Source organism: Sinohyriopsis cumingii, chromosome 8, assembly GCF_028554795.1.
Source record: "Sinohyriopsis cumingii isolate HCF-2022 chromosome 8, ASM2855479v2, whole genome shotgun sequence".
NCBI classification, from domain to species: Eukaryota; Metazoa; Mollusca; class Bivalvia; order Unionida; family Unionidae; genus Sinohyriopsis; species Sinohyriopsis cumingii.
Window position 1 is genome coordinate 85,747,772 of NC_142968.1, and position 138,589 is coordinate 85,886,360.

At 36.6% G+C, this 138,589-nt stretch overlaps 2 protein-coding genes across 4 annotated transcripts; both read right to left on the minus strand.

Moving 5' to 3' along the window:
• Positions 1–9,275: 9,275 nt before the first annotated feature.
• On the minus strand, positions 9,276–27,836 carry LOC149794056 (heterogeneous nuclear ribonucleoprotein R-like). Of its 2 annotated transcripts, XM_089968002.1 has the most exons (4): positions 27,705–27,834; positions 22,306–23,111; positions 18,333–18,440; positions 9,276–11,832 (listed from the first exon to the last, which is right to left on the minus strand). In XM_089968002.1, exons 3-4 carry the CDS (start codon positions 18,391–18,393, stop codon positions 9,986–9,988), a joined length of 1,908 nt encoding a protein of 635 aa, XP_089824128.1. In that variant the 5' UTR covers positions 18,394–18,440; positions 22,306–23,111; positions 27,705–27,834; the 3' UTR covers positions 9,276–9,985. The 2 variants fall into 2 exon arrangements, with proteins under 2 accessions (XP_089824128.1, XP_089824127.1); XM_089968001.1 differs by lacking the exon at positions 22,306–23,111 and having other exon boundaries at positions 27,705–27,836.
• Positions 27,837–37,160: 9,324 nt separating this feature from the next.
• On the minus strand, positions 37,161–104,525 carry LOC149794057 (uncharacterized). 2 transcript variants are annotated; one of them, XM_089968004.1, is made up of 19 exons: positions 104,167–104,525; positions 101,310–101,383; positions 96,764–96,899; positions 95,075–95,176; positions 92,956–93,006; positions 91,880–92,002; positions 90,540–90,735; positions 84,768–84,849; positions 81,486–81,578; positions 77,591–77,744; positions 70,514–70,987; positions 66,349–66,449; positions 65,752–65,855; positions 64,284–64,357; positions 62,595–62,696; positions 52,758–52,862; positions 52,165–52,267; positions 46,973–47,727; positions 37,161–44,993 (listed from the first exon to the last, which is right to left on the minus strand). In XM_089968004.1, the coding sequence occupies exons 1-19, from the start codon at positions 104,233–104,235 to the stop codon at positions 44,778–44,780; spliced, it is 3,114 nt and encodes a 1,037-aa protein (XP_089824130.1). In that variant the 5' UTR covers positions 104,236–104,525; the 3' UTR covers positions 37,161–44,777. The 2 variants fall into 2 exon arrangements, with proteins under 2 accessions (XP_089824130.1, XP_089824129.1); XM_089968003.1 differs by having other exon boundaries at positions 90,519–90,735.
• Positions 104,526–138,589: the final 34,064 nt, after the last annotated feature.

A 138,589-nucleotide genomic window follows, 5' to 3' on the forward strand; every position in this document is an offset into this window, starting at 1 on the left:
AAGTTGTATGGAGTTATTTCAAATTACTTGGATTGGAGTTGTTTCAAATCACCGCTCCCTCGATAACTCGCGCCCAGATAACTCGCGATCTCGCTTATAATGCGGTGTCCGTCTTGGCTCCCGATTTTTTCCAGAGAAAATGTATCTAAAATATCTTTAAAATATCCTGAACGCGAAAAAATTACGATAAGAATTGATAAATTAAACCTTGATACATTGCTCGTTTGATCATCGAAAATGGTGATTAATGCCCGTAAAAATATAATCCATATTTTGAAATTTGCAAGTTCTAAAGAAGAATTATTTCAGAGATCTCGAAAATGCTTAATTACGCGTATTTGGACGCCAATTTTTGATCTGGAACGCAGAAAATCACTGAGGCAGGAGTCCTCCGTACGCATGTAATAGGTGCGCGGAAAAATTCAAAGATTTGCCGGTCCTGTTTCAGCCACCTGCTTTGTGGGAAAATGTGTTGATCAGTTAACTGTGCTGATATTTACACCGACAGAATTCAGTGACTTAAAGTCTCTTTGAGGTACATACATGTTGCCATTTTATAAGAGTAAATTTAAAAAAAGAACATGATGCAATAGCTAGGCGGCTAGTTCAAAGGCTTTGACTGGCGGCCGGGTGAGAAAATGTACTGATATTTAGTGATTGAATTCAGAAGCAGAAAGCACCAGTTTTAAAATCCTAGCGAGACCTCTGTTTAAAGATATCATATATTATGTAAGTTTTTATGATAACTAGTTGTCAGTATACTGTAAATAAACAGTCTGGTGAAATAGCGATCAATGAAAACTTCTGGTAAATGCTAATAGGTAGCAACAGAGAATGAAATAAACACCAGTTAAACGTCTTCCTGTGTGAAAGTCACGTTATACTCCTTTAATTCCGTTTCAGTGTACACATGATAATCACAACATATTCTGTTCATTGAAAACATGAAAAGAGTCAATCGACCGTCACATCGAAACCCGTGAGTACTTCTGTGAGAACCTAATTACATGATGGCTTTGTTTTGATCAACAACTTGGGGAAGTGTTTGTTGCATTAAAAAATCGATTACAAGAGACCTGGGGTGCTGGATTAAGGGTCTTGGAGCTGTCTTTGACGTAAAGCAAAATAGTAACAGAGACAACGACGATGATAGTGACTTCGAAGGTTTCAGTGAAACTGATGTCATTAATGCCGATGCTGTTTGGGAGAAATTCGTACAGACTCATGGTCCTGAGATGGGCGTTTCTCTTGATGATATGGAGGAGTGGATTTGTGCTGACAATGATTGCCCCACAGCCAAATACATGACAGATGAAAAAATAATTAATTCTATAACGAACAAATTTTCAGCAGAAGACAATTCTAACTGGAGTATCACAAGTGTTGAAAGTGATGCAGACGGAGATGTTGCACCACCTCCCCCCTCTGCACAGGAACCAATCAAATATTTTGATATTGCCATAAGGTGGCTGGAGACCCAAAATGTTGACTACGTAAAGCTCATGCAGTTGAGAAATCAGAGGGATTTTGCTCGGCGGGAGAGGAACCAAGGAAAAAAATGTAACTGATTTTTTTCAAAAAGTGAATTGATATTTGTCAAGCGTGGCACAAACGGCAAATATTAACTTGTTCTAATTTACGTTGTTTTAAATTTGTAGACCAATTAAATATGTTAGTACTGATTAACCCTTGTTTTTTTGTTTTCCATTTTACTTCTATCGCATTCAAATCTATCTATCGTTCGATCGACACTGTTTCTCGAAAAGAGTCGATCTTTTGTATATAAAAATACGTCTAATTTGGATCAAACAATAAAACTAGAATGTATCCAATTCAACATAAAAATTAGTGATGTAGTACACAATGTGTGAAGTGGTACACGTTAAGCGAACGGAAACCACGTGGAAGAATGTTTTCGATGATCGCCTCAATATACTGTAATTTACCCTGAAATTAATGTTGCCCAATGATGAAATAATAATCAAAGTACACCGTTATGAAGAGATATTTATTCACAGTTAATCTCAGCACGATTATAAAGTGAGTATTCAACATTATAAACTGCCTACCCCCCCCCTTATTTTTCCTTTATGTCGTCAATCACTTTATTGGTTTTGGGCTTATTTTATAAGTCCCTCGATAACTCGCGCCTCACTTATAGTGCGGTCGATGTTTCTGGACCCCGACATGCGCGAGTTATCAAGGGAGTGTGTACTTGGATTCTTTTTTCCTGGCAAATAGGTGTGCTCATGTGAAATTGTTGAACAAGGACAGTTTTTATAAAAATGTATTCTATTTCCAAAACAGGAGTGGCAATTCTCGTTTCTACAAGGAACTGTAGACATAAACACTACAGACTACAGCATAATCTTCCATCTTGGATTATTCGTCCGGATTCAAACTTGAAATCAAGTGAACATTTTGTTATTAGTACATAAAAATGTTTATTTCTGGATTATTTTTGGATTTCATTCATAAAACCGTAGCACATTAAAACCTAGTGACGAGTTAACGTGGCAGTAGGTAGTAGCGTCACAGTCATGCATGATACACTAAAGTGGGTGGTATTATAGAAACGTAGACAGATGTAGCTCTACAATGATACCAAATAATCTGAATATCTAGTTGCACTACAAAATACAGATAAAAAAAAGTCTTTGTCTACCCAAAATTCGCTTGTGGTCGGAATCCGATTTTGTGTCCGGTTATTTTACTTTTTAGTCTCAGATCTAAGGCAAACCGGTATGAACTGCAGACAGATGAACCTTTGCAAAAAGTACGATAAGATGGGCATTTGGAATGAAAGAGTGACCTCAATACAAAAATAATAGCTCTGTTTAGCAAAATAAACAACATTGACCCTTTTGCTCATGCGCAAGACAAACAGCCAATGAAAAACTATGTTTCTTACACAACAAGTTAGTGTTATTGAAAGATCACCTGGGATTTGGTGTTTTCGGATCGATACAGAAATAACTTTCAAAATGCGTTTCCTACAAAAACCTCCAAGGAAATAAATCATAATTTTTCAAAACTTGTTTTCAATTTCTTGTGTTATAGTTTATTCAAGCCTAAACACATAACATAATAGTTTCTATTTTAAAACGAATCCATGATCACTGACATACCTCTTTTATCAACAATTTTATGTTCTAGTTTTTGCCATATTAGCTGCTTTTTTTTATATCCAACTGCATGTGACTAACAAGCTAATGTCAAGGAACAATCTACACCACTTCCAACTACCTTCTCCAGTCAACCTTCAATACATGTTTGCAAATTTCTTCCGTGACAATGTACAAACCATTAGAGATAAGCATTACACCATAATTTCAACTGACTCGTCGTCACCATACAGTTGGGATACAGAATTTGAGCAGTAACCATTAGCAGCATTGAACCCGTCTCAATGGATTTTGTACAATCCTGATGAATAGTGCACCAAAGTCATGTGAACTTGATCCAATTCCAACATCACTGATGATTGAGTGCTTAGATCCGTTATTGCCTTCACTAACTAATGTTATTAATACCTCTCTCTCATCCAGGGAATTCCCATCATTTTTAAAAACTGCCATTGTAAAGCCTCTGCTGAAGAAACCAATACTAGACCATAACAATTTAAAGAACTACCGCTCAGTTTCTAATCTCCCATTCATGTAAAAAATCTTAGAAAAGATTGTTCTATCCCAGCTTGTATCTCATCTAAATTCAAAAGCAGTCTTTTTAGCTATGTACAATCTGCATATCGCCCTTGCCACAATACTGCAATTACTCTTCTAGAAGTAGTTAATGACATTCTCACTGCGTTGGATAGTGGAAAGATTACAATCCTGACTCTCCTTGATTTGACTGCAGCATTTGACACAATAGACCATGACATATTACTTCACCATCTCCAGCATGTATTTGGCATTCATGGTACAGCCTTACTGTGGTTCAAGTCCTACTTGGTCAACAGGACACAAATTGTATCTGCAAATGAAATACACTCCAGCCCAGTTGATCTATGTTGTGGTGTTCCACAGGGGTCTGTTGTTCGACCTGTTCTCTTCATTCTGTACACTCAGTCGCTCTCAAGTGTCATAAATCATCATCCAGTGTCTCACCAATTGTACGCTGATGACACCCAAATATACAAAACTAGCCACCCAACTGAAGTTGCTGCTACCATCCAAGGTGTAAAGAGGTGCATTTCTGATCTGAAATCATGGATGACATGCAAAAAGCTGCAGATGAATGATGATAAAACTGATGCCATTCTGATCACAACACAGACTTTCTCATTCACATCCTTTACCTCAAATAATAAATATCAGCAACACCAACATTAAATTCACACAATCAGTACAAAACCCCAAGTGTTACTCTGGACAGTACTCTTATTGCACCAACATGTTATGAACATATGCAAGGCTGTGTATCTCTAGCTGAAACGCATCAGTTCAATTCGCAAATATCTTTCAGTTGATGCCACTAAAATACGCGTATTCATTAGTACTTTCAAGACTGGACTACTGTAACTCAATTCTGTCTGGTTCAGCTCAATATCTCCTCCAGAAACTTCAAAACACAGCTGCTCAGATCATACTTAAGGGTACCACGATCTGAGCACACCTACCCGCTGATATGTACCCTACACTGGCTATCCATTTGATCCAGAATCAAACATAAAATTTGTTTTCTGTGCTACGTTTCACTTTCAGACTGTCAAATATACCTATCAGACCTCACCCATGTGTACACACCAGCAAGATACTTCCACTCCTCTTCTGACAATCGTATATTCATTATTCCCACCATGAAAACAAGTCATATGGACAGCTTTCTTTTGCATACCAGGGCCCAGCAACGTGGAATGAATTGCCCACTGAACTTCAGACACATAGTGATCACATTCAAGAGGGTTCTCAAAACTCACTTATTTTGACTGCAAGAACAAACTTATACACCTAATAAGGTTTCCTACCTTAAATATTCTCATCATGTTTTTTAACGTTTTCTAATTTTATGGTGTTTGCTTTTTTAATCATATTATGTTTTTTATCTTATAGGTGTTGTCTAATGTTGTAAAGCGCTTAAAGCTGCTAAAGATTAAGCGCTATACAAAGTCCTCATTATTATTATTATGTGACCATAGAGCACTCTTGGTCTCACTGCATGTGAATCAATATCATCAAATGTTTCTGCATCTATCCACTTCAGTTAAATCAGCAGTCAGACATTTCAAAGATTACAAACAATTAATATTTAAACTGTGGCTAAATCTGAGTTTCATACAATCAAAGTTGAAAATGTACAACAGTGTGGTGGCCACTTGTGCAAATATTGGTTCTGACACAAACTTGGAGAGTTTTTTATATATGGTTTTTCATGAAAACGATAGGAATTAAGCTTTGTTTCTGTAAAACAAAGATATTCATTAAATCCTTTCGGGTTTGTGAAAATAAAGGCTTTTCAATGTACCCAGACAATATTTTTAATTTTCAAAGTGTTCTCAAGACCTTGAGGTAAATTTTTAAAAGGTTATCAAGGTCCCCCCACCCCACCCCGCGCCACGTGTAGGGATTAACAAGATTTTTAATATCTGCTGCCACTGCATCTTTATTGGTTGCTCAACATAAGTTTCATCAATACCACCTAGAGTGGTTACTAAAGAAACTGTCTCATGACCGTATTTCCACTTTTTAAGTGTTGGCACAGTAAAAAAAAAAAAAAAACAAAAAAATACCATCTGGTCTTCCATGAACACTGTTGAGACCCAGGGATTGGCAACCATTGTCCTTGATCACGTCTTCTTGTCAAAACTTCTGTCCATGTTTCATTAAAATTTTGAAAACGTTATCAGGTCCGCAAAATTTTTATTCAAGGCAAAATATACTCAAGACTTCTTCTGTACATACCCTATGCCAACATCACTCTCCATTGATTTTAATGATGGCCGACATGAGGGTCATATTGGATGTCCAATCAGCAGCATTTTACTTTGGGGACCAAAATGATGTTACAAGTGGATGTACACGTTTTTGGATTTTTAAAGTTGCTTTAACAATTTGAGTCATATCACTATGATGTCTGCAATGTGGCAGTTTTTAGTGATGTCTAACACTGCCAACACTATTTTTTCAAGTCTGGTATGACACATTCCATTGCCTATAATAAGTTAGAAAAAAAGGCAAGTGTGTCTATAAGCTCATGAATTGTTTAACTTGGCTAAAAAGTGTGTGTATAAGCATTTTCTTTAACTCATACGGCCCCGATCCCGTCTGTAGGCGTGATCCGGTTTCTGCATTCATTGGATGATCCCGCCTGTAGTCGTTAATTGTTTACTGCATTCAATAGCCGATCCCGTTTCCAGGCGTGATGAATGTGTTAGATACATCTCTGATTGGTTAGGAATGGTTTATTCCAATAACTAAACAACTATTAAACTAATCAGAAATGATTTTACTTTCATTTGTGGAAATTTGAATTGTTCAGAAGCCAAGGGCTAAAGTTTAAGAGCGGTTTAACTACACGTGTTCTGTTCGTAAATGATGGTGGATGGAAGAGTGATTATTGATGAGAGCAAAAATGTGGAGTTTCTTGGGTTTGGTCTTGAAAATATTGAGCAAGCTGAGGAAAGGTATGTTCAGCAGTTGGATATATTTGAGATTTAGATTTGGACATACAAGTTTCTGAGATTGAATCGTCCGAAGATGATGATGCTGACAGCAATGATGATGGAGTTCTTGCGGATAAATGTTGCACATAATTTTGTAAATACTGTATAAATAAGTTGTGAAAGACTTCGACAAATATGGAAAAAATTACATCAATGTGTTGACAAATTCATTTGAAATAAATGGTGAAAATTTCATGGATTTTGTTTGGATACAAGAAGAGAAATTAAGGTAGGAGTGAATGCATGTGCACGATGTTTTCAAACGGGTAAAAACTATGGGGCACAAGCAGCTAGACACAGCTTTGTGCTTCTGAGGCATAGCAGCAGAGATACTGAAAACAGTGCTGGGGCCAAATGAGTTAAGTGGTTAATCAAACATTTTAAAATAGTGATGGTTAGTATATAAAAAAGTGTTTCTTTTAGGTCCGAGCGTTTTTCGATAATGATCTAGGTAATATAAGCTTGGTGTCTTAGGGGATGTTTTCCTTCATGCCCGTGCTTTTTTATATAAATACGAAAACAGTCGGCAGTCTGGCCACCCATCGTTGACCTGTCAACAGCGAAGAATGAACCCAAGAATTGCAAAACTTCTTGAAATCCAGATGCACCTGGAGTATGCCAGGCGCATCCTGGACAAACTGGCCATGGAAGATATAGAAGAGGCAGCAAAGGTAAAAGTAATCCTGTCTCACGTAATGGCAACCAAACCAACATCCTCCTGCTATTGCTACAATTCTTTTAGTCTGAACCCCCATGTTGAAACGATCATCCATTTGAGTAGAGTAGCAACAAGATTTTAAAATGACAGGCCGTATCAACCGTCTGGGCAGTACCACTTTCATTTAGAATGTTGTAAAATGTCTGGTGAAAAACCAAATGCCATTTCCATAATTTTGAGATCTTCAAGAAGGCTACCATGGTGTATGTAATGGACATCAACTTTGTATTTTCATTTAGGACCAACCAGGCACCATTTTAGTGAAAATCCTGTTATAATCCATTCAGAAGTGGTTTTCCAAGACAGTGCTCTAGGCCATGTTGGATATACAGCTGCTTCATTTATCAGTTTCCAATGGGTAGTTCAAAAGGTGTGGCAGCAACAAACTTGTCCCAAAGGACCACTATTTAACAAAAAACATCTGGCCATACATAGGCTCTTCTGGTTTGACTAGGCGAGTTTTAAGAAATTTTTTAACATTATTATGGAAGTACGTTTTCAAATTTAGTAGCTTTGGTGAAGTGGTGCTATTTGTGGACATCAAAAGTCTTAAGTCAGGTTCTGGAAAACATCTTAACCTACACTTATGATTTTTTCAGTCATATCACTACGATATCTGCAATGAGGCAGTTTATAGTTTAAAAAACAGTGTTCAAGATTTTTTCTTTTTAGTAATGGTGGCCAAACATTTAACAGCAGGTCTAGAACCACTTTAAAGTGGTGGGACAAAGTAATTCTGACCAACAAATAGCTTAATGAGAATATCCTTGCAACAACTGTTAGAAAATGTAACTTGTTTCCATTAGTTTAAGTAGAAAATATACATTTGAATGAATGAAAATGCATACTTTCAATAGAAAATCCAAAGGAAAAGTACCAAACACCACACATACTTTTCAGTGAACTCAATTTTTGCCATCCTAATTTAGAAACTTTCATATCATCAGTTAATATTCAGTCCATATCTAAAATATAATTATTTAGAAATCGTATTTTTGACAGTGACCTTAACCTTAAAATAAAAAAATCTTTCTTGTACCAACAGCCTGAGATCTAAAAACTTACTTTGGTACACATTTAGCACTCTGGTTCTTTTGAACCTTTTCTCTTCTTTCAGTAACATTGACCATTATGTTTTGACCCCAGAATTTAGTCTTCTTTTTTTACTTTCAAATGCAATCTACAATTCTGGTCTAGTTATGATGTTTGATATACAACAAATGAAGTTTCTAGTTTCAGTCCATTACCCACAAGTATAGCATGGATGTGATGTAGGGCATGTCACAGTGGACTTTAATATTGCATCACCTTGACATTCGATATAAAAATTTGCATATTCCCTTCTGGAATAAAATTTGGCAATTGAGAATTTGTCATGTTGAAAATGATGGTTATTATTTGAAAGAATAGCTTAGTATAATCTACCAATTTAAGAAGAAAAAGGCCAAACCAAACGAGTTTTTCCAAGAAATATGGGCATGTTGTTCACCTTCTGTAAAATTGTCTCCCAATATGATTATTTTTTTCCAAGTCTGGATGCTATTATTTAATTCCTTACATGTACAACCAACATTTAAAAAAAACCAGTCCAATTGGTAAATTTTATCAGAATTTTTTTAAAATAAAGATAAAAAGATTTACAGCTTCTGGTTTCTTTAACCAGTGGCTGTCCGTTAAGAGTTGATCTTTATTGTGTATAAATTTTAATGGTCTTCAAGCTAGTATTCTTATTGCTGCATTTGATCAGCAACATTTAGATCAGGTGCATTTAAGCACTAACCTGTCATGAATGCAATAGTTCATAGGTCCAACATTTTTATACTCGAACCCAAAGATGTATCAATCACATCAGTTTTAGAAATGAAAATACTTTAAAAACAAAACCAAAAAGGGTTAAATTCTAAAAAGTTTATTCCAATATACAGCATCAAACATGTTTGATCATAACGACAGATTTTACCAGTTGATATTTCTTACAATTTTTGAAACTGTATTCAATAGGTAAGTCTGAAGACAAAAATTTAAGTACCCAATTATGTTGAAAACCTTTTAATCTTTGTGCATACACCAATACATGATTCACCTTGGAGATTCTGTATTGCCAGTCTTGAACAAGAATCATGCTTTAGCAGACCTTGTTTACTTGCAACATTCTGGGAATAAACAGCTATTCACTAATAGACCCCGAAGAAAGCATCTAGTATTTTCTCCCTTTTCATAAAAGTGCTAAGTATTAGGCAACCATCTCACTGCAGCAGTTGCACTCAGCATTAAGGGCGCTGTTCCTAAATGCATGGAGATGGGAAATTTTTTTTACACATAAAAAACAACACGAAAGAAAATTCTCAATGGGACATCAAAGCCAATTTTGTCAATGTTATCTTACAATGATATTCCTGTGAAAAATGATGTGCATAAAAAGAAAGATTTATATGTCTGTTCAAAAGGATAACTATATGAATTTGACTAAGTATCTTTCCTTTATCTATGAAGAATGACCAAAATGTAGTTATTTAATGACTAATATGACATAATAATGACATGAAGAAAGTGCATCAAGCTGCATTTAAACCATTTTAGTGCCTGAATTCTCCCCAATTCATCTACCTGCGACGTTTATTACCCCACCCTGCTGCCCCTGCCCCACTTTTCCTTTTCTGTGGAAACATGGCTCCCTGCCTATTACCTCCTCCCATTCTGCCCCTATTCCCACCAAAACCACCACCATATCCGTAGTCATCCATATAGTCATCATATCCTCCAAACCCCACATCCTGGATCATGCCCATTCTTCCCATCTGCCCACCCAATCCTCTTCGTCCACCTTGTGTGTTGACATAGCCACCCTGGTAGTCCATGTCCTCTTCATATCCCATGTAGTCATCAAACATTCCTTGGTTTGGCACTCCACTACCCATCATGTTCATCATATTCATGTTCATCTGCATGTTCTGCATCATGGCCATCTGGTTCCTCATTCCCATACCCATTCCCCGCATGCCACCTCCTCCCATGCCTCTACCTCCCATACCTCCCATGCCCCCTCTACTAATGTTGCCCATCCTATTATCTCTAAATCCACCACCATCTCTAAATCCACCACCCATCCCCATACGCATTCCCATTCCAAAACCCATTCTATGTCCCCCTCTCCTGTCATCATAATCACGCCTCTTCTTTTTGACAAGTTGGGACTTGGACAAACATACTTCTAAAGTGAACTTTCCAAATGGCTTTCCATCCATCTCTTCAATGGCTTTTACGGCATCTTCTCTGTTGGCATAGTGAACAAATCCATAATCACGTACTTTCTGGATTCGCTCAATTTTGCCAAACTTGGCAAATGCTTCCCTTAGTTCTTCATCAGTCATTTCAGAGGACAAGTTTTTAATGTGAATGACCTTGACTTTCTTCATTTCCTCTTCATCTGGATCCTCTTGTGGCTCGGCCCAGTCGACGACAACCTCGTATCCCCACACCTCAGTTCTTCCATTCTCAAGCTTTTTCTTGGCAGTGTTTGCAGCTGAGTGATCTTCATATTCTAAAAAGCAGTAGCCTTTGTTCTTAAGGTTTTTTTCCTCCATCTCTGGACTGCAGTACAGAATGACTTCAACAATTCCAGGTGTCAGTTTGCTAAATTCTTCATATATCTCATCCTTGCCCTTTCCTTTCGGGATGTTTCCGATGTACAATCGTGTCTTGGATGTAGATATGCTTGCATTCAGGGTCTTGCCAGGTCGGACCTCATAATGGTTCAGCAGACGACATGCCTTGGAAGCTGCATCCCTGTCGCAGAATGTGACAAAGCAGAAATTTCTGTTGTATCCAGTATGGCTATCTATCATAAGCCTTAATTCATAAATCTTGCCAAAATCTTCAAAAAGGGGGACAAGCTTATCTTCATAGTACTGCCTTGGGATTCTCCCAACGACAACTTCATGTCCGTGACCTGGAGCAGGACCATCCCATCCAGGAGGTGGACCATACTTTCTCTGCCCAGGTGTGATGTCCAGTGGGTACATATTCTTCTCCAAGATCTCAGTCAACTTGTCATGATCAGGACCAGGAGGGTTGAACTTGGCACTTGCACCATAGTTCTTCTTGTGGTGTCTGTATAACTTCATCATGCTGCACAGGTAAGCACTCTTGTTCACGACATGTTTCAGTGGAATTCTCCGGATCACTTTCAGCATGGCAATGGCATCTTTCCATGGGAACTCCTTTAGGGCAACCTGTGCCCTTTCATCAAGGTCTTCCCAGGTTATGTTTTCTTTGGAGAAGAGCTTCATGACCTCCACAGCAACACCATCCTTGATACCATATTCCCTCATCTTTTTGTAGTCGTCTGAGGCTCTCAGCATGGCCACTCCTTTCAAGGGCTTGCCCTCTCCGTCTTCACCATCTTCACCATCATCCTCAAGAAGTTTGTCCTCATCTTCACTGGCAGCATCTGCATTATGAAGGAAGAAAAGAAAAAATGTCACTGTTCATGTCTATAGTAACAAATGCCAAAAAATGTAAAGGAACCATGTCACTGTTGCTTTAACACTTTTCTTGTTCTTTTAATCCCCGATTAATAAGATGCCTTCTCTTTCAATGTATTAATTTATTCTACAGTATTAATCCTTTTTGTATTTGGCAAAAAATAGCCTGACCACTCATTCTCTTGTAATCCAACAAAAATAATCCAAGTGTTGTAGCTAAAATTACACCATAAAGAATCGATGCCTAGCACATCAACAGGATTTCACTGGCAATCAATATGGCAATTTTAAATGTTAATACAGTTAAACCCGTTATGAGTGACCTCCACCATAAGCGACTACCTGTCATTTCCGATCACAGTCATAAAGCACAAGATGAACGGAAGCAGCGACTGCATTATCTTAACAAAATATGCATTTTGACACTGCTATGAATGACAGCACCGTAAAACAGGAATCAACTCCACCAACCTTTATTTAATTGCTGCAACAGTGACCGCTTATACTGTTCTAAACGAATGAAAAAAAGAAACAAGATGTGTGCTGATATAGGAAATGTTTTGGGTATGCTTATGTTTTAGTTTTTATTGTAATCCAGACTAAAGCATGGGGGGATGGGGTAGTAACCCAAATAAATTCGCTTGTGTATGGGAGGGTGTCTACTGATAATGTATGTATTCATAGGAAACGGGGTGGGGTGGGGGTGGATGGCGACAATAATTTGTCTAATATGCAACCTGTTCGACTGGGTTAAGTCGGCGTTTGAATTTTAGCGGACATAGACAAACCGTTTAAAGTTATACCGCTTATTTCTTTAATGTAGCCAGATATACAAGGTTCGTAGACTGTTTTATTAAGCACATTATTATTAATCCTTTATGGTTTCTGCATGGATTAAATATAGGCCATTCTATAGAATTTGGTGGGTGGGGGTGCACCAAGCGTACATATGCAGGTGGTGTGTGTGTGTGTGTGTATGTATGTAGTAAAGCATGCATGTGTACATGTCAAGCTTTGCCAAATTTTTGCATACATACTAAATGGATGGCCCCTTATAAGACGGGTGGCCTTTCTAGAGGGGTATATAGTAGGAAAGCTACATATAACTTGAAGCAGTTGATATCTTCATTTAAAAGTAGCATTTATTATTAAAACATTCTTCTCGTCTTAAAAACATTTCAAAGTAGCAGTAATAGTGTTTTGGCTTAGGTGTGAAATGCTATATATATATTGACGGCATGCGCAGTACAAAACCATTCAAAAACGTTATTTAAATCTTGGTACATACGTTGTTTCATATTCAAAATGATTCTTTCCATTTACCCCACTGCTACAGAATATTTCATTATATTTTACGATCTTGTTTATTTGAATCTTCCTAACATAAAATCTTTCAGACAGTAAACTGACCCCATTGTCAAGTTGAGAATAACTTGCGTTTTCTTCAAAAGTATTATTTCTTCATTTACGAGATGACATGTTACAGTTTTGTAAAAATTTATTCCTATGTTGCCAATTGCAAACTGATGCAATTTAATTTTGTATACGAAACTTTTGTATATGAAAATCCTTGTTATAAAGTAAGTGATACATGTACTCACATGATTTTTTTCAGTCTTTGTTCAAAGTTGATAGTTTCTGTGTGTATGTGTTAATCCACAAAACCTATTTTTAGCCTCTCTGACCATGTCATGATCTTGACATTTATGTCGGTTGTAATTGCCAATTTTTAAAAAAAAATCACATGTGTGAAGCCCCGAGCTCTATCAAAACATAGGCTGACTCCATTCCTGCCAACGTTGGCACTAATGATATAATAATAATGGTAAATGTACTTTAGACATTTCTTTGTTACAAAAACTCCATCTGGTAAAAGACATCGGGAAAGACAGTCTAGTTTTTTTTAACTTAACATAATTAAATATTGGTTCTGTTCATGTTAATAATAAAATCTGGCCGCATGTGAGGGGTAAATTTTATATCTGTCTACAAATATGTTGGCCGCTGGTCGCATTAAAGCGTTGGCCTTTCTCTATGGGTATTTCTGACAGTAACTTGTGCATGTGGGTCACCACTGCAGATTATCACTTGCAACAAGGACCACTTGTAAGTACAGATTTTTCTGATAAAAACAAGGATTCTGGCTACCAGTGATAGAGTCCATAAACCAGACCAACATACATGTTGCAAATTGCCATTGTAGTGCCCACGTATATTGTTTGTCTTTATAGATTCACATTGTCTTGGGGTGACTAAGGTCTTTGTCTATTAAACCAGCAATAGAGAATTGTTTGCTGATTCAATTGAGTGATATAAGGGCATGTGATGTTTAAGCAAGCATTCAGAAGTATACGCAGGTACTGTGGTAAGCTGAACGACTTTCTAATAGAAAAGGTATGCAAGGCACACTGATGGATACAATGAAACTGAAGAAATCAAAATCCAAACACATTTCACAGAAGATGAATTTGTGAATTTGTTTTTATTATTTAGTGTTAACTAGTGACCAAAAATATTGATAGCCCAAAGCCTTGAACCTTTCAAATTTCAGACTGGGCCCCTCCTGCAATCCAAGTGAAATATCAATCAGGCTTACTGATTTTTAAAAAAATCCAATATGCCTAAAAGAACTAAGGGTGCTAAAGAAATTTGGATTTTTATATTAAAGTTGTTGAAAGACTAATACATATTTTGGATTTATCCAAATTTATGTCCCTTACCATTATGAAGATCTGCTTACCATTCTTTCCTCAAACAGTTAAAATATGGGTACAAAGAAAAGCACATGACATATGAATAGGGGGAACAGTAGCAATATGTGGTCTGTTCACATTTTCATGCGCATGATTTACTGGTGGAAGGACAAAAGTACCATTTTAAGGCCCAGAGGCTGGTCACTGGAAGAGTAACTATCAGTCAAGAGAAAATTCCTTACAACTTTGAAAATATGTAAACGACATGTAGATGATACATAAGTTCTAAGTAATTATTGCAGCAGTAGAAATGCTATTTGCTTGTTACAAAATGTACGTAACTTTGCCAAATGCTTTGGTCCATTAACATGTTTTAGGCAATATTTCATTAAATTTAAAAATTTTTTTTATAACTGATGCAATGCAATACACATGAAATTAAAATCATTTTTGATTTATAATTTTTTAAAAATTCATATAAATATAAAATGTTCTGAACTCCACATGACTGTTTAAATATATGATAATTCTTCAATTTACAAATATAACTGGACTGTCTAAATTCACAAAGCAGACCATTACAGGATATAAAAGAATTATATATTCACCGATATCAAAACAACAAAACAATGCATCAAACACTCCTCATTTTGGTTGTCAAAGACCCAATTTTACATTTAATACATATAACAATGCATTTTAACCTTATACCGACAATTCATATTACAGCAAGATTCATAAGGCCCCTAAGTTTTGTGCATCTCCTATTGCACTGGTTTTAAAATTAGACTAGGCAGACAAGGTTTTTTTTGCTTTAAACACTATATATCAGGGGTGCACAACCCAAGGCCCACTGGCCGGATCTGGCCCACAAACGTGTTCTGTCCGGCCCTCAGGACAAATTAAAACAACACAGCAATCTAGCCCATGAACAGTAATTATATGGAAATTGGTGTTTGTGGTCCTAGAGTGGTTTTAGAAAATGCAACCAGGACTTTGTTGTGCACCACTGATATATATGTGAAAAGTAATATATATAATAATGTACTAAGCACTTCAAAGTACTGGGCAAAAACAGCTGAATAAAATGTGCAAATTAGTTTTGGGAATTATATTTACAAAAAGTTTTACCAAGAGGAAAAAATGCAATAGTTAGCAATGAGAAATAGAGTAGATATTTTTTTTGCCCAACCAGACACGTTTTGATATACATTTTCAAGTGTGATAATTTTTGCATCAATCGCTTCAACACACCCTTTAAAAAAGTTGTTTTTGTTAAGAAAATGTCCATTTAATCTTTCAAATTATAATGCAATTAAATGTACAAGTCTTTCAGCAAAACTCCCATGCTAATGCAGGATTTGATTGGTTGGTTTTGTGCAGTTCAATGCCATTTTTTGTTCAGCATATGATGGACCCAAAAAAGACTGGGCCATTCAGGGCCCTTCACTAAGTAACAGTATTATGAAGCTGCTGTGGAGAAAGAACTGGAATTCAGATTCATACGATTCTCACTTAAGAACAATTTGTCAAGTTTCATGTAGCATTATAGCAGTAGTAATTGCAAACTTGTGATAACAGTGGAAGCTCATCTGATCTATGACCAGTAAAGAAAAGGTAATATTGTGTGCATCATTTGTCCAATTCTGAAAGGTACTTTATACTAGATTTTAGTCAAACACAATCAAATTCTGTTAAAGGCTTCTGAAGAGGTCATCTAAATGTTCTTCCATTTGTTCTAATAATCAGTTTTTGACAGATAAACATCAATTGAAAGCCCTCTCTCCCAGCATGCTTTCTGTCACACTGGCTTTTGTGAAGTCACTTCAGGGATCGTCCTGGGCTTCGCCAATGTCGCAGATTGCGACATTTTTTCCTTATTGGCAACAAAAATATCCATCTAGCGATTTTTTTGACAACAGACTTTTTTGTTATTTAATTTGTACATACACTCATGGATTTGGACTGGATAAATTACAAGGGAGAACGAAAGGAAGCCACAAACTTAACTAAGCAATGCATTGCAATGAATCTGTTACACAAACGATCCTTTGTTCGTATTGACAACCCCATCTTTACAGTGCATTGTTACATCATAATCTGCTTAAGCTGACATTTGGGCAGAGTACTGTATGCTGTGATACAGTCAATCATGCTACCGAACTATACCTACAACTGACCGACTTCTGGAGACGCGAATAGAACAGATACAATTAATTGAATGGCTAATCCTTCTGCTTTTTTGTTTTTTTTTCATATACCAATACAGTAGTTTTGCTGAACCTTCATAGAAAACTGATTACCTTTTAAGTACCGACTACTGTGTATAAATACAAAGCAAATGGAAAAAATCTCAATCACAATTATATGTCGCCAGTGCAGCATTTTACTCATTGATCTTTTTCTTTTGCCATCAATCCCGTGTTACGGCTGCAGAGACTTAAACTCCTCAACAAGAAATAGCAAAAAAAAACCAGTTTTGCATAATTAAAAATAATTATTTCTCAAAATACAGTAGTGAAAGAATAACTAAATTGGGTGTGAATTTATGCTTATATATACGATCCAATATTGCCAGGTATTGACTCGTGTAAGTTTCATTCATGGGAATGGAGATCCTATTTTGCTTGTCGAGAAAATTTATACAGCATTCAGTGATCATTCTTGGGATTTAGGAAGTAATTCACTACAAGCTTTGTGAAGCTAGCCATGGGGGGAGGGCTGCTGAGAGACTACTGGTGTCACCTGTCAGCACTGTAGACTGTGAACGTGGATTCAGTAAGATGAACCTCATAAAAACTGACATCAGAATTAAACTCTGCATCTCATCTCTCGAGAATTTAATGAGAATCAGCATGTACAGATGTGAAAAATTAGACTTTGAAACTGCATTCATCAAGTGGGCAGCCCTAAAATCGCGACGGATCTTCATGTAACACTTTGTAACATTTTGCTAATGCTTGTTGTAATTATTAGTATTAACTAACCCATCTTTTTGTAATTTTCATTGCCTGTTACATTAATAGACTAAATTAACACTTGGAAAAATGTACACTACTTGTTCTGGCGACACTTTTTTTGAAAATTGGCGACAAAGTATTGAGGTTGGCGATTTTTTTGGCGACAGCTTTTTAAAAGCCAGGACCATCCCTGTCACTTATTATTTTTTGACTAATAATAGCTGTCGTCAAATTGCATTTCAGAATTTGTATGAATTTTAAAGTCATCTATGTCACAATGCCTTCAACTGAATATGGACATATTCTGTTAAGCACTTTTGAAAATGTCATTCATGACGGAATCAGTTAAACAAATAAAGATCAACATGCAATTAAGGTTCCTGCTCCACTTCTTAAAACATTTCTACTTATAGTAACAATGGCTATATTACATGACTGGTTGGCACCAACTGGTTTTGTTTATAGTTTCAAAGGCTGGATGCCAATTTTCTACACATAAAAGGCTCGACATGGCCACTAGTACACATAATCCTGGAAGAATGCAGGACTAATTAGCGACTGCCAAGCTTCCTCACATAACACTGGTCAAGCCAAGAGTCAAATCCATGGGAGCAGATGAGTTAGTGCCTCTGACAACATACCCAAAAGGCCTTTGTGCTCCCCTACCAATCCATGTGCAAATTGTCCGGTGACTGTTGTGAAGAACTTGTAAAAACAAAGATTCATGATGACAGATAAAATACTACAATGCAACTACAACTGGCATTTTAGTCCTGCAAAGTACAAAAACAAAACTGCAGAATGTGGAATTACCATCATTTTCCATTTCCTCGTCTTCCATTGGTTCCTGCTTTTCAGGTTCATCTACCTCCATCCTGCCTTGTATTATCACTCAGGTAGCTTTAAAAACAATTTGGGTACCTGCAATAAGGAAACAAGCTTTTTAAATTTAAATTAGAATTAAATTGCATCTTTGATAAAATAGTCTACTTGTAGTAAAGTTTCTCCAAGAGCTGGATCCAAGATTTACTATATTTGTCCTTGTGTACCACAGATCACAAATATATGTACTTCAAACAACAAAATGCTACAGTATGAACACTTTTATGAATCAAGCGACACATTTCATGAGATGGTTAATTTAGTAAACAAAGCCTCAATATTATATGTTCAAGCACAGGAGAGAAGTCAAACAGCATGGTATAGCATTTTACAAGATTTTGATTGCCATATTTTAGATTTACTTCTTTCTTTGAATTGCTCCACTAGGTTTCCACTAAAAAAAAATCATGGAATAGCCAAAAACATCACTATTCCAAATTTAGTAGTCACTAGCAGTATCCCAGAAAAGATCATGGTGTACAATTATGTAACCACTGGAATAACAGTACTATCGACTATCGTCTTTCTCTGGTCCATTACGAATGGTACCCAAACTCAAGTCTTCAAAAGTATTTATCTGGCACACCTACATTGAAACTCTTCAAGCCATAAGACTTTCAAAGCAGAAAACTAGTTTTCAGTGGTGGCTGCAATGGTAAAATGCTGTTCTTTGTAGACAGATCATAAGATGCATAATTATGATATAAATCATGCAGGTAAACCTAAAAGTTGCTATATCAAACATACTAGGTTACAAAAAGTTATGAATAGTAAAAATTTAAATAAAAAGGGTAAAGGTCGGAGAAGAAATAAATAATTGTCAGCTAGGTTGTAAATGTGCCCAGTAAATACTTTTGATAACAGGGTCAGGTACAATTTACAATATACTGGAGCCAGACAAGACACTAAGTTGGACACTAGAACAAATGCAATTTCAACGAGTTGCATTAATTTACCCCCAATGTTACCGATATAGAGTGCATCTGCAAAACTGATTGTGTTTTGAAGTTTTTTGGCACTATTTCAAACCAATACACACTTAAAAATGGTAACCACAAAAATAAAGGATTTGGTCTTTCAGGTTAATTATGGTACAATACAATATTGAGATACAAAAACCCTGCTTAACCTTTGAATAATATAGAGTTCAAAATAAACACATCAAAAGAAATACTGCAAACACAGTTAATTCCACAAATTACAGATTCCAAACCAAAATATTTAAATTTGCAGACATTCCAAATAGTTCCATATCTATATACTAAACATCCTCCAATGTGCAAAACAGCATAACATTACCAGTTTCTGATTCAGACAGTTTGACAATAATTTGATTTTTTGGGTCATTTTTCATTTTTTTCCTGACCCAGAAAAGCAATTTTCAAATTTTAGACCTTTTCCAAACCCAATGTAAATTGTCCACAAGTAGACATGAAAAAGGCATGTATATGGAAACCAACTCAAACGCACCATCTAGTCATAAAGACCAAATGATGCAAAATGTGCTCTTCCAAAGATAGTTATATTCCTTATTCACTGGTGACAATTTATCGCTAAACTTTCGTCCTGCCTTTATTATCCTCATATATACATAATGCATCACTGCTGACAAGATGTGTATAAAAACTACATGCTAAAAACCTTTGTAAATTATCCCTTACCTAAGGGACCACTCCTGTGGCCTAATGGTTAGAGCAGGGGTGGGCAAACTAAGGCCCACGAAGGGCTTTCATGCGGCCTAGGAACAAGTCATCATTCGCATGGACTCATAGCAAAATGACTTGAAAACTTTAAGCTACATTTTAAAAAATACACCTAATCACACACACCCTCCTAATACACAACAAATGAAATAACAATTTTCTGCACTCTATTCAAGATGCATCACATGGAAAATTTTACTGATGATGTTTTAAAGAAAGTGAGGATCTATTTAATACTATTAAGATGTGTATTAAATCTGATTCTTTGGAAAAAATTGTCTGCTACATGAATAGCAAATGATACCATCAATGCTCAAAAATTCTAATATGTAGTGATATCTCACAATGCAGATGAATCAGGTTCTGAATTTTGCCCCATTTACAATGCATACGTAGCAACAAACAGTCCAGACAGGTAATGTTATTATAGCCATTGTGATGTGAGGTCATCTGCCACAACAAAGAATTGCATTATTATACAGAACCTACAACCCATTCCCATTGAAACATTACACGCTTAGGTAAACCGGCGTACAATTCTTTGCAATACAGTTCACTAATATAGAGGGAAAAACCGTACTATAATCATCTGTACCAATGTATATTTTAATACGTTTCACAGAAATAAAATAGCATCCACCTACAGGGAGTTGTCGGTGAAATGGACTGAAATGTCATTAGTCTCAAAGAAGATAAATATATTGTCATAAAAAAGTGGCAAGATCATAATGAATCAGCAATAGTCAAGACGCGTGTCAGATATTGGTCTGCACTGTTCATCTGAAATCTAAAGGATGATTTCTTCTGAAATACATTTAATCTGATCCAAACAATAAACACAAAATTGCAAAAACTGAATGTTGACGTGCATTTTCTTACGATTCTCATACCATATTATCTATCGCCATGTACAACAAAAATTCATAAGATGTGCATGACCATTTACTGCTCTTATCAACCGCATAAATAACAGTTATGTTGGCACCGGATTGATTTTTTTTTCTTTCTGCATGCAACCAGTTTTCTGCAAGAAATCCTTTGCAGCCAATGTATGGCAGGTCAAATCATTAAGATTTCAGAACTGTTTGAATACTTTCCAGGCACTTTTTAATTTTCTTTCACAGTACCATCAAGACAATTGTCAAATAATCATGTTCACATTTAATAAAAAGCTGAAATTGCTACCTTGTCCTTTTAAGTTGAATCTCTTCTAGAATCCATAGCACTAGATGATACATGAAAGTAAAAAGTGGCATCTGAATGTAATAATCGCATTTTATTGCACATCGAGTTTACACAAGCAGACAACCTTAATCAGAACAGTATAGACTGACCTAACTTAGACTTCATAAAGGTACATATGCATGTCTACAATGTTCATACTTTGGTCTGCACTATCAACAGTCAATTCTAGCAGTCCCTCGCTATAATGCTGCTAAAGATGACCATATAAATAGAGTGAATGACATGGCTGCCCTACAATGGTGTGCATTATATGCTATAATAAAATTCAACCAGCATAATGGAATCCATGAACACGTGTGTGTTTGATCAGAGATGGCATTATACCAAGATGCTCTACAGCAAGGGACAACTGCTGAAAAGTGTTTGATTGAAAGACCAGTATGACACAGGTACCATATGTAACCAAAGCCGACCTTTAATGCAACTGCATTAAATATTATACATCAGACTTGGTTCCAGTTGCAATTATGTCATGTGAATGTGGATACAAGTAAATCAAGTTCCAAACTATCATTCATCTTGAAGTATCTGAGAAACTGCATCTTTCAATATATTCCATCCAAGTACTGTTAATTCCAGAGTTTCTCAAATCACTAGTTCTGGGCAAATTCAGTCTTCAGTCAATTTACTATGTGGTGCCAGATGACATGTCAAGGTTATCAGGTTACTGGCATATTTCTGGTATATCAAGTCTTTCAGTTCCTGGAAACACAAGGCCATCTCCTAGTTTCTTCAGAGGCATACAACCTTCTCACATTGTGACCGGGTCATCGTGCAATTTGTATATTTGTCACCAAGAACTGGTCACCATCATAATTTGTCCCACTTTGAGATTGCCAGGTCAAATACAAGTAGATCCTATCGAGTTATCAAGTCTTCCATCTGGCTCATTTTTATTGCCATGGTCATTTCCTTTTCTGCAAACAACAATTTTTGTAGCTTACTCCGTGTCTTACCTTTCCACTGCCTATAGAAGATTGGAAGCAGCACTGATTGGGCACCCATGATGATGTCCAGCAACCTCCACTGCTTTGCCTGCAATTTTGTCAACCCTATTGCATCCCCACTTACAGGACTGACATGAGCATACAACTTTATCTTGGGTATAAATCTCTGGAGTTCTTTCTCAACATTACCCATGGTTTTTTTGTTTGTTTTCATAAAGAGAAGCTGAGTATTTCAAGTGGAGTCAAAGACTTGCCAAGTGCAACTGGCAAAATTTTAATGCATATTTCAACCATGGAACCCCAAGATACAAAATGCTTGAAATATGGTATATATCTAGATGTTTATATAGCAAGATCAAAAACAAAATTGTGCGTTGTCGTCAAATATCAGTTTTCACCGTGCATGTCCAAAAGGTGACCATCAAATCACAAAAGGACCCTGAGAGTAATGTAATTTGATCACCTGGACAAACAGCTGAAAGTAAGAACTATGATTACTAAATCCATACATACCATTGGTTTGATATACATGTAAATGGGTCTTATAATGGCCATGCAATGTGAAGAATAAAGAGCAACTATTAGATTAACTGCATGTGACGCAGAGGTTACAACTGGAGACATCAAATTTTGTTCATCAAATTGTTAATGACATCTTTTTCAAGATGTATTTTACTTAAAGCAATTGAAAAATGGAGACCTCAACAAGAGGCCTCAGTTTTGATATAATCAAATAGGACTAAAAGGATAAAGTTTTATAGACTTTTTTTCCTAAGATTAATAAGCTGTCCTATGGACCGGCTATCCCTGAAAAGCTGAAATAAATAAAAATGCAAACTAAGTATAAAAAACAAGTATACATGTCGATTGTTTGATACGTCATTATGAAAAAACACAATAAATTTAAATAGTTATGTCCCATACGACATTTTGTTAAAAACAGTTCAAGAATCTTCAAACCATTTTGTGCAAGAAAAACAATATAAGAATTAAACATTAGAACTACTTTTCTCAAAGCATATCCCAGGATGCATAAATAAAATCATTTAATAATTATTGAAAAAATTACACATTTGTTGTATGATGTGCTTAATCTTGAGAGAATACACAGTGCCCACTGAGCTTGCCAAGCAATATGTAAGAAATTAAGAAATAAACGTAAAAACAAGCATTCTGAAATAGTACACTAGCCAACCCAATGTTAAACAGTCCATAAAATATATATATATATATATATATATATATATATATATATATATATATATATATATATATATATATATATATATATATCTATCTATAGGCACAAATGGCATTATAGACCAATCAACAAGTTTGGTTATCACATATCATGCCCAAGTCTGAGATACAAACTTAATGTTTAGAATGCATTCACTGGCCTCCAAAAAAACAGGCTCTGACCTTCCTCTTAGTGGGACCTCTGGTGGCCAAGCGCTTTGAAGCACTTGCCTTTACTAATCATTACCATCTTGCCTGTTCGCTTGGATTGGATTCAGGCCTCAGACCAGACTAACTGAATATGTGAGAAAGATCGCAAGTAGACCAGTTGGTTATCCTCTATTAGTTATACTGACTACTAAATATAGACTATCATGTGCCGATGATAAATTGTGTTTAACTACAAAACCCAAATTTATCTTTAACCAAAGTGCAAGTTACATATCTGCAGGTCAACAGTTTGGTTCACATCTCTGATACACCTTTAATGCTGATGTGTGGAACAAATTTTACAACCAACCCACCCAAATGATGAGCATTTCCTTGAGCCACATGCAATCCATTTACAGATTCATAATGGTAAATGGTGGGGAACTCTAGTTACTGTGGAATAATGTAGGATGCATATGGATAGATGTTTTAACTATATGCACAATCAAATGGCAGGAGCATTTTTTTTTATATATTTAAATAATCAGTTTCTTACTTTCCTTCCATAGAAGAACTATTCAACTTCTTTCTCACCGTAGTGGTAACTAGATTCTTTCTGCTGCATTAATGTGTAAAATTAAAAGCAACAACATGTTGAAAATTTCCATTAATGTGAGACAGTATTAAGAATTAGCAATTTGTAAAAACAGTTCATTGCTCGTCAAATATCATGGCAGTAGATTTATTGCAATTGTAAATTTATTTAAAAAAAATAAATGCCAACATAAAAGAATTTTTATCTAAACAAATTCTTTTTGCAGAGTTTATTCTAGAAATTACTGTTCTTAAGAGCAACAGCTCTGCAAGCTCACATTTTGTACGAAACTAAATACTTTTTGTTCACAACCAAAATAAACGCAAATTTACATAGTAAAAATTAATCAAACACTCCTGAAAAATGTGGATACTGTTGCTGCAAGAATTCTTTCTACAGGTAATGACAATAAAATCACCTAGGTGTTTGTCTTGCAGGCTTCAACGCTCAGTGCTCCAAGCATCCGACAAGATGTTGCAGCCATTGGATAACCCATAAAAAAAACTTGTCACAGCTATTTCCAATTTGGTCACCAAGCCTTACCAACTTAGTTGCCTAAGAACTCCATTGCAAGGAAATTAACAACAGAAGATCACAAAAGATTTTATTTGAGGAAAATTATATTCAACACAATATTATATAAATTGTTTCAACAGTTATCATATACTCCAGCCTCAGGATGTCAATTCACAACTGCACTGTTTGTAATTCTCTAAATTGCAAGAATTAAAATAGATCACAATTTTTTTTAGAAATGCACAGAATATGAAAAAACTATATAGAAATACTTTCTAAACTGTTTTCATATATTACTTTTAAATATACAAATGCCAGAAGCTGAAAATTGTTTTCTTGATCCATGGGTTCGGAGCTAACAATGTGAAATTATCGAGTCTGGTTGCAATTAGCTGACATGTTTCTAATGCAAGTGTGACCACTGTACATGAAACAAGTGCTAATGCTCTGAAAAAGCTTAGATTATAGCTGCCATAATGTAATAAACTTCTTGCATGTAATTAGTATTACCTTGCTGTCAAACAAATGTAGAAAGATGTCAAAAGTTTAATGTAAACTACTAGGCAGTGTTGGGTGTTACATTAAACAATAGCACATTTAATTTACATCTGCCAGTGCACATATTTACTGAAAAAGTAGGAAACCCTGAAGAATGGCAATCACCACAAATCTAGTTTCACTTCATAATTAACACAATTTAGTATATTGCAACAAGCTATTCTCGCACACTCCATGTTTGTTTCCAACAGTACTGGATACAAAAATTTGTTTACAGAAATGACTTGAAAAAGTGAGGTTCTGTTACATGTGCTTCAAGTCGTGCAGCTTGCCTTGTTAAAATTCAACTCCCATCAAATAATTAGTGCCCTTGTTATATAAAAACATGCACAAAGTTCAAGGTAATCCACGATGCCAAAATCGGTGTAAAAGCACACATCTCAGTTTTTGGACGCATGAAATTCATGAAAATCAGTCCTTGGTATAAAAGCTTTTTCAGTTACTACAAGGTGAGTCTCAATCATGTAGTGTACCAACTATCAGTTTAAGTGATTTTACCAGAGATGCTTCAGAACAGAAATCGCATCAGTGCTGATTATCCTACATTTCTGGGCATCCTTTATAAATTATTCTGCTCAACAAGCAATTTTTGACATTGGTTCTATCAATCATGCACCTTTCCTTAATGGGTCATGTGAAAAATGACATGGGATAATTGTGCCAATTTCATCCACAAGACAAACTTCTGAAGAAAAATGCCAATGAATAAAAATGCATTAAAAGAACTGTTCTTAGTTTTAAAAGTATATGCATTACTAGTCCTACAATGTAAGACATAGCACGTTTTGTTTAAGTGCTATGTCTTACTATCCAAATAACGGCCTTGTATAGCATCTTCCAATGTTGTTGACATCGGAACAAATAGTCAAAGTTTCAGAAATATCTCACATTTGGCAACATATATCGACACTATTCCACTAACTTATGTGTAATTAATAAACTTACTGTGCTGTCTTTATCCTGGAGGAATGAAAATATGATACTTGCAAATGGACACATTTTCATGTTCTGTTGACAGAAATTTGAATGTGTTGCAATGCGACGGTAGTCTTGGTATGCTGATGTATGTTTAAGTAGGTTCATGTGGTGGATGTTTCTTGAACGAAACAAAATGTTACTTTACAGTTCCAACAGGCACATTTTTATTCGTTTTGTTAAAGAATATTTCAACTTAACCTGATTTTGGCATTCCCAGCTTTCATTGTTTCCAGTCAGCTGAAATGTAGGCCAACAAAACTTTAAAATGGGTCCATTTCTTGTGAGAATTTGAATGTATTAGAGAAAAGACTTTGTTGTAGGGTGTAACGCCATTTTTCAGCACACGATAGGCTATATATGGCAGAGGGAGAACCGGGAAAACCCTGGAAAGAACCACTGACCCACGAGAAGCTAATGGCAAGCTTTCTCACATACCCACATTAGCCGAATCTGAGACTCAAACCCACGCAGAGGTGAGATGGCAGTGATCAATAATGGAGAGCACTTTAGACCACTCGGGGGTCCTGAGAAAAGACATCTGATTAAGTAAAAGTCCGACTAAAACATTACGACTTTACTTTGTAGAAAAGCGCCACTATTTTAGTTGCCAGTTGTGTGAAATATTCCTGAAAATTTGACTTTCGTTACGATGTTAGTCGACATCAAAACACTACAAAGTGATGTTAGTTAGGCTGTAAGACCCTGACGCCCAAAACGTAAATATCAGCGTCAAGGTCTTACCTGTAGAACTAATGCATTATACGATTTGCTTTTATTTTTACAAGATTTTTTTTTTTAAAGGAAGAAAAGTACCTCAGTCTGTAAAACGAGTAATAAAAAAATATGCATTATATATAGCAAGTCGAACTATTTATAAGTAGGAATTATAGTCGCATTTCGAGTTAAACCAGACATACAAAGTCGAATTCCGAGTTAAACCAAAGTTATTTTGCTACGCAACGTGTAGCTTTAAAAATCAGCGCCGATGTCACCATGTAAACATATTTATTACTTTATACTGTATAGATTTTTTTGCAAACTTTCACGACTACGCGTGGATTACTTAACACCCCTTTTGTAACGAAGGCTACAACGCATTACCCTCCCCACGCCCCTTATCAAATACCTGGAAAGAAAACTGCCAATACAGTGCAATGTTGAAGAATGAAACTTGTAATAACGACTTCTAATAATTATCTAGTATTTTGTGCTAAACACTTGCTTTTATCTAAAATGAGGTGCAAGATTAATCGCTCTGGTAGTACGGAACCAGTATACCGGCTAAACAAAGCATTTCTTCAAATGCGGGAATTGTACATTATAAAGTTAAAGCTAAAGCAAATATTGAGACACAAGTTGCAATATAGCATACCTTACGTAACCGCTCGGTGGCTTTCTGAGAGTATGTAAAATACTGGCAAATTTGTGAATTTTATTTCCCTGACCGACGGAACGTGCTCCTTGACTAAATGATATGCGCAAGAAAGAACGCATGCGTGTGCGAGTGTCGCCACATGGATAATATTTGCACTAAGGTCAGGTAACTCTTATCGCATCCTATGGCAGTCAAAACATAAAATAAAACTGTTTTTATCGCAAGCAAAATTTACAAAAATTCGAAGTATACTCACTATATCCTTTTGTCTATAGTCGGTAAAAAGAAAGATCTTATAAACTAGTATTTCTTAATGTGCAGCTGGAAACGGGATCTAAATAAATCTATGTATTGTCTTTAATTCACACCTTAGATAAACCAAACCTGGACTATATATTAGTCGCATGATACGAGGTAGCCTTAGCGTGCGCTCGTGTGTGTGTGTGTGTGTTAATTTCAGAGCAGGTATCCATCGATTTTTAAAACATATATTAGGTTTCATGATTTTAGATATGTTAGGTTTTATATTGGGTAAAGCTAGTGAAAACTTACGTTAGCCACACCGAACGAAGCAAACGCATTATATTAATTAAGTTATGCCGATTTCAAGTCTTGAAGGGTTAGCTAATTTTTAAGCGATATCTGATAACTCTGGAAAGTAACAGTTCATCAAGAGGGAGTTATGGGTGGGGGTGTACTTACATTTTTGTTTCAGTGGCAACAATACATTTTCAGAAGTAAAGAGAATGATTACAGTTTTGATCAGAACGAACCACCCCATCATAAATTGGAGAACTAGGCTTTGTTAAAAATAAGCAAAATCTTTCTCTGCAATGGGGTCCTTAATTTACTCGACTTTTTTTTAAATACTTCAGCTATAAAGATTTGGCTATGAAGATTAACCATTAAATCTTGGACGTATTTGAAGATTACATAACAAACATATATTTAAATCGCTTGAAAATGAACTAATAAATGGGAAGACGAATACAGAGACATAACTGTATGAGAATTCCACGTGGCAATCGCTATTTACATTTAATCTCGCATTTTTCTTCCTTTCGTTTGTTCTTCTATTCCTGTTTTCCCTCACTTTATAGACTGCCTTACAATATTAATAAACAGTTTATCCTTATATCAACTTTCTTTTCTTTACTATCGTCTCTCTTTCTTATACATCTTTGTGTTTATATTTCCTTAGTTACATACTAATGTTTGATATTTTCTTGGTTACATATTAATGTTGAATTAAAAGACTCTTCCCTTTGACTTCCATTGAAAGATTTTATAATTAAATTCGCCTACCATTTACTTACAATCATAATTTGGTATCGTCGAAAGAGAAGAACATTATAATCCATTTGATTTTGTTCTAAATCTTGTAATCTTCAACTCTGTGTGTGTGTGTGTGTGTGTGTGTGTGTGTGTGTGTGTGTGTGATTTAGTGGTACAAATAGATAAAAATTTATTTCTAATAAAAAAAAATTGGTGGTGATATCGCTACTTCATTAGGAAAATGACCAGGAACTCCATGGGCTAAATACGCAGGAGAAAAACACCGTCCTGGATATAATTATTGTGGTTCTCGAACCCGACTTGATATCCGACTTGTAGCTTATAAAAATCCAGATTTAGAACAACGACATATTGCAGACGTAAAATTAATTCATGCATTAAATTCGATGAAAATTCTTTTGAAGAACAATTAGCCAGTTGGTTGGTAAAATCTGCAATGAAAAGTAAATTATTATTCGGAACCGGTAATTAATCAACAGATTATTAAAATAATGGAATCGATTTATTATAGCCCAAGAGGATATTGGAAGGGTAGAGCAGCGATTAGTAAACTCGCTGATGCAGAAAATGTTACACGTTCTGTTGCTGCAGCGTGGCTAGCACGACAGGCAATATGGCAAATTACCTACCATCACCTAAAATAATTCAGCATGCACATTTTGAAGTCAGCATTCCTAACGAAGTTCATCAAGCAGATATTTATTTTTTACCACATGATACTATTAAAATTGGAAGACGTCAATTAACATAAAAATACGCGTTAACTACCGTTGACGTTACAAGTAGATATAAGGAAGCGGAACTAGTAGCAACTAAAACAACAACTGAAGTTTCTTCTACTTTTGAATGAATGTATCAACGAGGATCCTTACGATTGTCACAACTATTACAGGTTGATCCTGGCAAAGAATTTATTGGTGCAGTATCGTCGCTGGTGAAAAAACCTAACGTCAAAATAGAGCAGGACATACTGCAATTCATCGTGATCAGGTAATTGTTGAACGATTTAATCAAGCACTTGCTGAGCGGTTATTAGGATGTCAATATGCAAAGGAAATAATTCAGAAAGATACGAGATCTCGCGAATGGGTTGCAAGATTACCAAGCGTGATAGCTGCGTTAAATAATGAAATTACTCGAACAACCTCTATGAAACCCGTTAATGCAATTACAGAAAGAAAAAAAAACATATACTAATATAATGACAAGACTTTTCAAAACAGCCTGTATTTGGTAATGTGACTGTAAGATATTTATATGAACCCGGTGAACTTGAAGGCGGTAAAAAAAAGAGCGACTGGTCCTATTTGGAGTATTACAACATATAAAATTTCTAGCGTGGTAAGATCTACGGGTAGACCTGCAATCTACAGATTAGATTCAACTGTTCCTCAACGTGAATTCGTACGCGAGCAATTACAAGTAATTCCGAGGCACCGAGTGGCCGAGTGGTCTAAAGCGCTCTCCGTTACGGATCACTGCCATCTCACATCTGTCTGCGTGGGTTCGAGTCTAGGATTCGGCCAATGTGGGTATGTGAGAAAGCTTGCCAGTAGCTTCTCGTGGGTCGGTGGTTCTTCCCGGGGTTTTCCTGGGTTCTTCATCCACCATTAATACTGGCCGCCATGCATATCCTATCGTGTGCTGAAAATGGCGTTAAACCCCACAACAACAACAAGTAATTCGTGAAGACACAATTACCACCGCGTTCACTTTTGTAAACTAGCACCTCGACGTCGATTACATTCAAGACAGGTCAGCATCACATTTTCGCGTGTTTGGCCAAGACTACTATTAATTCTGTCTACGATAAATTGTCTTGGAATATTAAGAATACTTTTCCACAACATTACTGTATTACAGATCGCACAATGATTATTTTGCTGTTGTTTCAATGTCATTATAAATTCAACAACGAGATCAAAGTCGCGTTTATTATTTTTGTTGTCACATTGTTTATAACCAACCAATTTTTTTCTTACTATATCATTGTCAATAACATCGCCAACAACAACGTTTTTGTTGTTGTAAGTTTTTTTTCTGTAAAGTCCTCATTGAGCATTATGTACGATCATTTTATTTATTATTACTTTTATTTAATCACTGTGACTTCTGGACCGTATATGAGGATTCTCTTCAGACAGCCTTGTTTCTCCACATAGATCCTTTTGTTTTCCTTCCCAAACGCTTTATGATTGTCCATAATGATATGACAGACACGGGTAAGTCAGTGTGGAACAGCATCGACGATCCGAGGGTAGATGATTCAACGTTACTCCACATCTTGTGGCGAGAACATGTGGAGGAATGAAGTGAACCGGTGTTATTTATAGTGGAAGAGCGGATCAAAACGGATATGAAGGAGTCTGTCTTCCAATTCGAAGAGAGCTGCCTGTCATGTCACATACCCTATATAGATGCGTAACCATCTCAGCGCAGTGAATCGATGCGACAGAATTTTCAAATGACGGAAACTAAGAAGACGATGAAATGGGGTGCACCGGCCGTGTAGACGAAAAGTGATGGCATAGCAGCGGCTACGAAAGTCAACACAGTTCTACTTCTAGAAGACCGATTTTAATTGAGATTGAGTGGATTTTCTCTTTTATTTCTCGCAAGAATTTGTTCAGGTATCAGCAACTTCGCCACCTTCTCTTTCCTTACCACACGTCGATGATTTTAAAAAGAGACAGAAAGAAGAATTGGAGAAATATTTACATCAGCAGATAGAAGCAGAACAATATTTTCTCCTTCAACAGCAGCAGCGAGAAGAAGATGCAAGAAGAAGGAAACGACAGGAAAAAGAAGTGGCCGCAGAGTAGAAACAAGGTCTAGGAGAGAAGGAGGACAGTCAAACGGTGACGATACTCTTAGACATTTTAGCAGAGTTAAGGATTCTGAAACAAATGTATCAGACTTCTTTATTAGAAAAAGACTTTCCCGAGCCAAACAGCCCAACCCTGTTACTACGCCCGAGATACCACACCTTGTGATTTCTACCAAATCATCGACAGGAGTAGGTCTAGAAGTAGGATCTGGCCGTGGAAAAGTCTTAAGGAAGTTAAAGCTGATTGGTTACCGTTCCTGAGTTTGTTTATATATATATATATATATATATATATATATATATATATATATATATATATATATATATATATATATAACAAACAAACACCCAACGGTCCTTTTCAGGGCCACCCACTTCTGTCGAAAAGAGATAGAATTCATTTTGCCAAAATCAATTAAAACTCACAATCTCTTTTTTCACACGATGAACGCGTGTGAGTGTAGGTCCTTATTCTAAAAAATCAAAACCAAGAGACAATTACATTTTCTTTCAGTTATATTCTGGTACAAATTTTATAATCCAGTTCACAACACACCACTTAAAAATAAAGTTCATAGACTTCTTTTGTGTCTTTTCACGCTGTTTTTTTTTTTTCTTCTTCATTTCTTCACTGTCACGGGTTTTTCCTCCTCTTCTTCCTCACTTTCTCTTCGTCTTCTTTCTTCTCTTTTTTCTCTTCCTGGACATGTCTGGTTCTTCCTTTTTGGAGGGTACCTCTTCTTCTTCCTGTTCGGAACCATGCTCTTCCTCTTGCTTCTGTGGTCTCTTAGGGCAGTCTGAAGACTAATGTCCTTTTTGTTGACAATGATAACAGATATCTTTACTTTTGTCTCTTCTTGCTTTTTTGACGGTCTGGACAGTCTGTAGCCCAACGCCCTTTCTTCTTACAGATATAGCAAGTATTGTGCCTTTTATCTCGAAATGATGGGGAGTAGTCCGTCGGCTTGTCTGAAGAAAACTTGCGTATGACACCTCGCACAGTTTTGATCAGAAGTGCTATCTGTGTTGGCTCTTCCATCGTTCTGGTAGGTTAGAAAGTGAAATGAATACTGGAAGGAAAGACACTGACCCTTTAAATAGGGAAGATAATAATCTAACATTGATATAGGGAACCAAATGATATAGGGACCCATACCGTTTAAAATATAGTAATTTGACTCATTGCAGTCAAGATGAAACGATCACATCAATTCGTAGAGAAAGGAGAAGAAAGTAAGAGACAGAAACGTGAACTATCGCCTCGCACAGTAGCTTAAGTCTTGGCTCAAATTCATGCCAGCAATTTTTAAGATGACATGAGCGAGTCCAAATCCAGACCCAGAGAGTCTGCACCAAACCAAAGTTCACCACCATTTGTAAACCCTTAAAAGTACTACCACATTCGAAAGACGGAAAAGCCCTTCTCTAGAAGATTTAGAACTACGGATTACACTGAGACGGTGACGTTTAAAGATATCAAGTCCGACGTACCTCCGGAGAATGCAAAAGAGTTCATCAACGATGTGTGGGATTCTTTGTTACCCACAATGAAACAACAATGTGAAGCCAAAGAAGACGATCGCTTGAGACTTTCTATTCATCACGATAGTTTGAAGTCACCAGTTTGGATTGAGTTTAGCAGCCCGGCAAAAGTGACACCTTTCAAAGTCACTGATACGATTCAACACGTGCAACAATCCAACGACAAGTTTCACATCACCGATGGAAAAGCGACACTGTTCATGACCCACGCGTCTCTTCCCCAAGGGACAGGACGCAAAAAGGTGTTTTTGGTGGACGACCTTCGCAACACCAAAAAGAGCCTCGTCCAAATTAAGAACCCTCAAGAACAGATGTGTTTAGCCCGTGCCATCGTGGTGTGACGATCGTATCCCGACAAGAACGACACGGCAAAATGGAAAAGAGCCTGGAAAACTATTGAACAATCGGACCGAGCCGAACAATGAAGAGAAGCAGAACTCCTGTTACAGCAAGCGGGGATGTCCAAAGACACCGCTTGTGGCATTCCTGAAATGCAAAAGTTGCTAAGATGTCTTAACTCCACTCTACACTTTGAAAGTACACCCTCAAGAAGTGCACTGACCTCTCTTGTTTCGAGGCAAATATTTCAAAGACGGAAGAATACATTCACGTCTATGATCACGATGAACATTTTCATGCAATTACCAGCATCACTGGATTCCTGGGATACATATATTATTGTGAGAAATGTAACTATGGCTACAACAATCGTGAGCAACACAAGCATTTTGGATCGAAATGTGAGGTATGTTTGGCCTCTATACCCTCTCTTGACGATGGACAAGAACGAGTGCATTGTCCTGCTTTTCAGCGCACACTTATCAGCTCTACATGTTACCAACAACATTTGAAAACGCAAGGTTCACAGCAGATACGTGCCTGTCAACTGCTGTGATTGTGCTCTACTTGTGAACGTACCAATAGTGCCAAGGCACAAGTACGTTCACAAAAGAAACGATGTCACATTTATCGCCAAATCGTGGACTTGGAACCGGAATACTGCATTAAAAAATACCATCCCAAACAAGAGGAGAAAGATGACCAGAAGAAGGTAATTTCATCTTTTTTCGATTTCGAATGCATGCAAGAGACTGGCATTCAAATTCATAATTTCTGCCTGGCTCACCGAGCGTGCGAAAAGTGCATCCAAGAATCTATCTTTCGTCATTGCCCTCACTAAGGCAAGATTCCTGGAGGACGTGAAAAATTCTTTCGGGGACCATCCGCGATCTTCGATTTCACCCAATGGATCTTAAACCCCATCGACGAGACATGGAGTCAAGAGGACATCGAACTTTACGGAAATTGCCATCGCTATGACACGTTGATGGCTCACAATTTCTCTGGATACGACGGACAATTTCTTCTCATATATTATACGGAACAAATTACCGAACGTCCAAAAGTGACTTTGAACGGAGCAAAAATCATTTCCATGCAAGTGGGACAACTGCAGTTTAAAGATTCGATGAGTTACTTGGCTTTTCCTTTGAATCGAATGTCTAAAACATTTGGAATGATAGAAATGGTCAAAGGCTATTTTCCACACTTTTTCAATATCAAAGCTAATCAACACGTCGTTCTACCCCATTTGCATGAGGCTCACTACAACGAATCCGACAACACGTGTACCAAACAACGAGAAGCTTTCTACGCTTGGTACAACTCACGCCTTGGACCTCTTCGACTTTCAGGAAGAAATGCTAAAGTATTGTCAGACGTGGACATTTTCGAGAATTGTTTATGGAACACGGAGGGATCGATCTTTTCAAAGTAGCCTGCACCATTACCAAAGCGTGTTGCTTAGTGAACCGCCAACGATTCATGCCCGAAAACACACTGGCTGTCATAAGCCCTCAAGCGAAGAACTTTGTCAAACATCAATACTCATTCAAAGCCCTACGCTGGGACCAAGGAAGACTTGTACCAGGCCAATTGCCAGCGGCGCTTGAAGTTAAATCAGCAAGAATACCAAGTGGTGGAAATGTGGGAACACGAGTACGATCACCGTTTGAAAACCGTGCGTTCCATGTTCTTTGTCATAATATGGACCTTGCAAGTTTTGGTATCAGGTGCTGTTTTTCTTCATGTCAGTGATTCACACATATAAAGCAAAGCATTCGTCAGTCTGGCTACCCAGCGTTCACTCGTTAACATAAGCAGAACTGCACTAATTGATCGAATTTCAGATGCACTTGGCGTATTCTAAGCGGCTTTTAGATGAGCTGGCTATGAAGGAAAAAAAAAAAGAAGAGGAAAAGAAGAGATGGATCTTGTATCACATCATGCAATGACCTCTGTGCGAGGTGAAGCCTGAGATGAGGACGCCTCTACGACCAGTATCATCCCTACAGCCACTACCAGTGCCACAGCAAAGTCAACAACAACAACAACAAATACTACTACCAATTCAATTAACAGAGATAAGGAGACCTCATCATCCCCGATTGCAAAATAGAAAACAGGGAAGTCTTCACTATTTCACAAAGTGAAGACTGGGATGATGAGGCTACTCAATCCGCCTTTGCGCTCCTAAGAACAAATGTAAATTTGGAGCATGACTGGACCAGAAGATGCACCTGTGGTGCCCGACCTGGTAGGTGCCAGCATTAAGCTGGTGCATCTGAAGTTTAAAAAAAAACACTTCTCAGATCTCTAGAAAAGAGACTATTCAAATAGCCAATTGGTGCATATTTGGAGTAGTGTAATTATAAACACACATATGTTAAAAGACAAAGTATCAAATTCCTCATATACGGAATTATTATTTTTGAGGTGTACGTGTGTTAAGAGGGAAAGTATCAAATTCCTCACATACGGAATTATTATTTTTCGCGATCTCATTAATGCATGTTGAAATTTTTTATTTCTAATTGACGTTCAACTTCTTTAATATAATCATCTTGATTCACAATAATAATAGTGTTTGACTTATCATCCTTTTTAATCACTATACTGTCGTCATTCATTAAATTATATACAGACTTAATTTGTCCTTATAAATATGACTGATATTGCTTTAATTTAGTTAATATCTCTTTTGTGATCGCGTATATATAAAAATATATATATGAATCATGTAAAAGATGACTTAATTCTGTTATAAAAAGGTTATTTGGGTGACAAGTTTTGGGATGACTTCTCCAAACAATTGGGGCGACTTCTCCAGATATGTTGGGTCGAGTTCTCCATGGGGCAAGTTCTCCGCATACCAACTGACTTAGAGAAGTGCAAGCGATGAATAAATGCTCTCACTTTCTTTCTCTGTCTCAATGTTGTTTCATATGGCAAATATTGCTCACCAATATCGTCTGGTATATCTTTTAATGTTATCACGCCCACCATTTTCACAGAATGTTTGTCGGAGGTTAAGAGGTTGTCAAGTCACTTGTTTGGTACGCAGAGCGATCTACCTTCTGGTGTAAGTCAAATGTATGCATGCATGTGTCTGTCTAGGGTTTAATGGCATGTCACCACAATCCTAATTATCGTTAATTATAATTATATATAATTATCCTGATTAGCAGTTTAGTTCCAGAAATGTAAAGGTTAAAATTTCAAAAATACAACGAAAAAGAAAAATTCCAAGTTGCGTGCACAGTTGAATTGGTGTTATGCAAACATGATCAGGACATGTCAGAAGTTTAGTGCACAGTCAAGCTGATAAATTTTATTACAACATTGTCAGGACATGTCAGAAGTTCAGTGCACAGTCAAGCTGATCAATTTTATTACAACATGGTCAGGACATGTCAGAAGTTCAGTGCACAGGCAACATAACAATAATACAAGTTATTTCTTTGCAGTTTATTTTCCTCATGATCTTAACAACTACATCACATTACTTTGATGACAATGTATGTAGATATTAATGGTAAACAGAAAAATGCATAAGGTTGATACTATTAACAGCTTTCATGACCCCGTGGAAACATTTCTTTGGAGAAAAAAAAAATGATCCATGCAACACTAAATGATCAATGAATGGACGAGATCCACATTATAAAAGATGTAAAAAAATGCCAACATTAACTAAGTGAATAGTTATATACTAAGTAGGTCTTGAAACTCAGGTGAAACAGTATAACATCCAAGATCACATTAAATCTTAACACCATTTTCTCCCATACTTTATGCAGTGTAAAAATGCTAAATACTGTAGTTAACAACTTCACAGAACTTGGTCTTCATTCTTTTTACACCATAATATCAGAGATACCAATCCATGACTATGCTGAACAGGAATCCTAGCATGATTTCTTTTAGAATTCCAGGCAGCAATTTCAAAATGAATAACAGGATCATTAAAGTAACAAACGTGTATAATCATTGTGTCTTCCTATTTGTCTATACATGCCTGTACAGTCAGAAAACAATGACTGTCAAATGAGAATAAATCATATTCATTTCTCAAATTCTGTAACTGTGAATTCCTTCACCATTTTTTGTCAATAACAAAACACCAGCATTTCTCAAGACATAAATTTATCTTTCTTCTTCCTTCATTTCTGATGCCAATTTTCACGTATTTACAGTCTAATCAACTGGTTTCCAGCATATAACAAACCAAACTTTTTTTTACATTAAAAAAATATAATTGTATGTACTAGTCTATCATGATTTTGCTGAAATACTTTTGTCACTTCCAGTGTTCGCAGACAAAAGTCTTGTTCAAAATTGTATACCATACAGCTTTGATTTTCCTTAACTCTGTCAATATAATTTGAAATGAAGAATTTTCACAGAACTGTATATAAATTTTGAAAGAATTAGGAATGGTTGACATCTCTGCGACATCCAAGAACTTCACAAATGCTCTTCAAGCTTTTTAAAACCATGCTGTGCTGTAACTACAAAATAAATTATGGCTTTATATAAGAAAAATGGCAGGTAGCTTTTGCAAGCAATAACTGTAATAATGATTTTATTGAGAGCCTTTATTTACACACAACTGTACATTAATGAGTGGACATAAAAACACTTAAAGATAAAACAATACTTTCAATGGTGTGATAATGCAGTTTTTCAAGACTGCTGACAAATATATTTAAAGAATTTGCTGCACTAGTGAATCTGCAAAAACTAGTTTATTCTTTGCAAAAAATTATTTTTGCCAAAATATTATTTTTGAGAACACTTAAATTACTATTACTCAAGTTATAACATTATTGAAAATAAGGGTATCTTGCCCAGTGTTTATCTAACAATGAAATGTCAATAAATTACTCAAATTGTCAAATCAGTCAGAAGCTTAAAATTTTTGCTCAATAATCTATCAATCCCTTTTAGTGAAAAATATTTAGGGAATAAAGTTTTCTCACCAAGAAAATGACAATATTGTGCTCTTTGCAATTCTGTGATTGACAGTAATGGTTCTCATGACAAATGCCTGGCTTACTCTATATTATTTTAAAAAAAACAACAAAAAAACCCAGATGATCAAAGTACATCTTGTGATTTAAAAAAATGGCTGTTTGGTTTTCCTTTGAACTGCACCATATCATATCATTCCTGTATGTAGTCATGTTTAACCTAACCTCTTGTGTGGTTCCCAAGATCTGTGCCATATGAGGGTTTGGTAAAGCCTGTTGTGTGGTTCCCAAGATCTGTGCCACATGAGGGTTTGATAAAGCCTGATGATCAATCTTATCGATGGAAGGTGCCTTAGTAAAACTTCATAGAAGTAAAACTACAAAGACGTCTTAAAGTTCTTTTTTCTTTTTCTTTTGCTCTAGAAATATGGTACTTTCGGCAATCATAACCATTCCAAATTTTGGGAAAACCTCATTCTTGCATTATAAATTTACTAACTATTTTTAACGATTTGTTTTCCCCTGGCCAACAGTTGGCAGTGATCCCATCAAGCCATTTGGAAGCCTGACTGAAAAAGACTTTGCCATATGTGTCTTCCAAAAATCTAAACAAATAAATTAATCCTGATAGCAATGCTGTCATAGCCATTATAATTTTTTTTACATAAACCTATCTGCTGTCGAAGGATTAAATTAAACAAGTGCTTGAATGAAGCTCAAAGCATACTTGTCTTAACAGCTAAAAAGACATCAAAATCTGTGTACTTATAAGCACCAGAACAGATCAATACCTGTATGTCCTTATAACAGAATAGACTGACATGTCAGTTATGTTTTTGTGCATTATTAGGAAAACAAAAGATCTAAGATCTTCCATAGAAAATCACAATAATGAGCTGTTTAAGGTTGTTTTTGTTTTTTAAATGAGGCATTATTCTTACCAGTTTGAATGGTTAAATGACCTTCAATCCTGGATCTGTATTATCAAATCTGATCAAATTATGTTCAACAGTTTTTTAAGAAGTCATTTCCAAGTTTCTTTTAAGTTTTTAGTAATGGTGGTTACATCTATTGATGAATCAACATCATTTGTACAAACTTAAAAGCCTGTCATGCCTGAATTCATTCTCAAATTTGGCAAAATATTGGTTGAGCAGGTTTTTGTAAGAGGTCATGTAAGAATCTATTTTCAGTAACCATGGTCACATCTGTATGAATATAAAAAACTTTATGCCAGGAATATTTCCAACAATATGGTACAATTCTGTTAAATGTTTTTTAAAAAAAAAGTTATTTAAAGAAGCAATATTTGGTGACAGTTTGGCATAATTTGTATAAACTTAATAACTGATCATGCCTAGATGCTTTCTGTAAAATTTGGTAAAATTCAGTTGAGCAGTTTTAGAGAAAAGTCATTTAAAGATTTTACTACTTTTTAATAACAGTGGGCATATTTATTGGCAAATCAATACCATTTGTATAAATCAGAAATGACTTTAAGCTACCATGCTTGTCAAATTTGTGAAATCTGTTGTTTTCTAAAAGACTTGTTAACAGTTTTTCTATATTTAGTAACATCAGCCACATTTTACAGCAAATTACAATCTTTTGTACAAAACTGAAATACTGTCATGCCATTATGTTTGTATTCTGTTGAGTTAATTCTGAAAAGATGTTTGAAGGTGGGTTTTTTTCTTCTATTTCAGTAAAGGTGGCCATCTTTTAATAACATCATTTGAACAAACTATGTACAGGGTTTTACTGAGAAGTTTAAAATAGCAACTGCTGACAATTCAAACTATACACAGGGCCATACTAAAAGCTCTCCTGGTTTTACTACCAATGAACTGAGAAAAGTGCCCCTCCCCCAAGAACTATTACCTTCAGCTAATTATTACACTGGTATGTGTACAATAAGCAGTTTGAACATGACTGCAAGAACAAAAGGCCCAAGATCACTCACTTGTCTGACATTTGCCTAACAGTAAAATGCAAGAGCAGCTGGCCAATAAATCTAGGTCAGAAGGATGCTTCCAATGCTGTTGACTGCTTGTGCAATTTTGCATCTTCATCCAGATTTATCCAAGTGAAAGGTCTTCAAGCAAAGTTGGTCATATTTTTTTCTGTGGTTTTGGCGGCTATTTTTGGTTTTCTATATTTAGAAAATGATGTTGCATCTGATGGCCAGTCTGCATCGCTTCTAGAAAATGGAAAACACTTCTTGCCTCGATGTTTTATATACAATTCTGTTAAGCAGTTATTAAAAAATCACCTAATATGTAATTTTTGAAAACAGTAAACCAATTTAATGGCAGATCAGCATCATCTGTATAAATCTTATGAAAAAATATCTTTTGTACCAGGATGCATTATCAAAGTTTGTCCTGTGATTGATCTGAAATAATAGAAGGTTTATCAGTTTTAGAACTGAGATGTCATATGTGATGATGGACTGGCATCTCTTGTACACTTCTAAAAGCCCTTCAGACCAGGATGGCATCTACAAAAGGTTTGTAAAATGGTCCAGTAGTTTTTGAAAAGAATTTAAAAATAGCAACTGTTGACACACACAACAGGTGATGCCCAACAGATGAAGAACCATAAGCTGATCTGGCCTTACAGCCAGGTGAGCTAGAACCAGAAGCTAATCTGGCCTTACAGCCAGGTGAGCTAGAACCAGAAACTAATCTGGCCTTACAGCCAGGTGAGCTAGAACCAGAAACTAATCTGACCTTACAGCCAGGTGAGCTAGAACCAGAAACTAATCTGACCATACAGCCAGGTGAGCTAGAACCATAAGCTGATCTGGCCTTAGAGCCAGGTGAGCTGGAACCACAAGCTTCTGTTCTGCTACATGTAAGATATTTACACTGAATTATAAAAGATGTACAGTAACAATAATGTACGAATGCATCTCTCTTCTACTTTAAAAAAATGTATTTTAGCTTTTTTAAATCTTTGACCTTTTTCACTCTTTGTATATCTTTTACAGTATTTTTACCTGGTCACAATTTAACTTTAATCTTTCAGTACTTCCAATTTCCATTTATTTGGAAGGTTTTTATCTTCCTTGAGTTTTTAGCAATTTTTTGAAGTTTCTTTGTTTGAATTGCATGTTAAATTTTCACAATGAGCCATGAATGCGTTGATATGCCATTAAACCCTACTACATATATGCTTATCTACAGATGTATCATGACCATCCTTGTCTATTACACTTAAGATTTCTGTATGCCTGTCTGTTTACAGGAATACAAAATCATTATAGTCAAGCTAAATTTTAATCTTTCTGGATCCAAATGAGTCAACTGACAATCTCTCATTAAGACAATGTAAATAAAGAAAAATTTCTGAATACTAAGACTTACTCAAAATCTTGAATATGAAACTTGGCCTATTCAAGTCTCATTACTGCAATACGTATTGCACACATATGTTTAGTGTGTGTGTGTGTGTGTGATTAAGATTTTTAACGTAGCTTTAACAATATTTCAGTCATATCGCTATGATGTCTACAGTGTGGCAGTTTATAGTGATGTCTAGCACTGGGGCATCATGCCGCAGACATGTAGCATGATGTCCCACCCAGCCACATTATCCTGACACCAGACTGACCAGTCCTAACACTAACCTCTTAATGTTGAGCGCTAAGCGAGGCAGCTATTAGTACCATTTTTGTAAGTCTCTGGTATGACTTGGCTGGGGTTCGGACCCATGACCTCCCACTTCTGAGGCGGACGCTCTAACCACTAAGCCACCGGAGTGGTCAATGTTTAGTAAATGGATGACAAGAAAATTACCTATTTGTAATAACAATTATTATCTATTGTTTGGCTTTTGAATATAGAACTGTGGTTCTGCTTTGTATGAAAATTTTAATGTATTGAGCTTTGAGGAATTAATGAGAAAGAATATATTTTAATGGATTACATAAAATAATCAACAGTAAGAATGGTATCTTGAAGAATTATCATATATATTCATTTTAATTCTCAGATTACTGACATATACAACAAAATACTTTTTATATGTCTTACATAATTTTGTTCTGAACAACCAGATGCATTCAGTAATAATATACATGTCTGGTTTTGTAACTCACAATACCTATAGTTTTATGTTTAAAATATATTTACATCTTAATTTTGTAGGATTCCACTGAATATATGGACCATGATGTCTGAAATAAAAGAATTCTTTTTATTATGCTTATATACCTGAAAAAGATTTTCACCTCACTACACTAATTCTGTGGGTGTATTCAATGCTGTACAACCTGGAAGCATATGAGCTGCAAAATTTAGGGCTCAAATATTCAAAGTAACAGACTCCACTCCACTCTACTTGAAATTGCCATCATGCGCAAAACTGCGATCACAGACAAACTATCTCAGGTATGAGAACATACTAACCATCCATACACCCAAATTTCCAGGCAGATTAAAAAATTAGGATGCATTAATATTGGAGTCACTGAAAAAAGTGCAAATATTGCATATAAGTTATGTGTATATGCACACTAAAAGCTGCAAATCCATTAGGAATATTGCCATAAAGAGACTGCAATTTCACATCATTTTTGACCAATCAAAATGCAGAATTCCATTTGGTGCAGTGTGATCACAGTTAGCTAATGTGACCATGGCTGTTGGTCAGTTAAATGTAGAAACAATGAGCAGGCATTGTTCTATACCATACAACTAAACAGACTGCTAAAACATGAAAGTAGAATATCTTTGCAAAACATCAGTACAGCTTGTATTGGGTTACATTTAACACAGTTTACGACATCACTTCAACTGAAAAGTAGGTAATGGGCGATTATTCTCATGTTTAAAAAATTGTTCACATTTCATATATACACAAGAACCCTAAGGCAAACTTAAGAAGAAAAGAAAAAAGCAACAGTCTACCAAATTGTCAGCAGGAGTCGTCTCCTAGTTTGCCAAATACTCAAGTTAAAGATTAGGACTTTAGTCCAATATGTCCCTGACTCATAATTGGACACGCAGACCTGCCAACCCCAACAATACCTTCTCATTAAGGTAATACTTTTTTTTCCTAAAGTCAGACCAGTTTCTAGTAGGATGTGTGAAGTATCATGTAATGCTAATGTCAACTTGGAAATTATGCAAGTGAAAAGTTCAGAAGTGTGATGTGATGCAGCAAAAGGCAAACATGTTCAAGAGAAAGGTTTGTAAAGTACACTCAGACCTTAATGATCTCAGTACAGTTTTAGAAAGTACAGTTCCAAACCCAAGTTAGCTCAAATGGCTTCTTGCTAGACCCCCCGATTTTCCATAATCTTCAGGATTAATTTAATTTCATATGGCAAAGACCATCATCTCTCATGCCCTGAGACACAGTCAAATCAACACAAGGTCCAATAAACCTAACCATTGTTTTTCCTGCTCTTTTTCCATGAATCTAAATGCTCTTTTTATACCCCTGTGCTGTCTGTTGAACTTTATAGGAGCCTGATTCATCTTTTGCCTTCGATGTATTTTCATTTAATGGATGACACTGCAAGAAAACACTATTAGCAACATATTGATCATTTAGGTATTTTGCATCAAAACCATGGTCAGACTAATTCATCTGAGGTACTTCTGTAAAGTGAGTCTGCTTTCCTAATCAACTCCAATGAAATCAATATGAAAATCTAGATTTAGACCAAACCTGACCAGGATCTGACCGCAGCAGTATTTTCATAGTGCTTACTATTATTCCTCAAGTTCATAATTTTAAGGGTAATTCCAGTAAGACTTGCGGTCAAATCGTTAGGGTTGACAGGTCTGGAGAACTTGACGTCTCACTGTAGCATTAGCTGGGAGTCCTTGATTCAAACAAAAAAAGTAAATCCACAAACTATCAAGGTGGCCCCCAAATATGTCCATGAAGTTCTGTGAAATTTCATCATATGCACTCACACACACTGAGTGTTGAACAGTAATGGCTAGATCTGCTTTGCATGTCAATGAACTACACTCAGTAACTACACAGCATAAGCATAGCATGGTCAATACACTTTGCGTACAGTAATCATGGACACCTTCAACACCTCAAAACATTTTGCTTCAGTTAAAAGCATGTCTAAACTCCCAACAGGTTATGCAGTTCATCATCGTCCATAATTGGCTCCGAGTCTGAATCGTGGTCCATCTCCTCGGTATGAGAGTCTTCTTGAGAGTCAGTTGGATTTGCTGGGTCGTATGGCTGGTCAGCATCAGCATCATCTTCATCTCTACTATCACCATCTGCAGTTCCATTGATAATGGCAGCAATCCTAGCATCCAAATCTTGGCGCTCCTGAAAGAATTACAACAGATCATGATACATTAACCCTAACTACTATCACTAATGACATTCAATTCATAATAAATTGGTTGTACTAGACTTGCACTGTAAAAAAAAGTACCTACCTTGTAACTTCTAGTACCAGTGCATTGCACGACTGGATTTAATATTTTCCTAATATTAAATACTGTTGAGTAATCATTTTATGCTGTGAAGTACTAAACCTGAAATATTTACAAACCTTTCTAAATGAATACATGGTGCACAATAACCAAACCAATGTCATTTAAATGAACCGTATCTAAACTCATCCTTTCCTCAAATATGTTAAGTTAGGTATACAGCTAACTGTTATTTATATGGAAGTCACTGACTGTGTGGACACCACTGACTATGTGGACACCATACCTTTTTCCACTTGTGATTGTCTCATTTGCTGTCATTAACCTCTTGTTATGAAAGCATTCCTTTTGTAAGACATCTCTTTGTTGGATATATCTGATAATTAGGTGAAGCATCCTTAGGTTCACCATGATATAGTTTCAAACTGTTACACATATGCATATAATAAGAACATCAATCATGTAACGAGAACTACTGCCTGAGCATTTGCACTGGCTGACAATAGATTTACCATGTGCATGTTTGTTTCCAAGCTTAGCAATTCTGTAAAACTTTCCACAGGCAGTACACTAAACTTAGCCATGAACATGCATGTGTAAACACTGTACTATTATTAGGCACATGAAGAACCCAATAAATTCTTTGCTGGGTAACTGTCACAGCTGGTCACACATAAAACTGCACAAAATATTCCATATCGTATGACATACTTATACACGATTCAGGAATAAAACCAAAAATTATTAAAAGATTTCATGTTCAGTTTTTGGTAGGGAAATTAAAATGTATTATTTAACAAAGTGGGATGAATACTAAATAAGGTATTTACTTGCAGGAAGACTGATGCAGAGGCAAAACAGAAGTGAAAAGCGCTGCAAAGATATATGACAGCTTACTCTCGCTGTTTTGAACAGGAGTTGAACTATTAACCCAATGGTGTGAGTTCAAGTGAATGACTAAAGCACTATATGAATGGAAATATTACAACAAATGACCTAGTTTTTATGTTTTTCTGTTACTTCCACCAAGAAGCATCCAAACATACATTTTCTTGAGCAATGGTAATATAGGGCCCAAGAAATTGGGAGCGTAAAGAACAAATAGATGAAAATACGTTATTCAAGCATGATAAATATTAGGTCTGAAAATTACTTTTGGTATTGTTGAGTTTCCATCCAAGATGCATGCACATGCCAGGTTTCAAGGGTGTATGCAACAAAAGAAAAGCATCTAGTAAAAAAGGGTTTAAGATACTGAGGTAAAACAAATAAATAGCTGAAAGTCACTCAAGCATGCACATAAGGTTAAAGTAACTTAGTTTTGGTATCACAGAGTTGTTCTTATTCAGGTGTATTAACTTTCAGGTGTAGGTCAAATCTGATCCCAAATATTGAGCATGTAAGAACCAATTAGCTGAAAATAAATGTCATTCAAGCATTAAAATTAGGTCAGTTATCTAAATTTGGTACAACCTTTTAGCTCTCAATTAAATGCAGGGCACAGGGTGGCTAAGTGGTCTATGGTGCTTGCCTTACAGATCACTCATATATCTCACCACTGTACACTGAGTCTCGGCTTGACCAACCTGGGTATATGAGTAAGCTTGCCAGTAGCTTCCCTTGGGGTGGTGGTTCTTCCTCCACCAAAAAATACTGGATGCCATGTAAAATCTATCATGATCATAAAAATGGTGTTAAACCCACTAAACCAAACTAAATACAACCATTCCCCACACCAAGTTTCAGGAGTAAAGGTGAAGCAGCATCCAAGACATTGTACGCATAATGAAAAATAAATGAATAGGCAAAACACTTTATGTCAGCTCAGCTGTTTTTAAAAAATCATTTGTGCCAGATTTGTACACTTACAGTTTCCATTTCATCATCATCTTCATCTCTAAAATCTGCCTCTGGTGCATACTTAGACACCTCCTGAGCCTGCATCGAGTGCAAGACTTCTGATGCTTTTGCCAAGCTGGCTAGTCTGTCGTCCAAATTCTCGTACTTTTCCTCATCTGTTCCTAAGAAGGTAGTGCTTGGCCGTATAAAATTAGTGCCCGAGGGTATAGTTGATGATGCTGTTGGTATATATGGAGAGTTACTATTACTAGATGGAACAGCCATGTTATCATTTGTGTTGGTCGTATTTTCTTCTATGTCCATGGATGAAGATTTTTCAGAATCTTGCGGAACAAAATCAATAACATGTTCAATGTTTCTGGTATCAGACCTAGTGCTATCTACACTGTTTTCCTCAAAATGTTCCCCAGAAATATGTCCAGGTATTTGGCTGTCACTACTTGGTTTGTCATCCAACTTTTCTTGTGTTCTGTCCGATAATTCTTTGCAATTCGAATCCTGGGAATCGGTGAGATGTTCAAGAAATGGTATTTTTCCTGATGAATTGGCACCAAAGAAATATTTATTTTCCTCACTTGGAGCACTATTTGCTTGATTGTTAGTCACAGAGGAAATGGATCTTCCCTCTGTATTATTTTCTGTCACTGATTTTTCCACTATGGATGTGTCTGTATCAGATATTGTAGATATGTCTATTGTTAAATTTGGCAGAGGGGGCTCTCCAAAATTTTCCTTTCCATCCTGAATCCCATTCTTTTTGTCATCTGAAATATGGTACATTGATTAATATAAGAGACACGTTATAAAGTAAACTGACAACGGTAAATTTGATGTAGAACACTATCAAACTGTCTCACAATGTACGACGTTGACACCTATATAAATGATTGGTGGCGGGGAGTGGGTCAACATTGTACCACCTGCATTATCAGTACTACAGAGGTCAGTTGACTCGGATCTAAAGGACAAATTTTCAAGAATATCTCACAAAGATGGTAGCCCATACTGACACTGCTGCACAGATTAGATTTATTATATAATTGGATTTTGCAAATGCCGATGACTTCCATTTCTGATGCCTGAACAGTGAACATAGCTGAGGAATGCAGAGATGATTAAGTTATAGGTTAATTATCTTCAACGAAACAAAAAATGGCTACTCACATTAAACCAAAGCGATCAGCAATAATAGTTACCTTAAAACAAATGTATCGATCTGGATGCAATCACACACCATGTAACATGACTTGGGCTAACAATATGACAAAATGAGCACACAAACTTCAGCAAACACTGAGATTAGTCTAGGGTGCGGATGGATGAACATTCAGATGTGTCAATGGATTTGCATGCATACAGACGCCAAAATGATCTGATCTTAGTACAACGTGTGCTTAGATTTTTTTATACTTGTTTAGTAAATTAAAGCAGCATTAGCATCTATGACAGACATTTTATACCTAAATTTTCATGCCTGGTAGACCATAAAAGTAAAACAAATTGTCAGTGTTGATTAAATGAGAATTCATAATATATTTAGTTTTCTACAGTATGCTCAATTTTACAACAGATAATGGTTACAGACTGTAAAATAAAGCAATTTTTAGTTTTAATCTTCATGAGTTGTCAAACTACATCTCACCATTGACAATTTGTGCACATTGGGAAACCAAAACGGACTGCAATACATGTGATGGCACAAGTTACCAAAAGACCTTTTGAAAAGCTAAGAAATGGAGATGAAATGACTGAAGTGAATGGGGGTAAAAATTGGGGCAGGTTATGTCATTGATACATGCTTTACAATCACACTGAGAATAAAGATCACTGAAAGCAGTATTCCATGATATTTCAGTACATTTCACGTGTTCCTTTCCCCAACACATTGTGTATTACATTCTAGCTTTTGTGCTGAACTGGACACATTCTAGTATCTGGTATCAACTGTACAAACTTAAAAGCCTTTTTCCAAAAATTCTGAAATTAATTTACTTTTGTTTTTGGTTTGATATCACCTGAAGACCTTGTTTCTACTGCTGTGTGAAGGAGGAAACAGCATCATTAATTCCATATCATTTGAAGTTGATGCTTATTTTCATTTAAATCCCTCATCAGACTTAACATTATGCAAGTAATTTCCTAATTTCTGCTTATCCTTGAGCCAACTTCCACCTGTCAACTCTGCAAGTTTAAATTCACTACAAACTTTCAATCTTGCTTGTCCATTATGAACTGTACCTATGATAATAAGCATTTAATTCAATGAGTATGTCTTTTGCTTGGGTTTCTTACTATCCATCATCAGATTTGCAGATGCTGAGGATAAATTACTGAATATATATATATATATATATATATATATATATATATATACACACACACACACTTTAATGATGCTAAAAACGTATCTGAAACAGAGTTGAATTGGTCAAATGAAATTAATTTAATTTGACACCTGAGAGTGATTAAAAGAGCTTATGCAAACATAATTTGCATATCTCTGAACTTGTTTATTTACCTATCTTTTTGATTTGATACAAAAGATCCCAGTTTAATAAAATCAACAGTTCACTTCCCCAAGCTGAAAATCAAAACAGGCAGGTATTTAATTTGGTTCTCACGTTAAACTTTAATGTGATGGCTGTTTACGTGTCTTAATAAAAATGAGATTACACCACTCCCTCGATAACTCACGAATCCGCTTAAAACGTGGGGTCAGGTGTGGATCCCATTTTTTAAAAACCAAATACCTCAAAAATTTATTCCTATTTGTTGAACTTTAAGAAAATCGCAATCAAAATTGGTTACAGAAACTTTGATGTATCACCTGTTTTATCGTCGAAAACGGTAGAGGACCTGGAAATTTTAATCAACACTATGAAATATCAAATTTAAAAATAGGTCATACAATTTTTTACATTTTCTTTCCAAAGACATTCCCAGTACACTGCAATTAACGATATGCAAGGAAATTTAGATCAATGAAAATGTAAATTACGCCGAGTGGAGGCAGTACTTTGATAAATACAAATTAAATATTTTTTTGTATCAATTGAAATTTGTGTTCTAGTTCTATCTTTTAGTTCCTTTTAAGTGTAATCGTCATAAATGCAATGTGTCCTCTTGAAATGAAACATGAAATGCATCAATCTACCGTAACAGCTATGTCCGCGAGCATTTCTCTGAGAACTTAATTAGGTGCTGACCTTGTTTTGATAACTGACTTCTGGAAGTATTTATTGAATTGTTGCACTGAATTAAAAGCTGGCCTCCATTGTATTATCACATTAATATGTGTTTTGAATCAAATAAAATAGGTGGGATAGAGAAAAGTTAAAAGGAATGAAAATCCAACAAACTTAAAATCTAGCGACCCCGGTCATATGTCAGGTGAACTCACTTCAACTGATCAATCAAACACTTATAAATGTTATTGTGTATGTTACATAATCTGCCTTAAATTAACCGACTCTTTCATTACTGTGATCAAAGATAACAAGGCAGCCAAGCGAAATGAATACTTCGTAAAATAAAGAGCTTGATTTCACAGATACGTTCCATTGTTGGCAAGCGAGTTTGCTAGTATGCCATAACTTCATATTTTATGGGTAATTCTCGTAAGACTTACAGCAAAATTGTAAGAGTTGGCAGGTTGAAAACCGTTGAAGGGGCAAAGGCCAATATCTGGTACTGGAAGGGCAAAGTCTGGTGGAAGAATCAACTGAACCATTCTGTACAAAGATGTAATTCTCTTCCTTTAAAACCACTATTTGGACTGGTAAAAGATGGGATGGAAAATGGGGTGGGTGGGTGTCTGTAATGGAGACCAAGCCAGTGAGTGGACTCTAAGGATGGATGCAGAAGCATGTCAAGGTGGTAGAGACAACCCTTTCTACAGCATGGTGAAATTGCCTCTGGAATACATCTATGTAATGTCTGTAAGGCTGGATGTTGGAGCAAAAGAAGACCTGAATATGATGCTACCACCCTCCTCCCCGCCCTTCATAAACACCATATATTTGTAATATCTCAAAAATGACCGGTTTACACACCACCCCATCCCGAGTCTTTCCAGACCTGAGAGATTTTTGTGTCCTCAGAACAAAAGGCTTTGGACACAAGTCTGGTGTAAGGAGGTGTAAACTTCATTCACCATCTTATCAAATGACCAGATTTTCTCCCTTTTCAACACCTGGCCTGACAGAAGATGGGGGACGGGACCATGGACACCAGTTCCTCAGTGAACTCATTTGAGCCCACCATTGTGGAAATAATGTCATTGTCCTGATCTGCTCTTGCTCTGAGATGCGAATCGTTTCAATTTGTATCTCTTCGTGGAGATGGTGAGGTTGAAACTGCATTTTCCCCATCCTGAAGCTCTTCCAATTAGTTTCTGGAGCTGACCTATAATTCATGCACTTTTCAAGACATCCACCAAAATTCAAGCACTTTTCAAGACTGTGTGAACCATAATCAACTTCTGTATCAATGATTGTTTAGTCTGTAATTATGTTTCAATCATTGAGAGTTCATTCATGAAGCTTGAAACACTGAATAAAATCCCATGCATATACGTATAGCTTGAACAAAAACATTTATTTTAAGTTTGACATTTATAGGTTGGTTGCTATTAAAGATCAGTTTATTTTGCATTTCATCCTGTAAAAGTAAGGCAAGAATTGTACCTGATATCTCTAGCATGTTTCCAATTGTAACCTACACCTGATGTTCCGATTTTTTGCAAAAACAGAGTTTAACAACAAATTTGATGAACAAAATTAAAACGCATTTTAATATTTTGATAAAGCTAAACAAATATTTAATTTGTTTAATATTAATTTTTTCTCAAGTGTTTCATAAAATGTCTGTTTGAATGTAATAAATGTTGACCTCATTTCACTCACTTTTCCCTCACATTCGAGTCTAGTGTGGACACTTCCAGAAAAGTTATCTTGTGAAGCGAAAACTTTTCTTCTCATCTTGATTCTGGACCCAGCCCCCAACCAACTAATGCGTTTCTAACTTGCACCAAGTACAAGCCATCCAAGAATGTTGTCTATAACTCGATTTTCAAACAAGTTCTTTTCTTATGTGTCAATGTCATTTTGACCTTTGAATGAGGGATAAGAAAAAAATATTAATACCACTATGTACTTTAAATATCAAACTGGCGTTTTTTACAAGAAGAAATGTAAACTGACCTGTTAAATTTTTCACTTCATTCTCTTTATTTTCCCTCTCTAGCCTTTCTTTTTCTTCTTTTTCTACTTGCTTCTTGTATTCAGCAGCCTCTCTGCTAAAGACCTGTTACAAGAGACACAAAACCAACACCTTCATTTCACATGCAAGATGTTTTCAGTATGAATACTGCATTTGCTTGTATAGAAGATACAACCAGTTGTGAGCAACACGGATGAGATGCCTTAGTACTGTGTTGGCACATCAAGATCTATGATGCATTTATACTATTTACATACTCATTTTCTTCTACATTAATTTAGTGTTGTCAGAACTGTGCAGTTTGTATTCCTTCATACTGAACAATATGTGCATCTATAACTACTTTTTATTATCAACTGGAATCATTTTCTTAAATTATAACTGAGTTCCAATTAATAACTGGAGGAGGGAGCAATCTCCTTGGGCTGTGGACAAAAGCCTAGAAAAGATACATCAGGGCAATGATAGCATGTATTTTACGAATGCTATTAAAAGTATGTATTGGAATAATGTATTGCCAAACTACTGAAATATTACTTTTTTATTATCAACACTGAACATTTTTAATATCTACCTGACTAAATGACTCTCCTTCTCCAACTAAAAAGAACTGCTTAAATTTGCTGTAGATATACTCTGCTTTCTTCCGGATCCTCTCACTTCCCTTGTATTTTCTACACTGTAAAGCAAAATAAAACAGACCTTAAACATTACATCACCAGTGTTGTCTTTATCTTGCAACAAAAACTTTAAAGAATTAAACACCCCAGAAAACAATCATCATGATGAAGACCGCTGCTCATCTGTGCAACTAACAGTCCATCATGCAGAACACTGCTTAAAAGTACATGTATACATATACATAGCATACTGAAAGAGGCAACTCTTTTTTATGAGGGCTGTTCCAGTAAAACATATATGCCCCCGGGGATGGCACTTCAAAACAACTTCTGTAGGAGGTTGTGTTTCAAACTATTTTGATTCTGACAGTGGAAGGTTGGTTAGGAAAATCACTTCTATTGTGGGTTGTGTTAACAAAATGAGAAATCGCTGGTGTGGTTGTCAGAAAATAAAACGAATATATATCTAAAATCGCATCTAACCCCCTCCTAGTGGTCTGACATGAATAAAACATTGGGCCAGAAAATGATGCCAGTACACGTGATTGCATGAAATTTGTACGAAATTGCGTACTTTTAAAGCAGTGATACACGTTCCACAAATTACATCAACGTCGCAGATATAAAATGTGCTTTGTGCAGTATGCAATTTTTATTAAACTTTTAACTGTAAAAGTGCATTTCACAACGTAATTCGTGCTGCCAGTAGCGGTCTCGCAGGGCTTGATGTGACATCCAGATAGCTATATATGTCGGTTCGACATGAATGGCTGTTAAACTAAATCTGATTGGTTCACTGGACCCTGGAACAAGTATTTTATGCTAGTTTTAACCTTATTTTCATTATGGAAGCTTTACAAATCCGTGTTTCAAATAAGGGCCACACAGGAAACCAATATGGCTGAATCACAACAGGGTTTGTCTTCAGACGATGTTTTCAGTCGGCAAATACTGGCTGGTGATAGCTATGATCACAATGAATTTCATGTATATCAGGCTGTTGGACATTGGGAAAATGTCACTGAAAATACCAGTGTGTGATTTTGAGACCAAAATTGATGTACATGTTGGAGGGACAATATGCCGATTATATTTATTCAAGATACCCATGTCTGAACAAGCAGACTATGGGAATGTTGGACTTTAAACCCTAATACAGCATTATGGAAGAGAAAAAATCTGGCATAAGAGGCAGCAAAGCGCTGATTCAAGGAAGTGAATCTTTGCCAGAGTTCATGTTAATGAAAACTCAGAAATGTTTACTCACGTGTATTTGGATGCCAATTTTTTTATTGGGGATGCATACAATCACTTTGGCGAGAGTCCTCCGTACACATGTAATATGTGGGCGGCAAAATTCAAAGACTTGCCAGTCATGCTTCAGCCACCTGCTTAGTGGGAAAATGTGTTATCAATTAGCTGTGCTGATATTTACAATGACAGAATTTAGTGGCTGAAAGACCCCCCCCACCCCCGTCAGGTCATCATTATAAGAGTACATCAAAAGAACATGCTGCAATAGCTGGGCAGCAAGATCAAAGGCTCTGACTGGCAGCTGGGTGGGAAAATCTACTGATACAGTGCTTGAATTCAGAGGCAGAAAGACCCAGAAATGTACATGTGACCATTTATAACAGTACATCAAATAAACAACTTTAGCTTTTATTATTGTCTTTATTTCCGAGTGTAGCGGAATAAGCAGTACACGTGACCTTGGAATCATGACATGTTGAGACTTGGACTTGACTGAGTATTTTGGGGTTCAACGGCAAACTGATGAATATTGTAATGAGATTCAGGAGAGTGCTAAAGTTGCTAGAACTGATAGTTTGGATGGGACAGTAGCCAAGTGTAAGAAAGTGTGTGATGCCTAGCTTAGTGCTTTGAATAAGACCTTCCTTGTATTGACAAAATTCAGACTCACTCTGATGAACAAACAAGAGCTATGTCCAGGGATCGTCCTGGGCTTCGCCAATGTCGCAAATTGCGATTTTTTTTCCTTACTGGTGACAAAAATATCCCATCTGGCGATTTTTTTGGCGACAGACTTTTTGGTTATTTAATTTGTACATACAATCATGGATTTGGACTGGATAAATTAAAAGGGAGAATGAAAGGAAGCCACAAACTTGACTAAGCAATGCATTGGAATCAATCTGTTATACAAACGATCCTTTGTTTGTATTGACAACCCCATCTTTACAATGCATTGTTACATCATAATCTGCTTTTGCTGACATCTGGGCTGAGTACTGTGTGCTGTGATACAGTCAATCATGCTACCGAACTCTACCTACAACTGACCGACTTCTGAAGACGCGAATAGAACAGATACAATTAATTGAATGGCTAATCCTTCTGTTTTTTTTTTTGTTTTTTTTTTACATATACCAATACAATAGTTTTGCTGAACCTTCATAGAAAACTGATAACCTTTGAAGTACTGACTACTGTGTATAAATACAAAGCAAATGGAAAAAATCTCAATCACAATTATATCTGTCGCCAGTACAGCATTTTACTCATTGATCTTTTCCTTTTGCCATCAATCCGTGTTACCGCTGCAGAGACTTAAACTCCGCAACAAGAAATTGCACAAAAAAAAAAAAAAACCAGTTTTGCATAAGTAATAATAATTATTTATTTCGCAAAATACAGGAGTGAAAGAATCCCTAAAGTGGGTGTGAATTTATGCTTATATATACGGTCCAATATTGCCTGGTGTTGACTCCTGTAAGTTTCATTCGTGGGAATGGAGATCCTATTTTGCTTGTTGAGAAAATTCATACAGCATTCAGTGATCATTCTTGGGATTTAGCAAGCAATTCACTATAAGCTTTGTGAAGCTAGCCATGGGGGGGGGGGGGCTGCTGACAGACTACTGGTGTCACTGTCAGCACTGTAGACTGTGAACGTGGATTCAGTAAGATGAACCTCATAAAAACTGACATCAGAAATAAACTCTGCATTTCATCTCTCGAGAATTTAATGAGAATCAGCATGTACAGATGTGAAAAATTAGACTTTGAAACTACACTCAACAAGTGGGCAGCCCTAAAATCGCGATGGATCTTCATGTAACATTTTGTTAATGCTTGTTGTAATTAGAGTATTAACTAACCCATCTTTTGTAATTTTCATTGCCTGTTACATTAATAGACTAAATTAACACTTGAAAAAATGTACACTACTTGTTCTGGCGACACTTTTTGAAAATTGGCGACAAAATATTAAGGCTGGCGATTTTTTTGGCGACAGCTTTTTAAAAGCCAGGACCATCCCTGTATGTCAGTGTTATAAAGAATGAAGAAATTAAACTCAATGGCAACCAATAGTTCTTATAATTTGCATAGTCTTCTGGGAGAGGACTGCAACTTGTGCTGGTGGGACTCCAATTTTTACCAGAATGGGAGTCCTGGACTCCTAGTTTTAAAATCCTAGTGAGACCTCTGGAAAACTTTTCTTTTTGGAACAGGGAAATCAAAGAGAGAATATTCATAGGGCTATACCTGTGAGATGTTGAAAATTGCACAACCATAAAGAACAGTAACTTGTTCAAGCTTGTTATGCATATGCGTTTTACACAGCAGGCAATGAAAGGAGTTCTCAGCACAGAATAATATTCATACACAGAGGAGGAAAATCATATTAAATTCAGAAACAATTAACAGATTAATGCTCGAACATCAGAGAATCCCCATAAAACATAATTATGCGAGTGCAGATCTCTAGTTGGCAGAACCACTATGGCAATAAAAGAATAACGAGACAAACTTTCAGATCATGTATTACCAAAATGAAGTACATGCTCTTTTTGTGCAAAAATTAAATGACATCAAAACATAAGAGACTGAATGATCTGTGTAAACTCGAAGCAAGATGGATAAAATTTGTCCTGTTTGTGTTCGGTTCTTCCTATTTTATTTTGATCATGGTGATATTTTCTGCAGACTTTTTGGCACTTAATTCCAAGCCATCATTTGGTTTTTGTATTAAAATTGGATTACTATTATCTAGTACACAACATTTTGAAGCAGTGTTATTAACTAATGATGAAATTGATAAAAAAAATACTTGATGTCATTCTGATATATGGATTCTTTACTACACTACTAATCTGTTCATCCTGATTCTTTTTTACCATCTCCTTTAGTTTTACTGTTACCAGTACTTTTAATAAAATTGTAACTTCTATTTTCTTGCAATCTAAATATTTGTAATCATGCATTATTGTAAAAAGGTAAAATGTGCTTAGTTTTGTTGTAAAATCTAAAACTATTAATTAGCAAGGGACTAAAGTAAAAAGTGGGTCAGCTTCATGTGTGCAAAAATTATTGCCATATTAGTGTCGTTAGAAACAACATAATAGTTGTACAAGATATATTTTGCAAAGTTGTAGAACCAGCACTTGTATTCTCATCACATATTCCATTTAAATAATAATATCATTATTTCTGCATATTCCTGTCAGTATTTTCCCAGTGGTATTAATTTTCTAATCTGATGTTGTTCGTTTCTTGTGCAATTTTTACATGTCAAGAATTCTCACAGTATCATTAAAAAAACAATGTAATCTGCACTAAATTGAGTTGTTTGAGAAGAAATTCATTTTTTTAACCCAAAAATCACTGAAGCTATAAGTTCTGGCATTAAAGTCTCACATTAAATAACATTTTAAGTAGCCATGATAGAAATCTGGGATGCAAGTGTACTAATTTCACTGTTGGTATATTCAAATATTCAAATCTTGAATGTGATGGAGGAACATGACTCCAAAATAAACATCAATTTTAGAACCTGTTCAATGACTATGAATCAAGTATACATCTGAATTGTTAGAAATTTTTTAATTCTTTGTTTTGACAACATTGCAATTAGCTGTCGAATAGGGAGTAAGCCTATGGTCTTTCTGCCATCCAAACCAAGACCCCACCACAACCACGTGACCATGCCCGATGACATCACAGTAATAATCGCTATACAGCTAGAGATGACAGCTCTTTGAGTATTTTGATTTGAGTAGAGCCTTAACAGAGTGGAACAGTAAGAAAAAGTGACATATATTTAAGTGTTAGGGAGATATTTAACAATGGCTATTCCTCCCACCACCACCTTCTTCATTGGAGATCACACACACACAAAACAATGAATAAATCCTGAAAACCTGGCAGCATCCCTGCAGGGGAGATAACTAATTTATTTGGTTTTATTGGTCTCTGGTTATCCCATGGTATTTGTGTTACTTGAACATTATCTTGCAGTGTGTCCAGTCAATATGGTCGAAAAAGGCTTACAACCATTGAGAGTTGTTGAAGGACTCGCATTACTACAGATACGAAAAAAACGAGAACCATACTATAAATCAGTGAAGATAAAATAGAGTATATTTGGGTTTGATTGTTCCTGATTGATTGATAATAGAAGTAAGATTTTAGTAAAAAGAATCTTTTGAGAGATTGTCCTACTTGTAACTAAAAAAAGTGAGGGACATCATTTTATTAACATAATTTTCTTTCCTCTACAGACCTGAGTTTGGAAGACTTGTTACTGAAATAAGCAGCTGACTCTTTGGTGCAGTATTGAAAGCATGTTTAAAATTTGTGTAGGTCCAGAAAATGGTGCAGCTGTTATGGTTTTCTTTTCACAAAAACTGTCATCACAGATGTGTCTATACTGATAAAAATTTGATCATGAGCACTTGAAAATTTAATAACATGGTGTTTCAGACATGATTTTGGTCCTCCATAAAAAAACCTGAATATCTGAAACTGGGGTTTGGATGTCCTCCCGAAACGGGGTTTCAAGGGGAAGCACCCCTGATCGGGGGGGGGGGGGGGTAAAGGGGGCCTTAGGCCCCTGGCCAAAAATGCATTTCACAATCATAAAAAAAGTGCTGCTGGTGCAACTTATGATTATAATATATAACAAAATAATCATCTGAAAAACTAACAAACTTACCAAAAATGTTCAACTTGAATAATTTCACAATATTTATTGTCACATGAATCTGTTCTCCAATACTATTGGTGCTTAAATTATTTCATGTGCATGTCAGTATTCACACTGTAATTAAGTCAATAACTTGGCATTTTTTTGCTGCCAACATATCACACTTCTCTCTTTTCATAACAAATCTGTAAAATAAACACCCAACTACATCACCTATATACAAATAATCCCATATAATCCCATATATTCACTTGTCTTTTTGTCCACTGGACAAAACCTGCTGATATGCCAGTCGAGCTCTTTTTGCGGCTTTATCAAAGATTTAATTAGTCTTCATTTTTGTCACCAATGATTGTGTTGGGTCAATGTACAATCGTTTCTTTTCCTTCTCAACGAGAGCCTTTTTCCTTTCAAGCTCCAGCTTGTGTTGGTGACATGCAGTGCACATATTCCGACAGAGGGCTACATCTGTTCCAGACTCTTCCAACCACAACTTCCGTAATTTATATCTTTATTACAAAGGTCACAAAATGCCAGTCCTCGAGCATTTAGTTTTCTTATAAACTGACCAACTAAATTTCCGTCGACTTTTCGCTCCAGCCATTCCAATTTCCATACATTTTTAAAACCTTTATCTAAACTTCTTATGTCATGGTCTCTCTCAACAACTCGGGATGCCATTTTTTGTAAGCACGCTTCTTCTTTCCATTGCCATCAGTTTCATTTGCACGAAGATTCATTGGATGAATTTAAACTTTTGACCAATCAGAATACTCTTTACTAGAGTCGTGGGCTAACTAATATATGGAGCGAATAAGTTACAAGGGTTGTTGCAGAATTGGACCGAACAGACCATTTAAAAACCTGGAAAAAAACCTGGATTGGACATAATAATAAAAAAACAGACTATATCAAGAAAAATCGGATTCAAGTCAGAAGAAAAGCAGAATTCCGCTTTAAAACGGAGAAAATTCATGTCTGGGTGTTTGCACAGTGAGTCATGATTTCTTGAGCTTTGTGCAGAAACATGTAATCCAAGCAGAATACTTCCAGAAATGTAGAGGTTTTCAATCTTGGATTTAGTCTCCCTGTTGCATTTAACATGGATATGCATATTCACAGACAATTAGTACAGTAGTAGGAAAAGTGAGAAATTTAGATACATATCATAAACAAGACAAACAGTATGTGGAGGGACAATATTATAAAAACAGGCTGGAATGGAGAAGTATTTAAAAAAAAATAATGAGTAGAAATGTGCCTCATTTTTATGTGTGCAACATTATTTTCTCAACTTCAGTAAGAAATTACAGGTACATCAAAGGGAAGACAAAGGGTGTGCAGTTAACTAAACCAATGTGAATTTAGCTCCTTAAAAGATGTATCAAATTGATTTTAACCTTCTGGTTATATCTGTTCTGGTCTGTTTCTGTCCATTCTGGTGATTATGTCCACTGAATCAGTATGGTTGGAGAAAAAAAATTGCAAATTTGTCAGATTATAATTACCAGTATACATTGTACTTCTGCCGGAGAGATGTGAATAATTTTATTTCTTGGTTTGCTGATTCTGGTTGTTGCTCAATTCAAATGCATCATTGAAAAACACTGATGCATTCTCATACTTTGTTATAAATATTTATTACAGATGCATATCTCCAGATATCGGTGAATATTATATAGCATGAATACATTATAACAGTTCTAATTGGAACAATGGGAATTGTTAGAGAAACTTTAAGTGAGCTAAAATGTAAACTTATCGGCAGTGTGTGATGCAGATTGCTTAAGACTTCTCCAATCCATATGCTCACCATGAAAAATCCATTTGTACAAACTGATGATGACTTTTTGGTAACTGTCAGAAAGCCAAAATTGATGATATCAAAGGTCTACAAAAATTACTAGAGTAAAAATGTAAAAACTCATATAGCTGTGGCAAAAATGATGGAATAGTACCTTTGCTGTTGTTGCCACAGTTGATTAGTTGGTTGATTTAGTTTTGTTTGGTTTGTGTTTTGTTAACAATATATTAGGTGGAGAAAGAACCCCAAAAGACCACCAACTCAAACTGGTTGATCTGTGACAAAAACTCACTCTGTGAGATGTGCAAGTGATGTAAAAGCAAGCACCTTAGTACACTTGGGCACACGGAGCCTCTGTTGATTTGATGTTTATCTCCAACAGCTGAAGCCATTTAGACATGAGATCTCAGGTTTCGGTAGATCATTATGGCCTTTACACCATTTTCAGATGAAGAAAATCTATATAAAGCAGCCAGTTTTACTGCTGAAGAAAATCCAAGTCCTTTTGAGACACCAAACACTGCTTATGTAGAACCAATGATCTTCCAAAAGTAACTGACAACATTCTCATTTACACACTGGAGGCAAGTAATCACATGACAAGCATCCTGTACCACTGCCATGGAAGCCCCTCAGATCTGTATCACAAGACAAGCATCTTATACCACTCTGCCATGAAAGCCCCTCGGGCCATAGGTATAAGTCTCATATAAAAGACTAGAAGTGGGAGATAGAACCTGTGGCAACTGGATTGAAAGTGCAGTGTTACTGCTAGGCCATCAGTGATGATGATGATTCTGTTGACAATACAGTTAACTTCAGTGAGGAGTACTCTGGGAAAAAAGATTCCTTGACTTGCAACAAGCATAAACATAAAACATCGTTAACTAAAATATGTTCTTACAAGAAATTATATAGTGTAAAAGTAGGCAGAAATAATGCAACATCACTTCCTCAGGCATTATTGTGTTTTTTTCTTCTGACAAATCATGTATTATAAGTTTACCAAAACATTTATTGAAAAAAACATAACAAGGAATCATAGCATCTGACTACACATTTAAAGTAATACAAGATTTAACTATTATTTTAATCAAATACAGCAAGCCTGAGAACAAAGAAAAAAAGCAAAACATAGTGATCACTTTAGTAAACACACAATTTAGTAAGGATACAAATTCATGATTTCTGTATTAGAACAGAAATCCCTATTATAAAATCTGTATTCATGGACGTTAAATTAGTAGGTATTAAGGAACTGATCAATGACATATACAAATAATAAGCCACCATGAAAATTTGTGATTTCACAGTATCAGAGATGTACATGGCTGACAGACAAACAAACAAAAGGACAAATGATTGATTATAATGAATAAATACAAATAAAAAAAATGCAGTAGATTATGTGATCTATAAGAATTCAGCAGATTACCTACAGCTAGCTTTCATTTAAATCACTTCAAACCAGATATTAAAATCACTTCTATCGCCCACTAACCCATAGCCAAAAATTATGTTAACAAAATTATGCTTCTGTAGAGGACAGTGTTTTTTGATTAAAACATATCTGATGGTGGATCATAATTTTTTTAATTGCTTCTGTTGTGGGTTTGGTGAATTTGAAAGTGCCTTCCCCCTGGGGGGTATATGTTTTACTGGAACAGCCCTGACAATATTTACTGTACATTAATTTATCACTAGAGACATGAATTTTCATGATACTGCTAATAATTTCTTATCTGACGTAACATGCGTCTGTACATATGCATGGCACACAAATTCTACATTAGATCTTTAAATTCACAGTTTGTGGAACCCAAAAATTCAAACTAAATTACAGTGACGGTAATCATGATTTTTATTTTTTTAATTAACTGGTTCCTTCCACCATCAAACAGAACACACATACATTTTAGCCACAGTAATGTCAAACTTGCGACGTTCCATGAAATCGAACAACCCCAACATGCAATACAAAATAAAAGATAGGAAATCAGTGATATATCACTATGTTACAATTGTCCATCTCACTCACCTTTTTGATAGTATTCATAATGTCTGGGTTTTTCTTCAACATCACTTGATTGACTGGTAAAGCTTCCAGATCAGCCATAATTGCAATACATTTGTCTACATCCTGAGAACAGAAGAGTGAAAGAATATACAAAGATGAAATCAACATAATCATTTTAGGCCCCAGTATCACTGCCTTATCAAAGATAGAACTGATATCTCCCCCTGCCACTGCCTTACTGAGGATGAAACTGACATAATCTTTCAGGCCCCAGTGTCACTGCCTTATGGAGGATGAAATTGACAATCTTATAAGGCCCCAGTGAGACTGCCTTAAATGACACTACAATGATCTCCAATCACAAACATGTAAATAGGCTTTCTTTTCCTTTGTTCATCACTAGAGTATAAGCATTAGTATCATTCATACAGCAGTCACTGATCACATTTGATGGTAACTTTGCAAATGAGCTTGCTATGTTCATTACTTCATAAATATTAAAAATACTACATTTAATCTTGACATTTTATACTTAATTTTACAGTTATGAAATTATTTCTACAGTATGCATGCTTGAAGAAGTTGAAGACTAATTTCTTACCACAAATATTAACCACAACTGTTGAGTTTTCAAAAACATTTTCAATATTAATACAACCACACATTGTCTAACATAAGCCTCTCTTTATGTTAATGCTGTACAATGCAACAATGTCATTATAATGCAGCATGGAAATAATCAAGATCAACATCAAATTCATCAATTAGACAAAGCTATTATGTCGGAATTGTTATATAGCAAGACTGTTGTGGGTGTTTTCCTGATGTCAGAGCTTGGTTAAGTCTGGTATCATAACCTCACTTGACTCAAATAAGGTTCTTTGTACCCTATATAAAGCAAACCACCTGTACAGTCTGATAAAGGTATGTGAAGTACAACAGAAAGAGCAGTTGGTCAGAAAATCTAGATTAGTAGGCTGCTCTCTGCAGGAATTCCTCCCAGTGCTGTTATTTGTACATATCACAAAAATAATATTAGATGGTTTTTCTTTTCATTTTTGTCATCTTTATCCATATCTGATGGCATATAAGCATCATCTGTTCAATACTTATCACTAGTTCCAGAAGATGTGTGCCAAATTTCACAGACATACACTTAACGGTTTTAATGTTATACTATGGAAATGTGTATGACTTGGATTTTTTGTGTGGCTTTAAAAAATTTCAGTCATATCTCTATGATGTCTGCAGTGTGGCAGTTTTTAGTGATGTCTAGAACTTGGGTCTCATGCTGCCAACATGTACCATCATGTCCCACCCATTCACATTATCCTGACATCAGTCTGACCAGTCCAACACTAATGTCTTAATGCTGAGCGCCAAGTGAGGCAGAGGCTAGTACCAATCTGATGTGTCTTTGGTATGATTCGAACCCACAACCTCATGCATCTGTGGATGCCTATCGAAATGAAACTATGACAAAGAATGGATGGATGAAAAAAAATTGCCTAAAAAACAAAACAAGAAGAAAAGAAATAGAAGAAAAAAATGCGACAATTTTATAAAAATATAAATATTGAAACTAAAGAATTTAGACCCATATGGACCAGAACTCAAGGTTTCATGAGGAAAGTAAAAAACTTTCTGTCCACTCACCGTAAGATGGAGAATATTACATTAAAACTATGTCTATTTGTAAGGAAAACTTACAGCCAATCCGCCTTTCATAAGAGATTTCTTGATCTCAATATCCATCTGTACAAGCTTCGTTTCTGTCTGCATAACTAGAGAAAATGAAAAGCATTATCACAACATACTGTACAAAAAAATCAAAACTGGATAACGGACCAAGTCAATTACAAAAACTTTTCTTGACACAACTGTCTAGTCCAATTATTGATGTTAAGCCAATGTCGCGAATGACACTGATTTCTGAAACAGATGTAATTTTAATTAGACTTGCACTCAACCCCCTCAAAACAATAAAAAGAAAAGCGAAAGAAAAACAAGTATCAAATGACACTTTTACATTAACTTTTACGACAATGCTGTTGGCATAAGTACTGTTAAATCCATTCAAGTTTATTGAATGTGAAGGGCCAATGGAAATATAAACATTCACAGCACATTCATCACCAGCAGCCAAGGCCAAAGATCACATAATCTCTCTGACAAGAAAACTTATAGAATTTTAAAATTGTAAGATCATACAATCTCTCTGACAAGAAAACTTACAGAATTTTAAAATATAAGATCACATGCGCATTTTCTTAGGCCTTATATTGCTACATGATTATGGTCATAGCTCATAAGTATGGTATGCTTGACCTGTTTAGCAATAACAAAGATCTGCAAATAGCTGTGTGCTGGACATGTCAGATTGGCACCATTTTCATTTAGGACAAAGACATTATTTGTCTTTTGGTCATGATCATCCATTCAGGGTGAGTAGTGAAAATAAAATTTTCAAGACAGTTGTTGTGGCTGCCATATTAGCTGCACATGAAAATGGCACTTATATGCAACTTGCCTGACATATGTATCAACTTTGATTGAAATATTCTTAATAGTTTGAGATGAGTTATGCTCTAGAAATGAAAATGTTCACAAACAAGACAGACAGATGGACATTATGACTGCTCTATGACCCCACCCCACCCTTATTACTTACATGTAGCTGGTGGGTGGGATAAATATTGTTCAAACTTCATAGTTTTAGATTTACTTGCAAATCCCATTCATAACAGTATTTGTTTGAAAAGCAAAACCAAGAGATAAAAAAATACTCAAATAGTAACAGTTGGACATTTCATGAAAACTGAACTGTGTAATGCAGATAGTGAAACCTATATCAAAGATTCAAATTTAAATGTATATGTTAAAGCTATAAGTTTGATTAAATTTCAAATAACAGATGGGTATTTATGGTATATACTCATTTATAAGCTGAGTCCACCTGGAAACTACAGAGATTCCGTTCTGCTGTCACATGATGATCTGGTCAGCAGATCATAGCCTATCCCACTGGTTCTAAGGATTACTGCTAACAAACTGCATAGACCATGATCTGCAGGTGCATTATGTGATGGCAGATCTGGGTCTGTGCAGTTGGACTCAACATTCAAGCGAGCCTACATGGTAATTTTACGTTGATGCCATAAAGTTACAAAGAACTTACAACTGATTTTTTCTTTCTTCTCCTTCTTCTCCTTTTTCTTTTGTTCTAGTTTTTGTTCATATTTTATTCTTTTCATCCTCTCCTTCTCTGCTTCTTTCTCCTTCCTGAAAGAGCAATAAAATATTTAGATGCTTATTATTTAATTCCTTTTCCTATGATATCATACTTTAACAAGTTATAAGTGGCAGGAACACATGTACTCCAATCAGAAATGTTTGTGGGATATTTAAGTGGCTCAATACACAGTTATTAAACTAGTAATTATTGTCCTTATAAGACCAATCTTATTTAAGTCATTGTATATATTTTTATACTTTCCTGTAGTAATGTAAGCATTTGCTTTTTTTTAGGTCTTGAAGCACTTGATTTGAACCGACACTTTCACTGCAACCCCATTAAACTCCATCTATTTTCAGGATTACAGAAAACCTGGACTACAAGTTTTAGAACCTGCTGTACAAGTGATATAAAATTAAATATAAAACCTTAGATTTCACAGGTGACTTGTAGTAAATTAGCATTCTAGCACACTGAAATAAATTCATATGACCTATATAAATAACAGTTAGCTATTCAAAACTAAGAATATTAACTTACAATCTCCTTTCTCTTTCTTTTTCTTTCTCTAACCTCCTCTTTCTCTCTGCTTCCTTATCTACCACAGAATTCTTATGATCATGTTGACTTGATCTGCTTTCCTGGGTAAAATATAAAAATAGAGCTAATGCAACAAGTGTATATTTTGTTCAGATAAAGATGTGTAATATTTAATTTATACAACTAATCAAAACTGCCATGCAAGGTGAATCTGCATTAAAAAAAATGATAAAAGCATACAAATCTCACACTATTTTATAGAAAGAACAATGAATTTCTATCATGATGTCAGCAAGGCTAGATTACGTTTTCAACTAGACAATAGTTCTCTTTTTTTAGAATTCATCTTTGATATACTAAAGAAATCATATTTGATTAAATAAAAATTTGTAAACAAACATAAATGCTTCTGCATGAACATGTACACACGCAGAAACAGAAAACACAAATGAACTGCAGGAGTAGACAGATAACAAAGGCTATATAAATTATATCAGCTGAATGTCTGAAATTTCAAATGAATCAAAATACCTATGTAAAATCATTTTACACAATCATATCTGGAGTGTTTCCTTTCTCATGTCTTTGAGAAGTTTGGTTAAAATGATAGACACAAAGGTAATTTTCAAGGGATCATTTGCAAGTACGAATTCAAATCTGAATCTTTTAACCTGTTCTCTCATTACCTTTTGAAGCTGCAAAAAGTTAAAAGTTTTGGTCATTATAACAATGTAACGAATAATTTACAAAACATGGTGATAATTTTACAATTCAATAAGTTTATTTTTAATTCTGGGCCATTATTGTCAGCCAAGACTTTAACGTTTACACCTGTAAACAGCTTATTTTACTATACTGTTTGTGAACATATACAAAATCAGTAACTTTAAATAAATGCAAGTATCTTCAATGATGCTGGAACTACCTGTTCAAATAAAAAATTCCACACCTCTGCATAAAAAAGGATTGTTTAGTAGGATTTTTATGTTCTATTTTTAGTAAAATTATAGATGATTTTTAACACCAAATGTGATGATTTTCAAATCAAATGTGGCATTGTTATTAAAAAGACCAAACTGACGGGAACTGGTTATACACCACGTTATACAACAATGTTCTGATATTATTGACAACAACAACACAAAGATTATTTATTGACATGATTAGCTTTTGAAAACAGAACATTTGACAATTAACAATTTAAAGAAACACAATTTAAAGTTCTCAAAGTTTGTAAGCCACTGCAAAGTTTCTTAGTCATTGTAGCACCTTCAAAGTAGCTTTTGGAAATGCTCACAAAGTATGTCCAGTTGCAGTATCAATTTTTTCATCCAGTACATATGAATCAAATAATATCATGGTGGTTTTAAGGAGGCTTTATCTAAATTGTTAACAAAGATGGGTTTTACAAACTACAAACTGAATCCTGTCATCCTTAGAGGTAGAAGAACCACAGCAAATGAAAAAACAACTGCAAGATGAGCACAGTATGGAAAATGCTCCAGTGGCTTAGTGGTTAGTGTCCATCTTGGATGTGTGAGGTCATGGATTTGAACCCCAGCTGAGTCATACCAAAGACTTATAGACTTATAAAAATGGTACTAAGAGCTGCCTCACTAGGCTCTCAGCATTAAGAGGTTAGTGTTAGGACTGGTCAGCCTGGTGTGAGGATAATGTGATTGGGTGGGATATTATGCTACATGTCTGCGGCATGATGCCCCAGTGCTCGACATCACCATAAACTGTCACACTGAAGACATTGTAGTGATATGACTGAAAAATGGTTAACTCATTAACCCCTGGTGCCACGTTTATGCATCAGGAGGTAGTAGCCTACTGCCAAGCTCTGTAATGTGAAGGTCATGTGTGATACACTAAAATGGGTGATATTATAGAAAGTTAGACAGATTTAGCTCTACAATGATCCCAAACAATCTGGACGTTCTAGTTGCACTAAAAAGTACAGAGGGAAAAGACTAACTGTTTTGGACCCAATTTTTTTCACCCAAAATTCACCCGTTGTCAGAATCAGATTTTGTGTGCACTCATGTGTAGCTGACACACTTGCATGACGACCTAGCAATTAATTATCATTTATCTACACAGCCATGCCAGATTCCTATGAAAGAAATCAAGGTATATTGAATTAATTATAGAGAATTATAAATATATGCCAAACAGATCGGAGAGTGCTATCCTTGGATTCTACAGAAGAATGCTTGATAATAGTAGGCAGAATATACATATATAAAAAAATGAAAATGCATGTAGTTCAGATCTGCAGACAGTGCATACAGCTCATTTACCCTGTGAACTGAAGCTATTGCTATTTTTAAGTCTTTGTATGATAACTTCTTCAGTGAGGTAGAGAACAGCCACTCCAACTAGATTATACATGCCAAGACACAGGTGAGCAAGCATAACTCAGTTATGTTAAAACTCGGCAACAAGCTGGAAAGGCCCTTCTTGCAGCCAGACTGTCTCATCTATGTGTGTGTGTGTGTGATTTGGAATTTTAAGGTAGCTTTAACAATATTTCAGTCATATTGCTACGATGTCTGCAGTGTGACAGTTTATAGTGATGTCTAGCAATGAGGCATCATGCCACAGACATGTAGCATGATGTCCCACACAGTCACATTATCCTCACACCAGGCCAACCGGTCCTAACACTAACCTGTTAATGCTGAGTGCCAAGTCAGACAGCTGATAGTACCATTTTTATAAGTCTTTGGTACGACTGCTGGGGATCGAACCCACGACCTCATGTATCCGAGGCTGATGCTCTAACCACTAGGCCACCGGAGTGGTCTGCGATCATGGAATGGTATCTGTTAATTGTGATCAGGGGTAGCATGGTCAGTGAAATTCATTTCTGCACAAGAACATCTCATCTTTTCATCAGAGTAATCCTATATCCCAATGTATTATTTTTGATACACTGAACTGTAGCCTGTACTTTCCTGACATTTCTGCAAGAATTATGGTGAAAATCTTACCAATAAACTGACATAAACTTCTTAACCCTTTTCATCACTAGGTAACTTTGGAAGCATACAGTCCTCAATACTAAGTAACTTTGGAGATGTAAAGCAAAATGACTTGCAGATTTTGAAATAACATAACTTTGCCAATTTTAAAGGTATCTGGCTGGATTAGGTGTCAAAATCAAGGTTAAAAATCAAATTGTATGACTAACTGACTAAAATGTGCATATGCATTACAACTGTTAAAATACAGGTGCAAACAGGTAACACAACAGGTAAAATACAAGTATTATCTACTTACCTCTTAGAAAACTTAGAAAGTTCCCAAAACTTGTTCAATAGACCCTAGATGTACTCATCCCTGGCAAATTTCATGGTGTCCATAATAATTAAAATTCCATAAAATGCCTTGAAACAAATCTTTTTGGTTCTCCAACTTTGACCAAACAAAACCCCATGGAGCGTACACTTCCTCCAGTTCAAAACCTTCAAAGTTCTCTTTATCGTCATCACTGTCACCCACAAGCGCATTCCATTGCCTCTCCAGCTGCCTTCTCTCATTTTCATCCAACTTTACTAGGTCGAAATCCTCTGATAATTTTAAATCTGACACTTCACTCTCATCTGATCTTTCTTCAAACTCTGCCATTTTGGATACAAATTTCACCATTCAGAAGAGTCGTTAAAAGTGCCTACTTTGTTAGATATTTCTAGTTGTATACAAGCTAAACTCACGAGATAATCCAAATATAATATCTACATTACAAGTAGGAAGTTATTAGAGGTACCCTAAAATTTATATAGACTGGTACTATAACGTTAGAGAAGAACACTGCCCCAGACCGGTAAAGCGGTCCATAGTGTTTGGGGACTTACTTCCCATGACCGGTAGAGCGGTCCATAGTGTTGAAAGGGTTAATAGCTCAAACTTTGTATTTCCTCTACACGAGATATTCGAAACAAAAGTGATGGATTTTGACTTTAAACTATCTCACCCTTAATTTGTGGAATACACTGTACTATCTACAACATTGCTGCTAAATTTGTCTTCAATGCAGTCCAGACAAGTAGAAACACACTTACATATATAAGGATGGGAAAAGGAATACAGACCCTGCTGTTTTGTTTGCTAACTCTTCTAAAATTATAAAATAAAAGATTTTTTTTAAAAAAGGCACCTTTTTCTTATCGGCATTTTCTTCTCTATCTTTGGTCCTGGACCTTTCCTTCCCTTTGTCTTTTGATTCAGAATCTTTTGTCTTTTCTTTTAGATCTTTTGAATCCATTCCTTTCACTTCGTCCTTCAGATCTATTTCTTTTGTCTTTTCTTTTGATTCAGTTCCTTCAACTTTGTCTATGAACTTTGCTGGCTCACTCCTTGAATCTTCCATGGACTCGTCCTTTCCAACACTACCAATGTCTGATTTTTCTATTTTGGTCTCTCTCTCATCACTCTCTGCTTTTGTCTCTTTAGCCACAATCTCTGCAGAGTCAAGTTTTTCCTCTCCCCCAGAGTCTTTCAATTCATCACTGGATTTCTTCTTTTCCTTCAGTTGTTTTGATGGTGTCTCCTTTTTTATACTATCACCTGAATCTTTATGCTTTTCTTTCTTAGAAGACTTTGGAGTATTCTTTGTTCCGTCCTCTTCATCCTGAAAAAGATCAGCATGTTGCATATTAGTTTTATTTTTTTCTCATGCTCATACCATTTTTTAAAATGTAGGTCAGTTCAAAATGTATTTCATTCAGATGATACAAACATAAACTATTTGTAGACAAAGCTCAGTCTACTTTTTTTCTAAATAGTTCTTTTTGAGCCAAACCAATGAAATATATTCTTCAACAGTGCCTGATCATATGTTAAACATCTACTATCTTGTAAATCCAGCCCACCAAAGTGGAAAAGGAGCCAACCACTTCATTGGTCTTGTTACAGTAATGCAAGTTTAAAAATGTCTTCTCAGCAATAGATAAATCGGATAAATGTGGTTTCACCTTCAGTAAAGAGCCTATCACAAAGTCCCAAAATTACTACTGGAGTAGAATTGCACACCAGAATTACAAACTCTTTCAGGGATGTAACTTGGATGGTGGGGGCCCTAGAAGGTAGTGCCTGTATTATGTTGGATGAGTTTTATGAAAGAAACAAAACTGACTATGAACATTGGTTTCTTCTGCATATACATTATCCAATCAAACTTAAGAGACATCCTTACCCTAGGGCTCCATTCTCATCACCAATGAGCACAAATCCAACTCAAGACCACCAACGGGTGAATGGATGATTCTGTGTGAATCAGTCTATTCTGTTAGACTCAACGTTAATTATTTTTACTACCAGCAGCATCTTGATGGTTGTAATGGCTTCAATTACCAAAAACCAGGTTATTTTCAATGTCCTGTAGCATATTTTGTATTCTGCAAACAAAACTTAAACACTTCCAAAATATCAGTAGCAGAAAAATTCTTATTTATTTCAGCTAGAAAGATCAGAACTGTAGCTAGCAAAATGCTAGCTTGTTAGTGTCAGTCTCAAGATCCGTTCTGACTGATATGCCAGTCCACTAGAACATTAAGCTTGTCTGAATGCAGATTTTTAATGCAGACCTGCCAACCCTGTCGAGTCCATCTCATCAAGGCAGTTGATTTTTTCCCCCCTAAGTCTGACCAGTTTTCAGTAAGGTGTAACAAAATAGCATAAACTGCTATTGTAAAGCTGGAAAATGTAATTAAAAGTTCAGTTTTTGAAACATGCAGCAACAATAAACATTATGTTCAACTTAAAAGTTTGCAAAGTAAGCATTTATTTTATTTACCACTAGTACAGTTGCACAAACTTTAGTTCCAAACCCTATGCAGCTCAATGGCCTGTTGCTATCTCTCAACTTGATATAATTTTGTTCCATTTCATATGATGACGGCAATCATATCTCCCACCATGAGATACAAATTGGCACATGATGTCCACTAATAGTCATTGTATCCCTTCCAGCTTTTATTCACAAGAATGTGAATAATCCTTTTTTATTCTTCTCCGTTATTAACACTTCTTTGTAGCTTATTTTCTCTTTCGTCTTACACATGCATCACTTTCTGGTTGGCATTTAATTTTTTTTATATAATCAAGTTTGATCATGCAAATGCTTCACATGAATATGTGCAGTTTAAAGAATCTGATGTGCTGCTGTAAAGTAGGTCTGGTTCCCGGACTAATTTCAGTAATTCTAATATGAAACCCTGATCCAAATCAAACAGGGATAAACAAATAATCCAGACTTTTCTGCGATGATCATTTTTTCGTAGGTTTTGCTTTTATGATTTAAGTTTGTATTTTAATGGTCATTTTGTAAGAATTACGGCAAAATCGTAAGAGTTGGCAGGTCTGTTAATGACAATCTCAAGCCATCTCTCATGTTGATGTAATCCGTGGATTTTTGAAAAACATATTTCATGTGGGGATGGCAATCATCTCTCCTGCCATCAGAATTCTCAAATCAACACATGTCCAATAAATGTAATTGTTGCACATTCGTCTTTTCTGATAAAGAATTCTGAGCATTCCTTTTTAATTCTTCTTTGCTATTTAAACATTTTTTAAAAGGTTTGATGTCCTATTTGCTTTGAACATTTATTGTTTCTTGGATGCCACTGTTAGAAAATTATGTAAGCAACAGCTTGATCATGCAGATGTTTTTTTGCATAAAATTATGTACAATTTAAAGTATCTGAAGTACACCTTTAAAATTGATCAAATGAATCGATTCTAATAGGAAATCAGAATCATAATCAAACATGGACAAGCCAGTATCCAGATTTATCATAACAATCACATTTCTATAATTGTTGCTATACTTTAAGTGTCATTACCTTATGACATGCGGATAATAAAAAAAAAGATTTGACAAATCAGCATAGATATCATCACCATGAAATGAAACCAGTATAATTCTGCTGCAAAAAAAGACAGTCTGTGTCTGTACATTAATAAATAACTACTGTACCATAAAAATCAAGATAATTATGAGGCCTTTTTCAGTGTTTTCCACTGCTGTAATAAAGATAATTATGACGCTTTTTAATGTTTTCCACTGCTGTAGTCAAGATAATTATGAGGCATTTTCAATGTTTTCCACTGCCGTAGTCAAGAAAATTATGAGGCATTTTCAATGTTTCCACTGCTGTAATAAAGATAATTATGAGACTTTTCAGTGTTTTCCAATGCTGTAGTCAAGATAATTATGAGGCCTTTTTCAGTGTTTTCCACTGCTGTAATAAAGATAATTATGAGACTTTTCAGGGTTTTCCATTGCTGTAATCAAAATAACTATTAGGCTTTTTCATGTGCTTTAAGACCAGTATCAAACTAAAAGTTCTTGATATTTTGGAATCAGGTACTAAAGCAATGCCATAAAATGAAGCCTTCTGTTAAACAAATCATCAGTCTTTACTCTGTAGAAACAGATGTGAGAGAACTAATTTCGCTCATTCAGGTAAAAAGCAGGAAACTGGCATAAAATCAATTATTGCGGGCTGCATAATCCAAAGGAGTCCTTAAAAGGGAGAGGCTCTATCAAACCACAAAATACCAGTGTAGTATACAGTCTTGAAATTCCTAGCTTTACACAAGAGGAGACAAGGACAGTACACAGTGGTTCTCAACTCCCAGGGTCATGAGATCTTTCTGGAGGGTGGCAGAGGGTCACCAGGATGTTTTTTGAGGGTAGCAAAAATGATTAAAATGTGGAAACAGGGGTCATGAGGTGAGGCTAAAACATTCTTTTAGGGTTGCGGCCAAAAAGGTTGGAAGCTACTGTCTTAAACCAAAAGCTAAAGCTGCTAGATACTCAATCAAAAAAAAATTACTGCATATCAGCGAGTGTCATCAGAATATGGTAGTACTATTTGATGTTTTCAAGGCACATTGTACACACAGGTTGACGTCTCATTTATAGAAAACAATATTGTTCCCTGAGCAATGGAACAGCTGCAACCCTTGGTTTTATCTATTAACAGCTTTCACACGGATAAACTCGTACCATGGTTTTATCATTCATATTCAGTCAGGCAATTGCTCAATTTAGTGACTGGAAGGATAGCAGAATTGAACACAAAGATAAGGTCTTGGACCACATGAAAACATCTACACTGAAGCCAATTCACACAAAGCAGATTATCACCACAAATGACAAAGTGTCACTTTCAATGAAATCAATTTAAATAGGATTAAAAAAGTGCAGGGGTTGAAAATTTTCTTGCCCAGATTGAAATGGTACAATTTCTAGTGGTCAGGTAAATTTTCCAAATGGACAAGTGCTGATTCATGGATAACTAGTGTTTACCTTTAATCAGGGTTATTAGCCTATTTCTTTACAATTTTCAAGATCTTTTTCGAGGTTGTTCAAGTGCATTATTAATTTTAAAGCATTCATAAATTAAACTGTATGTAAACACAAGTTAATACTTACTATTACTTCAGTGGAACATTTCTTGCAATTAATAAAAACAAAAAACATGAAGTCAAGAGTATTATCATTAATGTCATTCCCATTAATACTAAACATCCCACATCTGGGCATTATAATAATGTACTGTCACTGAACTATGTTCATTTTACCCTGTCTACACTAAACTATTTATAAAGTTCAAAATATTTTAGAGTGAATTTTTCAGTTTTTGTAGCTTGTCATCAAGCTGTGTTTCAACAGCTCCAACATTAATGATTTTGTCCTTTTCCTCAAACTATTTGATAATTTTAATTTTCCTATGGGTCTCTGCTTTCAGTGCATAGTTATCAGCAGCAGCTGCCACTGTCTCAAAGTCTTTTTCAGTGCCTGCCTTTCTTCTCTAACTTTGCTAGTTCCTCATCCAGTGCTTTCTATTTTGTCCTCTTCTCTCTTGCTCAAGGTTTTTCCTCTGCTCATCCAAGTATATGCTTTACCGTATTTTCACGTATGTCAGACGCACCCATAGATAAGACACAGATTTTGACGATTTGTTTAAAAAACATTTTAAATAAGATGCCCACGAATATAAGAAGCACTCAGCCTCGCTATTTGCCAAACTGAGCCAACCCTATATTGACTGCAGATGACATAGCGTTGATTTTTTAATAACTTACAACTTACTTATGGTATTGATCTGTACCTATTATTTTGTTAAGTACTATTACATTATTGTTCCAATAAAGTTTAATAAAATCTTTTGAATAATTCTGTGTGTTGTTTTGTTCAAATATGTACCGGTAAACATCCGTTTTCAAACCACGTGCTTCAAAGTGGCTACCGGTACTTTCCTTTGTCATAAACGCAAATATCTCTAATGTTTCGATCACTCATCTGATGTAAACAAGGCTTCATTGACCGTTTTGGCTGGAGTTCAAAGAATTGTTTGAGGCAGGGCCGCAATGGTTATCGTTTGATCTTATCTTCCTTTATGCCGCTAGGCCTAGGCTTCAGCGGCTGGGGTTAGTACCGGTATATACCAGTATAGGGTGTTGTTGTTGTATGGTTTAATGCCATTTTTCAGCACACATTGGCCGAATCCTAGACTCAATCCCACACAGACAGAGGTGAGATGGCAGTGATCTGTAACGGAAAGCACTTTAGACCACTCGGCCACTTGGGGCCCCAGTATAGGGTATACCCACGAGGGATCAATCTCTTATTATAAATAAATGAGTGATCAATCTCATGAGCATTTATAAAATTTATCAGATTTTCACAATGATGAAACGAAAATCATACATGGTCGATTTTAAATTAGACGTCATCAAGTTTGCCAAGGAGCATGGGAACAGAGCTGCTGGAAGAGAATTTAGTTGCAGTGAGAAGAATGTATGTCATTGGAAGTTGAAGGAAGAGGAGCTTAAGAAGATGAATCCAAGGAAACGAGCTCGTAGAGGTTGAAAGGCAAGATGGCCGAACTTAGAAGAAAATCTTGCTAAATGGGTACATTTGCAACGTGACAGTAACTGTGCGGTTTCAATGATTTCGATCAAACTCAAGGCTCGAATTATTGCTACAGAAATGAAGATCATGGCCTTTCATGGCAGTGCGAACTGGGTGTACAAGTTCATGAAACGGAACAACCTTGCAGTCCGGGCATGTACAACTGTTGGACAGAAGCTTCCAGACTATTAGGAGAATAAATTGGATGCTTTTAACACCTTTGTTCAGAAGGAAATAACTTAACTGAAGTTGGCAGATGATGACATCATCAATATGGATGAGGTTCCAGGTAGCAGATCAGTGGCAGAGAAAGGAGTAAAGACAGTAGCGGTTGATACCACAGGACACGAACGAATGAACTTAATTGTTGTGTTGGCCTACACAGCTGCAGGAGGAAAACTGAAACCCATGGTCATCTTTAAAAGGATAACCATGCCCAAAGAAACTTTGCCAGCTGGAGTTCTTGTCTGCAATATAAAAGGCTTGATGAATACAGAGGTGATGCAGACCTGGACGGATAAGTGCTTCAGAACAAGAAGAGGCGGATTTTTCAAGAAGCAATCTCTTCTGATTTTCAACGCGATGGCTGCCCATAAGGATACAACTGTGCAGAAACACATCAACAATGCTGGAGTCCACATAGCCATTATACTAGGTGGTCTGACTTGTAAGCTCCAGCCCTTGGATGTTGCCATCAATCATCCATTTAAGACTTTTGTTCGTGAGCAATGGATCCGTTAGATGACTAGTGGTATGCACACCTTCACGCCAGCTGGTCGACAATGTCGTGCAACGTACATAGAGGTGTGTAATTGGGTTCTCCGGGCATGGGAGAAAGTGAAAACAACAACAATCATCATTGGCTTCAGAAAGTGTGGGATAATTCCAGAACTGTCTGCCGAAACTCACTCCATAAAACAAAAAAAAAATAAAAATTGTTCTTTATATTATCACTTATTTAAAAACAGCATATTGATATTTTAAGCTATTTCATATTAGATATATTAATATTTCTCTCATCTTAGCTGTGTTCTATATTTTTAGATTTATCTTGCTCATTGCAATTACTGTCTGTCCTATTTCCACTCAATCCAAAAACAGATCCAGATTGAACAAATTTAATAATTAAGACTACATAGTTTTTATTTTAAAACCTCACCTGTAACATAATTCACATTAATGACTCCAATAAATAGCATTAAGTGAAAGAAATCGTATAAGTCTATGAAAATGAAACAATCACCAAAAATGAAACATATTCAGCTTGATCATACATCTTTTACTCTGACACCTGCGGTAAAAACATACCCCACTATCAAAGAACTTCTTTTTCTTTCTTTCTCTCTTTGGTCGATCACCAGGACTTTTATTTTCTGACTCATCAGCTGCCTCCTTCTCTTCCCTCTCCTTTTTTAGCTCCTCCTGTGCCTTTTTTAATCTTTCTTCATCATCCACTCTCCTCCTGTGAGAAAAGTGACATGCATGACACTTAGTCACAAACAGATGATTTCTTCTGCACTGTATTAGTAGCCTCAGTTCACACAATGCGATATGTTCTTAAAATGAAAGTGTTGGGCTTTAATATTCTCTTCCAGACCTGCCAAACCCAATGATACTCATCGAGAGAGCTTTTGAAAAATTTCTGGTTGATTTCAATTATTTCAGGAAGGACTTCATCAATCTTTAAGGTATAATACGTGAAGCATGTTGAATACATTTACAAAAAGTGAATAATTTCAACACATAAAAATTTAAACCAATTACAGAAATTAAATTCTAAAATAGCAAAAAGTATAGCATATTAAAGACCTAATAATGTTTCCTACCTGAAATATTCTCAGCATGTTTTATTTTTTAAATGTTTTTCTAATTTCATGGTGTTTGTTTTTGTAATAATATTATTATTATTTTTATCTTATAGGTGTTGTCTAATGTAAAGCGCTCAGAGCTTCTAAAGATCAGGCACTATACAAATTCCTCATTATTATTATTATTAAAATAAAAAACATGTCATACTGGAGATGTCGATGACAATCATCTAGCCCAACACTGGCAACACCCAATGTTATTATGACCATCCAAATAGGAGAATTTGTAACAAGATTTTCAACATGCTCATTGTGGCAGTTATTTCAAGGTAAAAGTTTGGCACAATTATCATTGACGACTAACCAGACATCCCAAGAAGTCTTCTGGTACAAACCCTGTGCCAACATAGTATGATCTTAAGATGGCTACTGTGGTGGCCATATTGGCACTATTTTCATTTATGACCAACTAGACTGCACCAAAATACTTTCACTGAAAACATCGTGTTGATATGAACATCAATTCTGGTGGAATAGGAATAACAAGATTTCAAGATGGCCACTGTTTGGCAGCCATAATGGATGTTAGATGGTGTCACATGTGCTCAGCCAGGTCGTAAGTCATGTATAAACTAAGGTATTAGTATAAGCCATGGTTGCTGTCTAAACATTACCCCAGGCCAGAGTTAATATCTTTCGCAAGGTTACCGTGACCAGAGGGGCCCCAAGTGGCCTAGTGGTCTAAAGCACTCTCCGTTACGGATCACTGCCATCTCACCTCTGTCTGCGGCGGTTCAAGTCTAGGATTCAGCCAATGTGGGTATGTGAGAAAGCTTGCCAGTAGCTTCTCGTGGGTCGGTGGTTCTTTCCAGGGTTTTCCCGGGTTCTTCCTCCACCATTAATACTGGCCGCCATGTATAGCCTATCGTGTGCTGACAAATGGCGTTAAGCCCCAAAACAACAACAACCATGACCAGAAAGATCTGATATCTTGAATTGGCACTGGCGTTAGCGTGATCTAGGTGTTTCAGCGTTGTCCTAGATCAGAGGAACCATGAAGGAATGGGGCATGTTCTAAATCAATCCCCACATGGACAGACAGTGAGAATGACATTGTATGCTAACTATGATTGGATTGAATCAAAGCAACTTCCAATCGGAATTGAGACGGAGGGTGTGATAACAATTTCGATCTAAATTACAGCTTCTAACTAGCAAGTGAAAATTTAGTTTTGCCTAGGAAGACTGATGAGCAATATAGGGTTATTTCGAGAGAACCACTTGTAATTTGATGGTAAATCTTAGAGAAGACATTCTAAGGAAAGACAAAGATTCATAAAGGCCAGTAAGTTATTTGCTTGATTTTGCAGAATATTACGGCATTGCAATTGTAATGTGTAGTATGTTTACTTAATTACTAGGATTGTTTAGTATGTAGAATTACCTTTGTAGTGTTTAATTTACATGCGTAATTGAGAAACGTGTTTGAGTATTATGTAGAGAATTATGTACATTGTTAGCTTGTGGTCAGAATTAATTCTGTAATTCGCTGTTAGGTTAAGAAGTAGTAAACTAGTGCATTTATTCATGTGATATATTAGAATTTACACATGCTTGAATTGTGAATTTGTAAAATGGTTGAAGTGTGTAAGATTATTTAATATGGATGTATGGACATATCAGAGCACAGATATTTGAATATTTGTGTACTTTGTATGAGCTGTAATGTAAATAAATGTATCTGATTGTTGTGATATTGTCAGTATAATGGGCTTAGGAATATCTACTGATGTGACACAATTTATCGATGCATGTATGAGAAGTAATTGTTAACGTGCTTTTATTACGACGTTTTACCATACAAGAACGTGTATTTCGATGTGAATGAATGTGTGACAAAAGAATTTAATAGCCATTATCGATGATAGGCTGGGTTTAGTGCGAGATGAGAGGGCTTAGGAAAATATTGTACCATCCTTGTGTTTTCACAGGAAGCTTTTTTGGGGACAACTTCCAGTTCAGTGAGTCCTGAGTCTCTAAGAGGAGAGACGGAAGTAAGACTAGCAGAGCAGTTGGAGTCTACAAGTCTAGTCAGTATAGAGCTGTGGAGGAGGAAAAAGTGGAAAAGGAGAAGTATAGAGAAGTTGAGGAGGAGAAGGAATCGGGAAGAAGAGAAGGAATTGGAGGAATAGGAGAGAAGAATACACAGATGAGCAGAATACAAGGACAGGTGTAAAGCTATCTCACACTACAAATCAAAAGATGCAACAGGCTATCAAAGGGTCGAGCAGATGGAGAATACTTAGGAAATTTTAATCATTTGATTATTGAATTGTAATTAAATTGTTATTAGTTGAATTTCACTTTTTTGTATATTCAATCATTTAACCGTCGGCATTGGGACTTCTAAATTAATTTAAATACATATTGGAAGCATCCCACCCCACACCTACCACAGTGATGGCATAACAACCCCATCATGACACAGATTGGCACAATTTTCGTTGAGGACCAACAAAACGATCATGAAGAAGTCTTTTAGTAAAAATGCCATGTCAATATGTCTTGATATTAATGAGTAGCAATTACAAAAAGGAATGGCTGCTGTGGTGGCCATACTGGATGTCCAATGGGCACCATATTCACTCAGGACCAGCTAGTCTATATACCATGTTTCATGGCAAACCTCTGCACAGTATAGGAGGTGTAGCAATAACAGACTTGTACTAATAGTGATGATGGACAAGAGACCATCCCAACAGCTCTTCTGGTAAACAAAAATGTACCTATACTCATCTGAGCTACACCTACTATATTAGAAAATGTACCTATACTCATCTGAGCTACACCTACTATATTAGAAAATGTACCTATACTCATCTGAGCTACACCTACTATATTAGAAAATGTATGCTACATACGAAGACCTGACCATGTATTTATAACACTTAAAGTATAAATTCTAAGTCGTGTTTGCAATAAAGATCCAAATTGTTAAATGTCCATGTAACAACCATTTGTACTTGATTGGATATTTCATCTAAATGAACTAAATTTGTTACAATTTTCATATGAAAACTGTTTCACTTCTTTTCAGTTAACCCAAACTCGATTTTGAGTAAAAACTAACGTTTTCGTAAAAATAGGCCATAGTCCCTCTCCCATAAGGTAAAGTGTTGCCAGTTCTAATTTCCTTTGCTTGATATAGCCAATAAAGTACTGAAAAAAAATGCTGATAAAAACCAACTAAGCAAAAATCATAAAATGTCACTAAACTTCATATTTTATATCTTACTGGAAAGTATATAATTCAGTCAAACAGCTACTTTTGTACTTTTCAAGAAGTTCAATCTCTAGTGATATTAGTTACTTAAAGTGTAAAAAGCATTGCTCACTTTTCCTCTGCTTCCTTTTGCTTTTTTTCTATTTCTTTCCTACGCTCTTCATCTCTTTTCCTCCAGGTGCTAATTTCCTCCTCATCAGAATCACTACAAAGGTCATATACATTTTCATTTAAACAATTAGTGAACATGGCATGTTCCAATACATCTGTCATAACAGTAAATGCAGATTTCTCTACCCCTTCCAATGAAAAATAAGAAGGTTGGTCAAGAAATCTAGTAAGGTAGCTGCCTTAAATAGCAAAATGATTAAAATACTAAAACAATACAGACAAACCTTATTTATTAATGGATACAATGTTTGCTCTTTGATCAGAGCTGCTTTCTACTGACTCTACAATAACTTCCTAGTTCACATGCATATAATTTCTCTTCATTAGCAAATAAAAATCCTTCAAGGGGACCCAAAGGTCCAAGAGACAATTCAAACACTTGTCTAGTGGAAACCAAAGAGTATGTGCATGTTTTAAAATTTTTAAGTTTCTTTTTTTGTGAAATTCTTGATAGAATTTTAGAAAACCTTTCCTTATGGGAACTTTTTTCTATCTAGTGAAAAAAGTCAACACGAAGAGCCTCCACTTTGGCGTTAAGTTTAGCAGAAGCCATTTCTGCTGCCAGGTGAAGCAAATAACATAGGCAACTGGAGCAAAACAATTCTGACTGTTTATGTATGAAATATCTAAATTCTGTTTTCTCTAACCATGACATTATTACTGTCACATCCAAGTGAAATTATATAATTATATGGAATAGACCTTTTCATTTCAGAATCAATTTAAATATATTTTCTCCAGTGGCCTTAATTTTACAAATAGGTACAGACATTATCCTAGAACAAAATTGCCCTTCTGTATTGTCAAAATATCTTACAACTGAATACTGCTCCAAGTCCAAGGCCCTACTTCCCTTTGTGACTACAGAAAAGGCTTAGCATTTTATGTTGTCAATGTTTTCTTCTTTATTAAAGAAAGTTCATTGCATCTGCTTAAGTTTTAATACTTGCACAGCTCTATTTGGCAGCTATTTTAGTCAAGGAACATTTTGACAAGCAGCTTGCTCGCATGATCAGCAACGCTTATTTGTAGATAATGCTCCACAATAAATTCAATAAAGTGAGTTTCTGAATTCGTAACGGCAACAGTGAAGTCAGAGAATTTCTTTTGGGCTCAATGAACAAAAAATTTCTTTCATGAACTTTATCAAAACATGTTCTTTACAAGCTTTCTTCCTCTATGTGGTATGCTGAAATGCTGACTACATGTATTATAACAGACAAAGGTTTCACCCTTTGCCAGTCTCTGGATAACAGAAAAGTTGCATGCATTCTGGTTTGAACTTTTGTGCCCATTGTTTTCATGTAATTTTTCTTAGTGGCTCATCATAGTTTCATGAACATATTTCTTCTCTGTTGCCATATTTGTATACACTAATACCAGCAGTTGGACCATCTTTTGCCTTTTTTATCAAGTCAAGAACACCGTTATTGTCAAACTGAGAAAGAAACCTCAGATGTAATTCACTGCCATTGAGGGCTATGTTCTGAGCTACGTTTGGTCATATTGTGGTATGATAAGGAAGTGGAAGGACAAAGTCACAATCAGCACAATATTGGTCTTTGTTGTTGTAAAATGTGTGGTGCATTCTGCCAGAGGCAAATCACCAAATACATCAAATTCCAGAACAGAATTTATGATTTTTACTGAAAGTCATAAGGGAAAAAAAAGAAATCATCATAGCCAAAGTTAACCCTGAAAATCAGGAGGCATATGCCAATATCGTAAGGGTAGGCACCTCTGCAAATGGTTATTTAGCAAGAAACTACCCCCAAAAATGGTTCTTATTAGTCAAGAACTAAAATTAGATGAAATAAATTACAATGTGATGATAAAACAAAGTGTAACCAATTTATTTTGATCCATGACAATTCACCATGATCCATAGCCACTGAGCATTATGATACGGGTAGAATTATACTAAGGGGCTTTATTGTGAGGGATCAATTTAATGTGATCCATGTCCATACCTGATCATCACCAAGACAGCTGTATAATAAGGGGCTTTATCGTGAGGGATCATTGTAATGTGATCCATGTCCATACCTGATCATCAAGACAATCGTATAATAAGGGGTTTTATAGTGAGGGATCAATTTAATGTGATCATTGTCCATACATGATCATTATCAAGACAGTTGTATAATAAGGGGCTTTATAGTGAGGGATCATTGTAATGTGATCCATGTCCATACCTGATTTTTCAGGTAAAGAACATCACATTTATAATCAATCCAGTTTTCTGATCCTTATAAAAGAAGACATATGCTCCGTTTAACTTCTTAAATTAATTTTAAAAAGCATGTTTCTATTTGTTTCAGGTCGGATTTACCAAGTCTCTGAAGTTATCTTCTGTATAGAACAATATGGGTTGATTCTGTAGTATATTCACTAATCACAAACAAGACAAAATGTACATAAACATGTCAACCTTAATGCTGGAAATTGTTATTATGGAAGTTACTTCTCTGAATTTTAACTTTACGTTATTTAGGTCTACATAAAAAAAGAAAATGAGCAAACTGTTTGAGCATTTTAATGCTATAAAGACTGAGAAAATGACTTCAATTGTTTAATATAAGAAAAACACAAAAATATAGTACATAACTTTTAAAACCTTTCAAACTGCATTTCGTTCACATATAAAATTTGTCACACTGTTCATACGCATATAACATCAATGTAATGCTGTTGATCTGCATATAAAATGCATAATATTGTTTATACACATATAAGATCTATGTAATACTATTTATACACATAAAATCTATGTAATACTGTGTTTTTGGATTTTTACCATAGCATTAACAATTAGAGAAGAACATCAACAGTGTGGCAGTTTTTAGTGATGTCTAGCAATAGGCATCGTGTTGCAGACATGTAGCATGATGTCCCATGCAGTCACATTATCCTGACACCAGGCCAACCAGTCCTAACACTAACCTCTTAATTCTGAATGACAAGCAATGCAGATGCTAGATCCTGCCTTTTTAAATAAGTATTAGATATGACTGGCTGGAGTTCAAACCATTGATCCTCCTGCACTGGATGTATACACTCTAACCACTTAAGCCACCGGAGTGGTCTAAATTCATAAATTCTATGTAAACAAACTATTTATACATATATGACACCTATATAATGATGTTTACACACATATAACATCTGTGTAAATCTGATACTATTTACACACATAAAATCCATGTAATACAGTTCAACTAACCTGTCACTTATTGAGCTGACACTGTCACTAATTTCTTCCTCTTCCTCTTTTTTCTTCTTGCCAGCCAATTTTTGTCCTCCACCTGAAGTTTCAGAAGATTCTCATTATGCCTGGATCATAGCAAATCACAAAGTTGGAGGAAAATGATCTGAAAGCCATCTAACGCATACAAATTCTAAGAAGATAAACGATGTACTGTATATACTCACTTATAAAACATATCCAACTGCAAACTACACAAAGCCAGATCTGGCGTCACACAACGAGACCGGCAGATCTGGATCTGTGCAGTTTGTTTGCAGTAATCAGTAGAACAAACAACATCAACTCTGATCTGACTGGTGCATTATGCTGCAGCAGATCAGGATTGTTGTTTTCACTTCAACTCGACTTAAAAGCAAAGTACATATGCATACATGCCAAACATGTAATCCAAGCGGACAAAAAGAGAAATTAAAGCAGAAAGAGTACTCCACATATAACATGATAAAATGTAATGAGCATATGTACAAAATTATTTATTTACCCCATCTGATCTTTTAATATCAATTACTGCTACAAAGTTTCATATATAGCACTTTGAGCTTTAAAAAGCAACAGTCTCTCATATTGCATTTCAAAATACTTTGTACTAGCTGAGATCATGAATGTTTTGCACACCAGTAGAGAACAAAGTGCTGGGTTACAGAGCCTGGATCTGAATTCAGTTTTATTTTTGTTAACAATACTGAACAATCTCTCACAGTCAGCATTAGAACTGTTGAGAGCCAATATTCCTTTCATAACCTGACAAAGAAGAGGAAATATATATCTTCCAGTTATTGGATCTTTTAGCTGGCAAATAAGGTGCCACTGCATATCAACTCTGTCCGCATGAAGTCCATTGTCAGGTATGACAACTGGATACTTCAGGGGTTCTCCTTCTAATTTATCAGCAGCCTTTCTTGCAGCAAGATGCATCATATGACAGGGACAACCTGATATGTACATTGATGGAGACACTTTTCCAAAATATAGAATGCAACTCCTTTATGAATTCCAGTTATCACTGATGCATTATCAGCTGAAAACCCCATACAGTTTTGCCAACGTATGTTTATTCAAGGCATTATCAAGTAAATAAAAAATATTTTCTCCAGTGGAATCTCCTGTTAATTCTGGTAATGAAAGAAGAGCACTGACTTTGCCCTTTTCGTTGTCAAAGTCTCTTACACAGACTGGTAAAACATTTTGTCATCATAATCACTGCTTCTGTCTGTTACAATACTAAATGGCCCAATTTTCATGGCTTCTGCAATTTTAAGCAAATTATCTTCTGCTAAACACCTAACAATATCAAATGATTTTCTTCTTGCAGATGCATATTATCTGCAATTTCGTAATCAGGAAACATCCGTTTGAACAAAGGACCAACGTAGTCTTCTACTGATAAGGGTAGTCCATGTTCTATTAAGAATTCGGTATATAACGCATCTGCATTTATTAGTTCTGCTTTAAAAAAAGAAGTTACAAGTTACCTTAGTATTGGAGTTTGAAAAACGAGCTAATTCAAGGTTTCTTTGTTTTACCATCATGACCAATATTAAAATCCTTTCCACACAGCCTGCAGTGGGTGTGAAGCTGCCCTAGAATTGAATGCTGTATTGTGTAATTCATGTATTCATCTTTGAATTGGTTTTTCGTCTTTTTCTAATCCATCTGTAAAATTATTTGAAAATTTTTTTTGATCTAACACATGCATCTACAAGAATAAATACGAATTGACTTTTAGCACCAAATACCAACAGACTGGTTCTGTATCAGATATGAATTAGAACAAAGAATCTGCAAGCAAAGATTACAAATTAGAAAACCAGTCTGTTCTCTCCTAACTAAGCCATACACCTGCTATAAATAGAAACAGAGGTCAAAAGTTTAAAAGTACAACCAGCATCTTTCTTGGAACCAGGGCAGCTGCTATAAATAGAACATATTACTGTTAGGAAAGAGCATGCAAGGCAGTGGACATGCGTAATCTTATGTAATAGTTATGTAAAAGCTGCCTTTTGTAGAATACAGTCTGAAAGATTAATGGGATGTTAATAAAAAGAAGAAAACAAATTATTAATATTTTTGGGAGGGGAGCATACCAAAAATGCGTAATTCAAATGTTCATGTGTAAGGCATAATTTAGTGAAAATAGTGTAATGATTACGCCACATGCACCATGGTTGGCATGTATGCATATGGCATGTTGGGCCAAGACATGAACTCAAAATGACTCTGGTCCATTTTATCATATAACTTAAGAAAACTTAGGGAAATCTTCTGGTTCCTAAAAAGCTGCCAAAACAAGACAAAAAAACTTTGCAGATTAATATTCTGTCAGACATGAAAATAACCTTTGGCCTTTACCTAACATCTAGGACTGCTGCTATAGTATGCCCCATGCCCTCTAGAAATGATAAAATACCTGATTACTTTTGATCAAGTTCTCATCCAAAATAAATTTCTCAACATTCATATTGCTGGAGACACTCTCTCTACTGAGGAACTCTGTATTTTTGGTGAACCCTCAGCAGACCAACATTTTCTTTTTGTTATCTGGTGTAAAGCACATGTCAGTCTTTTCTCTGTATCACTTAGAATAATTACTTCCAAGCATGATCAGCTACATAAATCACACTTTCACATTAAAAAACATACATTATCCGAAGAATCAATAAATATATGATTCTCACTATTGACACTGATGATATACTGTCATTTGGCTGGAAAATGCTAAGAATTGTTGAGTTTTTCAGTAGACTTTCAGGCTTTGCTGAATTTTTTTTTCCCATTGTTTTCCCAACACTTTTAGCATCTAATACTATCTGAATGTTTGATTTTATACAGGAAATGAGCAAGTAAGCACCATCAAGTTTGACAATAAAAAGTTAGAATAGTCATGGTTCCCATGCTTTTCTAAAGATAAATTTCCAGGATGATGTTGTTGTTGTAGGGTTTAACGCCATTTTTCAGCACATGATAGGTTATACATGGTGGCTAGTATTAATGGTGGAGGAAGAACCCGGGAAATCCCTGGAAAGAACCACTGACCCTCGAGAAGCTACTGGCAAGCTTTCTCACATACCCACATTGGCCGAATCCGAGACTCGAACCGACGCAGACAGAGGTGAGATGGCACTCAGGGCTCCCTTTTCCAGGATGAAATTAATTTTTTTTAAGGTTCACATATAACCATTACTGAATGGAATTAAAGAACATCTTAGAATATAAAACATTCATTTTTTAAATCTAAAGACGGTTCTCTTTCAAGACTCTCCAAAACATCAAAAAGCCAGAAAACATGATCATGTACAAAACCACAAAATGTATCACGTGAAACAAGTTTGATTATATTCCTATAAATTGGCAGGTAAAATCATTTCAATGTACAAAATAAAAATTCTAACTTTATTTTGCTGACCTGCTCTATGTTCCTAAGTGGGAACAACATGATGAACATAAATTAGTTTTGTTTCCTTTCAAACCTTTAATTCTAACGAATTCTGTAAAATATATATATATATATATATATATATATATATATATATATATATATATATATATGCATCTTATAGAAAGTAAACATTTCCTATTACAGTATAAAATAAAAAAAAGGCAAATAATTAGAATCTCATCTTGTAATTAAGACAGTTTAACCCTGAATTTATCTGTACCAAAAAAATCCCAAAGATTTTTCAAACAACCTAATCTCCTTATGACAATCCAGTTAATAATCCATCATTTGAAAAACATTTTCAAAAGGGTTGAATTAAATTTTGATTGGGACCTTCAAAATTTTATACTGTTGTATAAACAATAGACTAAATTTTCTGTAAAATCAACTTGTCTTTTTAAAATTCATTAAACCAGTCCCCAAACCCACACATATATATATATATATATATATATATATATATATATATATATATATATATATATGTGAAATTCAACAATTTGGACTACAAATTTGGTTTAAAACGAATAGCAGTCAGTTTTCTAATTCGGGTTTTCTCCGAAAATTTCAACCTCATTGTACATATTTAGACATTTCGGTTTGGGGTGTGGGGTTGTTGCAATGGCATATAGAAAATTTGGAATTTGCCGCCACTGTGCGGAAGCGCCATGTGGTAGTAACTTACTAGCAGGCCTAGAAAATTTAAACTTATGTTATATCAACTTATACCTGCATGAAATCTATAGCAAAATTATTTATTTTCTCAGAAAGGCAAGTATTATAATTGTTATATCTTCAATCCATCAAAAGTCTATTAGTCACATGATATCAACAATGAACTCCATTTTAATCTGTAAAAAGTAGCAATCTGGCCAGTCTGATTTATCAAGCAGAGAGCACATGTCAATGTGGTAGTCATGTGATACAACAAAACTCTAGAAATTGTTCTCGGAATATATAAATATGTTTAATTTTGTGTTCTTTCATTTTTTTTTCTTTTTATTACAACTAACATATGACTTTCATTTAATACTCTTTTTTCCTTTTCTATACAACATTTGAAAATGTTGGTTGTTAGATTTATGTACTCATGCAACTAATGCAAATCTCTAGTACCAGGTCACATTTGATCAATGCTGTAGTTTTATCTTGTCTTTCAGCAAACTAAAGACATATCAACTGAAACAATCACAATTTCTGAGAAAGTAAGTAATTTTCATGTCCATTTCAGGCATGAATAAACTTGATCTAACATTTAAAGTTTGCTAGGGCATCCGGTAAGTGGCTATGCTTTGCCACTATGATGTTTGCCTCTTGTGATGCTAGAGTGGTTTTTATACCTTTCACATTAAGGAAAGATACGGATATTTGAAAATATAAGTCTACTAGTTTGGATTAACTCAGCATTTATGTTTATTGCAAGCACCCAAATGACCCATACTGCACCCTCCGAATATTCTGGTTAGAACTTGATAAATTTAACTCACAATCAGTTTAATTATGACTCAATTACGTGACTGTTTTGGGCATCAAGTGATGGCAGAGAATTCCCATGTTCCCCCCGACTTTCAACAACATTTTCAAAATTCCAAGAATTTTCACAATCTTCTGACCTTTTTCCGATTTCTCAGTAGCATAGTAACCCTGAATAGTTTACTTGTTACATCATAAGCATATATTTTTTTTCAAAGATGATTTTATTGAAAATGTGGCACCAGATAATAATAAGACAGGCCATTCAAATCAGCAGTTTGCACAAATATATGCACAGAAACATCAATCTTTCGAGTGAAAGAAAAATATTTTTGTATGTGGTGCATATATGGGAAGACAAGTTTGGGTATTTACCCATTTTAATGGAGTAAAATAATGTGGATACACTGTTTATCTGGGACACTAGTTTTCTGGACAGTTAGTGACAAGACAGTTTCCATACTTTTGTATATAAGAACCCTAATGTATGAATAGATATAAAAATGGAGCACAAGAAAATATATATATATATATATATATATATATATGTATGTGTGTGTGTGTGTGTGTGTGTGTGTGTCATTTTGGATTTACCCATAGCTATATATAAAAAATTTTTTTCCCAAAACAATCAAATGCTCCATTATTTCATAAGTGATCAACCTCTATCAGCACGAGTGCTTATTTTCCACTGTTTGCACAAGATCAGAATAGCAGATCTTATTTGATGGTGCTGTTCTACATGTGCACTGTATGTTTCATAACCGTTGTACAGAAAATTATCGAATCTAAACTACCTCCACTTTTCCTGCCTGCACCTGTACTAGTTTTCCTGACTGAAGCTTTGGCAGTTCTCTTAGCAGTCTTTTTTGCAGCTTTCCCCTCTTTTGCAATGCCTTCATTTTCCTCATCATCACTTTCTGAGTTATCATCTACAACTTTCTTGTTCTTGCCCTTCCCCTTTGCTGCCTGTTTCTTTTTCTTACTTTTGGAAGAGTCATCTGCTTCAAAGTCCTGTGTTAGACAAATGGTGTAGGAATTAAGTGATTTATGAGTTACAGGAGTTAAAATGTCATCGTGTTATTACCTCTTCAGAAGGACACAATCTATACCTTCCTTCTTTATGTCAGACAACTGGAATAATCTTTCTGACAGTTTGCATTCATCTGACAGCTGCAAATTTTGAACAGTGAATAACACTGAGATAGCTGGAAATGCAACTAACATGTGGCTGTCTGAAAATATCTAGTGCTAAACCTACAATGTAAGAATGTCAAAGACCAAAACTACTGTTCCATTCATGTATCATTTGTAAGAGGTAACTATTGCCAAAACTTTGTATTTAGCTAGTGGCAGGCAAAAGGTCTTTTCTGCAAAATGTGAAGATAGTGGACAAGGTAGATGACATTGACAAATCTATATGTTCCTATGTGAGGTCTTTTAAGCATGCACAAGTTTAAATGGATCACTAAATCACTCACTTTATCTAGCTGCAAAAAAGAAATTATAACCAGTGAATATTTGGTTTATCATGTTAGTTTAGTCATAAAACCCAATATACAAAATTTTAACTCTTTTAGTTCTGAGTAGTTGTTTTTACTGTACAAATATTGTCATATTATTGCTCACTGTTTTGTTCTCTGTGCACAGATTTGCTCTAAATTTGTTAAACAGCACTATTTTAGATGGCTGCAAACAAATTGTGCACCACCAAACTAAATGCCCCACCACAAATATGAACAAAATGTTTTGTTTCCTGGTGAATGTAGTAGTCCATTCAAGCTCCATAAAAACATTTCTAGATGATCTATATTTTTAAGTTCATGCAATGAGAGATATGGAAACAGAATAATTGGTTTGAGGGTTTTGGATTTTAGCACCATACATTTTTTTGAAAAAATGATTGGCCCTACATGGTGGGCAGTATATCTGGTGGAGGAAGAACCTGGTAAAACCCCAGGAAGAATAACCAACCCGCAGGAAGCTACTGGTTTGCTTTATCATATACACATGTTGGTCGAGCTGAGATGTAAACTCACATGGACAGGTGAGATGTGAATGATCTGTAAGAGCAAGAGTCTTAGACCAGAGAGACAGCCAGGGCCAATGTAAGAGCAATAAATTCCTGCCCTTGATGTATCAATGGCATTTTGTTTACCTCATCATTAGAATCATCCGATGGAGAAGAAACTTCCTCCTCCTCCTCCTCCTCATCTTCCTCAGACTCTTGCTCCTTGGCTTTTCCTTTTGAAACCCTCTGTCTCTTTGCTGGAGGTTTCTCCTTAAGACAAAGACAATTTACCCATTTAAATGAAAAGATCACTGTGAAATTCATTATCAACAATCTGTACATCATAGGTTTTGGGGAAAAAAATCAGATATGAAACAAAATACACCGTCTCATCACACCATATCAAATTAAATACAAATAAAATTAACTGTAACACATTACCATAAGAAAATGTATCTAAGGGAGGTAATGCAACAAAGAATAATGTAGAAAATTTCAGGCAATTCAAAAAAAGCAGTGGGAAGAATACGATATGTTCATGTTAATATTGCAATAGAATCTAAGTTTTGACACAGATTTAAAATAATTAAAATCATCAGCAAAACAAAGATATATATTATACTTAGGGTATTAATTTTATGTAGTCTGTTATACTGTTACATAAAGAAAACTGTTTTCTAACAGTTTTGATTGTCAGAAAATACAAAATATATCTGATACCACTAGGTACATTATGTTATGGCAGATCTATGTAGTTTGCAGCTGGACTTAATTTATAAGCAAGTACATTTAATACAGTCCTTGTAAAATTTCCCAAATGCAACAACTGACATATATGATGTTTATTTCACAATGTAAGCCTCTCAAAGAAAGAAATGAAATTCAGATACAAAAATACACTTGGTCTAAATACAGGATAACTTCTGAATCTCAGGAAGCTGCAAGCCTAAAGTTGATGTTAGTTTTGAGATGTTTTGAATATCAAGGTCAGAAATAAAATTTAAAAAACTGAACTAAACAAGTAATCTGAGTAATGCTGATTATTTAAAAGATTGATGTTTAAGTTATCCAAGTTTAAGATACTCAACCTGAAAATGACTCACTTTAACAAATGTGCTAATAAACTTGAAAACGACTCACTTTAACAAATGTGCTAATAAACTTGAAAATGACTCACTTTAACAAATGTGCTAATTTATTGATTACAATTTGTATTTACTCACTGATAAACTTGATTTTCTCTTCCTCTTCTGTGGGGCAGATTTAGTTTTTTGCTGCAATGCACAAATAAAACTCGGAATTATGCCCACTAAAGCCAAATGCCAGTGGTGAAATTTCACTGACTGGTATCAGTAAAGCCGTATGACCGTGAAATTATGCTGTCACACACACACACACACCAGTTGAAATTCTGCTGACACACGCACACACAAACAATCATAAAAGTCGCATGAAATGACCGATCCAAAGTCAGACCAGAATAGCGTGCATGCAGCAAAATTTGGAAAGTATGTGCATAAAGAAAACAATGATCAAAATAATCATTTTAAGTGACTTTTGTTTCTTCACATTTGCACCTGAAACAATTAAGGTACTGATCAAACACTACTGCTTCACCACAGTTGTTGCCTAAGATAACACAGCAACAGTTGGAAAATGGCAAAATAATAGAGGCCTCTTCATAAAGGATAAAATACTGGATACAATTCATTTTATTCATAATGGAACTTGACATGTGCCTGTTGTCTTAATTCACTTCTGATTAGATGTGGGGTCAGCTATTCTGCCCAAATCACCCATTACCACTGATAACACTAATTTACTATGTAATATCCACTTGCAATTGTTAAACAAGAGTTTGAGTTCTTATATCATGATTTGGATAGGAGAGGTTGCCAGTATGGATTCTTACTTGAATATAGTGACAGGACTAAAGTCCAATGTATGTGGTTTTATATCATGAATGTAGGTTGAATGTCACGAGTGTGGGGTTTTCCATCATGATTCCGATAGGAACGACTGACCTGCTGCAAATCTTGTAGTGAAGGCTGTGTTCATTTAAGGACATATTAATGCAACTGTTCTGCAGTAATTCCCTTAGCAATGACCACAATATTTGTTTAGTACACTGTTGTTTTGCATTCCAGTCATTGTTCACATAATCTGATAAACCAGACCCCTAAAGTTTGACCTCACCTAATTGCAACCGTGTAGTAAATGCAGAAAAGATCAGTCTATAATATATCAGTGCACATATTTAAACTGTAGACACCCACTAATATTTCATGCAGCTCTTTACTCGAGGCATGTTGAATGGGGCCTTTAATCGACACGTACAACATATTTCTGAATAAAATCCAATGCCCGACAATGCATAAATCCATGCTGGATAGCACAATCACACCCATTACAATTTCAAATTACCAGGATGCATCAGCATATAACACATTCTTTCATCAATACTGAGGAACCAATTAGAAGTTACTTCACTAAGTCAAAATGGTTATGGTCATGTGATATGAGTGTCTGTGGATTTCTTGACTTGTGATGAATATATGATGCTAATATTATCACAGTTCAGGCAAATGTCAAACTACAAGATGGACACATCAACTGACTGTTCTGAGCATCCTGGGTTACAACATAATGCTAATCCACCCATTCTGTAAACTCATGTGTTGCTAAACAGTGGCAACTTGATAACATGATTAATCCAAAGTCACTTCAATCACTAGGCCCCAAACTGTGAAGTTTATTATCCAAAGGATAACCACTATAGCAGGTCACATGATCAACAACAAAAAAATCAATGTAATGCAAAAATGTTCTGGAGAGCTGCATATGTCTGCTCATTATAGCCATGAAAAGTTCAATTCTTGCAAAAGTACTGTATATAATAACATACAAGTCTGGTCAAACTAAAATCAACATAAACTCCAACCTGCTATCACATTATTTGAAGGTAGATCAGGGTCTGATATTTGTTATGATTACTTCTAATAAACTGCATCAACCCAGGTCTATTGACATCTTACACAATGACAACTTGGGATCTGAACAGTGTAGAGTTGTACTTGACTTCAAGCATGTTTATACATTATCCTTATATCCTAGTTCTGTTCCAAAGGAATGGATCAAAATTCTAACACCAACATGTGTATTTAAAAACATCACACACTATGTATTTATAAACATCACACACTGTGTATTTAAAGACATCAATTGCACATATTTCAAGACACCATCCCCTGTATATATTTAAAAGGAGTACAAAATAACATAAACACACACAGACAGTGCCACATGAACACTGCCTTTATATATCAATTAGTAACACTATACCTGTTGTTTCTTTTTGCCCTTATCTTTCACTATCTCCCCATCCTCCTGCTCTGATGCCTCCTCTTCTTCCCCATCCTCCTCTTCATCTTCTTTATCCTCTTCCTGAAATGTACAGGTATTTATAAAATATATCCAAAACTGGCTATGAAGACAGACAGTAAACAGTCCAAAGATATTTAATCACAGCTTAAACAGTGCCCAATAATGATGCACCAGCTGAAGACCATGGAGTTTTTTTGTAAAAGATTGCTTATATCCTGCACACAGTATCGCTAATTAAAGGGAATTTTAAAAATGTACCTGATGAACAGAAGCACCTAGGTGGTGCAATTGTTGAGATTTGGGTTATACGGGACAAAACAGTGGAGGAAATTTGTGATCCTGCACTCAAGCATAGCTGCCAACCCTCCAGGCTCACAATTAGTGAAAATTGGGATAAAAATTAGTGAAATCTGACATGAATTCGTGAAGTGATCCTCGAGTCCGGGAATATCTGTAGGAACAAATGTTTAGCAGGTCTCCAGCTGATAAAGACAGATTGTGTTCAACAAGGAAACTCGCAAACAATGCTTCAGCGTTGGTAGTTTGTAGGTCTTCCATCGAGAGCTGAAATCTGCTGCAAGTTCTTAATTTTCCCAACCTGTATGTGCTTTTTGCTACCAATGTGCTTCCTCTGCCACCATGCCCACTGCTAAAATTTGTGGTACATTCCAAATTAAATTTCACTTTTTGTGCAATACATTTCTTTTTCCTTGTTGGTAAAGACATTTTCAAGATGCGGTGCCGAGTGGTAATTCAAATAATTGTTTGCAGCGCATGCTAAAATGCTTGCTACTGGGCCAATTGTATCAATCTTCTATAGTTCCACTAATATCACGACCAGCAGTATTGAATTGTTTTGGCAACTGCCGATATTACAACTATTGCTTAACAGGAAATTGGTTATTTTATTAAAAATAATTGAGAATTGGGGAATTGTGATTTTTCAGCATGCTGCATGAATCTGTGAAAAAGTCACGAAATTCACGCCAAAATCTTGAGCTATGCTAAAGGTGCAGCAGTGCATTCCAAGTTTTGAGAATTCATTTATTTCTATGACGATCTATTTTAAAGCTCTGAATATAAAAAAAACCTCAGCTCCTAATTCATGGTTTGCAGCGACTGTGAACACTACAAAAAGCTGCACCCCATGAAAATTGCTGAATTTTCTGTGTTACCAGATTTCTGGGACAGGGATCTGAAGTAATGGGAATTAGCTGAAATTTAAAGTTTGATACTCAGTTCATCCAAACTGAATCAACCATAGATTTTAACTCGCTGGAGATGACTTACATATTTTTTTTGAAACTGTAATTTTTGTTCTTTTCAGAAGTCATGTTTTGTGTAAATCAGTTCTGAGAATTATCCCAGTCACCAGGTTATAAAACTTGCTTGGATGATAATGGTAACTGATGACTAATAAAATACCATCTAACAGTGTCTCTCAGCACTCATCAAATAACAAATAACATGAACTGCAGTGTAACACAGTGAACATGTTGAAATTAAAGGTAAAAATATTAAAAATACCCAAACAAACATTTGGTCATTTGGCTTTTGTAATCAATTTTAAATTATTCTGATAACCATCACATTACCAAATAGCCATAATTAGGGCACTACATATCAGACAAAAACAAAAGGCAATACCTGTCCATGAAACTTGACCTTGGCGTTGTTTTCTATTTCCCACAGACCTTCATTGAAACCTTTTCTCTTTTGAGGTTTTCCAAACTTTTCTTTGTGTTGTTCATATGGAAAAATGTCTTTTGGTCCTAAAAAGTACCTGGAATATATGGCATAGTTGCAAAATGAGGAAAGTTTAATGATCTCATGATTAAACAAGTCAACTTTCTATTCAAAGCTGATGAAGCCTTTTTGCTTAGGCAGGGTTTTCAATAGACGTGTACCTTCGGGTTTTTTACGCATGGAATTTAAAAATTATGCATTTTTGATGAGTGGAAATTTCAACCTGTGCATCTCGTTTTGATGCACATAGATTTAGGTTGAACATCAATCATGATAATCCTTGATTCGCTTACGGCTAAGAGTAAGATATCCATAAATAACTTGTTATTTATAGGAGGCACGGATTGGCATTTGCTTGACAATAAATTAGACCTTGATGGCCAGTAATATCACACCAACGGAAGATATTCATGAACTGGGCAGAGCTAACAGTTCACTTAAGTCAGATTTAGATTCAACTGAATTAGGTTGCATTGTTTTGATATTACATTTGATATTTATTATTGAGGAAGAGAAAACAATTATGACATGAATGGTCTGCCTTTGATCAAATATCAGCACTGCTGTGTTTGGACATCAAATTATAATCAGCTAGTCAGAACTGGAGCATATCATTATGGCACAATGGTGCAAAGAAGTATATTTTTTTTTATCTCTGTCTCAGAAATGACCTAATGGTGATGAATTTTCTGACCCTGAGACTCCAAAGAAACAGAAAGATAATGTCTACTATGTGGAGACAGAAGAGCCATTCTCCAAAATTTGTTAGAAAATTTAAGGACAAGTGGAAAAGTGAACTGGCAATTCTGTAATGTACATCCTTGATATCTGAATAATGTAAAAACTTCATAGTTATACGGGTATATTTTTGCATATAAAATGATCTAAGCAGTTGATAAAAGAATATGTTGAAAAGTTGAAAATATAATAAAGTATAAAATAATCCTCTGTCTGTTTCATATACAAATTATATGCACAGTAACATATAGTTAGAAAGAGAAACGCTTTACAAAAATGAGATTGTATATTTCTTACAAAATAATGAACAGGTATTTCTCATTATTCAACACAAAGACAATAAATCTTAAACATCATTTGTTTCCATCGATAACAAGGAATCACAGCTATGGGCTCATGACTGTCCAAAAATTCTAGTTTTGACTCTGGAGATTTTCATTTTGACTCCTGAGATTTTGGAAATCTACTGAGAACCCTGTTTAAGAGAAATACATGTTATTCCATAATTTTGAAAACATGGCACCTAAGGCAGTAATAATTCCCTGGGTTAGAAGTGGTTTCTTATGTAATCCCCAAGTAATCTGTTCTGTATAATCATGTGCTGTTCTAGAGTAAATATTCACTACATTCCATTTCAGCCGTCCAGTAGACATGTTCATTTTTGTTGGCTTTAATAGCACTTTAACATATTATTGCCAAGGAAACTGGAGTCAAGTCTCTTTCCCAAAGACACAGCAAGGTATCCAACCCAAGCTTACATCAGCAGGTATAGAATCTGCAACCCATATACGGAGTTTGAAACTCAACCAACGTTGCTACAGCAGCTCCAACCTAACTGGCATACCCTTTAAGATTTTTGAAAATATATTTTAAATTAAAACAATGACTAAAAATCACATCAATATGAGTTAGTATTTTAAGCAGGTAAACGAATGTCCAATTTCATTTAAAGTTTTTTTTTTTATTGCAGATGATGGAAGATGCAAAAAGTCCAGTAAGATTTGGCCATTTCTGCAACTGGGTCATTTTCTGAAAGCTACTATGGGTATGACTGATATTAGATTTCTTTGTCCCAGTTTTCATTGCTATAGGGGTGAACATGTAAAACGTATAGCACTATCTGTTGTACCCACAATGCCTTGCAAAAAATAACTCATTGGCTTTGCAAAAATTGTTGATTTGTGCAGAAATTTTTATGTCAGTAGACATCTACTATAAATTATATTTCTAATGGAAACTAACATTTATTTAACTGGAAGAGTATACATTGAACCATACATAAATGGAAATCCTCTTTTTATCCAGATTTTATTTATACAAGAGATTAAAAACTCAAATCTTCAGCATTCTACTTACAGTAACTATAATAGCAATTTTCAGTGACATTTATAAAGGACTGGACTACCAAAAGAAGAGCAAGAGATTGTTCCATTACTTCTTTTCTAAAATATATAAAGCTATTGTAGTTCGGGCAAACATATGTAACTCAATAAAAGTAGAGATTGTTTTCATCACTGATATTACAATATGACAGTTATCACAATAAAGAGATTTTGAAATGCACTTTTTGTAATCCATTTTAATCACAACAAAAGGCGTTGGAAAGTGGGTAAAAATAGAATACAAATATGAGATCTTAACCAGTCTGCAAATCCTACATTTTATCTACTTAGCTAAAGAAAGACATACATCGTAGAAAATACTTAAATACGGAGTTCAATATGGGGTGTCACAAATAAATATAGCAAAATAACATGCATGTGATGTGATTTTTATTTTTAACGTAGCTTTAAAAAAATTTTTGTCATATTGCTATGATGTCTGCAATGTGGCAGTTTATAGTGAGAAATAACATCCATGAATAGTAGACTTTGAAAACTCAACAACTAATCTATGGTGGTAATACAATTATTTGACAAATTTCATAACCAATATTTCATGCATCTATATAGTATACATGTGGCATTCGAAACAAACACATCCCTAACAATAACATTTGTGTGCAAAATTCTTTATGGTACATTTTAAACTAAAGAAGACGGCTGTTTTTAAATGACACTTCAAATGCAATATCTTCATCATGCTGAGGAAATGGGAACAAAGATGCCTTCTCAAGAACAGACGTAGCTGATCTTGGTTGGTATCGAACCTGTGATCCTTGATTTAAAACAGATGGATGGATGTTTTATTTCTGTTCAACGCCACATCACAATTTTCAATCTGTCCAAAAGTATTAACAGTTTCTTAGTTATTAAGTCGATGACAATTTCTGACATCAAACAGACATAAATGACCATTTGATTGTATTTTAAAACACAGACTGTTCCTTTAAAAACATTGCAGGGTCTAAGAAACAGTGCGCAAAACAGACACGGCATTTTATTCCGATTGAAACCAACATGATATGCCATGCCACTTCTACATTTGTGAAGGCATATAACAAAATCAGCTACAAGAGTTGACCTGAACACGGTTCAGGCTGACACCAGGCATGTATCGAGTGCCCTGGGCTAACAGAATGCCAGCTATGGGCAACCATATATTGAACTCAAGTAGCTTACCATCTTATAACAAGAATACCACCACTTCCATCCTATTAACAAGACCAATAACAAGGTTTAGGTCTACCAGTTGAGCCCATCCCTGATGAACTGTTGTAAATCCCAAGGTCAAAAGCATGAATGTGTTGTTAACAAATGAATGAATGCATTCATGAATAAATTTTCTATGCTTAATAATGTGGTATCCTAAGAAATGAAAGAATCGATGAGGGGAGGGTTTAAGAGAACATGTGGAACTGAAAAATTTGAATCAAATTCACATGACTGTAATCTTAATCCCATGGGGCCATAACGGGATAGCAACTATATCATACATTCAATTGATCATCCTAGCTCCAGACTTTGTCAAAGTATGAAAATAAACTATCAAGGGGCTTAGGGAATTTATGTAAAATGAAAACATATTAACAAATCGATTAATGTTGCCATCACCTGTAGAAAAGTGTTATCGTGCTTTCCATGTGGGTTTGAGTATGTGTGTGATTTGGATTTTTAATGTAGCTTTAACAATTTTTCAGTCGTACTGCTAAGATGTCTGCAGTGTGACAGTTTATAGTGATGTCTAGCGCTGGGGCATCATGCCGTAGACATGTAGCATGATGTCCCACCCAGTCACATTATCCTGAAACCAGGCCGACCAGTCCTAACACTAACCTCTTAATGCTGAGCGCCAAGCAAGGCAGCTGCTAGTACCAGTTATGTAAGTCTTTGGTATGACTCAGCCAGGGCTTGAACCCATGATCTTTATGCATCCGAGGCAGATACTCTAACCACTTAGGCCACGAAAGCAGTCACTGGGTTTAAGAAAACATTCCTCATATGAGAATCTTTTACTAAATAATAAAAAATGAAAACAAAGTTCGAAAAAATATAGACTGAAAAGCCTTCTTGGGGCTTCTCAAACAACACTAGTGTTATCAAATTATGGTAGCATACAGGGTACCCATATTAATGGAAAAGTAGTCAAACCTTTGAGTATTACCTGTATTACCTGCAAATTGTGCTATAATACATGTAATATTTCAAACACTTTTAAATTATTGAACATTACTGACAACAATATCATCCCCTCTAGCAGAAAGCTGGAGGAAAATAATACCCATGCCTAGCTATCTCTGCCAACACAATACAATAAAAGAAAATCTTACGTTTCATGGGTTCCATAGAAAAAGATTGGATATTTTCCCTTTGGGGTGGTTGTGCCCTCTCTAGGCTCATCAATCTGCAAAGCAAATAATAAACAAAGACTGAAAAAATTTTGTCATCTAAGTTGTACAACGCTTTGTGGTGTTAGCATAGATACAAAAGAGCAGTTGGAATTGCTAGGATAATGGCAAATAATCTTGAGTGAAAAGTATGCAAATGGAACAAATGATCACAATTTCATGTGCAAGAAACAGTGCATGATAAACTTGCTTTTTTCCCTACAAATGTTCTTTTACTTTGAGCTCAATTAGTTGTTTCTCCCTACTAATGACCATTACCTTACAGCCAGGTTAGTTGGTTTGGAACAGACTTTTAACACATTACTGGCTACATCATGACAAAATGGAAACAATGTGCCGTCCCAACGCAACATCAAGGCAGACAATCCAGACTAAGCATCAGAATATTGCATTATAAAGATAAGACCTGGGTGAAGTGTCACCATATTTGCCCGGATATAAAAAGAAAAATACGCCTGGTTCAGGAAATAGGCACTGAAAAACATTCTCTATTACTGTGATCAGCGGCATGACTGTGGGTCCCATGAATTCAAGACATAATGATTTACTGGTCTGTATTGTAATCACGATTCACTGGGAAATGAAATCCCATGCTTAAATTATACTGATTTACACCCATGTTAGGTATCTTGAAATCTGGGATCTGCTCAAAATGTGTGGAGTAGATCAACATAATATAGGCCAAAAAACAGAAGTTGAACCACAAATCTATTAAACAAGTATCAGAGCCCCTGTTGTAAATATTTTTGAGTTAACTCCTTTTGACGAAATTTGCAGCTACGAGTTTAACTAAGACCCCTATGATTTATTTATCCCTCTGGACTTTTAACATCTGTTACTGCTTCAAGTTTTTGTATATAACACTTTGAGTCAAAAAGCAACAGACTCTCGTACTGCATTTCAAAATACTTTGTACTAGCTGAGACTATGAATGTTTTGCACACTAGTTGAGCACTAAGTGCTGAGTTACTGAGCCTGGATCTGAATTCAGTTTTATTTATGTTAACAATACTGAACAATCTGTTATATTTATTCAAAGCATTATCAAGCAAATAAAAAAATGCTTTCTCCAGTGGAATTATTATTAATTCTGGTAATGAAAGAAGAGCACTCTAACTTTGCCCTTGTCATTGTCAAAGTCTCTTACACAGACTCTAAAAAGAGTGCATGTCTTTTTAGCTCTTTGACACACATGTAGCAAAGTTACCCAGTGCATTCACAGCAATGAATGTAGTATCTAACAGCGGGGTTTCCCTGAAGGTGGCGCTACAAAAACCCGCTCAAAATGGCTGAAAGGCACTTCCATGAGAATGGTGTAGAGGCGTCCAAAGGTGCTTGCATGAGAAAACAAATTATTTTTTTTTGGGAGTGGGATATACCGAAAACGCATAATCTAAATACAGATACACGTAAGGCATAATTTTGTGAAAAAAGCGGAATGATTATGCCAAAAGCATAATGGTTGGCATGTATGCTGTTAGTATGTACCAACATGGAGCATGCACTAAAACATAATTCTCTACATCAATGAAATGTGCATTTCCATATTAAGGGCTTCATTTATTGTGATTTAAATAACATGAATGTAATACCATCGACACTGATAATAACTAGGGTTAGAACTTTTTTCTGGTTTTTAAAAAGATTGACAATCAACAGGCTAAAATATATGCCATGCTAAAGAAATGCTGTCTTGAAACATAAAACCTCACATCATAGGAACATCTTCAGGGCAACAGTAACATGACTTAACTGTCTAGTAATGCACGATACTGTTTAAAATGCACTGCTCTTGCCACAGGGCGATGCTGCTTTCCACACATTCATCAGCAGTTCAAATCTGAGATCAGGAACAACTGAATAAACTGGTGATCTGTTCAGACTGGGAATAATACTAAAGTAGTAAGTGTTCTAAAGGACTGAATGCCACAGATCAGAAGACTACCGCCTGGATGAACAAGTAAAAATAAATTAGTAGTGTGTGATTCCACTTGGCACTTTTCTCATAACTTGACATGAACAAGTTCCTTTACAAATTTTATGCAGTGTTGTGAAGCAAAACCATTCTCGGTAAGAGATTATTGATAGGGCATACATTTTCTGTGAATTGCACCTAATCTAATCTGACTTTGATGGAAGGTATTTTAATGACTATTAAATATGTGTGATTTGAATTTTAATGTAGCTTTAACAATTTTTCAGTCATATCACTACGATCTCTGTATTGTGGCAGTTTATAGTGATGTCTAGCACTGAGGCATCATGCCAGAGACATGTACCACATGTCACACCCTGACACCAGGCTGACCAGTCCTAACAGTTACCCTTAATGCTGAGTGCCTAGCGAGGCAGCTGTTAGTACCATTTTTATAAGTCTTTGGTATGACTTGGTTGGGGTCACCCACGACCTCCCGCACCCAAGGCTACACTAGGCTACCAGAACCGTTTAATTAGTAGTAGGTGACCTGATATGTATGCATAACAAGCAGTTCACAGCTCTTTATCATATGATTGTTTTCTGCCTGCATTCGTGTCAAAAAATGATAAAAAGTGGAAAAGAACTTGCTCTAGGGTTGACATATAAGATTGTAGAACTAGACTGGCCCATAAAGTAAATTTTCTGATCTTCGATTGCAGTGTGGACCTTTTCTGCATATTAATAGGCAACAAGTCAGATCTTAAAGGTCGTGCAGTTACTTTCCACCCACTTGTACATTAACAGCATTCGTCAATGGACACAATATATTACCATCTTAACTTTCATGTTGTCAATACTTACCCTTGCGGGCCATGGTGGATACCCCTTCACTTTGGCGAATATTCTGTCTCCCTGTTTGTAATCGGCCATAGTGAAGATGTGCGACACGAGCCACTCTGTGGTTATATTTAACAATGACGGGGAGACGAAACTTTTGCACCAACAAGATTGTCGTCACGTTGTGAAGAAAGGTTCGTTGTAACAGCCTCAATCTATGCAAATTACAACCTAGAAATTGTTCGGAGTATGTAATTGTAATGTATTAAATCAGCTGTCACAATTATTTAATAAAATATCCAAGTATGCCTAAATTTTTGGACTAACAATTATGTTCTTCATTTTCGCAGTTTCATCCGCCATAGTCTTCTAAGTTCTCGCAAAATCACGCACAACTTCACGATTGGGCGCCAAACGAATTTTACGATATAATGAATTTTCCTTTAAATAAACATTGTAGGCAAACAAAACACCTTATTTTTCTTTACTGTTCGTTTTATGCGATTTTTATGGTTTTAGCAGATTCAAACACTACCACGTGTATCATTTTACGACATCTATTGGGGGTCCTCTTTGATTTTACTACGAACGACTCGGAGGAGAAGCTCTCGTAGTCGTAGAACAATTTTGAAATAAATTTCAATTACATATTCCCAGTTATTCATGCGCTGACTTAAATAATGGATTAAATGTTTATTTATTAAAATTAAAAAGACTCGATAGAGATGATATATAGTACTGGACAGAAAGGAGTGACTTCTAGACTCTTAAACTTTGAGTTTAGCTTTGTCCATGTGTCAGCGGATTACGGCCGCGGACAGGGTAGGACAACTAGGACAAAATTCCGGGCTCACGACAGTCAAGGAGCCCACCGCCAAAGAGGAAATTTTTAAAAATCTTTTTTCTTCGTAATTCATAGGGGTCAGCTGGAGAATTTCTCCTATGTCCCACAAATCCTGTCCGCGATCCTGCATCGGATGACTCGGCCTCATTGTGACTAAAATCTCACCTCTCTTTTCTTAAAAAACAATTAGGTTGTACGTTTCGTACTTTCTGGCAGTAATGCAGCTTTAATTGCAATTCTTTTTTCAGCAGGCATCAAGGATGAAAATTTACTTAAAATAATAAAAAAAATAATACAAAGATTCCCAAGTGTAAATAGTAAAAACTAAATGTTAGTTGTCATACTTTAGCCATAATATTGTCATATATATTATAATTTAAAATCTTAACATTACCACAGGTCTCATACTGTACAATATCAGTATTGTTCCGAGTATTATAATGCACAATCTCAATATTGGTAGTACCGGATCGGGGTTTGGGTTGGGTTTCCAGTGTTCGCCCTTCCCGGCTGAAGAAAAAAAAATATACACACACAAACGTACAGTAACTTGTCACTTGAAATCTGACCATCGTTTTATTTTTGCGCACGCTTTTGGGTGTATTAAATACTAAATAGACACATGGGCTTTTGCTTTGGTGCCCGTTCGAGGAAAGTTAGGGCCCTTTTAAATTTTTAGACCCCCTCCCCCCCAAAAAAAAACACTTGACTCTATCCGGCTCTAATTGTTATAAGTATTATAATGTAATAATATCGATATTGTTACTAGCCTCATACATTATAATCTCAATATTGACATTAACATCATAATGAAATATCTCAATATTGTAAAAAGTCCCTGTAAAATCTCAATATTGTTATAAGCACCATAGTACATAATGTGAGTAATATCATAAGTACATTCATTTCAAATCCCAGTATTGTCATAAGTTTCATAATAAAAATTTCAATAATCTGATAAACATCAACATGTAAAATCTTTATATTATCATACTGCAAGGCCAGTTGACTCCAGAAAGGTTCTAAAATCTCAAGTTGTGTGTATTTCGTTTATAACACAACTCTTATCCTATCTTAACCGATTGGCGACCTGAATAAGCACTGTACGGTTATGACTTCGTGACTGACTGTAGTTAGCGCCTCAGCTTATGGAACAAAATGTGCAAAATAGAATGTTGTGACTTTGATTTTGTTCCAGTGGATACGACAATGTGAAAAGTCGTTGGTCAACGTCCAGCTAAAAAATTTAGCGTAGGGAGTGAAGAAAACTAACTAGGTAGAGAAAAAAAGTTTCTGTGTTCTCAAGCTTACACTGAATCTTAATGGGTATTGAAGCGTTGCCAATCATACTAGGTAAATTTTGATTAGCAGCAGAGAGACTGGGCCCACCAACTTTTTCGTCCAACAGGACCATCTATCAAAAACATTTCTGATAGAAGGTCTTATTTCGCAAAATAAACCCTTCTAGCCAGAAACTATGATGACTAAATCCTCTTTTCTGGCTAACGGGGTTATTTCGACAGCGATAACTCGCTATAAAAAATAGTTTCTTCGCGGGGTGACGTCGACGACGACGTTGGTGGCGTAGTCTCTCTGCTGCTAATCATTTTAGGATTTCTGTTGTGAATTAAAAATTTAAGTAAACAATAATGGCCAACATCGGAGAAGCACATTCCGCTAGACTAGCTCGAGAACGACTTGAAGCAATCAAAAAATTTATTCCTGTCAGAGATTCTGTCAGAGAAAAATTACAGCAACGACAGCAAGTAAAGGAAGGTTTCGCAACGACCACAGGGGAATTATTTAAACCTATCACTGCAGTCACTGGAAAGGTTTTAACTGCTATCAAAGGACGAACTGAAGAAGAGGCTGCAATTGAGGGTGGAAAAGCAGAGCAGGGTTTGCTTCAAGCAATAAAACAACTTAGTGAACAACAAGTAGCAGCCGCAGCTGATCCAGGTGCAGTAGGTCCACTTGCAACTGTCAAGGAAACATTTATTAAAAAATTTACCGAAGATGGTATCGACGAAATAAAAAGTATTCCACTGAGTACCGTAGATGAGCTTAAAGAGTTTTCTGTTTGGATTGTTGATAATTATCGTCGCAGACACCAATTTCTAAAACCAGAAACTGTCAAGGGTATGTCTCAATCCGAGTGGGGTGATTATGTGTATAAAATAAATCGAGATATTCCCCGAATACCTAAAGGTGATAATACCTATAATTATATAAAAACAGGTATAGTTGGGTATAATAAAGGGCTGAAAGATCGAGCAGAAAAAATAAAGGAAGAAAAAAAAATCGCGAAAATGCAAGCGAAGGAAATGCAAAAGAAAGTTACCGCAGAGAGAGATCAATCACCGCCACCTGAACCACCTAAACGAAAACGAAGACCTAAAAAAGAGAAACCAGTGCCGTTTTACTCCGTTCTAGAAGAAGTTCCGGAAGAAAGCAGAGATGTCCTTGAAGATCTAGGGATGATATTTCCTGAAGGACCAAAAAAAAAAAAAAAAACGGAGACGGCCTAAAAACAGGAAGCGGTTTTATTGCTTGTCCTAATAATATCGTCGATGATGTATCACGGCTAGAAGTTCTCATCGGAGGAAAACGTGCCGGAAATAACTCACCAGAAATAATTAATGAAGCGGCTGATATCTGTCAACGACTATTTCAGCGTGGTATCATGGATATCGGCATCTACCGTGAACTTGTTAATGAACTCGCAGATGGTTATTACAGCGACTAATAATTTTAGTTAGAGAAAACAACAATTAAATAAAATGATCATACACGATACTCGACCCAGTCCAGTCAGAGTAGTGAATTCACGATTACCGGTCTACAGAGCAACCTACGGAGATGGTCTCGGTGATGTTGTTACGGGTTTGTTTTCAAGGATAGCCCCTAAGGCGTTACCGATTGCGAAACAACTGTCGATGAAAGCGATTGATGATGTCAAGGATAAAGCCCCTGGAGCAATTGTTAATCTTGCGGGTAAAGCATTCACGTCAATCAAGGACAGACTGTTACGGTTAGCACGTAGACCAAAAGCGGTTAAACCACCGCCAGTAAAATTGCCGAGCACTGAACTTATGCCCGCGGATGTCAGTAAAGTAATAAATCAATCCGCGAATCAAAAACTTGCGGAGCTAGTAAACCAAATACCCGAACAAATAAATACGAGCCTGATAGGAAGTGGTCTTCGTTTTAGACGACAATAATTTTATATAATGTTCAAACGTGTATCTGATCCAGCGTTCGACATGGATGCACCAACGCTTAAAGATGAATCTGTGCGTGATTATCAGTATTATTCTTACGAAGCAATAGCACCCAATCAGCCGAGCCGAATTGAATTACGAGTTCAGGATACAAGCAGATATTTCCTGCCCGCGGAAGCGTTCCTTGAAGTCGAAGGTAGTATTTTAAAAAACGATGACACAGCATACGGAGCAAATGACCAAGTTGGTTTTGTTAACAACGGCATCATGGCGCTGTTCAAAAGTGCTTCATATAGCATTGACGGGAGAGAAATTGAAACAATTCAGGATAACGTCGACGTTGCCACAACAATTATCGGATTGGCAAGATACTCAGATGATTACACCAAATCAGCTGGTCCGACTATGATGTTCGCTAAGGATAATTCTGATTATCCCGATCATAGACCCAGGATTTCAAGACGACCACAAAATAATGCCAGAAACGCTAATGCTGATGTTGAAAATATAGCATTTCCCAACTCTGATTACAATCTGGGATTTGCAGCGCGCAAAGCAATGTTATCAGATGACAGAAGATTTTCGTGTGCTATTCCGCTGTCTCACATCTTTGGATTCTGCAGAGGTGTCCGAAAGGTTATTTTTGGAGCCAATCATACGGTTGTACTTGTCAGAAAAGGTGATAGCAATGATGCTATCTGGCACGGTCCGGGCGCTGATGTTGCCGAAACTAGAGCACTTCATGGTAAAGTAGTATTATCCAAGCTTGCGTTGTGGATGCCAGTGATGTCCCCATCGATCACTGAAGAGCAACGGCTACTCTCTTTCATGGACTCAGGTGGTAAATCATTAATATCATGGTTGACAACAACAACAGATTCCATTGTGGGTTCCGCGGGTAGTGATTTTACGTGGCATATATCATCACAGCAGGGAGTATCAGCGCCACGACATATTTTCATTGCATTACAAGAATATAAGAGATTAAACGATCAAACAAGAAACCCTATGGCATTTGACAAACTTGATGTCAAGGAGGTTTCGCTGCGAATAAACGGACATCAAGAACCGTCCGAAGATATACATATAAATTTTGACGAAAATAAGGTTGCACGTGCGTATCACCGTCTGTTGACATTTATGGGACGTGATCAAAATATTGATACCGGTCTACAGATATCTCAGTTGGATTTCATATCGCGGTATCCGATTTATTACTTTTCTCTGGAACATATGGATTTAACCAAACAATCTGTCGTTGATATACACTTCAAGGCTAAGGTGGGCCATTTCCCACCTGCAGCAGTTGATGCGGCCGGACCTCCAGTCGTACTTGCAGGTCCCGCTGGTTTCAGAGCAATTGCTGTTATACTCTCTGATAAATCAATGTTGCTTGAAGGTGTTGGCGGACGAATGAGAGTCATCGATGCTCCAGTGGAAAATATGTAGACAATTAGACCAATCTCTGAAATATAATGTCATACAGTCACGTTAATGTTACCTTGACCGGAGGTCAGACGAAAAAAATGCAATCAAGGAACGCAAGCACATGCGGAACATCAATAACGTTAAAGCGAGATCAACTTGTTGGTGGTTCAAACAGACTGTCGTTGACTACGACCCAGCTCAAACATTTTAATAAGGCACTGGAAGCAAAAACCGGTGTTTGACTTGATTTTTCTCCAAAAGCTGTCAGCGACATGGTTAAAACCGGTGGAATATTTCCTCTTCTCGCAGCAATCCCGGCGTTGATTGCCGCAGCAGCACCAGCTGTAGCAAAAGCCGCAGCACTCGGTGCAGTTGGAACCGCTGCTGGAATGGCACTAAAGAAAGTAACCGGAAAAGGAATTTTACACAAGGAAAGTCTAAAAAAAAGACAAACAAGAACACAAAAACCAACAAGACGCCCCCGAAAGACAACTATGCCTCAGCCCAATCGTTTAAAACTTCCAGTGGAACAATACGGAGCGGGTCTAAGACTACCTGGAACTCCGGCGTCATGGTACCCAAAAAGATTTTGAAAACACTTCCAGCTTCTAATTTTGATTTACTTAATGCTGCTAAACAATTACGCATAAAATCCTTCAAAGGTGTATTTATGCGAGATGAATTACCAGCACGACCGAATAATCCAGAAACAGGAATTATTAATCTTGACAACAAGGAAGGCCCTGGGACTCATTGGGTTGCTTACGCGATCGATCCGCGTGGAATTATCTATTTCGATTCGTACGGGTTAGCACCGCCAGTTGAATTTCTCAAGTACGTCCAAGGATTTCCAATTCCAGTTTGGCAGTCAACGTTACCAACACAAACACTAACCGATCCTCCGATATGTGGTCAAGAGGTTTTGAATGTTCTTGACGCGATAACAAAACATCCAGCGATTCCTCCTCATAAAGTCGTGCATGAATACACGTTGAAAAATCATCAATGATTTCCAAATTTAAACAACCCCATAACAGATAATGGTTGATATTTACGGAAGATCAAGCAGAACCAAGGAAGAAAAAAAAGATATCGATTTATCGAAGTATGCGACCAAAGATGAAATTGATGATCTTTTAAATCTGACCGGGATAGACCCAGATGAGGTTGTTATTTTTCAGGACAGGCACGGCAAGCTAAGAACCAGTAACATTAAGTGGAATGACATAATTCGCAGGGTTATTGGAGCTGTCACGGACAACATCGTTGTATTCACTGACAGCGGCAGAATCAGAGATTCGTCGATATCAATTGCGATGCTGCGAGATGATGCACGTAAAGTCGCAACGGAGCGTGTAGCGAAGACTGGTGATACAATGACAGGTGAACTCAGCATGAACGGCAACAAAATAACCGTTCTAAAAAATCCGGAAGGTCCCGAAGATGCCGCAAACAAACAATACGTAGACACCACTGATGGTAAACTAGCCACGTTGCGGGTAGAGTATGATGTTCACGTGGGCGCGTTTGCAAGATTTCGAAGAAACTATCAAAAAACTGGTGAGACCGTTGATAAGTTCTTTGGGGTTCCTTCAGTCGTCGACGTAAAACTTTCTGAAATCAAGACCGACATTGACACGATCAAACAAACACAGCAGGATATCGTATCGGGAATTCCTGAGATCGTTAACAAAACCAGTTTGATTAAAGTCCCCGTTACAGTTACTCCCGGGCATATCACCAACATCGTATTCACGGTATCATCGGGATTCGCAACATGGTCCCGACAAAATAATACTATCAAATACACAGCAACGGTCACTGGCGTGTACAGGTTGTCTGTGTTTTCAGCCGCTAAATTTGAAATCTTCACAACATATCCTTGGAGACATTCCACCGATAAGTATTCCGGGGTTGTAACTATAATACTAAACAGCGGAACCGAAGAAATATTTATACTTGAAGCCGCAGACAAGAAATTAACCGCAACATCCTACTGGTGGTGTTTGGAATTCGTCGCAGAAACACCTCAATTGGTTACCGCGTAATTGAATAATGTCAACGACAACGTTGAAATCCGAAGGATTTCCAGATGCTCAACAATACCGGTATGATCAGGTACGCGAATGGCAGTCAACGTTGAAAAACACCATTGACAGATGCGCAACAAAAATAAAAAAATATAAACGCCGTGTGACCGCGCTGAACATAACAGTGTATTCGGTATCCGCGGTAGTTGCATCCACGGGTGTGCTATTGTCTGCGCTGACACCGGTAACTGCTGCAATCGCTATCCCCATCGCGATTTCGGCCTCAACGACAATTGCGGGAGTCGCCAACATCATCGCGAAAAAAATATCTTCGTGCGCGATAACAAAATTACACGAGTATCAGCAACTAGCCAACGCGGCCAACAGCGCCTACTCGAAATTGTCCTCGTTGATATCATCCAGCGTAGACGACAACAACATATCAGATTCTGAATTCACGCTGATGTCCGGTATATATAACGACTATGATCGCGCGGTAAATACTGAAACCGCAAACGGTTTTCATTTGAAAACCAACAATAACAATAACGATGGCAGATAATTCAGCGCCAAGCGTTGCTCGACATAGCCGCGAATACAACTCCGATAAGAACCACAATGATATCAATATCGTCGACGCAACCAGAATTCAGCATTAATTTTCCAACTGCAATTCCAGTTACCGAAATCGCGTTGGCACAATTACGAGTATATCACAGTTGGCCCAATATCAGGTCGACATCATTTCACGGACAATCGCCAAATAACTCATTTGTATTTTCATATCAGAATAACGCTGATGGAACCCCAGATTGGAACGTCATTGCGTTACCCACTGGGAGTTATCAGATAGAGGAAATCAACAAAGAAATACAGCGTCAAATAAAACGTATCACCGGAAAGGAAGCAAAAATATCAATCACTGCACACGAGCCAACGCTGTCCACGATCATCGAAATCTCAACGCCGGGTTACGCCGTGGATATCTATAACAGCTCAATAAGAACAGTGCTAGGGTGACCTCGAAATCCACCACTGACACCACCGATACCACCTGCACCACAAAAGTCTGATTACATGACTGACGCGCAGTCATATCACACAATTACACCGCTACACCGAGAACGTCTTGATGAGATCCGCAAGGATAATTTACAGGATAAGATTTTTCCTGTCGCGCGCGGTGTCGATATTGTGTTTAATTTTACTCCTGAACCCGAAGATGGATGGGTGCGTGTTGGAGTTGTTATGAATCTGAACGACATCGTTGAGCACCTGAAGGGTATCAGTGACGCGCATGGAACGCACCGAGGGTATCTACGGCAACACTTCCAAGAACATATATCCACGGTGAGCACCGCGATGACAAGTTCACGCGAAGAAATTATTAAACAAATTGAGATATTAAATCAACTTGCCGCAGATATGGAGTATATCAACAAGCACGTGGTTCAGGCGGTAATCACCAGCACATCCCCCGATAAACAAAAATTTCTGAGCAAGTACTCGCTGACGGAAGCTGAACTACCGAATTTTAAATTACCAGGATATATTTCCCCGGGCATCCTACGAAAATTCGTCATTGATATCGTCGATGAATACTTCGATGACATACTTGCACAACACAAACGAATACTACCAGAACCCGTTATCTTGGCACATGATAATTCCACAGCGAGCGATGGCCGGCATATTTCTCCGGGCATCGTAGCAATCACTGATGTCGTCGCGGTCAATCTTGTATGTGACGTAATCGATGGCAGCTACAACATAGACACAACAATATCAAATCAAGCCCAGCAAGGGTTTATACTGTATTCGTTTACTCCTACACAACCGCCTGGATTTTTGATTGTGCAAGAGCCAATCAATCCGGTATCGTTGCGGTGTCATAATCCGACGCTGACAAGGATGAATTTTAGAGTCACTGACCAACAACATAGACTGTTGGACCTGCGTGGGGAGACTGTTAGTATTAATCTGCTGGTGAAATCCTAAAGGATTTCCATCTTAAGACTTTCATCGTTAAACGATTTCCATCGTAAAAATACAAAGTATTTTTCAAGGACTTTCAATTAATAATATCATATCATAATAATGTCCAAAAAATCTTCGAATTACCAGAAGTATGATGATGACGAGGATGTCTCTGACAGTGATTTTGTTGTCAGTGATGAAGATGAAGATGTCTCTGACAGTGATTTTATTGACAGTGACAACGATGACGATGATAGCACTGTGGGAAACGCTAGCGTTTCCAACGGCATCATCATCAATGACAGCACTGTCACAATAAATTATATTAAATGAACGCGAATAACATAGCAAATGTATCAACACGTGAAATGTTCCATCGTTGACAAGCGTGCGCTTGAAGAATTCATCCGAAAAATATTTACCGGAAATCATCCCGCGGGCGTTGTTAAAATAATCATCGATAAACACGGCAATGATGACTTTTTACTGACAGATTTTTAGCTGAAGCAACTCCGCGAAAACAATATCACGATGATTACTTGTGATGCAGGCCAAATCCTCAATGTTGCTCACTCGTGCATTTCACGGGATCATCTTGATAAGATACTGCAGTGAAAATCCTTTGAAAATATTTTAGTTTATAACACATTTTTTTACCACTGACCATTTTCCCGATTTCATAACGGTATTTGCTAGTAAAAATCAACGAAATCGTCCATTTCACTGGTTTCATAACGGTATTTGCTAGTAAAAATTAACAAAACAGACCAGCGTCGTGGATTTGATAGGGTATTTGCCGGTGAAAACCAGAGAAATCGTCCATTTTCCTTGATTTGATAGGGTATTTGCTAGTAAAAATCAGTGACATCAGACAGTTGCAAAAAAAATACTATAATAATTATTTTTCCTGCGGGATTTTATTTTTTATTATAGTATTTTTCTGCAACAGACCAGCGTCGTGGATTCATGGGGGTATTTGCTAGTAAAAATTAACAAAACAGACCAGCGTCGTGGATTCATAACGGTATTTTGCTATGAAAACCAGCGAAATTGTCCAAAGTCACAGATTCATAACGGTATTTTGCTATGAAAATCAGCGAAATAGTCCGTTTTCCTCGATTTGATAGTGGTTTTGCTATGAAAACCAATGAAATCGGACAGTTGCATAATTTACACAGTAAAAAAATAATATTACTTTTTTTTTACTTTCGATTTCACTTCTAGGTACCCGATTTCACTTCCTTGATTTTATCAAGGCATCTCACGAAGTCAAGGTGAGGTATTTTTACTTCCCGTTGACTTCGTGAATGACTTCGTCATCGGTGACAAAGCTATCATTGCTTTCTAAATTCTCTGGATTTTCAGCAGACATACAATGCTTTAATTTCCGGACCCGATTGTTAATTATTTTTTTAGTTTCATACTCGGCTGCCAGTGCCAGCCTGATCTTTTCGACTGCACGAGACAGTGGAACAAATTCATTTATTTGTGTCTCCGCTACGCTGGCCAGCGATTTATACAAATTATTTTGGATCATCTTTATGAATCGATATTGAGCAGGAAGAATATAACGCCCTGCGCATTTAGCTTCGTATAATGATTCAAAATCTGACAGAATAGTTTCAACATTTAGTAATATATTAAATCCTTGTTTTTCTAATTTTTTAACAGCATCAATCACATTATTGATATTTTCTTGATTCATATTTATATATATTTTTAAATATTTAAAAAAAAAAAACATCACATCTCCTTTGAGTCTCTAGGGTGTCTTATGACATCCTACCAAACTCAGGAGGGGGCGGAAACACTACCCCCGATGAGCTCCTAAACTGCCAAATAACAGTCTAGAAAGCCCAGAGGGTGTGTTTGCGAAACGACGAGACATTCCCCATTTGTGAACCTCCTAGCTTACCATTTGATATGCTAGCAAGGCTCATATGGGGATAACACATAACACATAACTTATCCTAGGGACGGCACAAACATATAGTATTTACATCTTATAGAAGCTATTTACAGCAGTTGTATTTTACAATTGTATATATAACTTATCTTAGGACGGTACAAACATATAACTTATCCTAAGACGGCACAAACACATAACTTATCCTAGGACGGTACAAACACAATGCGGGGTTATAATTCTACATCCAACAAGTTGCACACGTACCCGGAAATCAACCCTGTTTCCGGGTAAAAGGTTACCCCGAAACGGGACGATAACAGAGTACGTGTGCAACTTCGTTGGGTTTCGAAACCCCAATATGGTATTAGGACGATATTGTATATAAACCGACTGATACCCGAAGGTCCAGAAATAGCTCAGCGTGATTTGTTTAAAACGTATATTCTTAAATATGATCATGTGGAAACCACAGATGAGCCATAAACCCGAACAAGTGTAATAAAATAGCGATATTGTCTGTGAAAAAAATATAAATACACGTTTATTCTTGATGCTGTCAAGGATAAAATCATTCTTGCGCTGTGTCACCTTGACTTGTCAAGGGAGGTTATTTACTTCCTTGTGCAGAAAATCGTGTGCTCGTACCTGTAATACTGCGCTCGATAAATTTACCTATTGCACAAGGGGAGGGGACTAATTGCATGAGATATGCCTAACGGAGTTATCTCCGTTAGGAAAATCATCGTGATAACGAAATATAATTTTCTGATTATTATACTTTTTTGCCAACGCGGATTTATATATTTTTTCTGCGACTTTTCGTACTGAGGGTTCACAAATACCAAAATACTTGCCAGCTGAGGTCATTGAACGAAATATTATTTCTTCTTTTGTATTTAAGTTTATAGATACAACTGCCCTAGACTCTCTCTTCCCCCCAGTATTACCAGCCCTACAATTTTCGCTCTGCGTCACAGCTCTCAAATTGGATAAATTATTATTAAGTTTCTGTCCATCAATATGATCAATTACAAGACCTTTTCTGATCTCTCCGCGGAAACACTCGAACACAATCTTGTGATTAAGATAACGTTTCTTTCCAGCAGTGAACATTAAATAACCAGCATTAGCAACAGCACCAACTGGTGTTTTCAACCTGCTATTTCTAACTATTCCCTGTCGTGATGCGTCATAATTTTTAATGGTTGGATGTGAGACAAATTATTGGCTCATTTATATAATAATATATTTGTCTAATTTATAATTTGTCTGAAAACCTAGTTATATAATCACTTTCGGATTTTAGCGCGTCTCCGTTATTTTTTTTATTGTAATATCGCTTGAGTTCACGGTATCGTTTCCCCCCGCACCCCGCACATAATTGTGTTTTACCTCTGACACCAATGCCACATCGCAGGCAACGAATAGGTCCTGTGCTTCCTCGTTTGATGCTCTGTATATGTTCACCGCAGAATTCCTTCCTACAGGGCTTACCACAGACTGTTACAGATCCAACTTTTAACCATCTGCAGTTGTTCATTGTATATATAATATTTTCTTATTTAAATATTTGTCTTAAATATAACATGGAAGAGTTTTCGAGGCTAACCGCAGTTGGCGGCGGGAGATTCGATCTTGACAGGGTAACCCCGGATCCACGACGACGGCATCTAACTGATCTGTTTAATATTATCAACGAGGGTAAAAAAGAATTCAGCGACGACGGCGCATCTCATGTATGGTCGACATTTAAAATTATCCGCGACGAGGACATCATCGATGCTACAATGACTGATGCCCGAGCAAAAACAATTATTGATTATATTGATTTTCATCAACGTGAAAAGAAATATTTTTTCAGAATAAAATTTATCGTCAACGTCGACGACGATACGTGGATTATCCGTGACAAACTCGACCCTGTTCTTGCTAAAGGAAAGACCGCTCTGTTAAGCAGCAATTGTAAACCAGGAATGCTGACCGGGATTGATATACCATATTACGCTCGAGCGTATCCTGTAACCGCAGTCATTTATGGAATATACCCGGTAAAAAAACCAAAAATTGATAAACTCGCTCCGATGAAAACTTCGACGGTGTTGAATTGTGTAGCCGAGCGAGTAATGGAACATTTTAAAAACACAAAACGAGGAAACGGTTTAACCGACCTGCGACGTGAAAAAATAACAGCCTGGGGCGATTCGGTTAAGAATACCTGGGCAACAATAAATGATGTTGCTGCGCTATCAAGTAAATTAAAATACTCAATAACAATAAAAACACTAACCGGGGAAATATTATACAGTTCGAAGCATTATAAAAAGTCAGGAACACCGATTGAAATTATTGATCATAATTCGCACGCGTGGACTGATGCGGTTACAATATTTCCACGAGACCGTGTTGTCAAGTTTTATTCTGGAAACATATACGAGGTTATTTACGCGCTGAGTAAAACCGACCCTGTGTCGGTGTGGTTATTTAGGAGCTCCGAAGATTCCGAGTATGATCAATTTGTGAGACCCAACGGAGAATTATACAGAACAGAATCGTTGCACCAACAAATGAAAAAACTCGCAAAAATGTATATGAGAGATGCTAGCGATGAGCAGTTATTGGTTAATTGTTTTACAGTTCCAAGTGTTGCCGCTCACGCCGCCAGAGAAAGAAATTCGTGGAGACCAACCCGAAGTCAGTTTCTTTCAGATATACAGTTAAGTTGTGTCGAGTATGGTCATGGCGGGTTGTGGAATACCCGATATGACTACCGGGATATGATTTCCGTAGATATGATTGCCTGCTACCCAGGAAGCTTTCTCGGAAACGGCGAGTGCCGCGAATACTTTGCGCGGTTTGGACACCCCACGAACTCGATGACACGAGTCGCCGTAAACGGCAGTTTACCCGACGCTGACCTGACAGGATTTGCTCGTGTGACTTCGTTTGAATTTGCTGCGGGACTTCATCCGTGCTGTTATGTTTGGTTGGCAGACACTTCATTGAAAAGCGCTGGGTACCAATAGTGTTATTGCGATACATGCTTGACAGCGGCATACTGGTATCGTTGACTGTCAGCGAAGCAATCATATGTTATCGACCGCAGACATCAGTTTGGTTACCAACACCAGAACGTGTAACTCTCGATGAAGTTATCGGCGAGTATGCACGAGAGTGTCCAAATACCCCAATGGATGTCATTGTCAGTGAGGCTCCTAAAATTCTCAAGATCAAACTCAAAAACAGTGAAATCACAGCGAAAGATCTTGGACGAAGAATAATCGGTAAATTTACTCAGGGTGCAGCATTTGATCATAAAATGCATCACTCGCGGTTGATTATCGATGAAGCTGAATTGGATTTTATAATCGCCGACGCGGTTGCCAGAGACATATTTTGTAACAGGGAGGATGTGTTCTTGTCCGACGGGAAAAAGTTGGGCACAATTGTAAGTTATATCGACGGAGAATCGCCTCAATACACACATTTGAGATCTTCAGTGCTGGCTTATGTTTCTATAAATTTGTTATCGATGGTAAATCGATTTCCTGACACCGCAGTCAGAGTTGCCACGGATTAATTTTACATCGACAAGAAATATTCAGAATCACTGACCGATATAATGAAATTCTGCGGCGGAGATGAATGGGGTTCGTGGAGAATAAAAGCCGAGATGTTACACGAGTATTGTGAATCCGCTGATGTTGCAACAGAGGATAATTATTATAAATCAACAATGCCAGAAATATCTTCCGCACCGTCTGTGGATGATCCAATCACCAGACATAAAACTGTTTATTTGAACGGGCCGGGCGGGTCTGGTAAAACAACTCGAGCGATTGAATTATTTCGAAATTCAGATATGATTGTGCTAACACCTACACACAGGCTTGCCAGAGAGATGAAACAACGAGGAGTCAATTCTTGTACTTATCACAGCTTTTTCAAATACAGCGGCGGTACGTGGACGCCAGATCGAATGGGCACAAAATATATCAATGATATAATAATCTGGGATGAGATATGTACGGTGCCGCTGGAAACGTTAAAAACATTTCTTGATTGGCTGTTAACGAAAAATACCGCAGTCGTTATGTGCGGAGATCACGGTCAACCACCTCCGTTTGTCGGCGCATCTCCGCATGATTGGCTGAGGAATTTTGTTGATCATCACGAAGAAGTAACTGATGATTACCGAGCACTTGATGCAACGCTGAAAGAATTTAAAACACTAATCAGGCTACAACCGAATAAAATTCAATGTGAAATCATGCGCGAGATGATTCCTGAAACTTCGATGAGCGACTTTTTACGCGTGTGGAAACCAAACGATTTGATAGTGGCGAGTAGAAAGATAGTCAGAGACACACTTCAACAACAGTTATTTCAGTTACAAAAAAAAAGTTTCCAATGCTGCCAACGCCGTTATGTTATAGACCAACTGATACACGGCTACAAAATATAGATGTTGATATTCCAGGAAAGACAGAGAAACAGAATTTAGTATTGAATGATATTGTGCTAGTTGACATCGATGCAGTTGAGGATGCACTAGCGATGAATAAATCCCCGTGGATGCTAGGATACGCAATGACAATTCATTGTTCTCAAGGACTGACTATCTCTGATACAACTGTCTGGATCATTGATGATCGAATCGAATGGTCCAACTTAGTCTACTTGGCGGTGTCCAGAGTCAGAAGAATATCTCAACTGCGAAGAATTGTCTTGGAAAATCCTTCGGATTTTAAATCAAACGCTGATAAAAACAATGAAAACAACAGCGATGTGATGTAATAAGAAAAAAAATCGCCGGTTACAAACAGAGTGACAAAAAAAATAATCGCGATTTTGATCTTGATGTTGACTTCGTTGTTGCGCTGAAACAACAACAGAATAATCACTGCGCGAGCTGTAATTGTATAATGCTATGGCAGCATTCGAATAAAAATTCAAGACAATTTACCGTAGATAGAAAAGATAACAGTCGCGGTCATACACGTGATAATGTCATGTTGACCTGTCTTGAATGTAATCGACGTCGGGGTGCCAGCGCTAGTTAAGTTACTTCAGTGATTTTGGCGGCAATTGTGTGTCCTCGGGAATTACCTGAAGTTGCTCACGGGTGAATCCGCGTTGAGGAGCAGTTGAATCCAACCTGTAGATTGCTGGTCTGCCAGTGGATCTTGTCACGGTGGATATCTTATGTGTGGTAACACTCCAGATGGGATCAGTCGCTCTTCGTTTACCACCTTCAAGTTCGCCTGGTTCATATAAATATCTTACAGTAACATTACCCAGTATTTGCTGTTTTTCTTTCTTTCGTTGTAGTGGTATAATTTTTTTCGTGATCGCGATGGAAGGTTTCATGTTGGTGGTTCGGGTAATTTCATTATTTAGCGCAGCTATCACGCTTGGTAATCTTGCAACCCATTCGCGCGATCTCGTATCCTGAATGAATTCCTTCGCGTATTGATATCCAAATAAACGCTCAGCAAGTGTTCTATTGAATCGCTCAACAATTGCCTGATCACGGTGAATTTCAGTGTGTCCTCGTCGTATGGTGACGTTATGTTGTTTCATCAACGATGATACCGCACCTTGAAATTCTTTGCCAGGATCAACTTGTAATAAATTTGGCCATCGCAGAGGTCCTCGCCGATAAATTCTTTCAAACGCAGAAGCAACCTCAGATGCTGTTTTAGTTGTTAACGGTTCCGCATCTTTGTATCTACTGGCAACATCAACTATGGTTAACGCGTACTTGTATGTGCGTCTTCGGATAGTATCATGTGGCAGAAATAATATATCAGCCTGATGAACCTCATTTGGTACACTAACATCGAAATGCGCAAAGTGAATTTGTTTAGGGCGCGGTAGATAAATTTGCCATATTGCCTGTCGGGATAACCAATTTTTGGCAACTGCGCGTGTTACTGATGCCGCGCTGGCAAGTTTATCAATTGCTGCGTTACCTCTCCAATATCCGCTTGGGGAATAATAAATCGACTCCATTATATACCAGTACCTAACGCTAATTTACCCTTCATTGCAGTTTTTATCAACCAGGATGCTAACCTTTCTTTGAAAGATTTATCAGGGATGGCACTTAACGCATGAATTAATTTCACGTCCGCGAGATGGCGCTGTTGCAAATCCTTGCTTCGGTAAGCTACATCATGAGCATGGCACGCTGCATCGATAGCGTTTATCGGATACTCACCGCGTTTTGGTTGATCCTGAGCATCAAGTCTGATATCAAGTCGGGTTCCTGGACCACAGTAATTATATCCTGGAAGATGTTTTTCTCCTGGGTATTTAGCCCACGGAGCTCCTGGCAGCGCTGTTAACTTGGCTGCGATATCACCTCCGCTTTTTTTTTAATAAATCTAAATTTTTTTGTGCCACATCGTTCACACTTACCCGTGAGCGCTTGTCGATTATTTTTTGTTGTAATTGTTGTCGTATCCGTAGTTGGGGTACGTGCTCGGCATTTCACACAATATAAATCCATATTATTTTATGATATATTTAATGGAAATCACTGACTTTTCCGCGACAAAGCGACGAGAGCCAATCAAGCATAACTCAGTGTTACCAAATTCAATCCGAATGATTATCATAGGTCCATCTGGGTCGGGTAAAACACAGCTGTTGTTGAATTTGATAATGAAGTGGATGAAGTTGGATAAATTATATTTGATTGCCCCGTCAGTGGACGATCAGCGATGTTATCAAGTGCTAACAGATTTTAACGAGAGTGCAAAAACAATCATTGGAAATGCAAGCATTTCTGAGACCGACGAAAACGTAGTTGAATTCATAACTGACATAAATGATGCACCCGGCATTGATGACATCGATGGATCAATTAATAATCTAGTAGTGTACGATGATGTCATGCTGGATAAACAAACAAACCCTGCGAGAATATTTTCCCGTGGGCGTCATAAAAACACTGATGTCATTTATGTGACTCAACGGTATACACAAATTCCAAAAGTGATCAGAGATAATTGTAACGTTCTTGCAGTGTTTAACGGAGTTGACGCACACACGCTGAGAAATATTCATCAGACTTGGTGCAGTGGTGACATGGATATCAATAGATTTAAAAATTTCTTTAGTCATGCTCAACGAAAACCACACGGGTTTGTGACGATAAATTTACATGATCCTCGGACACGATACCGAGTTGGGTTAGATACATTTTTTAACTAAAAATCCTAAAATGATTAGCAGCAGAGAGACTACGCCACCAACGTCGTCGTCGACGTCACCCCGTGAAGAAACTATTTTTTATAGCGAGTTATCGCTGTCGAAATAACCCCGTTAGCCAGAAAAGAGGATTTAGTCATCATAGTTTCTGGCTAGAAGGGTTTATTTTGCGAAATAAGACCTTCTATCAGAAATGTTTTTGATAGATGGTCCTGTTGGACGAAAAAGTTGGTGGGCCCAGTCTCTCTGCTGCTTGATTTGCTTGATTGAAAGAACAAAAACAGGCAATTTCCCAGCAAGGCCACTTTGCATTGTCATCAGAATAAATGGTCAGGTCCCAAATAATCAAAGTCAGTATTTGAATGGATAAGACTTATTGAATTTTGAGAGAGAGAGAGAGAGAGAGAGAGAGAGTTCCTTAAATGTGGAACACAAAATCTTTTAACACCACTTGCCATAAACCCAGGTTTTAACTTCAGAATTAACCACACACACCAGACTCTTACTGCACTCTTAGAAGGCCCGGTTGGCCGATTGACCGAGTGATCTAAGGCGCTTCCATTTTAAAGATCACTGACCAGTCATGACATTCTCGCCCTTTTCCCTCTAGTCAAGAAAAAAGGCTCGAATGTAATTCGTCACCATCGGGAAACTATATTCAGAATTATTTACGCTTTCATGGGACACATGGGACACCTTGGCTGCGGAAGGAGAAAACATAAAAAATGTGGTACACTCCGCAAGAGGCGAATTATCAAGCACGTCAAATTACAACTACTGCCGATGTTATTTCATGACCTGACGGATAGGGTCGAGCGATGTTCCGGTCGATCACAGACATTTCACCTCTGTCCGCTTGAGTTCGATTCTCGGCAGGGCCAACGTGTGTGAGAAAACTTGTCAGTAGCCTCCCGTGGATCGGTTATTCCTTCTGGGACTTCCCGTGTTCTTTGTATAACAAATATACTAGCCGTCACTTATAGCCTACAATTAAAAAATGGCGTTAAACTTCACAAAACCTAACCAAATTTGTCGCAATCATAGCGAACATACTCGAACCATAAAGCTTTAAAAATGTTTGGCACCGTCGTTGTTAAAATAGTTAACAGCAGTGCTTGTCTGCATAAATCCTGTATAATGCACAGGTTATTGTTCTTTTCTGAGATGTATCTTGCATTACGTGACAGAGACCTCTCCTATAGTCAAATTCCTTTGGATGTGTTGTCCTTGAAAATGTATTTATATATTTATTTTTATTTTCTACGATTTGTTTTTGCACAGCAAGTCTTATCAGTCGATCGTTATGTTGTATTATCTATGTTTGTGGCCAGTTTTGAAATTTAAAAAAGGTGTATGGCAAGTGGTGTGGGAAAATGCTATTTTCCATATTTACCTAAGTCTGTCTGTCTCTTTCTCTCAAACGTCAATAAATTGTATCCATGTAAAAACGCACAGTGCCCAGGTTGACTCATCCAATTTTGATGAGACGCCACAGGTGGATTGCAAATTTTCTATATTTGTTCTCGTTTATATCTCAAAAATCAGACTTCAAAGGGGTGACTGGAAATTGGCATGAAGTGTACACGATACTGTATTTTAGGACTTTGCTTCAAGATTATGTCCGTCCACGCTCCTCTTATTGCAAACTTTGCCATAGTTAAGAAAGTTGAACCCGGAACTTGAACAAAGGCTTTGTACTTATTTAATAAATGGTTTTGTTTGTCAGAAGGGAAATAAAATGAGTATGAAACATGAAACAGAAGTCGAATTTTGAGATTAAAGATTACAGGGATGTTATGGCTTCTTCATCTTCTTTCAGTTTGAATGTCTTCTTTTATCCTCTTTCTCATCTTTCACCTTTTTAACTTCCTTCTTCCTTTTCGTCTAGATAATCTGGGCACTTGAGATGAAATTATCAGTCAAATATTACTAGCTAATCGGCATGAACAGCTTATAAATATATATTTTTATGGGATAAAACTACCAAGGTTAAATGTTTTGCAATATTAAGTTGTCTTTATAAACTGGCAGTAGTTGCTAATTGTTTTTTTTTTTTTGGCCTTTGTTTTACGCAGAAGGAAAACAAAATGAACGTAAAACTTGAAGTAGAGGCATAATGGCAATATGACGTTAAAGCCCCTTTTATGTCTTGCTTCTTGGTTTCCTTATGAACTAGCTAGAATGGCAATCAAGACTAAATATCAAGCTGTCATTTAAGAGCCATGTCACTTTATAACAAAAAGTGGAGCATGTGTACATCTGAGGATTGTTACGTGTATATTTGGTAACTTTTGAAGAATGGCGGCTATCTTAACATGTTTACATGTTCTTTAAAGTGAATTCCAGGTGATACCTAAAACTAGTATTTCTTTCTTTTTCATATTTGTCACCCAAAAAATAATGAAACAATTATATATACTTTTTTACTTTTAGTTACTATTTTAAAGTTGTTTTCGCACATTTTAAAAAATAATTTGATTCAAAGTTCGCATGACCAGATACGTTCAGGTTCAGTTCTCGCCATCGGATCAACTTGGTCGGCTAATGTCTCATTTCATTGAGCAAAGCATTCGACTCTACCTGCCTAAGCATGATGTTAGATTCAAAACGTTGTTGTGCCGTAAATCAGCAAAGTCAACCAACACAAACGTAATAGCTTGAAGAGCTGTACTCAAGACATGTGAAAAGTACGATCCATTAATTATCGACTGATCTCTTTAGCATATTTAGTGTGCACAGTTCAAGAAGGTTAACGTATTAGTTATAATTAAACACCCACGTCACTCAAATATGATGAAAAACTGATAGCAGTTTCTAGTTTATAACAAATGAAACGCTCCGGTTGCCTAGTGGTTAGAGCGCCCGCCTCGGATGCTGGAGATCGCGGGTTCGAATCCCAGCCGAACCATACCAAAGACTTTTAAAAATGGTACTGGCAGCTGCCTCGCTTGGTGTTCAGCATTAAGAGGTTAGTGTTAGGACTGGTCGGCATGGTGTCAGGATAATATGACTGGGTGGGATGTCATGCTATAACTCAAGTATAACCGCTCCGGTGGCTTAGTGGTTAGAGCATCCGCCTCGGATGCGGGAGGTTGTGGTGTTCAGCATTAAGAGGTTAGACATAACTATAAACTGCCAGACTGCATACAATATGACTAAAACATTGTTAAAGCTACGTTAAAAATCCAAATCACACATCACACACATTTTTCTGCAAACGGTCGCGTTGAAGTCTATGGAAAAGGGGAGAAAAAAAGTTGGTACCGTGATATCTCTTATGGCATTCGGATATTATGGTAAAAGTTTGCATATGAAGTGAGAAAGACAGCTCAGCAAGAAAATACTTATAATTGAGAGCAACGTTGTCAATTTGGCAATGAACCATGTACTATACTGTAGTGAATTTAAGAGCTAATTATGCTGGAACTAGACGGGGGTAAGAGTTATTCAGTCATAACAAATACATTTCTAGTTAATCAAAAAAAAAAAAAAAAATACGAAACATGATTTAAATAAGAATTAACATAATCACACGTTGCCCATAGACTCAGCTTTTTAAAAAGCCTGACAGAAACTACAACTCTGACATAATGCAACAATTACAGCAAGTTTTGTCGTTTATTTCTGAGTACAATGTTCTTTACTTAATGAGCTCCGCCGTCCCACCCTTCCCCCGGGTTGTACAGTTGTTACCGTTATGCAGCCAGACACAACCAGTGTAAATAGAATGATGTGACCGACACTACTGGAGTATTTTGCGTAGTCATATGTATAGTAAGAACGTTTTTGTTAAATAACAGTATAGAGTATCCGTCTAAAAGAAATCGAGCAAAGCAGCAATTTGCACCATCGCGGCTCATTAATCGTCTTGCGATTTACTATCCAATTTTGGACAATTTCCCTACCACAGCCAACTCGGAGGTCACGTCTGTATATTAAGAGATACAAATTGGTTCTAAACACGTGGACCCATTATTTTCCCTTTTTTTCCCTCACGACTTGCTAAGGTCAGTCTAATATATCTCTGATCGTAATTTAACGTAAGCACAATTCTTTCTAGAAGAAATACAAATATGTGTGATTGCAAAGCGTAAAATTGACCTTGCTTATTTAAGTCTGTTGTTGTAGAATCTTTAATTTCGGGGGGGGGGGGGGGGGCTTAGTTTTGCTGGTTGTTAAACTCTTCAGTTTCGGAAGTAGGTAAATCATGCAAGTAGTCCGTAATCCCAAAATGCCTAAACAGAAAGATCGGTTTTGAATAAGACCGGAACTTAAGAAGATTGGAAAAGCAGTGCACACAACAAGCATATGTTTTTATCGATGATTTTATGTTCCTTTCCGATTCCTGTGTACATATAGCGATGAGACGGTGACATGATGTGTGTGTGGGGGTGGGGTGGGGTGGGGGTCCACGTAGCCGAAACGTAGAAAGCAATAGTTTTAAACAAAATGCTTGTTATAAGAGGAAGCTAACAATATTTTGTTGGAAATAGTTCTTTATTTTTTCTTCTTCAGTTGACACCCCAATTCCGTCAGGGGTGACTTTTAAAGTGTCGGACCAGATACAGGACATTTGAAAGGATCTCTTCAAAATAAATACCTTCAAAATTTCATTATTAACAGTAGAATATTAATTTCGGGTTAACACCTACAGGAGAACTGTTCTGTAAATTTTCATAAATTACACTTTTACTTCTTTTTTCCTGACTGATTAAAAAGGTTGAAAACTCGTGAAATTAAGCGTTTAATACAATTAAAAAAGGCTGAAAGTTTCGTTTAAAGAAGGCCAGGGATAGACGTATGCATGGATTTCTCGTCTTCAAATAGATCATGACTACGAGTAACATGGTCACACGAAGACTCCAATATCCGGTAGAACTCTAGATCCTTTAATGTCAATTTTGTGGCAATAAAATACTATTTGCTACTGTCGCCGATGGGATGAACTCTTTTAATCTCGGTAGCGCATTCTTTAACGAGTAGAGCAGTTTTGATCCACTTTGTTTAGATCATTAGATACCAGAGCAAGCCATTTTTGTTGTGTAATGGGGTTTCATTGTGTCGCCGCTACAAAATTATCCCTCTCGTTGAAGTTTGATTTATGTAGTTATCATATTTGCTTTGACTAAGTACGTCTGACGCTGTTCGCTCACGTAACACAATTTTCTATAGTATTATCACACTGTCTCCTTAATTATGTACCCACTATATCGACTTTAAAACAGAAGGCAACAAGGATATAAAAATGCACAAAACATAGTCACTTCTTTTATTGATTTGTAAGTTCTAACCTGATTGTCGCTAGGGGGTCCCACCAAACGCTGTCAACGTGTTGGCTTTTCGAATAAAAATAGAGCTTAATTAAGGCCAGCTCATGTTTTCAAGGAACAGATGTGATTTAGTTCACTGTCTCAAAAAATCTCAATAATCCCGTAAATTTTGGATTTATATTTCTTTGGATACTTAGATAAGAGCTGCTCCTTTTTATTTGTTCAATTTCTTTTAGATATATTAAAACTTGATACTATAAATATTAATGCAGACGACATAGTTTTAACGAAATATAATATTCTAGAAACCAGAAATAGACAGCGAGCAGTTTGCTTGCATTTTTATTTACACTGTGTGCATCCATTTGCTTTGATACGCCAATAATTCGATAGTGTTGGGGACCCTTGAGTAGTTAAGGGGGGCACTTTACGGACAATGGGAATTAGCATTACAGACCCCCCTGGGTTAGATTACGGACAATGGAAATTTAACATGGCGAAAAATCGTGGGTCAGATTACGGACAAGGGGAATTAACATGGCGATAAATCGTGGGTCACTCTACGGACAAGGGGAATTTAACATGGCGAAAAATCGTGGGTCAGATTACGGACAAGGGGAATTAACATGGCGAAAAATCGTGGGTCACTCTACGTACAAGGGAATTTAACATGGGAATAAATCGTGGGTCAATATACGTACAAGGGGAATTTAACATTACGGAAACCCCTGGGGGATATAGCCTCAAGAGAATTTAACATATGGAAATTGAACATGGTGGGTCTGTATAGCGTCAAGGGGAATTGAACATGGTGGGATTGTCTAGGGACAATGATGGTAGAGGGTCAAACACAACAGAGAAAGAAACATACATACACTAGTACAAGCGTGGGATTTATATATAAAGCATTACCAAGACCTGAAATCTTGCTGGGGTGTTCAAAAATTTGCATAATTGTAATGATGCTATAAATAGCTATAATCAAGGAAATGCTCAACGACAAAATGGATGTGACTAAAAGTAACGTTAAAATGACGAAATTGTCCCAGAATTTAAAGGAAAATAAACATATCCCCGAAAATTAAGTTACAATGGTTTAGACTAAAATGGATAAAATTAGTAACTACTTACAAAATCAACTTCTGTGACGATCGTGGATAAATACCTATGTATCTATAATCAGCTGAAATTCCTATGAAATCCCACTATCTATTTATAGCTCCAACTTGTGGGTTTTTCCTTTGGAAAATCCCACTATCTTTTTATAGCCTCAGCTTCAGTGACGTTCCTGTTTATGAATTCTATTATATATGTATAGCTACAAAATGTGGAAATCCCCAAGTCGATATTTATAGTCTCAAAATTTCCAGCGTCAGTGACGTCACTGTACTGAACACTAGGGGATAAATGGCAACAGTGTTGCAAGTGGCTGACCTGAATACGCGCTACTGTAGGTAGGAAGGTAGAGTGTATCTGATAGGGATAAAGTGAGTTTTATACGGACAAACAGAGACCAATAGACACACACACAAACACACACACACACACACACAACGTACACACACACACACACACACACACAAACACACAAACACACACACACACACAACGTACGCGCGCCGACATACTCACACACACACACACACACACACAGAAACACACAACGTACGCGCGCAGACATACTCACACACACACATAAACACACACACACACTATAAAATAGATCAAATTAGTAACTACTTACAAAATCAACTTCTGTGACGATCGTGGATAAATACCTATGTATCTATAATCAGCTAAAATTCCTATGAAATTCCACTATCTATTTATAGCTCCAACTTGTGGGTTTTTCCTTTGGAAAATCCCACTATCTTTTTATAGCCTCAGCTTCAGTGACGTTCCTGTTTATGAATTCTAGTATATATGTATAGCTACAAAATGTGGAAATCCCCAAGTCGATATTTATAGTCTCAAAATTTCCAGCGTCAGTGACGTCACTGTACTGAACACTAGGGGATAAATGGCAACAGTGTTGCAAGTGGCTGACCTGAATACGCGCTACTGTAGGTAGGAAGGTAGAGTGTATCTGATAGGGATAAAGTGAGTTTTATACGGACAAACAGAGACCAATAGACACACACACAAACACACACACACACACACAACGTACGCGCGCAGACACACACACACACATACACACACAAACACACAAACACACACACACACACACAACGTACGCGCGCCGACATACTCACACACACACACACACACACACACACACACACACAGAGAAACACACAACGTACGCGCGCAGACATACTCACACACACACTATAAAATGGATAAAATTAGTAACTACTTACAATATCAACTTCTGTGACGATCGTGGATAAATACCTATGTATCTATAATCAGCTGAAATTCCTATGAAATCCCACTATCTATTTATAGCTCCAACTTGTGGGTATTTCGTTTGGAAAATCCCACTTGTTTCTGTTTCTTCTCTTTTCTCGTAGGGCACTCTGAATTCCAGTGTCCTTTCTCCTGACAACGATATTAGGTATCTTGACTTTTGTCTCTCTTTCTTAGACGAAGCAGGTATTTTGGAGACAAATACCCATTTACCTTTGCAGATATAGCAAACTTCATTAGCACACACTTTCGTATGACTCTCATCAAATCAACGACCAAAAGAGTAAGTTTTGTTGCCACTTTCGCCTGTGAATTATGCTTTCGTATGACTTTTAGCAAATATTTGACCAGCAGGTCGATCTGTGCTGACTCTTCCATCTTCTTGATCGTTTGAGAGTGGGATGAATACTCTGACGCTAAGACACTCTCCTTATATACAGGGACCTGCTGCGTATGAAACCTAGTCAAATGTAATTTTGCAATAAGATGAAACGATTTCATTGAGGAAGTAAAAGGCAATGATGTACCGTATCGCCTCACACAAAACCTGAAGTGTTAGCTCAGATCCGTGTCAGCGATTTCGAAGACGACATAACTGAGCTTTCATCAATGTTCTCCATTTATGCAACAAAACCACGAGTCCTGATTCACGCCAAAAGAAATTTCGTTCGGTCCATAAAAAATAGTATCACATCTGAGAAACGCAAAAACGAACTTCCAGAAAACTGAGAACGACGGCTTTCACCTACAATGTGAAATGTATGAGTTCAAGTAGTGCGTAAAACTTAGTCAAATTAAATTTTTATAGTCAAGACGAAACGATCTCTTTTCGAAGAAGAAAGCAGACACCAAGCGACAATGGCGATCTGTGTCACACAACACTTTTCAAAATGTATATGATCAGAGGTTTGTTCTAGCGATCTGCACGGTTAAATTAAATGTCGATGTATTTTGTAATAAGACGGACACAATTTCCATGGGATCGCCCATGGAACAATTGTTCGTGCATTAGTTTAATTTTTTAAAATATTTTTTTAATATAAATCGCCTATAGGATAGACCCAGTAAAGCATGGCCATTCTCGTCACTGTCTGAATAGCTACTCAAGTCAATTCGAAGTGAACGCGGTAAGAAAATAAGTATAGCCAATGAAATGGCTTACAACGGGTGATGCATTGTTTTGTTCTAGGACTGTGGCATAATAATCCCTATGTTCTTGCGTTGTTACCATTACAGTGCAGACAGACTGAAATGTGAACTTACAAGCCCTCTTTGTGTGTGTTGTACCATTTCTTCTTACCACATCAAAATACTGAGCGTCACAGTATTGGTTCGCGTTTTCAAGCTGACCATTTTTTTATATCTCACTTAAACATTTTAACATAAACACTCACACTCACATCGGTAGAGTCAGAACAGACGTGTTACAGTACTGAGGGGCATGTTATCTTTTTTTTTGTTTGTTTGTTTGTTTGTTTTTTTAAACTAATAAATTTGGGGTTTGTATGAAGTAAAGAACCGAAAGTACAGTGAAACTCAAGGATGATGACCCAATCTGTCTGTCTATTGATGCGTGTATTTACTTAAGAAGAAATATGACCTCTAAAACACAAAGAGATACGGCAAGCATGATTAGAATGAACACAACGATGTTTTCCTTCACGCCCGTGTAATTTAGAGCTTCAATCCTCTTTGAAGACAAACTTGGTCTCCTTTTGTAGGGCTTGAAATAATAAAAAAACCTGAAAAAATCTTAAGCACTTTGCTATAGATAATTTCATCAACAGACTAACAACATAAATACCGTTACAACACTAGAAAGCCTTAAATCTTCTATCAAAAAGAAATGCATGAAAAAATTAAAGATTAACGATAACTAACCAATGAAACCGAATTTAACAAAGGCAGTGACATGTGAAGAAATGGCTCTCACTTTGGAAAGGTAGGCGAATGTACTCTGTCATGCACCATCAACTTGAAAAAAAAAATTATAAACAGAGAGAAACCTGAATTCAAAATTCAGTTGTTTTTTTTTTTTCAAAATTATTTCGTTTCTTTTTTTTTTTGTTTTTTTTGTTTTTTTTGGAACAAATCTAAGCACTAATATAGAGTGGAAAAGGGAAAATGCACATACAAGCTTTGATATTTCTGAAAAAATGAGGGGATATTCCTAACGTTCATAACCACCTATGGACTTGGACTTTTCTGTGACTTATCCACAAAACAAGATGTACATATTTCTGGTCCAGCTGCAAGTGTGTGCGTGTTTTTGAAAATGGTAAAAATTGGATATACAATTTTCTCGTGACACATAAAGTGCAGAGTCTGTGCAAGTGTCAAAAGCCAAAGTCATATAAGTTTTGTATTTTGTACGGCTTGTAAAGATTTCCACTTTAGAAAATGTGAAGTATCACAAGTTATTATCACAAACAGAAGTGGAACATAGGGGCTTGCAAGAAAGAAAATAACCCAGACAGTTGGTGTCATCAAGAGTGCTAGAGACGGTACCCGAACTTGCTTGCTTGCTTACTTGAATTAAAGTGATTTTCGCTCGAATGGAGCATATATCACTGGTTTAATAACGCACCGCGTGATTTTTAATTACTCCTGGGGAAGGAAAGAGAGTCTCATCCCCCAGGCTTTTATGTACTCACAGACTACTTTTAAATTTAGCCACTCAGGTGTAGGACTAACTAGTCCTTAACAACCTGACTGAAAGGCTTTAAACATGAGTGGGAATAGTCTCACCACACACTCATTTTTCTGTTCGAGCGTGGTAAAGGAGGAAAAAGGTGCTCAAAAAGACAGCCATGGGTGTTAAGTACTCAACAAAACGCTAGCCCGTACTTATTTCAAATCAAGTCCCGTTTTTGCTAATGGACAGTAAAAAGTACCAATAATGTGTTAACCACTTGTGCAATTAGTTCAAATCTAACGAGTCTGTTAAATTTCCTACTTCCTAACATATCTATCTAATATTAGTACTTAGTGTACATAAAAATAGCCATACTGATCTTATTTAAATCATTATGTCTAAGAGACATATACCAGTTTGGTCATTGTTAGGTTTAAAAAGTTAAGTTTGTTGCGGTGTTCCAATGGGTCAAGTTTGTTTCGAGAATAGTTTAGTGAAGGAGGGATACCAAGCCAAATATGGTTCCCTAGTTAATAAAAAGCAATCTTTTGGAGCCCTAAAAAAGGCTGTTTTTTTCTGTTAGAAGGTAACACGTCTCTCTTTTGCTTTCACGTTCTTTCCCGCACTCCTAGTCTCATGAGTCTTGATATCAGGAAATGCGTAGCCATGATGGGCGGCAATGTAAGCAGCGGCTTCTACCAGTTGACTGAGGGGGTATCCAGTGTAGGTTTGTCTGTAGAATTGGGGAAGAACTCTGACCCTAATCCCCATTGAGAAGGTCTTGGTTTAAATGTGTCTAGAGATTTGTAGGCAACGTATTGTATGGCTCTAATAAACTACCCTGCTTGATCTAGTCCCATTTCGGTGTACTTCTCAACCGGGGTCAGCGTCCCCCTCCTCCTCCTCAACCGCCTCAATTTCCTCTTCCGGTTCTGATACTAATTCTTTAGTTGAGGTAGATAGTTTCAAATCCGCTGTTATGGTGTCTGTCGCTGTTATTGTTGCTGTGGTTGTTCTTTCAGCTGAGATTGCCTGTAGTATCGGAGTGAGAAAAGAAAGTTGTTGTTGTTGTAGGGTTTAACGCCATTTTTCAGCACGCGATATACATGGCGGCCAGTATTAATGGTGGAGGAAGAACCCGGGAAAAACCCGGAAAGAACCACCGACCCACGAGAAGCTACTGGCAAGCTTTCTCACATACCCACGTTAGCCGAATCCGAGACTCAAACCCACTCAGACAAAGGTGAGATGACAGTGATCCGTAACGGAGAGCGCTTTAGACCACTTGGCCACTCGGGGCCCCAGAAAAGAATGTAGTGCCTCCGATAATTACATTTGAGTTTGCCTTACCGTTTGTCTAACATAATTGGCCCTTTGTTTTTGCCACCACTCTTTCCGGGGCATGTTGTTTGTTAGGTATAGTCGGATGTTGACTAGATGTTATTTGTGTTCTCGAGGTGGGTGGAGTGCTAACTAGCTAGGTCTGCATTTCTTGCTCCCGCTACTGTTGCGTATATTTCTTCCCTCCACACCGAGTTCTGGGCCTAATTCTTTTAATTTCGTTGTACCCGAACTTACATTATCCATATTATCACCAACAAAAAAAACCGCACAAACCTAAAAGAAACACTCACTCACTTTTTTACAGAACATTACTATTTTTAAAATTTTGGTAAGCGACGGAAACGAAGGACTTAGAGTCACACTTTCTAACCAAGATAAAGAAATCATGTGCTGATAGACTCTTCTGTATTTTTTCTTCTAACTGACTAACATATCATAGGCAATGGAATGTTATTTCTTTTCGAGAGTATGGGGTAGCCCTGAATTTTTTTTTTTTGGAACTTGAAGCTATGGCGGTCGCTTAGGTTATAAGATGGCGACCTCCTCTGACGACAGGCTTTCTCACAGGATAAGGTATGCTTCTTCGGAAAAGAGAAGAAGAACTCTTTGGTGTCGATACAACTGTTGACAAAGCCTCTGTCAGGTTCATGCTGCTGCTGTTGCTGCTCTCTCTGCTGTTTATGAAGTCGGTACTTCTCCATCCATTCTTCTTTCTCCTTCTTGAATTCCTCCTTGAAGAGCTCTTCCTTCAGGTCTTCAGTGACTTTTAGCATTCTCACATTTTCTATCTCTTCTGGCTTCGGTATCAGACTGTGTCTGACCCTATGCAAATTCACGTAGGCTTCGTTTAGCTTAGCTAGTTTGGAGCACATCTTCGTAGGAGGATGAGTTAACAATGGATGGGCAGACTGGAAACTTCCCCCGGTTCTTAAAGTCAAAGCGCGGACGTGAAGGAAAACATTACTACACGGTTTTCTAGCCGGAACGTTCAAATAGTGTTATGGGAGGGATAGAGAGAAGTCAAAGAGCATGAATCAACATTCCTATAGCCAAACAAACCACAAAGGCATTTTTTTCTTCAAAACACATTTTTTTATTCATACTAACAAACAACTCTAACATTTTTTTTAACAATAATCCAACACTATAACATCAAACATTTTTTTCAAATGCCAAACATTTTTTTCAATTCACACTCTACTTTAAACAGGGCTGACAACGTTGTGAATGAAATTGTGATTTCCACTGTTGGAAATCATTAGGCCATTGATGGACACTACGTTTCCTAGCTTGAGACAAAAGATAAGCATAATGGTCACAAAACCATCGATCTACTTTCACATCGTTTCTCGAAGAAGAACGAGGATCAAAATGAGTCACTAAATGTTCTAAGGAATAACCCTGGCTGCGATGATGCAGAAAATACACACAATATTGTCCACACACCAAGGAATATGTGCCTTGTTATTTCACATTATTGAATCGTGTGGTCTGAGCATTTCTTCCCATAAAGTCAATGATATCGTCTTCCAAAGGCAGTCCATAGGAATCAAAATATTCCACACATCCTTCTTGAAGAAAGTAGACGGCTACCCAGTGGGTTCCTGGGAGATGACTGTCGTCCGTGTTGATCACGTAAGCTTGATGGTCTTTAGGTTTGCGATGAGGGAGTTCATCTTTAGCACAGACGACAGGATTCCAAGAAGCAGTGTACAAACTGTGGTTCAAAAGGTAATAAAGTTCTCAGGTATCCATTTTTTGTTTTTTTTTCTTCTTCACAGGTAATGATAAGTGATCAATTCGATCCTGACTTTTTTGCTTGAAAATGTCTGACAAGTAACCGTTTCTTCGCCTTGTCTCCCAACTCTGATCCAACAGAGCTTCGATGCGATGGATCTCTTGAGTTGTTAATGGAGGACAATAATGTTCACGCAAGCCTTTATGCCACTGTTGTAACACGTCTGCTTCCGAGATGAGACTCCAAGCTTCATCCAGATATTCGTCCAATTTTTTCTTCTTGACTCAGCATCAGGCATTTATCGTGTTGAATTTCACTGGGATGATCGTTATGACATCCATAGCAATCTTTCTTGATCAATTCCTTATGTTTTTTCTGTCAAGACTATAGCATAACAGGAAACTAAATGTGATTCTTGTTCTGGCCATCTAGACTTCATCATGATGACTTCTTCGTCTTTGTCTTGGGGTTCTCCTTCCTCAGGATCTTCACATTCCATGTCCAAAGAATCCCTACTATACAAACATTGATAAAAGTCTTCCATGACTTCTAATAGTCTAGAATGACTTCTCTCAAACTGTTGGTTTATATCGTATTGTCCAATTCAGCATACAGGATGACGTTCACCGTATTATCTGCGCGTAGATTTTCTGCAAACTGAAATTCCACACGCATCTGGCCGGATTTTATAGGGTGAAAATGTCCCTCCTCGCTGTCTTGACTTACAATTCGTTAGAGAACCGTTTTCGAAAATGGAGTTTCACTGTAACTTTCCCTTTGGAGAATGGAATATTTTGTCCCAGATCTCCTTTTATAGCAATGTTGACAGTGTCTAAATACGACTTACTGACGGGCATATAGTGAGGATGTACAAATTCACAGTGTACGTGATAAGTGTTTGCACCTTCCTGGTCATTGTTTGTGGTACTATCCACTTTGAAAGGAATGACACGCAGTAACGGAACAGAGGTGTGTCCCACCACGTTGTACTCCACCACATCGGAATACACAAAGATCAAATTAAGTCCTTGGTTCAGTTCTACCGGGTTTCCAAAAGCTCTGTAAAAATCCATATTACTTTTGATCTTGGGGCTCATATTGTTTGCGACCATTTCTGCATGTCCACCCAAAATTTCAAACAAACTACCATTGAACCTGAGGGACAATGTGTCCGTATCTTGAAATTTGATCACGAGACGATGAGCCACTTTATGGTACTCAATCTTCACACTTTTTTTGGCTCTGTTCAGTGCTTTGCCAAAGGCTAAGTTGAACCTGTCCGCAATAGTGTCCACCAAATGTTCACCACTAAAATAATAACCTGAAGGAATTTTCAAGGTGTAGATAATGAAGGCTGGATTGCTGGCTGGTCTTGTGTCCCCTAAAAACCCGATTTTGTTGATTTCTTCCTCCAATTGGGCATTCAGGATTTCCACCTCGAAAGTGTTTTGCTTTTCGGTGATGTTTTTGATTTGTGTTGGGTGAATGATTTCCACTAAAGCCACTTCCCAATGGGCTTCGTGATCTAACTGGATGGCCTGAGGTAATTTGACCGTGTAACAGCACAACGTGTTGTTGGGAAACACCTCCATGGAACTGTCACTGGGTAAGGTTAAGTAAAATTGGTTGTTATTGCTCATAATTCCAGAGTTTTGTGGCTCTCCGAGGCGATACTGGAAGTTAGAGGAGTGTCTCCGCCCAAAATGGGGTTGTTGTTATTGTTGTGGTTGTTGTTGTTCGACTGGTGACTGGCACTGGCACTGGACACTAGGTTCCCGTGGTTCCCGTTCGAGGAATTTCAGGGAGGGATTAGGAAGCAGGTAACCGATGTAACTGCTCAATACAATGGTTCACACGTGTTTGTCTCCTTGTTGCAAACTCAGATTGGCAATGGATGCACCGATGACACAATACACCACGAAGGTTTGGCAGAAAAAGACGATTTGCGTTTTAGGCACACGTTTTCCATACCACACCCACAAGGGTTGTGTTTGTAAATCTTGCAGAGAAGAATTGGGTGACGGAGTGATCGCAGTAGCTGAATCTGTGTGAAAGGGCATGATGGTCACTTCTTTTTATAGTGCGAAGCGTCGATGCAAGAATCAAAACTGGGTGGATATCCTTTCCAACGTACTTTGACTTCTTTGACACGTCGTTTGCCCACTTTACGGTTTCTGCGTTTGACAATGCCTTTGATGTCGTACACGTCGTTTTTTTTTGGTGACACGACTTGATTTGAAATAAGTACGGGCTAGCGTTTTGTTGAGTACTTAACACCCATGGCTGTCTTTTTGAGCACCTTTTTCCTCCTTTACCACGCTCGAACAGAAAAATGAGTGTGTGGTGAGACTATTCCCACTCATGTTTAAAGCCTTTCAGTCAGGTTGTTAAGGACTAGTTAGTCCTACACCTGAGTGGCTAAAT

What these genes read in the sequence shown, in the direction of transcription:
- LOC149794056 (XM_089968001.1), bottom strand. Translation starts at nt 18,393, where the DNA reads ATGGAGGTAGATGAACCTGAAAAGCAGGAACCAATGGAAGACGAGGAA. An exon ending in CGAGGAAATGGAAAATGATG is followed by an intron (nt 11,833 to 18,332) that starts GTAATTCCACAT and finishes TTCATAATGCAG; the next exon opens with ATGCTGCCAGTGAAGATGAG.
- LOC149794057 (XM_089968003.1), bottom strand. Translation starts at nt 104,235, where the DNA reads ATGGCCGATTACAAACAGGGAGACAGAATATTCGCCAAAGTGAAGGGG. An exon ending in AAAATGCCGATAAGAAAAAG is followed by an intron (nt 66,450 to 70,513) that starts GTGCCTTTTTTA and finishes TATTTTACCCAG; the next exon opens with GAAAGCAGATCAAGTCAACA. An exon ending in TTATGAAAGGCGGATTGGCT is followed by an intron (nt 62,697 to 64,283) that starts GTAAGTTTTCCT and finishes TTCTGTTCTCAG; the next exon opens with GATGTAGACAAATGTATTGC.